The 144,179-nt window shown below is 44.5% G+C and overlaps 1 protein-coding gene and 1 pseudogene across 2 annotated transcripts; one reads left to right on the forward strand and one right to left on the reverse strand.

Moving 5' to 3' along the window:
* Positions 1–29,474: 29,474 nt before the first annotated feature.
* mlec (malectin) lies at positions 29,475–87,891 on the reverse strand. 2 transcript variants are annotated; one of them, XM_070886305.1, is made up of 6 exons: positions 87,441–87,891; positions 79,246–79,424; positions 48,955–49,134; positions 44,511–44,568; positions 36,629–36,661; positions 29,475–32,112 (listed from the first exon to the last, which is right to left on the reverse strand). In XM_070886305.1, exons 1-6 carry the CDS (start codon positions 87,640–87,642, stop codon positions 31,886–31,888), a joined length of 879 nt encoding a protein of 292 aa, XP_070742406.1. In that variant the 5' UTR covers positions 87,643–87,891; the 3' UTR covers positions 29,475–31,885. The 2 variants fall into 2 exon arrangements, with proteins under 2 accessions (XP_070742406.1, XP_070742407.1); XM_070886306.1 differs by lacking the exon at positions 36,629–36,661 and having other exon boundaries at positions 87,441–87,890.
* Positions 87,892–99,793: 11,902 nt separating this feature from the next.
* Positions 99,794–99,912, forward strand: LOC139269641 (5S ribosomal RNA; annotated as a pseudogene).
* The last annotated feature ends 44,267 nt before the right edge of the window (positions 99,913–144,179 follow it).

Consider the following 144,179-nt stretch of genomic DNA (forward strand, 5'->3'; position numbering starts at 1 on the left):
ACGCCATTATGGATTACACTTACATCCGCATTACCAAGGACTGGGATCAGCTCCTTGGTGTAGGTGCGCAACTTTTCCTGTACTGGAACCAGCTTGGGTCGTTTTTCGTTCCATAGCCTCTCAAAGGCATCCTGGCTCATCACTGACTGGCTCGCTCCCGTGTTCACTTCCATGAAGACTGGAACGCCATTTATCTCGACTTCCATCTTCACTGGAGGACAATCGTAGGTGCGGGTATACACTCCTTACACTTCTTCTTGGGCTGAGCTCCCTCTCTGGCCAAATCATCATACTTCCCACTGGATTCAAAGTCATCTACTGACTCCGCTGCTAGACGGTGAGTCGTATTTCTTTTACACATACGCTGGAGGTGGCCCTACATGTTACAGGCTTTGCATATGTACTCAGCAAACCGACACTGGTGAGCCCTATGGTTTCCTCCGCAACGCCAGCATGGTGCTCCTTGATTAGCACCCTTCAGCGGACTCTGAGTTCTGGAACCTTGAGATCTGTGCTCTCTCCCCTGGGCAGAGCCATGTTCTACAGTCTTGCCTGTGAAAGGCGCCATTCTGTGTACAGTACTTGCTGGGTTTGAGTCCACAGGATGAATGATTTGCTTGGTGCTGCAGGTCGAGGTCATGAACGCCTGACTGATGCTAATGGCCTTCTGCAGGTTGACTGTGGTGTCGGCAGATAATAGCTTGTGAAGGAGGCCCTCGTGGCCAATTTCCATAATGAAGGTGTCTCGCAATGCTTCGTTGAGGTGCGTGCCAAAATCACACGGTGCCACAAGTCTCCTGAGGTCAGCAGCATATTGTGCAATCTCCTGGCCCTCAGGCTTGCAGTGAGTGTAGAATCTGTGCCTGGCCATGCGGATGCTCTTTTGGTTTTAGTTGGTCACGAATTTGTCCAGTCAGCTCATCGTATGTCTTATCCTTGGCCTTCATGGGTGCCAGCAAGTCCCTGACGAGGCGGTAGACCTCGGGCCCACAACTGGTCAGCAGTATAGCCTTGCGCTTCTCCGCCAATGTGTCCATCTCCCCTGCCAGGTCGTTTGCCACGAAATATTGCTCGAGCCTTTCCATGAAGGATTCCCAATCATCACCCTCTGCGAAGTCTCTTAGTGTGCCAAAGGTAGCCATAATCGCGTGAAAGTCTGTATTCACGTCGCCAGTTGTTATGTCTGTATTGCACTTATGAATGACTCCACGAAGCAATGTGTTGTACTCAAACTGTGGTGACCTTGGTCCTTTATTCGTGACTCCAGAGTGAGGCACAAGCATGGTGAGCAGCCTTTATACTGGGGCCTGCACACCTATGCAGGTGACCCTCAGGTCTCCCACCACAGTGCCCTCTGGTGGACAGCCTCTGCCACAGGGGCAGGAAACCACAGCCTTCACCAGTTGCACCCTCTAGTGGTGCCAGCATAGTATATACACAGTGTAAACCTTAATGTTAATACATCAGGTAACAAGTCTCCATCTTATGCAACTATACAGTGACTACACAGAGAGTATATCTATAGTCTGCATATATAACAGTCAGAGTGCCGTTGTGTGAAAGATCAGTGTGCCGCTGTGTGAAAGGTCAGAGTGCCGTTGGGTGAAAGGTCAGAGTGCTACTGGGTGAAAAGTCAGAGTGCTGCTGGTGAAAGGTCAGAGTGCCGCAATGTGAAAGGTCAGACTGCCGCTGTGGATGGGGCAAAGGTTCCACAGGTATGAGGTACACCAGAACGCATCACCCTGTGAAATAAACAGCAAGGCCTGTCTTGAAGGCAAGTTGCCCGTGCCTTAGTCGGTAGCACTTTCACTTCTTTTGAAGGTCGTAGGTTTGAATCCCACTCCAGGGACTTGCAGACAAGATATAGGCTGACACTCTAGTGCAGTACTGTGGGAGTGCTGCACTGTCACAGATGTCATGTCTTTCAGATGGCACATTAACCTGAGACCCCTTCTGCCCTCCCAGGCAGATATATAAGATCCCATGGCACTACTTCAGAGATGAGCAGGGGAGTTCAACCCAGTGTCCTGGCCAATATTTAACTTCATCACTAAGAACAGATTATCTGTTCTATATCACATTGCTATTTGTGGGATCTTGCTGTGTGCAAATTTGCTGTTGCGTTTCCCACATTACAGCAGTGACTACACTTCAAAACTGCTTCATTGGCTGCAAAGTGCATTGGGATGTCCTGAGTTTGTGAAAGGTGCTATAAAAATGCAAGTTCCTTCTTTCTTTTGTTGGTTACCCGATTCATGAAGTTCAGAACACAAATTTAACCAGGTTTACCCCTACATTTTGAGTAGAAATCAAGGCCATTTCTGGGTAATCCATAGTGCAAAAATTACCTGGCTAGCTACCACATGGATAATAAACAGCAGTGGACTATTCCATCATGCAGGGCATCACAGCCAAGCCCAACCCAGTACTCACTTGATGACCACACATGTGCACTTTAAGTAGGGCGCACGAAACAGAGTTCTTGTCCCGAATCAAAAGAAACGGAGGTCAATTGTAGCAACAATAATATCTTGCATTTATATAGCGCATTTAACGTATTAAATGCCCGAAGGCGCTTCACAGGAGCGTTATCAAACAGGTGACCAAAAGCTTAGTCAAAAAGGTTTGTTTTAAGGTACGTTAAAGGAGGAGAGGTTTAGCGAGGGAATTCCAGAGCTTAGGGCCGAGACAGCAGAAGACACTGCGGCCAATTGAATAGCGAAGGAAATTGGAGATGCACGAGAGCCCAGTATTGGAGCAGCGCAGAGTTCTCAGTGGGTTGCAGGGGGCTGTCGGAGGTTACAGAGATAGGAAGCACTATTTACATTGCTGAGAGCAATTAACTCATTAAAGAATTTATGGTTTCTTCCATGTTTTTAATAAAACCTGTCTCATCAAAAAAAATCTATGTGATGTCTATGCGCCGTTTATTTTTTTTTAAAGGATAAGGGCAGCAAGTGCATTTATTTTTTAATTCTGGGCTCTCGTGCATCTCCAATTTCCAGCCATTTTTCTTTATTTGTTTTCTTTATTTGTGACTGGGATGTGGGCGTTGTGGGCAAGGCCAGCATTTATTGCCCATCCCTAATTGCCCTTGAGAAGGTGGTGGTGAGCCGCCTTCTTGAACCACTGCAGTCCTTGTGGTGAAGGTACTCCCACAGTGCTGTTAGAGAGGGAGTTCCAGTATTTTGACCCAGCGACAATGAAGGAACGATTATATAAATCCAAGTCTGGATGGTGTGTGACTTGAAGGGAAACTTGCAGGTATGGTGTTCCCATCTGCCTGCTGCCCTTATCCTTCTAGTTGGTAGAGGTCGTGAGTTTGAGAGGTGCTGCCGAAGAAGCCATGGTGAGTTGCTGCAGTGCCTCTTGTAGATGGTACACACTGTAGCCATGGTACGTCAGTGGTGGAGGGAGTGAATGTTTAAGGTGGTGGATGGGATGCCAATCAAGTGGGCTGCTTTGTCCTGGATGGTGTTGAGCTTCTTGAGTGTTGTTGGAGCTGCACTCATCCAGGCAAGTGGAGAGTATTCCATCACACTCCTGACTTGTGCCTTGTAGATGGTGGAAAGGTTTTGGGGAGTCCGGAGGTGAGTCACTCTCCGCAGAATACCCAGCCTCTGACCTGCTCTTATAGCCATAGTATTTATGTGGCTGGTCCAGTTAAGTTTCTGGTTAATGGTGACCCCTAGGATGTTGATGGTGGGGGATTCAACAATGATAATGAAGTTGAATGTCAAGGGGAGGTGGTTAGACTCTCGCTTGTTGGAGATGGTCATTGCCTGGCACGAATGTTACTTGTCACTTTTCAACCCAAGACTGAATGTCACTCAGGTCTTGCTGCATGCGGGAATAGACTGCTTTATAATCTAAGCAGTTGCGAATGGATCTGAATACTGTGCAATCATCAGCGAACATCCCCACTTCTGACCTTATGATGAAATGAAGGTCATTAATGAAGCAGCTGAAAATGGTTGGGCCTAGGACACTGCCCTGAGGAACTCCTGCAATGATGTCCTGGGGCATGAATGAGGACACTGCCCTGAGGAACTCCTGCAATGATGTCCTGGGGCATGAATGATTGACCTCCAACAACTTCAGCCATATTCCTTTGTGCTAGGTATGACTCCAGCCAGTGGAGAGTTTTCCCCCTGATTCCCCTTGACTTCAGTTTTACTAGGGCTCCTTGATGCCTTGATATCAAGTGCAGGTACTCTCACCTCACCTCTGGAATTCAGCTCTTTCGTCCATGTTTGGACCAAGGCTGTTATGAGGTCTGGAGCTGAGTGGTCCTGGCAGAACCCAAACTGAGCATCGGTGAGCAGGTTATTGGTGAGTAAGTGCCACTTGATAGCACTGTCGATGACACCTTCCATCACTTTGCTGATGACTGAGAGTAGACTGATGGGCGATAATTGGCTGGATTGGATTTGCCCTGCTTTTTGTGGACAGGACGTACCTGGGCAGTTTTCCACATTGTCGGATAAATGCCAGTATTATAACTGTATTGGAACAGCTTGGCTAGAGGCGCGGCTCGTTCTGGAGCACAAGTCTTTAGCACAACAGGTGGGATGTTGGCGGGGCCCATAGCCTTTGCTGTGTCCAGTGCACTCAGCTGCTTCTTGATATCACATGGAGTGAATCGAATTGGTTGAAGACTGGCTTCTGTCATGGTGGACATTTCAGGAGGAGGCTGATATGGATCATCCTCTGAGCACGTCTGGCTGAAGATGGTTGCAAACGTTTCTGCCTTGTCTTTTGCACTTGCGTGCTGGGCTCCGCCATCATTGAGGATGCGGATATTCATGGAGCCTCCTCCTCCCGTTAGTTGTTTAATTGTCCACCACCATTCACGACAAGGCTTCTCCTGGTTTTATTAAGCAAAGCACTGTCTTTGAGTTAAACTATTTCATAATTAACCTGAATTATATATATAGTAAGATGCGATGTCCAAATAAGGTCGGATTAATAGAATTCTTTGACTCTATGATAAGATACCCAATATTCTCAAAGCTTCCTACTGGAGAAACTATGATTTGAGCTCCAGGATAAGATTAAAAATTAAGATAATTTCAATTTGTAAGTTAGTGCCAATTAGCATAATCATGTATAATATCCATAATCAGCAGAATAATTAGACTTGGCAAGTTTTATCAAAGAAATTCTCCAGGCTACACTGTCAGAATATGCTCGTAACATCAAGGTAACCGCAACAAGCCGGTAGGTTTAACTTCGTACTTACATACTAATGAACAGCATGTTTAAATTATATATATAGTGAGTTTTGTTGACAAGTCTGTCATTTCCTCAAAACAATAACTGAATGATATTCCAGTACCTTCCAACTGTGTCCCACCAATCAGAGGCATGGGATCAGGAAGGCATATCACTTGGCAGCCATTTAAATGGTTTAATGGTGGTACCTATCGTCTTTGAACATGTGACGGATCTTTGAAAGCAGATTTGAAGCAAAACAGGGCAGTGTCCTTTAAACAGTTGAGTTAGTCATATAAAATAACAAAATACAGGTTCAATCCACAGTCTGTGCCGAGTTAGCTGGCTAATTGGAGCCAGGGTTGGAGCAGTGTTATTATAACTGGCCTCAAAGCTCCTGAGCTAGAAATGCAGAAAATAAAAATCAGTAACCGATAATTCAGATGAGTGAAGCACTGAGCCGGGTTTAGATAGAATGCTGACAATTACTGCTTCTAATCACACATGAAAATTACAAAAAGTTGCAAAAGCTACGGAGTATTGCTAATAGGGGACCTCAATAATCCTAATATCAACTGGGATAGTCACAATGTAAAGGGCAAAGACATGGAAGAAATCCTGAAATGTGTACAAGAGAACTTTCTTGATCAGTGTGTTTCCAGCTCAACAAAGAAAGAAGCAGTGCTGGATCTAGTTGTGGGGAATTAAATGAGGTAAGTGGAGCATGTTTCAGTGGGGGAGCATTTGGGCAACACTGATCATAATATCACCAGATTTAGAATAGTTATGGAAAGGGACAAGGAATAATTGAGCATAAAAATACTTAACTGAAGGAGGGCTCTCTTCAGTGACTTGAAAAGGGATCTGGCCCAGCTGGATTGGAATCAAAAATTGGTAGGCAAAACAGTAATTGAGCAATGGGAGGCCGTCAAAGAGGAGATGGTTCGGGTACAGACTGGACACATTCCCATGAGGGGGAAAGGAAGGGCATCCATAGCTAGAGCTCCTTGGATGAAGATCTCTCCTAAAGATATAGAGATTAAAATGAAACAGAAAAAGGAGACTTGTGATAAAAGTAAGGTTGATAATACAGTAGGGAACCACACTGAACACAGAAAGCATAGAACAGATCTAAAAAAGGGAATAAGAGGGGCAATGGGAGTATGAGAATAGATTAGCGGCGAACATAAAAGAGAACCCACAAACTTGTATAAATATAAAAATAGTAACAGGGTAGTTAAAGGAAGGGTCAGCCAATTAAGAACCAAAAAGGCAATCTTCTTGAGGAGGCAGAGGGCATGGATGAGATATTAAATGCATACTTTGCAACTGTCTTCACTAGAGTAGAGGATTCTGTCAATCTGGCAGTAAAGGAGGAGCTGGTAGCGATATTGGATAGGATAAAAATAGATAAAGAGGAGATCCTTAAAAAATTGGTTGCCCTCAAAGTAGAAAAGGCACCCAGTCCGGATGGGATGCATCCCAGATTACTGAGGGAAGTAAGGGTGGAAATTGTGGAGACTCTTCCACAATCTTCCAATCGTCCTTAGATATGAGAACGGTGCCAGAAGACTGGAAGATTGCAAATGTTATACTCCTGTTCAAAAAAGGGGGAGAGGGATAAACCCAGCAACTACAGGCCAGTCAGGCTAAGGTCGGTGGCGGAGAAAATTTGAGAGACAATGGGCCCAAGTTTCGAGCTGCGCCGTTTTCCTGGACGCCGGTTTTTCGCGCCACAAAGTGCGCCTAAAAAAAACTCACCTATTCTCCGGCACCCTGCAGGTCCTCTGGAGCTGGGCTCGGCGCGCGCAGCATGAGCTGTGGGGGGCGGAGCCAGGTCCCTGCGCTGAAAACAGTGCCGGGACCTCTGCACATGTGCGCTACAGTGGGCGCACATGTGCAGTAGCTCCAGTCGCCCCAAACTGTGGGAAGGGCCTGAAGCACGCAGCTCCTAGCCCTGGCCGAATGGCCTCACTGGGACTGCGTGCATAAGGCTCACCTCCCACCCGACCGGACCCAACCCGACTTGACTCCCGCTCCCCGGACCGGACCCGACCTCCGCTTCTTCACCGCCCCCCCCGGCAATCCGACCTCCGCTCCCCCCGCCCCGCCGGCGACCCGACCGCTCCCCCGCCCCCCGGCGATCCGACCTCCGCTCCTGCCGCCCCGACCTCCGCGACTCTCTCTCCCCCCCAACCTCCGCGACTCTTCCCCCCCCCGACCTCCGAGACCCCTCCCCACCACCCCAGACCTGAAACCTCCCCCCCCAGACCCGAGACCACCCCCACAGACCCGAGACCGCCCCCCACAGACCCGAGACCCTCACCACCACCGCAGACCCGACACCATCCCCCCAGACCCGAGGCCCCCACCACCCCAGACCCGACGCCCGACGCCACCTACCTATAAATTCAGCCCGAAGTCTCGGGCCCGGCCGTTCAGCCTCCTTCTCTCCCTCCCCTCTCCTCTCCTTCCTCCCTCCTTCCCCCTCTCCTTCCCCCTCTCCTCTCTCCTCTCTCCTTCCCCTTCTCCTTCCCTCCTCCCTTCCTCCGTTCTTCCCTTTTCCTCCCCCTCCCCCTCTCCTTCCCTCCCCCTCTCCCTTCTTCCCTCCCCCTCTCCTCCCCCCTCTCTCCCTCTCTCCTTCCCTCCCTTCTCCTCCCCTCCCTTCTCCTCCCCTCCTCCTCCTCCTCCCTCTCCCCCTCGTCCCCTCACTCTCCCCCTCCACTCCTCCCCCTCCCCCTCCCCTGACGCCACCTACCTGTAAATCCAGCCCGAAGTCTCGGGCCCGGCCGTTCAGCCTCCTTCTCTCCCTCCCCTCTCCTCTCCATCCCTCCTCCCTCCCTCTCTCCTCTCTCCTTCCCCCTCTCCTTCCCTCCTCTCTCCCTCCCTCCCTCCTCCCTCTCTCCTCTCTCCTTCCCCCTCTCCATCCCTCCTCTCTCCCTCCCTCCCCTCCTCTCTCCTTCCCCCTCTCCCTCCCTCCCTCCTCCTCCCCTCTCCTCTCCTCTCCTTCCCTCCCCCTCTCCTTCCCCTCTCCCGCCCTCTCTCCCCCCCTCCTCCCTCCTCCCCCTTCCCCCTCCCTTCTCCCCCCCCCTTCTCCCCTTCCCCCCCCTTCCCCCTCCCTTCTCCCCTTCCCCCCCCCTTCTCCCCTTCCCCCCTCCCTTCTCCCCTCTCCCCCTCTCCTTCTCCCCCTCTCCCCCCTCTCCTTCCCTCCCCCTCTCCCTCCCTCTCTCTCCCTCTCCTTCCCTCCCCCTTCCCTCTCCCTCTCTCCTTCCCCTCCCCCTTCCCTCTCCCTCTCTCTCCTTCCCTCTCCCTCCCCCTCTCCCCCCTCCTCCCTTTCTCCCCCCCTCCTCCCTTTTTCCCCCCCTCCCTTCTCCTCCCCCCCTCCCTTCTCCCTCCTCCTCCCCTTCGAGTCTCCTCCCATTTCATCTACCTCATCTCAGCCTTTCAGCATATCTTTCTATTCCCTTTTCTCTCATGTAGTCGTCTAGTTTTCTTTTGAAAGCATTTAAGGTGTTGCCTTAACCACTTCCTGTGATAGCAAGTTCCACATTCCAACTACTGAGTAAAGAAATTTCTCCTTATTTCCCATTTGATTTATTTGTAACTACTTTGTATTTATGACCCCTGGTTTTGGATTCTCCCAGAAGTGGGAACATTCTCGGCACATCTGGTCACCACATTACAGGAAAGATGTGATTGCACTAGAGAGGGTACAGAGGAGATTTACGAGCCTGAACTGGAGAATTTTAGCTATGAGGAAAAATTGGATAGGCTGGGTTTGTTTTCTTTAGAACAGAAGAGGCTGAGGGGAGACCTTACTGAGGTGTATAAAATTGAGGGGCCTAGATAGGGTGGATAGGAAGGACTTATTTCCCTTAGCAGAGAGGTCAACAACCAGGGGGCATAGATTTAAAGTTATTGGTAGGATTAGAGGGGATTTGAGGGGACATTTTTTCACCCAGAAGGTGGTGGGGGTCTGGAACTCGCTGCCTGAAAGGATGGTAGAGGAAGAAACCTTCACCACTTTAAAAAAGTGCTTGAATGTGCACTTGAAGTGCCGTAACTTACAGGGCTACGGACCAAGAGCTGGAAAGTGCGATTAAGCTGGATAGCTCTTTGTCGGCGCCACGGACACGATAAGCCGAAATGGCCTCCTTCGGTACTGTAAATTTCTATGGGGCTGAAATTCATCACCTCACTGCCCGCTGCCGCCGACTGCCGCCAATATTGCTCTTTTTGATCCGTCCAGTGCCACTTTTGAGGTGGGCTGGAGCGGGCGGGAGGGGAGAGCTGCCGGGAACTGCCCACTTGGCATCACTTGGGCGGCAACACCTCTGCCGCCAAGAATGAGACTTCCCACCCGCTGTCGCCCAGATTGGCGGCGTACATCGTCCATTTGCTGCCCGCCGACCTTCATGGGACCTCGGCGATGAATATCCCGCCGAAAGTACCGTCCAGTACCTCGCCGGCCATCGGCGGCACTTTGGGCCGCACTTGGGCGGACGGAGGCCTTGATGAAAATCGGCCCCTATGATCTACCCTGTCCAATCCGTTCATAATTTTAAAGACTTCTATCAGGCCACCTCTAAGTCTTCCCTTTTCGAGAGAAAAATGCCCCAACCTGTTCAATCTTTCCTGATAGCTCTAATCCCTCAGTTCTGGTGCCATCCTTGTAAATCATTTTTACACTTTCTCCAGTGCTTCTATGTCCTTTTTATCGTATGGAGACCGGAACTGTGGACAGTACCCTAAGTACAGCCTGCCCAGGATCCTGTAACAAGTTTAACATAATTTCACTACTTTTGAATTCTAAATCCCTAGCAATAAATCCCAGTGCTGTGTTCACATTTTTAATTGCTGTGCTGACCTGCCATGCTGCTTTTGATGATTTGCTCACCGGTATCCCTCGATCACTTTGCTTTTCTAGCCCATTCAGTTTTTTTTATTTTCTACATAATAGATGTTCATCGATGTTATCACCTCACATTTATCTATGTTAACATTGATTTGCCACTCAACTGCCCAGACTGCAAATTTTCTAAGGTTGCCTTGTATTATGTTGCATCCTTTCTCAGTGTTAGCTGTACCCCTCAGTTTGTTTACTTGTTCCCAAGTCCAAATCGTTCATGTAAATTATGAGTAACAGTGGTCCCAGCCTGATCATTGTGCAACACTGGTTTCCTCCAATCGGAATAATTACCCTTTATCCCCACTCTGCTTTCTATTTTATTAGCCAATTTGCTATCCATTCAGCCATTAAACCCAGAAGGTTGTGGGTTCAAGTGACACTCAATTCACTAAATATATTCAATTCACTAAATATATTCAAAAAGGAGTTAGATAAAGTCCTTACTACTAGGGGGATCAAGAGGTATGGCGAGAAAGCAGGAATGGGGTACTGAAGTTGCATGTTCAGCCATGAACTCATTGAATGGCGGTGCAGGCTAGAAGGGCCAAATGGCCTACTCCTGCACCTATTTTCTATGTTTCTATGTTTCCAGAGACTTGAGCACAAAAATCTAGACTGACACTTTAGTGCAGTACTGAGGGAGTGCTGCAATGTCGGAGGTGCCGTCTTTTGGATGAGACGTTAAACCGAGGTCCCGTCTGCTCTCTGAGGTGGACGTAAAAGATCCCATGGCACTATCTCGAAAAGAAGGGGAGTTCTCCCTGGTGTCCTGGCCAATACTTATCCCTCAATCAACATCACTAAAAACAGATTATCTGGTCATTATCACAGTGCTGTTTGTGGGATCTTGCTGTGTGCAATTTGGCTGCCGCATTTCCTAGATTACAACAGTGACTACACTTCAAAAGTACTTCATTGGCTGTAAAGCGCTTTAGGATGTCCTGAGGTCATGAAAGGCACTATATAAATGCAAGTTTTAAAAAATTGTCCCCTAACTTCACTTTGTCATGAGCCTACAGTGGTATATCGAAGGCCTTTTGAAAATCTAAATATATGACATCTACGGCATTACCCTTATCTACGCTTTCTATTACCTCCTCAAAGAATTATATCAGATTAGTTAAGCATGACTTATTGGAATCTATGCTGACTGTTTTTGTATTATATTTTCTCTCTCTGAATATACTTCCATCACATCTTTTAGTATAGATTCCAATATCTTTCCTATCACTGAAGTTAAGCTGACGATCTATAGTTCACAGGTTTTGTGCTATCTCCCTTTCTGTATATAGGATTAGCTATCTATTTAGATCAGAACCTCTGTCCCCATTTTTTTTCAGATGGTTGCTGTTGCTGATACTGATATTCCCATTTACACCTCCTCTAGACTCATCTTTTGTTTCTTTACTTGTTCCATTACCTTCTCCTTTTGTCTTGCACCATCATCCCATTTGTCATTTAACCTCTGCTGCCTTCTACCCTATCACAGACCTTTCTTTTTGTTCTTTCCTCCCCTCCCTCCTTTCCCAGCCTCTGTACTTGCTTAAAATCTGTTACATCTCTAACCTTTTCCAGTTCTGATGAAAGGTCATGGACCTGAAAGGTTAACCCTGGTTTTCTCTCTTCACAGATGCTGCCTCTCCTGCTGAGCAATCCCAGCATTTTCTGTTTATATTTCAGATTTCCAGAATCCACTGTATTTTGCTTTTGTATTAGTTGTCCATCAGTCTTCTAATAAATGAAAGTCAGCACGGATTTGTTAAAGGCAAATCACATTTGACTAACTTAATTGAGTTCTTTAATAAAGTAACGGAGAGGGTTGATGAGAGTAGTGTGGTTGATACTGTTTATATAGACTTATAAAAGGTGTTTGCTAAAGTAGCACATAATAGACCAGTTAGCAAAATTAAAGCCCATGTGATTAAAGGGACATTGGCAGTATGGATATAACATTGGCTAAGAGACAGAATGCAGAGAGTAGTAAAAACAGAAAATGCTGGAAATCTCAGGTCAGGCAGCATCTGTGGAGAGGAAGCAGAGTTAACGTTTCGGGTCGATGACCCTTTATCAGAACTGCTCTGGCGAAGGGTCATCGATCCGAAACGTTAACTCTACTTCCTCTCCACAGATGCTGCCTGACCTGAGATTTCCCGCATTTTCTGTTTTTATTCCAGATTCCAGCATTCGCAGTATTTTGCTTTTGATGCAGGAAGTAACGGTAAACGGTTGTTTCTCAGACTGGAGGGAAGCAGACAGTTGTGTTCCCCAGGGGTTGGTATTAAGACCACTGCTCTTTGATATATATTAATGACCTAGACTTGGGTAGAAGTTATACTGCAGCTATACAAAGCCCTGGTTAGACCACACCTGGAGTACTGTGAGCAGTTCTAGGCACCACACCTTAGGAAGAATATATTGGCCTTGGAGGAAATGCAGCCTAGGTTTACCAGAATGATACCCAGACTTCAAGGGTTAAGTTACAAGGAGAGAATACACAAATTGGGGTTGTATTCCCTAGAATTTAGATGGTTAAGGGGTGATTTGATTGTGGTTTTCAAAACATTATGGGGAACAGATAGGGCAGCTAGAGGGAAACTATTTCTGCTAATTGGGCATTCAAGGCCTAGTGGGCATAATCTAAAAATTAGAGCCAGACCTTTCAGGAGTGAAATTATGAAACACTTCTACACACAAAGGGTGGAAGACGTTTGGAACCTCTTCTGCAAATGGATCAATTGTTCATTTTAAATCGGAGATTGATAGCTTTTTGTTAACCAAAGGTATTAAGGGATTTTGGACCAAAGGCAGGTATATGGAGTTAGATTGCAGATCAGCCATTAGCTCATTGAATGGCGGAACAGGCTCGTGGGGCTGAATGGCCTACTCCTGTTCCTATACAGGGCATAATGTCAAAATTTGCAGATGACACAAAACTTGGAAATGTTGTAAACAGTGAGGAGGATAGTGATAGAATTCAGGAGATCATAGACAGACTGGTGAAATGGGCAGACTCATGGCGATGACATTTAACGCAGAGAAGTGTGAAGTGATTCATTTTGGTAGCAAGAATGAGGAGAAGCAATATGAACTAAACAATACACTTCTAAAGGGGGTGCAGGGACAGAGAGAGTTGGAGATGTATGTACACAAATCATTGAAGGTGGCAGGACAAGCATACGGGATCCTGGAATCCATGAATAAAGGCCGAGAGTACAAAAGCAAGGAAGTTATGCTGAACCTTTATAAAACACTGGTTAGGCACAGGTGGAGTATTGTGTTCAATTCTGGGCCCCACACTTTAGAAAGGATGTCAAGGCCTTAGAGAGGATGTAGGAGAGATTTACTAGAATGAGGAACTTCAGTTATATGGAAAGGCTGGAGAAGCTGGGGTTGTTCTCTTTAGAGCAGAGATGGTGAGAAGATTTGAGGGAGATGTTCAAAAATCATGAATGGTTTTGATCGAGTAAAATAAAACTGTTTCCAGTGGCAGAAGTGTTGATAACCAGAGAACACAGATTGACAACGATTTACAATGTTAACCACAAACGAGGTTACAGTCACTTGTGAAGGACTGGCATGTTATCAACAGAGGGCGAGATATTGCTTGTGAAATAATAACTCACTCGGTTTACATATAACCCAAGTTGAGATTATGCAAAGGTTAGTCGACATAAAAATGCACCCTTCCAGATATATGGACACAGTGCCCCTGTAGAAGATACACAGCAAAACCACATTGTGAAGAATGGCAGAGGAAGATTATGAATCCTGATGTTTCTCTGTAGAAGGGAGATTGAAAACAAACTTAATTATTCCAGTCTTGAAAGGGAAAGATAAAACACAGAAATGCACCGCAGCTATCAAAAGCAGTGAGACAATAGCCAGTAGAGGGAGCCACTGTATTTAGAACGGGCACCTCTCCAGTAATATCCAACGGTTATTATTCATTCATCATCTTGATTGTTCCCCTTCCTTTCCTGCTGGGATACAGGCACCAGCTGCCCTCCGATACCACATCCACGATTCTCCATGTGGGAGCCTAAATATGCGAGGGTTGACAAGTTATTTGCCCGAGAAAGGATTTCCGTGAGCTTTATTCCCCTGACATCTGCGCACTTTCCAACTACAGTAGGAACATTTCATCAGTTTTCCCCATTGTTACTTTGGCTGAGATTAGCTCATTTGACTGACGAGATGGAGAATCAAAGCGGGGACCTTCTTGGTTTGTAGGCTTTTCTCAATGGCCATTGCCTCGTCTGTTTCTCAATGGGTATTGCCGGGACTGTTTCTCAATGGCCATTGCCTTTACTAAATTGCCAATTGGGAGCCCAACAAGATTTCTTTTTTCAATTTTCCCTCTTTCTCCTTTATTTCTCCATGTAGGGATTCCAATCCTTCCGGAATGCTCGGGTGTATCACAGAATCGAGCATGAATTTCCCGGCTAGCTGCCTGGGAGAACATCACCTTTAAAATTTCTTGCCCAGCTCTGGGACGTCACTGGCTACCGCCGCATGGAAGACAGAGGTTTAACATCCCATTCGAAAGACGACACCTCCGACAGTGCAGCTCTCCCCCAGTACTGTGCTGTACTGAAGTGTCAGCCTAGATTTTGTGCTCAAGTCTCTGGAGCGGGGCTCGAACCCAAAACCTCGTGACTCAGAGGCGAGAGTGCTGCCCCTGAGCCAAGGCTGGCACCTAAAAATTAAATCTGCTGGAAATGCACTGCAGGTGAGTCAACATCGGAGAGAAGGAAAAGTTAACACTTCAGCGCAACTTTTCCTCTGAATCCTCTACCAGTTCTGCGAAAGGTCACCCCTAAACCACTACCCATTGCCCAAAGCTGATTGACCTGCTCCAAGTTCTCTTCTCTGGTTTGTCCTGATCCCAATACTCACTCTGCTTTGGCCACAACTGTCCCCAGAACTTTGGACTGCCATTTCGAACGACAGAATGCTCCATTGATGCAAGCTGGAAAAGGCTCAAGAGTTCTTAAATAAAAACAGAAAATGTTGGAAACACTTAGCAAGTCAGGCAACATCCGCGGAGAGAGAGAGAAACAGAGTTAACGTTTCAGGTTGATGACTCCCAGAGTTGACAGGCCAACCATGACTGCTGGGCATTTAAGAGAATCAGGTTTAAAGGTGGAGTGGCAGAATGTGTTGTCATCTCTGTGTGCTGTACAAAATGTGGTAAGGGGTGTGTGTGATAAATAATAAGAATTTTTGTCTATGATGTATTATATTATTGGCTTTCTTTTTTACGCTAGAGTTATAACCAGATTAATTCAAACAACAACTTATATTTATATAGTGCCTTTAACATAGTAAAATGCTTCACAACAGCATAATCAGAGAAAAATTGGCAAGAGAAGGAGCCATTAGGACAGGTAACAAAAGGATTGGTCAAAGAGGTAGGTTTTAAAGAGCACCTCAAAAGGAGGAAAGGAGGAGAGGCAAAGATTTAGGGAGGGAATGTCAGAGCTTAGACCCTAGACGGCTGAAGGCACGGCCACCTATGGTAGTGTGAAGGGAGTGGGGGATGCACAAGAAGACAGAGTTGTAGGAACGCAGAGATCTTGGAAGGATGTAGAGCTGGAAGGGGAGAGATCATGGAGGGATTTGAACACAAGGATGAAAATTTTTTTAATTGAGGCATTGCTGGACCGGAAGCCAATGTAGGTTGGCAAGCACAGAGGTGATGGGTGAATAGGACTTGCTGCGAGTTAGGATACGAACAGCAGAATTTTGGAGGAGCTGAAGTTTACGGAGGGTGGAAGACGGGTAGAGTCTGGAGGTCAGTCAGTCATAGGCAGTCCCTCGGAATCGAGGAAGACTTGCTTCCACTCCCTAAGTGAGTTCTTTGATAGCTGAACAGTCCGATATGAGAGCCACAGACCCTGTTACAGGTGGGACAGACATTCGTCGAGGGAAGGGATTGGTGGGGCAGTTTTGCCGCGCGCTCCTTCCGGTGCCTGCGCTTGGCCTCTTCACACTCTTTGCGTTGAGACTCGAAGAGCTCAACGCGCTCCCGGATGCACTTTCTCCACCTTGGGTAGTCTTCGGCCAAGGTCTCCCAGGTGTCAGTGGTGATGTCGCACTTTACCAGGGAGGCTTTGAGAGTGTCCTTTTAACGCTTCCGCTGTCCTCCTTTGGCTCGTTTACCACGAAGGAGCTCCGCATAAAGCATTTGCTTAGGGAGTCAGGTAACAAAAGCATGGATAAGGGTTTCAGCAGCAGATGGGCTGAGACAGGGGTGGAAACAGGCGATAAGACGATATTAAGGAATTGACTCAGTCTGGTTGATTCACATCCCGAGAAAGAGACAAAGTGGAAAAGTTTAAAGGACTACAACCCTCTGGCTTCATCAAGTGCACATCTGAGTATCCAGTTACAGAGCAACATTTGAGAGGGACCAGTGAGTAGCTCAGGTAAAGGTAATGCTATATCAAAATTTAGCAGGCCAGAGAAACGCACTCATAATAATCTGAAACTTACTTCTTGTAAGTAGTTTCCTTAATTCTACTCTGCAATGTGCATTTGAAGACTGTACTTAATAGTGATAAGGCTGTGATGTAACTGTATTCATCTGGCCTGCTTATCCAAAATGTACAATGATAATGGAAGCTTGGATGTCCTTATGCAAGAAACACAGAAAGTTAGCATGCAGGTACAGCAAGGAATAAGGAAGGCAAATGGCATGTTGGCCTTTATTGCAAGGGCTTTTGAGTATAAAAGTAAGGAAGTCTTGCTACAGTTGTACAGGGCCTTGGTGAGACCACACCTGGAGTACTGTGCACAGTTTTGGTCTCTTTATCTAAGGAAGGATATACTTGCCTTAGAAGCGATGCAACGGAGGTTCACAAGACTGATTTCTGGGATGAGAGGGCTGTCTTATGAGACTCTGTAGAATGGGCCTATACTCTCTGGAGTTAAGAAGAATGAGAGGTGATCACATTGAAATATACAAGATTTTGAAGGGGATTGACATGGTAGATGCTGAGAGGTTGTTTCCCCTGGCTGGAGTGTCTAGAACTAGGGGGCATAGTCTCAGGATAAGGGGTAGGCCATTTAAAACAGAGATGAGGAGGAATTTCTTCATTCAGAGGGTTGTGCATCTTTGGAATTATCTGCCCCATAGGGCTGTGGATGCTGAATCTCGGAATATATTCAAGGCTGAGATAGATAGATAGATTTTTGGAGACTGGGGGAAATGAAGGGAAATGGAGGGAAATGGAGATTAGACAGGGAAAATGGAGCTGAGGTCGATGATCAGCCATGATCTTATTGAATGGCGGAGCAGGCTCGAGGGGCCATAGGGCCTACTCCTGCTCTTAAGTTCTTAAGCTTGCAAGCACAGCAGTTTGCTCTCTTCTGTGGCTTAGGGTCTTAGTTGCTATGGTCCCAGGTCTCTTAGTGTCTGTGCATCAATTTTGATCTGTTCTTGTACTTTAGCCTCAGGAGAAAAATGGAACCCCTTCACCTCACTTGACAATAAACATGTCTCCTGCTCTGCTGACTATGGAAGCCAGTCACAGTAAATACCAAACAACAACTTGTATTTGTATAGCGCCTTTAAATGTAGTAAAATGTCTCAAGGTGCTTCACAAGAGCATTATCAAACAAAACTTGTCACCATGCCACATAAGGAGATATTAGGGCAGATGACCAAAAGTTTGGCCAAAGAGGTAGGTTTAAGGAGCATCTTAAAGGAGGAATGAGTGGTAGGGAGGTGTAGAGGTTCAGGGAGGGAATTCCAAAGCTTAGGGCCCAGACAGCTGAAGGTACAGCCACCAATAGTGGAGTGATGAAAAATCAGGGATGCGCAAGAGGCCAGAATTGGAGGAGCACAGAGATCTCAGAGGGTTGTAGGGCTGGAACATTCCTTTAAAGTGGCACTTCATTCATACAAAATTGCTGGACAAACCTTTCACCACTGGAGGCGGCAGTCGGGAGATCGAGGCCCATAAAAAGGGCGCTGAGCTCGAGAGGAGGAGCGGCGGTGGTCGGGAGATTGAGGCCCATAAAAAGGGCGCGGAGCTCACGTGGAGGAATGGCGGTGGCAGTCGGGAGATCAAGGCCCATAAAAAGGGCGCGGAGCTCGGGAGGAGGAGCGGCGGCGGTCAGATTGAGGCCCATAAAAAGGGCGTGGAGCTTGGGAGGAGGAGCGGCGGCGGCAGTCGGGAGATTGAGGCCGAAGGTAAAACAAGGAAGTAAAAAGAAATCGAAGTGCGACATCACAGCCAAGCGGGTAAGTGATTGGTGAGTAGTTTTTCTTTTTTCTTTATCTTTTTCTTTTATCAGTGAGAAACCTTTGGCATTATTGCCAAATTAAGTTAATTTAAGGGTTAAGTCATGGCAGGAGACCCCAGACCCTTGTCATGCTCCTCCTGTGCTATGTGGGAAATCAGGGACACTTCCAATGTCCCTGACTACTGTGTGTGCAGGAAGTGTATCCAGCTGCAGTTCCTGACAGACTGCATTGCGGCACTGGAGCTGCGCATGGATTCACTCTGGAGCATCCGCGATGCTGAGGATGTCGTGAATAGCACATTTAGTGAGTTGGTCACACCGCAGGTAAAGTTTACAAAGGCAGATAGGGAATGGGTGACCATCAGGCAGAGCAGTGGAAGGAAGGTAGTGCAGGGGCCCCCTGCAGTCATCTCCCTCCAAAACAGATATACCGTTTTGGATACTGTTGGGGAGATGGCCCATCAGGGGAAGGGAGCAACAGCCAAGTTCATAGCATCATGGATGGCTCTGCTGCACAGGAGGGCAAGAAAAAAAATATAGAGTGGGAGAGCTATAGTTGTAGGGGATTCTATTGTAAAGGGAATAGATAGGCGTTTCTGCGGCCACAATCGAGACTCCAGGCTGGTATGTTGCCTCCCTGGTGCAAGGGTCAAGGATGTCTCGGAGCGGCTGCAAGGCATTCTGGAGGGGGAGGGTGAACAGCCAGTTGTTGTGGTGCATATAGGTAGATACCAGTGATATAGGTAAAAAAACAGAATGAGGTCCTACAAGCTGAATATAGGGAGCTAGGAGTTAAAAAATTAAAAAGTAGGACATCAAAAAGGTAGTAATCTCAGGATTGCTACCAGTGCCACGTGCTAGTCAAAATAGAAATAGCAGGATAGTTAAGATGAATATGTGGCTTGAGGAATGATGCAAGAGGGAGGGATTCAAATTCCTGGGACATTGTAACCGGTTCTGGTGGAGGTGGGACCAGTACAAAGCGGACGGTCTGCACCTGGGCAGGACCGGAACCAATGTCCTAGGGGGGGTGTTTGCGAGTGCTGTTATGGAGGGTTTAAACTAATATGGCAGGGGGATGGGAACCTATGCATGGAGACAGAGGGAAGTAAAATGGGGGCAGAAGCAAAAGGTAGACAGGAGAGAAGGAAAAGTGGAGGGCAGAGAAGCCAAAGGCAAAAATTAAAAGGGCCATATTACAACATAATTGTAAAAGGACAAAGAGTATAAAAAAAAACAAGCCTGAAGGCTGTGTCTCAATGCGAGGACCATTCGTAATAAGGTGGATGAATTAACTGCGCAGATAGCTGTTAATGGATATGATGTAATTGGGATTACAGAGACATGGCTCCAGGGTGACCAAGGCTGGGGACTTAACATCCAGGGGTATTCAACATTCAGGAAGGATAGACAGAAAGGAAAAGGAGGTGGGGTAGCATTACTGGTTAAAGAGGAGATTAACGCAATAGTAAGGAAGGACATTAGCTTGGTTGATGTGGAATCTGTATGGGTAGAGCTGCGGAACACCAAAGGGCAGAAAACGCTTGTGGCAGTTGTATACAGACCACCAAACAGAAGTAGTGGGGTTGGAGATGGCATCAAACAGGAAATTAGGGATGTGTGCAATAAGGGTACAGCTGTTATCATGGCCGACTTTCATCTAGATTGGGCGAACCAAACTGGTAGCAATATGGTGGAGGAGGATTTCCTGGAGTGTATTAGGGATGGTTTTCTAGACCAATATGTCGAGGAACCAACTAGAGAGCTGGCCATCCTAGACTGGGTGATGTATAATGAGAGAGGATTAATTAGCAATCTTGTTGTGCGAGGTCCCTTGGGGAAGAGTGACCATAATATGATAGAATTCTTTATTAAGATGGAAAGTGACACAGTTAATTCAGAGACTAGGGACCTGAACTTAAAGAAAGGTAACTTCGATGGTATGAGACGTGAATTGGCTAGGATAGACTGGCAAATTATACTTAAAGGGTTAACGGTAGATAGACAATGGCAGACATTTAAAGATCACATGGATGAACTTCAACAATTGTACATCCCTGTCTGGCGTAAAAATAAAACGGGGAAGGTGGCTCAACCCGGGCCAACAAGGGAAATTAGGGATAGTGTTAAATCCAAGGAAGAGGCATAGAAGTTGGCCAGAAAAAGCAGCAAACCTGAGGACTGGGAGAAATTTAGAATTCAGCAGAGGAGGACAAAGGGTTTAATTAGGAGGGGGAAAATAAGAGTATGAAAGTAAGCTTGCAGGGAACATAAAAACTGACTACATATCTATAGAAGTTTTTGCAAAGAGAAAAAGATTAGTGAAGACAAATGTAGGTCCCTTGCAGTCAGAATCAGGTGAATTTATAATGGGGAACAAAGAAATGGCAGACCAATTGAACAAATACCTTGGTTCTGTCTTCACGAAAGAAGACACAAATAACCTTCCAGAAATACTAGGGGACCGACAGCCTAGCGAGAAGGAGGAACTGAAAGAAATCCTTATAAGTCAGGAAATTGTGTTAGAGAAATTGATGGGACTGAAGGCCAATAAATCCCCAGGGCTTGATAGTACTCTGGGATGCAGACTTAAGGAAGTGGCGCTAGAAATAGTGGATTCATTGGTGGTCATTTGCAACATTCTATTGATTTTGGTCAGTTCCTATGGATTGGAGGATAGCTAATGTAACCCCACTTTTTAAAAAAGAGAGCGAAAACAGGGAACTATAGACCGGTTTAGCCTGACATCGGTAGTGGGGAAAATGTTGGAATCAATTATTAAAGATGTAATAGCAGCGCATTTGGAAAGCAGTGACAGGATCGGTCCAAGTCAGCATGGATTTATGAAAGGGAAATCATGCTTGACAAATCTTCTAGAATTTTGAGGATGTAACTCGTAGAGTGAACAAGGGAGAACCAGTGGATGTGGTGTATTTTGGACTTTCAAAAGGCTTTCGACAAGGTCCCACACAAGAGATTAGTGTGCAAAATTAAAGCACATGGTATTGATGGTAATGTATTGATGTGGATAGAGAATTGGTTGGCAGACAGGAAGTAAAGAGTAGGAATAAACGGGTCCTTTTCAGAATGGCAGGCAGTGACTTGTGGGGTACCGCAAGGTTCAGTGCTGGGACCCCAACTATTTACAATATACATTAATGACTTCGACGAAGGAATTGAATGCAATATCCCCAAGTTGCAGATGACACTAAGCTGGCTGGCGGTGTGAGCTGTGAGGAGGATGCTCAGAGGCTGCAGGGGGACTTGGACAGGTTAGGTGAGTGGGCAAAGGCATGGCAGATGCAGTATAAATGTAGATAAATGTGAGGTTATCCACTTTGATGGCAAAAACAGGAAGGCAGATTATCTGAATGGTGACAGATTAGGAAAAGGGGAGGTGCAACGAGACCTGGGTGTCATGGTACATCAGTCATTGAAAGTTGGCATGCAGGTACAGTAGGCGGTGAAGGCAGCAAATGACACATTGGCCTTCATAGCAAGAGGATTGGAGTATAGGAGCAGGGAGGTCTTACTGCAGTTGTACAGGGCCATGGTGAGGCCACACCTTGAATATTGTGTACAGTTTTGGTCTCCTAACCTGAGGAAGGACATTCATGCTATTGAGGAAGTACAGCGACAGTTCACCAGACTGATTCCTGGAATGGCAGGACTGACATATGAAGAAAGACTGGATTGACTAGGCTTATATTCACTGAAATTTAGAAGAATGATGCAAGGAGGAGGATCTCATTGAAACATATAAAATTCTGACGGGATTGGACAGGTTAGATGCAGGAAGAATGTTCCCAATGTTGGGGAAGTCCAGAACCAGGGGTCACAGTCTAAGGATACAGGGTAAGCCATTTAGGACTGAGATGAGGAGAAACTTCTTCACTCAGAGAATTGTGAACCTGTGGAATTCACGACCACAAAAAGTTATTGAGGCCAGTTCGTTAGATATATTCAAAAGGGAGTTATATGTGGCCCTTACGGCTAAAGGGATCAACGGGTATGGAGAGAAAGCAGGAATGGGGTACTGAAGTTGCATGATCAGCCATGATCATATTGAATGGTGGTGCAGGCTCGAAGGGCCGAAGGGCCTACTCCTGCACCTATTTTCTATGTAATCCAGCGCAGACTAGATTTGCCGAAAGGCCTCTTTCTGTCTTGGACTATTCTATGAGAATGTGGTGATATTACAGCATCACTTGTGCGCGACATCAAGAGCTGAAAATAGGATCCGACTGTTCTGGCTCTTCCTCCTTCCCTGACAAAGCCACTACCCATTTCTAAAGGTCAGAAAATTCCACATCACTTGGCTCTAATTAGTGCACAAGTTCAGAAAACTGGCTTCACATTAAACTTACTGCCACGTAAATTAACCACACTCAATCAGCACTCACCTTCACTGCACTGCTTCTCCTTCAGGGCATGGATAGTTACTGCTGTGCCTGAATTAGAAACAGATCCATTTAATATCTGCCATCAGTTACGCTGCAACATTTGTCAAACATGCATCAGGCTAATAGAGTTGTGGAAAGTTTCCAAGATTTTAGCTTGTAACCATATTGAAATTCTTTTCTCCTGGTGTGAAATGTCCATGGGGTTCTCCCAATCTTCCCCTGTAACTCAGGCAAAAACACTGGAAAGTTTTCAGAAATAGTTGTTTTTAGCCGTTTCTCTGGTGGTTGCACCAAATTCTGCAGAAATTCCAGGCGATTATCTAAAAGTTTTGCTCTCTTTGTGATCATCATCATCTCAGACCCACCCAACAGCCTCTAACTCATTGCTGCACAGTACAAAGCGTCTATTTTAATAGAATTATTTAACATAATAAACTGCAGCTCATCCAAAAACTTTGCTGCCCGTATCCTATCCATCAAGTCTCGCTCACCCATCACCTTTGCCCTTGCTGACCTACATTAGGCTCCTGGTTCCTCAAGTTTCATCTGCCTGTTTAAATCCTTTCATGATCTTGTCCCTCCTATCTCTGGAACCTTCTCCAGTCGTACAATGCCCCCACACTCCTCCCCCCCCCCCATCCTCAAATCTCACTTTCTCTGACATGCCTCTTGTGCAGCTACTACTCCTTTCACCCCATCATTGGCAGCTATGCTTTCAGCCGCCTAAGCCCCATACCCTGGAATTACCTCCATATACCATTCCGCTTATATACACCTCCCTTTCTTCCTTTAAGAACCTTGTTAAAATCTACCTCTCCTATTCCTTCTTTGGCTCAGTGACCATTTTTTTTTCTGTTCACGCCTCTGAAGCACCTTAAAAGTGCTATATAGATGCAGGATCCTGTTATTACATATCCTTCCCTCCACTTTAACGTACAATAAATCCATTACTTTTTGACCAAAAAAAAAAATGCTTATGGAGAAGTCAGCACTGGGGAATGGAACTGTTGTGGATTCCAGGCAATCATTCCCAAGTCTGGTATAGCGCAGACTCGGTCAACACGAAAATACGCTGCACTTGTCCCAATCAATGTTTCTGAACCCCCAGCTCAGAAGAGTCATTCACTACAATAGGGTGACATTTCTTTTCTCTCCCTCCCCAGAGCCTCTCCCTCACCCACAAGGCACAAGTCAGGAATATGATGGAATACTTTCCACTTGACTGGATGGGTGCAGCTGCAACACTCAAAAATCTTGACACCATCCAGAACAAAGCAGCCTTCTTGGTTGGCAGCCCACCCTCATCACTAATGATGCGCTGAGGCTGCAGTATTTACTATTAACTGTAGCAACTCGCCAAGGCTTCAACAGAATATCCCAAACTCGCAACCTCTATCACCTAGAAGGATAAGGACAGCAGGCACATGGAAACAACGCCACCTCCAAGTTCCCCACCCTCCCAACTTGGACACGTATCGCCGTCCCTTCTTCGCGGAGTGAAAATCCTGGAACTCCCTACTTAACCGCACTGTGGGAACACCTACACCACATGGACTGCAGAGGTTCAATAAGGTGGCTCACCAACATCTTCTCAAGGACAACTAGGGATGGGCAATAAATGCCAGCCATGCTCATAGCGCCAGAATGAATAATTAAAAATCACCAGCCATTCTTACGGCCCGAATGCGTAGCTAACACACGGCAATACATAGGCAGTGTTGCACAATGGGCTCATGCCCCACACAGTCCTGTTGAATTATTAACACTGTCCAATGAATCCTTAACTGAAATCACAAAATAATTAGTTGAGGAGCACCATTTAATCCATCTTAGTTCATCCATCCAGAAAGACGCTAAAATCTCCCCATTGCACCATCCAATTGATTAAATGATTCCTGGGTTTCCAGCTCTCATTACTTCTTTTGGGAATTTATTCCATATATTGGTCAGTGTGTAAAACTTCCTATCCCAAATTTCACACTCACTAGCTTCAATCTGTGATCCTTTGTCCTATTCTCATAATCTAATTGAAAGTAATTTTCTGGATTTACCTTTTCCTTGTCACTACTCACTAGTTTATATACTTCTACCAGATCATTTTTTCAGATACCTCCCTTCAAGACTAAAAAGCCAAAGTTTCTCTAGTCTTTGTGACTATTGTCTCTTATTTGCTGCACATTAAATGGGAAGCAGGGACCGGCAACAGAAGTGAATGGGGAGAGTGGATGACAAGACGAAGCAGTCAGCCCAACAGTAGCTCAGGTGGGGTTTCAGGAATGTGATTCCATTGTTTCCAATTTGTTTTATTTGTTGTACTTTTGACAAAATTGGAACCACTACCAAGAGCACCAGCTTGCAGATCCTTTAAAGTATTCATTAGTGTAAGGAGGTAGCAAAAACACAAAATGGTAAAGTGCCATTGACACTGGCAGTTAAGGAAATACTAGCTTTATATTGTGTAGTTGTCTAAACCTGTGGATATTTCACTGTGGTTTCAGTGCTGAATACTCCCTAATTGTAGTAACAATGTGCACCATCCAGAAATGCATGTTCCCCTCGTCCTCACCTTTAACCCCACCAACATTCAACGGACCAGCCTGTTTTTCCCAGCGTGATCCCACTACCAGTTTCCCCTCCCCTTTCAGCATTCCGACAGGTCCACTCCTCAAATCACCCCTTCCTACGGCACCTTCCCGTGCAAGTGCAGGAGATGCAACAGCTGCCCCTTTATCTCCTCCCTTCCCACTGTCCAGGGCCCCAAAGACTCCTTCCAGATGAAACAGCAACTTACTTGTACTTCTTGCAATTCAGTGAACTGCATTCGCTGCTCAAGATGCAGTCTCCTCTATATTGAGACCACCAAACACAGATTGGATGACCGCTTTGCAGAACACTTCCATTCAGTCCATAAACATGACCCCGAGCTTCCGGTGACTGTCACTTTAATTCTCTGCTCCACTCTCACTCTGACCTCAGCCTCTTGCATTGTTCCAAAGCTGCTTAACGTAAGCTCGAGGAATGGCACCTCATCTTTTGATTAGGCACTGTACAGCTTTCTGGACTCAACATTGAGTTCAACAATTTCAGACCAGAATCTCTGCCACTATTGTTTCCCACATGGCAGCTGTTGATTCTGCCATTCCCATTTACACCTCTCAGACTCATCTTTTGTTTCTTTATTGGTCCATTACCATCTCCTTTTGCTTTGTACCTTTTGTCATTTAATCACTCCTGCGTTCCACCCTATCACAGACCTTCACTTTTATTCTTTCCTCCCCTCCCCCTTTCCCTGCTCCTGCACTTGCTTAAAATCGGTTTTATCTCTTAACTGTTTCCAGTTCTGCCGAAGGGTCATTGACCTGAAATGTTGATTGCTTCTCTATCCATAGATGCTGCTTGACCTGCTGAGTATTTCCAGCATTTTGTTTTTATTTGCAAAAAGTATACTGGATACAGTACTTGGAACAGGGCTCCTTTCTATTAGAATCATGGTGAAAAATACATTTTGCTTCAGGATAGGAATTAAATGCTACTCAGCAGATCTCTCCCAATGGTTCAGTGCGTAAATCCACCACATGGGGCATTACAAAGCCAACAGGAAATGTCAGATTTGATTCCTAGTCAGTGCTATAAATGGTGGCAGCGCGCATGGGGTACAGAGGGCCCGGCAGAGCCACAATGCTCGCTCCTGCTGGTTTATCCTGTGAACCCCTGCTATTAAGTACACGTGTGTGGACTTGGATGGGGACTTTAGCCGTGATGCCATTTCCCCTATGGTCAAAGTGCCTGCTGACACTCAACGTCAGAGCTTTTACATAAAGGTTGGACATGTGCAGCAGGCAGCAGGGAACTGGTAGCACCTGTGGAACTGTCCACTTGCATGGATCATCCACCACCTTTAGGAGAGAGCAGAGAGAAAGCACTACTCACCAAATGCAGGAGTAGAAAGCATTTCTTGTTCACAATTCATTTTGCAAAGCTTTTTTGGCACTCTGATGTATGATGACAGATAGATCTGCCAAATTCAGACACCTTTTTTGGCAACAGAACACCACTTAAGATTTGGGAGAACAGCTAGAGGCAATTCAATGTTGGATCACACTATTAGGGATAGGGGAGATTTCAAGGATCAGATTGCATTACGGATAGGTGAGATTTCAATCCAAGTCTAGGTCAGACTGGTTTTCAGTTACAAAATACATCTTTCGAGTTGCCAATGAACTCCATTATAAGTAGAACATACAAGCAACACATTACTGCAGATTAGCCATTATTCCATACAGCTAAATCTTCTCAAAATCTGGAAGCACCTTATCACGCAAAGGTTAGTAGAAATTTGGAACTTTCTTCCCCAAAATACAGTGAATGCTGGGACAATTTAGGCTTTCAAGACGGGGATTGATAGGTAAGGGTGTCAAGGGATATGTAGCAAAGGCAGATAAATGAAATTGAGGTACAGATCAGCCATGATCTAATTGAATGGCAGAACAGGCAGGAGGGGCTGATTGGCCTACTTCTGGTCCTATGTTCTGATTTTAGGATTAAACAGGATAACTACCCCAGAAAAAAAAAACGATTCCAAAATCAGCATTAAAGCCTCAAAATCTCAATGTCAGTATACTGCTGTACTTCAGTTCCAACACATAGCCGCATGATATAGGTGTAATGTATGCACCGGTGAGTATGTTCACAGGTTTGTAGAGCTGTTGAGTTGGGAGTGGCTTAGCCAGTCACATGATGTTCATAAGACTCAATAAAACCCCAGCCAGTTGGGTTTGGGGGATCCACGATGAGGCAGGTGGTTGTGAACCTGGCGGATGAACTGGTAATGTGCAGTGTGATTGTTAAACCTTTTGCTAATAAACCAACTAGTTCTTAATAGTAATGTGTTGCTATGAATTCTTAAGAAAAGAACCCATGAAGCAAATACATTACAGTAGGTATCAACATAGGCTGGACGTTCTGCACCTGTGGCTCGCACATACAGTGGCAGGAATTCTGTGCGAGAAGAGATGCTGAGCATTGCACTTTTTGAAGACTATTGTAAGCATTTATTACAGCAATTTATTTTCTTTGGTCCTTTCAAAATTATTTTGTTGATTAACCTCAAGGTCTTCTGGCTACAAACACGGTGTAATTGTTGACCCAGAAAAGCACAAATTTACTTGCAACTGATTTCACCATGATTACTTTGTACCCAAATTTATAGAAAAAGGTTTTGTCCAACTTACCCACACAAAGGAGATACCGGAAGATCAGTAGCTAATGCGAGACAGTATAGTTACACAAACTTTATCAAAGTACTTACATTTCTATAGAAGGCAGATCATAAAGGGGGGGTGGGGGAACTAAAACATGTTTCAATAAAGTTTTATTTCCAAACTGCAGAAAAAGTAATGGCAACAGAGCACAATTTGTTGCTATTTGGTGAATGTAGAGATTTCCAGACATTCGATAACAGTTGCTCTAAGCAGGCAGGCTCAATACAATGTGTTTTCTGTGCAATAATTGCATAAACCATTAGCAGACACCACACTATGCACAGGTTCATGGATCTCAGAGTTCTGAGATCGTTTTACAGAAATGGGGCTTACCAGTAGGCCTGGGAGACCACATTTCCACAGGTAGGGACAGGTGGAAGATGGGATGGCAGTAAATGCAACACTGAACTCACTTCATATATTGGGAAGAAAATAAATTTGCAAAAGAAAAATTTGAGGAAGAATTTCTCTTTGTTTCTTTTTGAGCAACTGAAAGTTACTGTTAGGAATAGGGTAATTATTCCAGGGATGCACACATTATTAAAACCTCAATATTTCTTCATTATCAATTCATGTTAACCAGTCATACCAATATTTTTCTTCAAAAAAAATTAGGTTTAATAACTAACCTATTGAAATGAAATATTTTAACTAACTTATATTAATCTCGGCTAACTGAAGCCACGTCTCCCAGTGAGGGGGGTACATGAAGGCGACGGTTCCCCCAATCCTACTGGTAAGCGTTGCTCCCTGGGATAGTCTGTTCCACCATTGTAGGTTATGTTAATAGGTAAGTTTGTCTGGTGAAGTTGGCAATATGATCACTGCTGCATTGGCACAAACACAATTCAATCAAAAAAATAAAACTAAAAAGGAAGGAAAGTTCCAGAAAGAAATTAAAGCACACTGTAGTTGGTGCACAGCACACAAATATTTCTGTCCAAAGGCAGAAAACCCTGCTTTGACAGGTTAAGTACTTTACATGTACTGTTATTCAGGGCCTATAATGCAGTCTTTCACGCATCGGAATACATGTGACATAAAAATATCTCTTATCTTCCCCCTTCTCGTTATATACTGCTGATTAAAACCACCAGAGAGTGCAAATTAATACAAACATACCCTCAACCCACATTCCTGAGAGCTCCAAATAAAAGCCAAGCTACAAATTAAAACAAAATTTATACACACACACACACAAACAAAAATCAAGATTACACCATAAGCACAGATCCTACCTACATCTTTTAGGGTTTAGGTTAGCCAAAAAAAAAAACATCTAATCTATTGAACCCCCAAAGTTAAACAGCAGTTTCCTCTTTGGGACAAGCAACTCTAAACTTCAAGCACTTTTTGTTCTCTACTCCCTCTCTCTCCCCCCTTCCCCCCTTCCCCCCTTCCCCCCTCCCGCACCCCCCCTCCCCCCACACACCTCCCTCCCTCCATGGAAAAGAAATAGTTAAAGCCTCCTTGTGAACACAGGTTCAAGCTATGCATGATGCTTGAAATTATTTAGGGTTTTTCCGCAGTATAAACCATCATTAAAACTGTCAATGTCCACAATTTACAGGGTTTCTCCTTTCATCCAATATCACGTGGGTTATTGAATGTTTTTCTCTTGGGTATTGTAATTATTTGCTTTCCACAATTCAAAAGTAGCTTTTTGGAATTGTTTTCAAAAGGTGAAGTGTCTTCTGTTTGTGGGAGCTTGAAAAAAGAAAATACGAGTATTTATATAAGCTGACTAGAAATGTTCCACATTCAATTATTTACTTTTTTTGGGGGGAGTGCTGTGACTGTTCTGTAGGTACCACAGGACCTAGTTTTAAAACTGAAATGTCAAATACTTGCGATATCCTTTCTTTGTTAGTCTAACTGAAGTGTAAGCTAAACTTCTGAAAGAGGTAAAATGCAAACAGTACAGTTTATCAGTAAACCCCAACATCACCCCCTCCAAGTTGTTCATGTTGGTTACAGGCTTCAAATTTCGGTTCAGGCAGTATTCTACGTAGGCATCTGTGCAATGATTTTTTGGGGGAATTCTGAAGTGACTACTTTGTGTAGGAGCAAAGCCTGATTGGCAGTAGTGCCCTGTCCTTACGATAAGCCTAGGCAGAAGGCCACAATTATAGTAAAATGGAAGCAGGCATAACTGGAGGGGGAAAAAAAAAATGGCACAATTTAAAAAAACTATTTTGAAGACGATCTCCCATTTTCAGGTCTGCTGCCAAGAAGGTGTGTAAAAACCCTTCTCCCAGAGCATGAACACTACCCACTGTAGCCAGCTGCCAAGAACCTCCCGGTACGATCCTTCCCTCAGATTCTCCATTTCAGGAAGACATTGCAGCTTCCACTCAGCACCACCCAGTTGGCACAGCTCGCACCGGGTGGAGGGACGGGTCAAACCCACTCCGTGACTGAGTGTGTTAATGCTCTGACACTCTCAGCCTCACTGCTAGTGCGCAATCACTTTTAGATGGACCTGGACAAAGACAGGATACAGACATCAGTTAACGCTAACTTTTTTTGGGGTGTGCTTATCGGTCAAGTAACTGATCCAAATATTTTACATGAGCTGACAGCAGAATAGATGTGCCCCTCACGCAAGCTTTAGGCAGCACTGCCAACAGAACAGATGTGTAATCACAACTGGTACATGGTCACTCACACAGGCCTTGTTAAAGATGTATTAATAAACAGTGTTTAGGGATTTCAAGTTTTGCTGCTTTTATCATACAATCAATTTCAAATATCTTTCACTGGGGAACCTGAGAATGGAAACATAGAAAATAGAAGGAAGAATTTTTTTTAAACTGCAAATGCTGGAAATCTGGAATAAAAACAGAAGATGCTACACGGTAGGTCTGTCAATACCTAAAAAGAGGGAAGATGGGTTACTGTTTCAGTTCTGACAAAGTATTCACATGTAAAACATTTTCTTTTCAGGTGCTGACAGAACTGCTATATATTGCTTCTATTTTTATTATTGAAATTTTAAGGGAATTTGTTGTTATAATCCATTAGAGTAGGCCAACGAAAGGAATACATTATTGTGGATTGATCTTTGAGCATTGTATCAAACCACTGGGTGAAACCTGAAGATGCCGTGAAACGAACATTACTTTTTCACAATCCCTCAAAACCTCAAACCCATATACCCATTCCATTAAGTACTAAGCAGCCACTTTCTATCCAGGTTTGAGATACCAGCTTAAATCAGATTGTTTTAATAGACTGACAGTTCATTATTCAAGAAAACAAATCCTTCATGCCAGTGCCCAAGTGTAGACATAGTATAGCAAAGGAGGGGATGGAACGACTCAAAAAATATATATATGAGTGAATCACCATTAATTTGCCTATAGTACCTTTTTCATTTAAAATTCTCCATTCAAGTTTTACCAGTGGACTTGTGGGTTTCCTTAAACACTGCTAATGGTAAATAGTTCATATACTAGGTGTACAGACTTCACATTCAGACAATTGGTACATTTTTCCCCCAGTCTAAATCAGCAAGTCCTTTAAACCATACCTTAACTGTAGCTAAAAGGCAACAGAAACACCTTTGTTCCAGCTACTGGCTTCAGGCATTCAACTATTTGGGGCTTTCAATTTTATGCTTCAGAATTATTGCAGGAGTTTTTCTTTAAATGGGAACAAATATCTATTAACAAAAAAAAACTTATTGCAATTCAAGCCTTCAAACGTCAGTACAAACCATTTCTCTTCCTTCCCCCCTCAATTCTGAAAACAGAGGGAACAGAAACAAACTGCTTCAAACAGACTGCCCCCATGCTGTGACATAGCTCCTCACCCACAAGCACCACTGTACATGCGAATTGCATCTCTCATAATCGACAGAGACAAAACAAGGTGGGAATGAAGACCCCAAAGGCAACTAAAATGGGAAACATTAGGCTGCTGTTGTCTGAGGCGTATGGATCTGGAGTTCGAGGTCCCGACTTCACCTTCTTTTTGCTTAATGTCTTCTTCTCGCTACCCTCTTCATAATCTTCCTCTTCTTCCTCTTCCTCCTTTTTTTCTAGGCCAGGGTGAGGCAGAAGTTTGGGAACATCTGTAATTGAGCAAAAGTTAATCATTGTTAAATTAAGAGATTTAACTGTAGCCTGTTAACATTCTAAACTGCAACAATGTAAAAACATTAGGGGACATGAGGGGAGACAAGCCAAACTCGATTTGCACATTTCTCAATTACTCTTCCATCTTTCCAGGACAATAATTTTATTGTCATTTTTATTGACTTGATCACGAGCCCAATAGCAGGCACTATTTAGATGAGTTCTCGCTCGCCTACCCATTTCTCCTCCTCCCACTAGCTCAACATTCAAAAGTAGCTCTTCCTAGTTGTCAACTCAACGTTTCAGAAGCAAAAGGAAATATACATAGCTAACAATCTAACTAAAATGAATACAATTAATTAACGTGTAGTTTGAAAAACCCTTTTGATTCTTTAGTACTGAGCAAACATATTAGCCAGACCTCGACTTCACAGCCCATGAAATGAACTGAGGAGGACAGTGAAGAGCTGGTGACCCGACCTACAGAGGCTTTACTTTAGGTTGAAAGGCTCTAAACACTCCCTGTGCTCTGGGTATCTCGTGATGTACTAAGCTATATATCCGTGCAAACAAAAAGGTGTTTCAAAAAACATAAAGCATTACAATCAATGCATCGAGATGATTTTTATGCTTGAACTCTTGCGTGTTACAGATTATGGATAAATGAGAAGTGATGGTTTTGAGAGGGTGTGACTTTCTGTACTGCATTTTCAAGTCAATACAAGGGTCACAAATGTACAACTTTGGTTGTGGCAATTGAAAATTGTCTCCATTTTGAGCTACTATTGATTGCATAAGTGTAAACAGCAGTTTCTTTTGGTATCCTGAATGAAATACTGACTTATGCAGTGTTTGATAACATGTAGATGGTGTGAAGCTATCCAGAAACAAAAGTATATGATGTTCTGTAAGACACGTGTTTAATTGAAAGTTGTAGGAAGCATCTATTTTTCAATTATAACAATATTGTTAAAGGAGAAAACCCATTTTCAAGCATCCACATATATCAATAAATTTACTCTCGCTAGGAAACAAATTTCCTAGGTTAATGACGCTCCTAGTTCAAATCTATAATTTCTTTTTAGTTCAATAGTTCATTCATGAATTCTGAGGTGTGGGCAGATAGAGAACACTCAGTAAAGTGAGGTTTGTATTAAGTACATCTCAACTCAAGGTCAAACAACATCAAGACTACAAGAGCCTAAAAGATCAAAGACAGCTAGAATGTGTCAATCCGTAGACAGTTATTTTCAAAGACTTTACTTTAAAGGACTGATTAACCAGTTACAGGGCTCAGAATCCTCCTTGGTCCAAACATGGAGACAGGAGCTGAATTCCAGGTGAGGCAAGAGTAACTACTCTTGACATCAAGGCAGCATTCGACAGAGTGGCACCAAGGACCAGTAGTAAAACTGAAGTCAGTGGGGATTGGGGGAAAGCTCTCCAGTGATTAGTCATACTTGGCACAAAAGGAGATTGTTGTAGTTTATTGGAAGCCAATCATTTCAGCCCCGGAACATTGCCGTAGGAGTTCCTCAAAGCAGAGTCCAAGAGGCAACTATCTTCAGCTGCTTCATCAATGACCTTCCCTCCATCATAAGGTCAGAAGTGTGGCTTTCCGCTGATGATTGCAGTGTTCAGTTCCACTTGCAACATCTCAGATAATGAAGCAGTCCATGCCTGTATGCAGCAAGACCTGGACACATCCAGCCTTGGGCTAATATTTTTGCCAACAAGTGCAAGACAATGACCATCTCCAACAAGAGTCTAACCACCTTCCCTTAACACTTAATGGCATTACCATCATCAAGTCCCTCACCATCAACATCCTGGGGCTCACCACTGACTAAAAACTCAATTGGACCTGCCACATAAATGCTCTTGCTACTAGAGCTGGTAGGAGCTGGGGATTCCATGATGGTGTCTCGCCTCCTGACTCCCCAGAGCCTCTCCACCATCTACAAGGCACAAGTCAGGAACATGATGTAGTCAGTTTGAATGGCACCTTATCCAATAACTTAAACATCCATCTCCCCCACCACCGGCACACTATGGCGGCAGTGTATACTATCTACAAGATGCTCTACAGCAAGTTGCTATGACTTCTTTGGCAGCACCTCCAAAACCCACGACTTACACTACCCAAAAGGACATAGGCAGCAGGTGCACAGGAACACCATCATCTCCAAGTCACACACCGCCCTGACTTGGATTTATATCAATGTTCCTTCATCTTCGTTGGGTCAAAATTTTGGAACTCTCTGGGTCAAAGTTCTGGTTCTTCTCATCTAACAGCATTGTGGGAGCTCCTTCACCATATGGATTACAGCGCTTCAAGTAGGCAACCCATCACCTTCTCAGGATAACTAGGGATGGGCAAAGCTATGGCAACATAGCCACATCCTGAGAATAAATTAAAAAAACTTGTGAGAGGTAATTGTCAATCATCAGGTCACACCACTCCAAAAATGGCAGAATAGTAATTAAAATACAGTTTCCTACATTACAACACTGATTATACTTCAAAAGTACTTCATTGCCTATGAAGGCCTTTGGAAGATGATGAGACAGTGAAAGCCGCTATATAAATGCAAGTTCTTTCTTTCTGGATTGTAGGCTCAAGGTTAGTTTCCCAGAACTCCTACGAATCCAGAGAGAGAGAGAGAGAGAGAGAGAAAGAAACGCCAGAGTTTTACAAGAACTTGGAACAGAACTGTGTATAGTTACTGTATATGGAGCAGTGCTAGAAAACTGACAAAATATCAGTTTATAATACTTCTGATACCGTTCCATAGCAATACAATAAGTGGCAGATGGGAAATGACTTCACAAAAGATAGTTGCAGTATGCCATAGAATCCAACTTAGAACTGAAGATTTTTCCCCAAGATGGAAGTCAGAATTGCAGAATTGATTTTAACAATGAAGACAACACAAACATTCTCTCAAATATACAGAGATCCAATAATCACAGAATTTATTTAAAAACAGATTTTTTACTGAAGGTGTAAACCCTTTGACTTTTCTATGTAAGATGGCAATGTTGAGTCAATTTTGCATACAATCTGTACATATAAAGTAGGTCCAACTCACGTAATAGGTTATCCCTTTCGGCATTATAAAAACACCCTTAAAAGGAGCTACTGACACATAGTAGGCTATTATAGGAAGTGTGGAAAAACTTGCACCAGCAATGCTACTTTCCCCCCTCTCCCATCTCCTACTACACAGGCAAAGAAAAAGTTATAATTTTATGTACCAACTCATTCAGTCATCATTAACTCTGTCCAGCTGGGCTGTGGAGAAACCCAGTTGGTAAAACAGCATTGTTTTCAGTGCATATGGGATGTGATGTTTTGTCTGCCAACATTTCTGTGAATAGTCTCCAAGATAGATATTGGTCCCCAATGAGATAGATTATCTAAAGAACCCAATTGCAGAGATTTGGAATGTAAATTAGATAATGTTCTTTAGATATCACGTCACAACTGGGGCCAGAGAGAAACCCGGCCAGTCAAGCCAAAGGAAAAGCAAAACCTGTCTTGAAGTAATTTCCCATCTGTTACTCACTGTAGAGGGTTGGAGAGTTTGAGCGTGACTTTTTCATCCGTGGGCAAATTTTTCCAACAACTTTTACACCAATGACAGCAACCACTTAAAAGCATATATACAGTAATGCAATATTGTTACCCCACTGTCTCAAATCATGAGACAACCAGACAAGATTCTATACAAGTTTAACTTAACTTCTCTGCTTTTGAATTCTATTCCTCTAGAAATGAACCCCAGAGCTTTTATGACTTTTTTAACCTGCTGTTAATGATTTGTCAATCTATACCCCTAGACCCTTTGGCACCTCTACTCCATTTAGTCTTTTATTTTGCAAAGAGTAGGTAGCCTCCTTATTCCACCTCACACTTACCTATATGGAAATTAATTTGTAATTTACATGCCCATTCTGGTAGTTTGTTGACGGTAACATTATCACTTTCCCGTATATTTTTCCAGATTTACAAAAAAAAAATCTGGTGTTTCTGATAAAGGCAACCTTTATTGCCCCCAGGCGGTATGAATTCTTCAGCAGACAGATATGCTTATCGGGTTAGCCTGTAGAAAGTGAGGTGCCTCAACATTTCTAAAAATAAAAACCCGATGCCAGAATTCTGATTTTCAAAAGTAAGCTCCAATTTCCCCACTTTTTACGTTAAGGTTTTTAATAACTTTCTTCAGCAACAAGACTAAAACCATAAATCCACCCCGATGCAATATTGGATGCATTAAAAAGTAGCAAATAAAAGCAAGTTAAACTTGTGTTAATCAATTCTTCTTCCTTCTGCTAGAATGCTTCCTTGCTTCACCCAATGATTGAAAGCCTGATCTTGCAAACCCATCTGCAGTAGGATAATTTTATTTCAAAAAGCGGATTCACATATAGCTCAAAATTCACCCACTCATTTCCTCTCCTAAAATATATCACTGCCATCTGAGAGCAACAAAGTCCCTTCTTACTCACCTGTTGCAGGTAAAATTCGGCGACTCACCTCACCTGTAACATAATTAATAAGATGAGGTACACGTGGTTACTGGTTACCCTTTAAAGCTTTGTCCAGCCCCATAGTGGTGGCTGGCTGCACTGAGCTGGCCTGCTCCAGAATGGGCCCCCTCCGATTTACTCCGTGGGGACCACGGAGCTTGTGTAACACAGGGCCCGAAACCGTGGCGCCAAAGGAGGGGCACGCTGCCCTCATCACCATGACAACCGGCCAAGTGCGGCTCCACTACAGCTTCTGCTTACAGCACATGGAACTTTCCCGAGCCAACACAACCAACCCCTCGCCTTTCCCTCATCATGTGGCTGCTGCCCCAACTCTTGTGTAACTTTCCAATTGGGATCGGCTCCGAGGTTGCAAGACTCTCAAATGACGGCCCATTGTGTGTTGGGCCCCTCCCCTGCTCCAGCTGTCCAGTTCTCTGCACAGCATTTAAATTTGAAGTGTGCGTGAGCTCAGGGATGTGCGCGCAGGCACGCACCTTAGAGGGAACAAGCGCCCACCACCATATCAGGCAGTGAATTCCAAATACTAACAACTCGTTGTGTAAAAAAGTTTTTCATATCGCCTCTGATTCTTTTGCCAATCATCTTAAATCTGTGCCCTCTTGTTATCGACCCGTCAGCCATTGTAAACAGTTTTTCTTATCTCAACCCTTCATGATTTTAAACACCTGTATCCAATCTCCTATTAGCCTTCTTTGCTCCAAGGCAAACAACCCCAGCTTCTCCTCATCCATGGGACCATTCTAGCAAATCTTTTCTGCATCCTCTCCCAAGCCTTCATGTCCTTCCTTGGAATGCACTGCCTGATACGGTGGTGGGCACGGTTCCCCCTAAGGTGCGTGCCCGCACACATCCCTGAGCTCGCACGCACTTCAGATCCAGCTGAAGCTGAACTAGTGCTTCATATGGGTTTAGCATAACTTCCTGGTTTTTGTTCTCTATTCCTCCATTTATAAAGCCCAGGATCCCATATGCTTTATTACCTGCTTTGTTAACCTATCCTGCCACCTTCAAAGATTTGGTGCACCAATACCCCCAGGTCATGCTCTTCTTGCACCCCCTTTAAAATTGAACCATTTAGCTTATATTGTCTCTCCTCATTCTTCCCACCAAAATTCATCACTTCACACTTTTCTGCATTGAATTTCATTTGCCATGTATCCGCCCATGTCCACTTGAAGTCTATTACTATCTTTCTCACTCTTTACTACACTTCCAAATTTCTTGCCATTTGCAAATTTCAAAATTGTGCCCTGTACCCACAAGTCCAAGTTTGCATATCAAAAACAGCAGTAGCCTTGTACTGAACCTTGGGGAATGCCACTGTATACCTCCCTCCTGTCCGAAACACAGCCATTCGCCACAACTCAGTTTTCTATCCCATAGCCAATTTTGTATCCATGCTGCTGCTGCCCCTTTTATCTCATGAACTTCAATTTTGTTAACAAGTCCAATATGTAGAAATAAATAGCAGCACAAGTTGTATTCTCCACTGTACAGCTTTCTGTGCTAGCACAACCTCATTACAGTACGTTCCTAGAGCTTACAATTGATTTTATGTAACGGCTTATAAACTTGTCTCAGGTACAAACCTATGCTGTAGGGTCCATAATTCTGCAAGATGCGGCTCACTGTGAAATCTGGTACATTGGGAGCACCCACAATTTCATACATATTTCAAGAAAAATCTCGTTGTGCCACAGCCGCTCAGCTTACAGCAGAGTGTGATTTGTGCAATCATCTTTATAGCATACAGGATTCAATGTTTTTTTTAAAATAAAGTTTCATTTAGAAAGTTAAAACAATGAATTTGAAACCAGTCACAAGAGGATAGTTTAGGGCAGTTTACAAAAGATGCAGAACACAGAACGTTCCAAACGCTACATCATTGGATTTGGTTATAGGAGAATGTATGTGTAGTAGAGAATACGTTCAATGGAGCATGCATTAGGCTAGAAGCAACTGCTGGCTTGCGTTATTGTAGCCTGGTAAAATTTTTCTAAGTCTTTCTGTGCTCCCAGAACCAGGGAATCACTTGGATACTGTTTTTTTTTTAAAGCCCATTTATACTCACACAGCGAGTTTCTGTTTTGGACAAGCACAATAGAGATCCCTAGACTGGAGCTGCTTGGTGGATCAACTAACAAGACGCATTTCACACTGGGACAAGAGGGATTTGTTGTTTTCCTCACAATAGGATACTTATCGCCGCAGCTCTGCTGAAAACGGATATAATCTGCCAATTATTGGTAAGCAGGTTGGGGTGGCTGTGACTGCTGGAACCCCATCCTCTAACCATGTCTGAATGTGGGAAGCCACACCACTCCATCTTTCCCTGTCCACTTTTTCAACATGTTAAAAAATTTAAACTCAAATATATTTCGCAGTAGTCTTGGGCAACACAACTTGGCATATTCAGTGAAATGTTTTTTTTTAAATACATTGCTATTTTGGGAGCAGAAAGAAACCCAAGTAAAATTCTCAGAGCAGAAGTGAAGGGAAACCAAATCAATGATTTACTCAAATATGAATGTCGAGTTTAAAGAACATCCATTACATATGTGCTCATCAAAGGTCAGCCTTGCATGGAGTTCAATGACATTTTACTATAATTAGGGTAATTATTACCAGGCAACTTATTGCAAAAGGAAATAATTGTAACCCATTAGAAGTAAAAGTTAAAAAAAAACAGGGCCATTTAGTGCCTTCATTTCCTCTGAGCCAGCCTGTAAATAAATAGTCACTATTTTAAGGAATACCAGATTCATTATATTGACCAGTTTAATTCTATAAATAAGTTTGAACCAAGCACTTCAAGATTTAACAATCTATTTGTTTCCCTTTCTTCCCCACCATTCTGCAATATCCGAGTGAAAATGGGTCACTTGAACGCAGGACACGTTACAAACAGTACAGCGAGGACAGTGAAATTCACAGGCCAGATGTTAAAGGCATTGCTGGTGTAGAACTAAGTCAGAGTGCAGCTCCCATTCCTGGTCTGTGCCAAATTACTGGGTCTCAAACAGGCCAGCAGTTAGGGCACGACAACTGGCTTTTCTTTCATCCTTTCTAGGACTGCGAGAGAGAGAGAGAGAGAGAGAGAAGCCCCTTCAGATATGGGGTAGTATTCATCAGCAGGCCGGGGCCATTAGAGGGAGCAGAGTGTGGCAGCCCGGCCCGGAAATCGGCGCGGTCCCGACCTGCAACACCATCAGCAGGCCAGGGCTATTAGAGGGAGCAGTGTGTGGCGGCCCGGCCCCAACCTGCAACACCATCAGCAGGCCAGGGCTATTAGAGGGAGCAGTGTGTGGCGGCATACCACTGCAGGGAGGGCGACGGTCGACTGCAGTGCGGGCAGGTACAGCAGGAGTGGAGAAGTCGGGCGAAGGAGCGGCAAGAGTTCGTAGAGGGATATGATCAGGGCCCAGGAGAGGCGAGGGCCCAGGGGCAGCACGGGCCAGCCCACACTGCGATGTGTGTGCGCACTTGGTCCGTGGAGCAGAGCTGGTCTCCAGTCATCTTGGTTAATCCTTGCCACTGGACCAAGACCTAGCTCTGTCAAGCCCGTGTGGTGGCTGGGGTACAACAGCCACCACACGTTAAAAAAATCCACGCACAGGCATCTTCCACCTTTCAAGATTTAGTTCGGGATCCTGAATATTAGGTCCTTCATTGAAACACCCATGAATTCATCCCTTTTCGGCGTGGAAGCAGGTCATCCTCGTTTCGAGGGACTGCCTATGATGATGATGAGTATTCAAATCTTGGATGATTGGGTATTAATAATTATGCTGTTCAGTTGGAGGTCTACCAGAGATACCTTGCAGAAATAGTATCATAGGGTTTGCTTGATGGATCAGTGACTTTATCCAGTGAGTACGTGAACCAGAAAGATGCATGGTTTGATCTGAATGTATTGGATTAGTAACTGGCCTCAGCACCCTGCTAAGGAAGAGGAAGGAAAAGAGGAAGTGGGGGGGGGCGTGGGAAGCCAGTGCTCTTAATCCAATAAGCCCCGATAGGAATAAGTTCTGGTGACTCACAACTCGTGTGTGGATAGTGAGCGAGGGCAGGATAGGGCTTCCGACAGTTGAATAACCCGCTGGCCGTCTAAACTCACACATTAATAATGACAACTTGGGTGGTGTGCTGCAAAGTAGTCAAACATATCCCAGCAAGGAGTCAATGCCATCAGAGGAGGAAAGTAAAGTGGCAACATTCCAAATTTGAACTCTAGTTTGATTTTGTGAACAGCTAGCAATTTTATGATACAGCTCAAAAGATACCCTTCAATTGCACCTGCACACCAATGTTAATTTGCATTATGGCCCTGGTCAGATACAAAGTATTCCAGGTGACTTTCTCCTCCGCCCCTTCATTTTACTAAATGTTTGCATAATGGCTTTATGGAGTTAGAAAATGCTATAGGAAGGTTAAAATTGAGATACCCATCTTTACCAGTATTAAATTAAAGCACTTATTACACCATCCTTGGTTAATGCATAATTTTGGATCCAAAAATGAACCTGATAGTCTGAATCATCACTGGCTCCGGAAGCCATTAGTTATCCTCTCATTTGTATCAGGCATCTTGCCACAACACATGCATTCTTCTGGTTCCAAGTGACATATTTTACCAAAAGTCTGAAACTACTCAATTAGTCAGTGAGAACTGTGCCGAATGCAGAATAGCTAGACAGAGATACTCTGCCCAGGCTGTAACTGTTTCTGAAAGTGTGAGTAATTATAATCTAACTCAATGGCAAAGGATTCAATTAAAATTTGTATAGTACACAGTTTAAACCCCTTCAGCAAACTTCTGTAATGGTTATATTACAGAACTGTTTGAAGTAGAAGCAGTTCTGTAATATCCTGAGGGTATTATTTGCCCCATTTACACTGCAGGACAGATTTATAGCACTGAAGCAGCAGACACGTTACAAACTGTGCACATGCAGTTTTTTTTAATGTAACAATTTATGACTTAATTTCTCCCTGTCAGACTAGGGAGGGACTACCAGTGATTATCTCCTGGCAGGTACAAATGACAGTGGCTGGTTCCACCAGTGTCGTGCCTTTATATCGTCACTCCACCATTGCTAGATTCAGAGACACTGGTAAAAATGATCTCTTTCAAGGAGTACAAGTGCCTCTGGAGGTAGCAGTGCCTTGCAGCTCTGCTGCTGCAGCCGAAGGTAGTGCTGACCCTGGCAATTCCGCTCAAGGTAAAAGCATCAATGTGCTGGATAATTTTTCTATTAGGGTTCGGTATGACAAGCAAGGTCCACACAAACACCGTTAAATCTCAGAAATACGAACACGCTATTTTAATTTCCATTTCAGTATCATAACTAATGGGAGAGACTGTAACAATTTCCTCTTCAGTTGAAGTAAATTCTTAGAACACAAGCATGTGATAACCAAAGAGATTATCTGCAAGATAAGAGTACATGCTTTGACAGAACAATAGAGTGAATATAATATATGGCTTATAGCCAACAAAGTACTTTTTGAAGTGTTGTAATGTGGGAAACATGGCAGCCAATTTCCACACAGTAAGGTCCCACAACCAGATCATTAGTTTTAGATGTTCATTGAAGGATAAATGTTGGCCAAGACAATGGAAGAATTGCCCTGCTCTTCACCGAATAGTGCCATATGATCTTTTATGTCCACCTGAGAGGCACCTCCGACAATGCAACACTTGTCCAGTACTGCACAAGTACCAGTCTAGATTATGTGTCAAGTCAAGCGTGGGGCTTGAACACACAGGGGTCAAAATATGCCCGTTCGCGCCTCTGGGGGGGCGGCACTAACGGCTCCCGTGAAATTGCATGAGAGTTAGCGGAGGTGCTAGCAAGGGAGCGCGTGCCCTGCCAGTAGTGCACCGGGCCACCATCGATGACGTCATCGCCGTGTGCGGCAATTCCTTAGCGCCACGCGCCGACCCCTTTCCGCCCCATGGCGGACTTTGCCCTGCAGCCTGCGAGGTTGCTGCGAGCATTGTCAGCAGCCTCGCGGGTCGTGAACCGGGCTGACATCCGCTCGCAGGGCGAAAGTTAAAGGGGAGGTGGGGAGCGCCCGCGCCTCTGTCTTGGTGGTTTGGCCAACTCACCGGTCGGCCCGATTTCTGCCTCCCTTGCATGGTACGGGCCGCCATCATGCAGCCCCGCACTCCGTTTTGGGTGTCCGGCTGTGGCTTCGGCACGACGCCGCCCTGGTGGTCCAGTGGGGGCCACCAGAGACACGGCAGAGTGCGCAGCGGCCCTCCCCTTTAGCCGAAGGGAAGGGGCGTTGAAACCCATCAGTGCTACGCAGCTCGCCCAGTAGCGCCCTGGAACCCAGCCCTACAGGAAGTGGAGTGCACGAAATTGCGCTCCACTTCCTGTGATGGGTGGTAACCACAATTTTATGTTTGGAGCGGAACATCCACGCCGGGCACGGGAAGTCCCGCCCAGAGTCGGTTACCGCCCCCAATTGGGCGCTGGGGAATTTCTCCCCCACGATCTTTTATCAGAAGCACGAGTGTTACCAACTGAGCAAAGGCTGACACTTTGTACATAGTCTACAATCCTGTAGCACTGGAGGTGCTCTTGGCCTACTTCCTAATTGCACTGGAGGCAGGAAGTTTGCCTTTAGCAATGATGGTCAGGATCACGCTGTAGGTATCCTGCAGTGAAGGTATTTAGTGCTCCTGCTTGGTGCCCAGCAACAGTCAATAGCAAAGAATGCATATCTATAGGCACTGGGTAAGGATCTAGCTTGACTATGATTCCCCACCCACCCCCACTGATCAAATAGGATGCTGATATGCATTAACAAGGCACACACAGAGATTGCCCACTTGGGCAAGGTAGCAGAGGACTGCTGGCTTTTGTAGAACTGCACTATAGCAAAAGTTAGCACCTTCAGCATAGGAGGGGAGAAAATTGGCAGGAAATGCAATTTAATAAGAAACAGACAATTGCCAAGTAGTGGAATGATACAAATTCCCACCATTCTTATACCCTGACCCACAGGACACCTAGGGGCTTAGAGAAAGACAGATAAAAATTATGTGGTCAGGAATTAAAGCAAAATGCTGGGAGAAAATAGAGGGAACTTTACCTTTCACATAATCCATGTTGCAGCTGGGAAGCTTGGTGGAAAAATGTTAATTCCCCAGCATGACACTCCTTACATTTTTATATAAAAGAATTCTGTGAAGATTTGCCTGCACTTACAAACACTTGAGTCTCACCATCAGATCCCCTTAAAAAAATTATAAAGATCCGTTATCAACTTTAATATCCTTTTCCCCCCCTGTTGATTTTGTATATTTTTTGTTTAAGCGGCTAGTGCTGATAGCAGGATTTACTGAGCCTGAGGGAATTGATGCAACATCAGTGATACAGTCTTGCTTCAGCCATTTGCCTGCAGGTTTGTTAATGCAACCAAGATCCAAATTAAGCAGAGGAAAGCTCCCTTAAAATAGCTGCAATATGAATTATTCTTGTATATGTTGCTTCATTAAAAGCTCATACGCGCCATCCACACATCCCTTATGCAATTTTGTACTTTGCTTTCATTCCACGGAATCCAATGCAACAGGCTTGGTTTATGCATCTACAGTGCAATCCAGGTAAACACATGTAAGCCATGCAGCAAAAAGTGATCAATTCACATATTAAACATCCTGATTCAATTGCAATATTACACTAAATTAGCAATGCATTTCTCAGGGTATTTAATTGCATTCTAAATAAATTTAGGGACATGTCAGATGTATTAGTAAAATCATCAACAGCAACCAGACTAGTCAAACAGTTAGTTGTGGGACTACTTTCAATATTTTACTTACCTTCCACTGTTCCCTTTACGATGCATATAGCACAGACTTTAGGATTGTCATAGTAACCCTAAAATGTAGAACCATCAAAAAAAGTTTTTATTAGTATTTCAGTGCTTTCACCACACTCTGGCGACTTTAATATACAGTATATGCACAATTATAATACACCCAGTTTTCCTATTTAATTCAATACTAAACTATAATGACTACAATCAAAGCACAATCGATGCACAACATTCATTTGATAGGGAGAGTTTTTTTTTTAAATCTCCCTAGGAAGGGGCACAAGGTTCGATTTTGCAAGTTCCTTCATGTGAAAATGACAGCTCAAACTTCTGTTTACAATTGGATTTTTCTAGGATCTGCGACACCACTGGAGGCTTTTCGCCCTTGTTTTCAGAACTCCACATGCTGAGCCGTGTTGCAGCATGGCCTGGGAACACAAAGCAAAATCCATGCTCTGCTGACTTTAGCGCTGAGCTGAGTGCAGAATTAGAATCTCAAACTAATACATTATCCTCCCCAGAACATAACAGACTTATTTTGAGCCATACAGACAAAGAAGGTCTTATTATATCACTATTCTGTGTAAACATTGGTGATATCCAGAGGTGCTAGAATGGCTTTAGTCCTCTGGGTTATGGAGGGGATATCACTCAGGGTTCCCATTGCAGTATTTGCTGCAGGAAGACGTTGGGATTAGTGCAGAATTGGATTTGGTGATGATGCTCCCCAAAATCAAATAGTCCGTTAACACTCACCATCATGGTTCACGGATGAAGAATGGCAATGTGAGTTGAGGTACCAGGAGGCGCCCAGTGTGGGTAAACTGTACCTCAGCCAGGAGTTTAACCCCATCAGGACAAGAGACGAGGGGAGAAAACTGGCTAAAATGGAGGACAAAAATTTCAACAGCAGAGCTGTAGTCAGGGGAATCGATGCCCAGCACTCTCTCCCGCATAGTTTTTCCACAGGAAGTGATGGCACACAGCAACCAAGGACATGGGCAACAGTGAGAACAAAAAATTAATTTAGTTAGAAACAGCAGTTAAAACCTAGAAACGAACTCTTTGGGGTGAAGATCACAAATACAATTTATTCACTACGGTACTATTTTAAATCTGTGAACATTCAGACCATGCATTACAAAGGCTGCATTAAACAGAATGGATCCACTCATACGATAACAGCTCCTTGTTTTATGAAATTAGCCATTTATTTAGTGTAGTATAAAGAGCTGTGGAAATAAAAAGATGCTTTTTAAGCCCGAATTATAATTAAACTTTAAGCACTGCCTGGCTGCTTAACTCGCTTAGAGTGATGTGCTTTTTATATTAAAAAATCTATTTTAGTGAAAACATTGAGGAATGGGACAGGATGAGGAACATCACTGTAACTGATTACTGTAAAATACAAGTACACAGGTTAGCAGATGATAAATGTACTAAATACAACATTTTGTTAAACAAGTTATATAGTTCATCCTTATAAGTGCAATAAAATACTTCTTCCATTCTTACAACACAGCAGTGACTATACTTGTAACATGCGGTCTTCATTATGGGCTGGTTTATCTCTAGATCGGTAAGGCCATCAGCATCATAGGCAGTCCCTCGGAATTGAGGAAGAGTTGCTTCCACTCCTGAAGTGAGTTCTTTGATGGCTGAACAGTCCAATACGAGAGCCACAGACTGTGTCACAGGTGGGACAGATAGTCATTGAGAGAAGGGGTGGGTGGAACTGGTTTGCTGCACGCTCTTTCCGCTGTCTGCGCTTGATTTCTGCATGCTCTCAGCGTTGAGACTCGAGGTGCTCAGTTCCCTCTCGGATGCACTTCCTCCACTTAGGGCAGTCTTGAGCCAGGGACTCCCAGATATCAGTGGGGAAGTTGCACTTTATCATGGAGGCACCATTAGTGTGATGACTCACAAATGTGTAATGGCTCTGGTGATCACTTGTGTATCTGTTAATCTGCGAGTATTTCTGGCAGCAGGAAAACACAAGTAGCGATATCCAATGTGTAGCTTGGGGATCTATGGATCTTTATAGGGGTTATGGTGATCAGCACCATTTTAATAATGGCACATTATCTCCCATTATTTAAATATTCTGTGTATTCAATGAGTGTGAAAAGATAAATAAGTTACAAACTCTGCAGGAGTAAACAGTTCAATATCACAAGACCATGAAATGTTGCTACACAGTCAATTATTTACAAGTTTAACCAATTTATCTTTGGAAAATCATTTGCTTTAAAGGCCAGTTAAGGTAGTCCCTTATAAAAGGTTAGAAACTAAAATTTGCAAAGCAAACATGATGGTCAAACTTGTTCCACAACCTCCCACGGTTGTTCTGATCGAGTGACTTTATTTTGTATTCGTTACGGAGATGTAGGCACCACTGGCGAGGCCTGCATTTATTGCCCATACCTAATGGCCCTCGAGAAGGTGGTAGTGAGCCACCACCTTGACAACGGCGTGGCTTGCTAGGCCATTTCAAAAGGCAGTTAAGAGTCAACTACATTGCTGTGGGTCTGGAGTCACATATAGGCCAGACCGGGTAAGGACGGCAGATTTCCTTCCCTTAAAGGACATCAGTGAACCAGATGGGTTTTTACGACAATCCGGTAGTTACATGGTCACCATTACTGATACATGCTTCTTATTCCAAATTTGTTGTAAATTCCCCAGCTGCTGTGGTGGGATTTGATCTCTTGTCTCATTAGTCCAGGTCTTTGGATTAAGAGTAAGAGTCCGGGATTAGGCTGGAAAGCTCTAGATTGGGCGCGCGGACACAATAGGTCGAAATGGCCTCCTTCCATGCTGTAAATTTCTATGATTCTGTGACTGATAAATTGGTGTCACTGATGCAATGTACTCCCTAACAATGGAGTAACTCTAGAACTGCAGATCAATTCTAAATTGTACTGATGCGTAGACATAACCACTATGCTGCTGCAAACTGGATTCGTCGGCAATGGTCAAGGACAGAATTGTCCTCAGCTTTGATGCTCTACGCAGTTCAATAGGCTTCCGACACTTTGGTCTGATCTCACATATGAAGAATGGCTACTTGGGAAAAGAGCTGCTGGCCCCCATGGAACTGTGCCCCAGCATACATCAGCAGACATGGGGAAGATAGCGGGAGAGGGGAGAGGAGTCTGGTCACCTTCATCTCAGTTGGTAGCAATCGTGCCTCAATTCAGTGAGTTGCGATTTCAAGTCCAAAATCTAGGCTGGCACATCAGCGCAGTACTGAGGGAGTGCTACACTGTTGGCGGAACCGTTTTTTTTTAAAGATTGACACAAGTGCAATGTTGACATAAGCATTCTTGGTAAGTGGATAGGACCAAGGGCTGGAAAGCGGGATTAGGCTGGAAAGCTCTTGATCGGGCGCGCGGACACAATGGGTCGAAATGGCCTCCTTCCATGCTGTAAATTTCTATGATTCTGTGACTGCATCAGTGACACCAATTTATCAATGTACTCCCTAACAATGGAGTAACTCAAGAACTGCAGATCAATTCTGAATTGTACTGATGCGTAGATATGTATCCAAAGTGCTGGCTAGTCACACAAGAAACTTACTGGGCTGATAAAGCTGTGGGTCACCTAATAAGTACAGCAATAACATTGATACATAACAGCATAATGTTGGAATCAGGTTACTTTGTCACGTCACGGAAAGTTGCGCATGTCAAAATAGAAACATAGAAAATAGGTGCAGGAGTAGGCCATTCAGCCCTTCTAGCCTGCACCGCCATTCAATGAGTTCATGGCTGAACATGCAACTTCAGTACCCCATTCCTGCTATAGAAACATAGAAAATGAGGGACATTAGTGCTGGGAAATAGAAAGCTTTACTTTTCACAAATTCAGTGTCAGCATCAAGCACTCTCAGCTCAGGTACAGTAGTTACATGCCGAGTAAAGCTTCCCCTACCCAGCCAAATAATGTGCCTCAGCCCAAACCTCACAATAGCACCTCTACAGCAGGGGAGTCCAAGTGCAACCTTTGGGTCAAATGCAGCCCCCAGCTCTGACAAGATGCTGTGAAGTCCAGGCAAGGCAGGCCTATGTGTGCTTATTTCTTATTCACTGGTTTTTCCAGTTTGAATTTGTGGGCCTTTAGGTTTGGAAAGGGCTATTCTTAATGTTGTCCTCATTGGTGTACTGTCCTAAAACAAAAGACAGAGATCTACGAGTATCCACCACTTGAGGTAAAATAGAAATCAATCAATACATTGGTTTATAACTGGCCCGAGGCTCTATAGTACACACCCAAGCAGCCCACAAAAGAAAAAAATCTTCTCTAACAGCAGAAAGCTTCAAAATAGTGTTGAATTAAATGCTATTTTTTTTTAAATTAAGATTGGAGATTCAAGTCACCAGAAATCATTTGGTTTAGAGCTGCAAAAATGTTCACAATTAAGCAACGTTAAAAGGTTTCCTTACTTTGACAAATTCTACTTGTAGTTTCCCATTAAATGTGGACACTTCTCCTTGAACGCTGAGTTTTCCTTTTCGAACACTGAAAGACACTAGTTCATCGTGTGCTGTGCTGTGTCCCACTTTTTCAAATATGTCCAGATCTTTCACTACTACGTGCTGCCCGTTTAGTCTTACATCAAAGACCTAAAGGGAAGAAAGCAAATCACAAAACAATACAGGTTTATCTTGAAGGCCCAGTTACCATATTGATGCAGGTACAGCCGTGCCAGGATAGAAACATTACCTCACAAATAGGTCACACCCCAACTTAAAACAATTTTCTTTGCTTTTAAAGAAGAATGCAGCTTCTATGCGAGTTAATATGGTAGATAAGATTACAACTTTCCGATAAACTCTTTTCATCACTCATTAATGGCAATACAACACTCTTATTCAAAGACAGCTTTAAACCACAAACTACACACCCATGAAAGCTCCCACAATAGTAGGATTGTACATTTCTGAAGCATTGCTGAATTTAAGCCCATAGTTCTTTGTAGAGAAATAGATGAAAGGGTGTACAGGGAGGATACATCAGTGATGCATGATTCTAGGCCAGTTTCGGAGATTTTCTTTCTACTGTCACAGGAACTGCTGATGATTAAGACTTGGCTCGTCAAGAATTGCTCAAATTGAACAGTTAAGGGAATTTAAATGAAAGTACAAATTGTTACTAATAGCACGGTCAGCAACCCCGAGCTATACTTATGGCTCCGTAGTCAGGTCAGGCAGAGCTCTGAATGCGTACTCGCACACACGTGCATAGCTCTGTGGATCAATGTTGCCTGTAATTCTTTGGGGGCTGCGTGGTCCACTCAAGTCCACAAGCTTTTTTAAAGTTACGCTTTTTTAAAGTTAAAAGCCGGCTCACTAGCTGTGTGTGGCCCCTGGAGCACTGCGTCGTCGAGCAGATTCAAGGGAACATTGCTGTGAATGCGTACTTACATGCACGTGCAGAGCTGTGAATGCGTACTTACATGCACGTGCAGAGCTGTGTGTGCCAGTATCCAAATGTTGGTTACATTTTTAACATAAGAAAAGGTGAAGAGACAGTGGCTCTTATACGAAGTTAAAAATGAGGTTGAGAACTTCCTTAAGCTTGCTTTGCACTAGATGCAATTACAGCACAGTGGAGGGCCACTCCATTGAGGAGATCGGACACTGCTTTTTCAAAAATGAGATGTGCCATGAGTTTGGCGTCTCCCAAGTTATACTAGTGCTACGTATTACTGATGGAACCTGTAGTGTTAACTGCGCCATAACACGGACGACCACCAGAACATACAACACTGGGCTACTTGAAACACTGCAGTTAAATGGGAGTTTCTTTAGATTATACACACACACGTACATTCAAGTTATCTATAAAAATATATTTATTCACATAAGTGTTTCATGTCCGGAAATTGGATGCATCCTCAACAATTTAATTTTTTTCAAAAAATATTTTAATTGTAAATTTGATCGCATCAAAGCCAAATCTCCTCATTAATGTTCTCTCTGCTTAGACTTTTAATCTGGTCTCCAATTGATCACCATCGCTAAATGGCTTTACCACTAGTCAAAGGTTTAATCACCTTCCAGTGTTTTGACTATTATTTATCCCAGCTGCCAGCATCTGATTGGTATCAACATATTTCTTACTAGATCCTTGATATCAACATAGTTCTATTACTAGAACCTTAACGGTCACCTCTATCTCACACTTAAAATACCAGACCTCAGAGGCCTTGATTCTCTGTGTGAAGTTTGTGTCAGGGCACCAGTAAGAATAGAATTGTCGCTGAACTAGTGAAGAGGAAAAATTAGCAAAGTTCTTGTTCCAAGATCCTTGCAGGAAAGTGTGTATGTGAATATAGGGAGAGGTCAGGATTAGGCCTGGCCATGGTAGAAATCCATTGTAAAATGCCCGCTGAAACTTATTGCCATGGTTCACACATGCAGAATAGTCACTTGGATGAAATCCCAGAGAACTGCTGGTACCCAACATGAGCCAGCTCCACTTTTTAAAAAAAGGAGGGGGAGAGAAAAAAACAGGTAATTATAGACCGGTTAGCCTGACATCAGTAGTGGGGAAAATGTTGGAATCAATTATTAAAGATGAAATAACAGCGCATTTGGAAAGCAGGGACAGGATCGGTCCAAGTCAACATGGATTTATGAAAGGGAAATCATGCTTGACAAATCTTCTAGAATTTTTTGTGGATGTAACTAGTAGAGTGGACAAGGGAGAACCAGTGGATGTGGTGTATTTGGACTTTCAAAAGGCTTTTGACAAGGTCCCACACAAAGATTGGTGTGCAAAATTAAAGCACGTGGTATTGGGGGTAATGTACTGAAGTGGATAGAGAATTGGTTGGCAGACAGGAAGCAGAGAGTCGGGATAAACGGGTCCTTTTCAGAATGGCAGGCAATGACTAGTGTGGTGCCACAGGGCTCAGTGCTGGGACCCCAGCTATTTGCAATATACATTAATGATTTAGATGAAGGAATTGAGTGTAATATCTCCAAGTTTGCAGAGGACACTAAACTGAGTGTTGGTGTGAGCTGTGAGGAAGATGCTAAGAGGCTGCAGGGTGACTTGGACAGGTTAGGTGAGTGGACAAATGCATGGCAGATAAAGTATAATGTGGATAAATTGAGGTTATCCACTTTGGTGGCAAAAACACAAAGGCAGAATATTATCTGAATGGTGGCAGATTAGGAAAAGGGGAGGTGCAACGAGACCTGGTTGATATGGTACATCAGTCATTGAAAGTTGGCATGCAGGTACAGCAGGCGGTGCATGCGACAAATGGCATGTTGGCCTTCATAGCTAGGGGTTTTGAGTCTAGGAGCAGGGAGGTCTTACTGCAGTTGTACAGGGCCTTGGTGAGGCCTCACCTAGAATAGTGTGTTCAGTTTTGGTCTCCTAATCTGAGGAAGGACGTTCTTGCTATTGAGGGAGTGCAGCGAAGGTTGACCAGACTGATTCCTGGGATGGCTGGACTGACATATGAGGAGAGACTGGATCGACTGGGCCTTTATTCACTGGAGTTTAGAAGGATGAGAGGGGATCTCATAGAAACATACAATTCTGACGGGACTGGACAGGTTAGATATAGGAAGAATGTTCCTGATGTTGGGGAAGTCCAGAAGCAGGGGACACAGTTAAGGATAAGGGGTAAGGCATTTAGGACCGAGATGAGGAGAAACTTCTTCACTCAGAGTTGTTAACCTGTGGAATTCCCTACTGCAGAGAGTTGTTGATGCCAGTGCGTTGGATATATTCAAGAGGGAGTTAGATATGGCCCTTACAGCTAAAGGGGTGTGGAGAGAGAGCAGGAAAGGGGTACTGAGGTGAATGATCAGCCATGATCATATTGAATGGTGGTGCAGGCTTGAAGGGCCGAATGGCCTACTCCTGCACCTATTTTCTATGTTTCTATGAAAGAAAAATTAAGGGGATGGGGAAATGTATTTTCCCCCGATGGATCAGCAGGTAAATGCACCTTGCGGTGGAACTGAATATTTCAGATTCATTCCCTGGTTTGTGTTAAGTTAGCTGATCTTACCCTGCACATCGGTGAGGGTATTATAAATGGCCGCAATGCTCAGGACAGTGAAAAAATTACCCAGGGTTCCCACTTATGATCGCTGGTGTGGTCCCACTGGAAGATGCGTGTGTTGATATTGGTTGAGAATAGGATCAGCTGAGAGGCCTCCCACTGTTGAAACAACTGCCAATACTCAATGGCAAGGCTCATATGAGCACTGAATAAGGTACTGGAGGACAAAACTGCACCCACCATGGAGGAGTAACTTCAGGAAAGGAGGGCAGAGAGAAGAGCTAAAAATCTTAAATCTCATTATTTTACTCTTCTTTGTACAAGAATCCATTTTTATTAAAAAAAAGTTTGTGCAACAGTAGTTGCATACCAAAAAGAAATCCTGATTTTCTTTCACAATGTCCCTCTGTAAATATTCAGCACAAAGGAAAAAATAGGTTGTTATTCTATTGAGAGGGGGAAGAAGAGGGGGAGTGTGTGTGTGTGTGCACGCAACGTGTGTTTTCAGGTGACCAATGAAAACTTGTCTGATATGGAAGCTTTAAAAGCCACCCCCCAAATTGGGGTCAAGTTTCGGGCCGCGCCTAGAACGGCACAGCCCCAATATGGACGCCTGTTTTTCGCGCCTAAAAGCACGACAAAAATCTACCTCGTAATTCTCGGGCTCCTTGCTGGTCTCTGGGAGCTCGGAGTGGCGTGCAGACAGCAGCAGGGGACGGAGCCAGAGGTGCGCCGATTCTGCAAGTGGAGGGGGGCGGGGCTAAGTCAAATGAGAGAACATCGTGCCAGCAGCCAGCGTGCGTGCACATGCAGTAGCCCAGAAACATTGGCACTCGGCCATTTTTAAAGGAATTTAAAGAAAAGTGCCGATTTGTCTCGTGGACCTCTGGAAAGGCTTGGGATTGAATTTTGGTGATTTTTTGGTGTCTGAAGGAGTGCTTTTAGCAGCACTGTTGAAATCAGTGAGTGCTGCTTTTCACTGCTAAACTTCCAGAACAGATGCTGCATAGGTGCATGCAAATTAAGGACTGTATTTTGAAAAATAAGATTGTCAATTCAATCCAGCAATGGAAAACGTCCACCAAGACCAAAGAATTTCTTGCATGAGGAAGTGGAGATATTAGTCAATGTCATTGAGCAGAGATGGCAGGAGCTAGATATCAGCAACAGATGTCGCATAAAAGTACCACCTAAAGAAATGAAGAAACGTTGGAACCAAGTTGCAGAAGATAACTCGCAGTGGTGCATACTATGAGATCTGGAAACCAGTGTAAAAAGAAATGGCACGACCTTGGTCAAGTAGTTAGTGTAAGTAATATTTTCATTTTTTCATGTAATCATAATTGGAACGTGACTATCTGTATGTCCCACCCTGCAGAAAGAAGGACTCTGTAAAAAGTTATATTTTACTCTTTGCAGAAGAAATTGGCCCACAACAAAAGGGAAGCAACTCGAACATGAGGAGGGACGCCCAATCTGCATCCATTGACACCCTTGGAACAGAGGGTAGCTGCTATGATGAGTCGTACATTGAGAAAAGCAATCAGTACAGCACAAGCTGGGCCTGCACGCGAAGAGGAGGGCAAGTCCTGAAAATGCATCTTGGCCCTTCAAATCAACCTGCTGCCTGGCCTGCTATGTGTGAGAGTACTCATGCCACCCATCCTGCCCCCTCCCTTGCTGTTAAACATTTGACTGTTCTGATGTATTTTGCAGAACATGATGATGCTGCTGCTGCTGCCGCCAACCCTGAGGATCCTGAGGATACAGAACAAGAACCAGTACAACCAGATGCGGACGATCCAGACTGGATGGCGGCGATGACTGAAATGTCTAGAGGGGATAGCTTCCAAATTAATGTTCATGAGCCCCCATTAAGGGGCATTAGTGTTTCAACCCCTTGCATAGTTTCTGGTTCCACCTTCCATGGTTTTGATTCCAACGTTGCAGGTCCCAGTGGTGCTTGTGATATAATGGAGCAGTTTACACCCATTCACCCACCATCCCAGCTCACGGCTCGCACTCGAGTGCTGTCGTCTGCAACACCGAGCGTCCCACCGTCCCTGCCCACGCCTCCCAGTGTAGTGGTGCCGCGAAGTAGACCCAGGCAGAGGAGGAGATTGGAGACCCGCTCTCCTGAGATGCAGCGTGCAACAGATGCGGCTCAGGTTGTGGCATTGGGTGTGGAGACCAATGAGCTTACCCGATCACTCATCGGTAGCGTCAGTGCAGTGGGTGAAGAGGTGACGGTCCTGACGGGAGAAATAGCAGTAATGACACAGGAACTTAGGGAGGGAATATCCGAGGGTGTGCAATCGACGGCACAGGCAGTCAGGGAGAGCATGCAAGTGACGGCACAGGCCCTCGTGGAGGTAGCTGCTGCAATAAGGGCACACAGCCCCACCAATCAAATGACACCCCCATGAAGAAGAAGTGAACATTTACTGAGATGTGGATGAGAGATGTTGCAGCCTTTCTTTGCTGCTTTTGTTCTTGTTCTTGATATAGCTGTAGTAGCATTTTTCAAATTGAAATTGTTTTATAACTTTACAACTTATAAGTGATCTTAAGGTTAAGTGATCTTATAGTGTAAATGCTCTCACATTTTGTATCTTATTTAATTTTGCACCTAAAAAGTGATCCTGAAGTCTAAGTGATCTTGAGTGTAAGATTTTTCACATTGAAATTGTTCTGTAACTTTACAAGTTTATAAGTGATCTTAAAGTTTAAGTGATCAAGAGTCAAATTAAAAAGTTAATTTTGATAACAAATATTTTATTAGTGACGTTAACTTTTCAATAAAATATTTTTTCATTAAAACTGATTCATCTTCCGTTAACACAACACAACGTAGGAACAACTCCAAAGAATAAACATGTCCATGCGCAACAGCGGTCGCAGAGCCCTCAGGCATCAGTAATTGAAGTGTTCACGGATGAGCTGCTGGCGCAGGGCTTGAGCAAACGTTAAAGGAGCACGATGAACGGCCCTCCTCCGACCTCGTGCTCCGGCATCAAGCACTTGCATGCTTTCCTGATCGTCGTCATCATCCTCATCCTGCTCTTCCAAAATACTATCATCAGGCACTGGACTCTCACGTGGATCTTCTGGTTCCACTACCAGCTCCTGCTGCCTCATGATGGCTAAGTTATGGAGCATGCAGAACACAACAGTGAAGTGACCGACAATCTGAGGAGAGTATTGCAAGTGGCCTCCGGAATGGTCCAGGCATTGGAAACGCTGTTTCAATGTGCCAATGGTCCTCTCAATGATGCTGCGCGTCGCAATGTACGCCATGTTGTATTGACCGTCAGCTTCTGTCCGTGTCATGCGTAGGGGCGTCATGAGCTAGGTGGTTAGGCCGTACCCTTTGTCTCCCAGTAGCCAGCTCTGCCCTTCTGGCTGCTGCTCAAACATGTCAGATATAATGCTGTCACGTAGGATGAACACATCACTGGTGCTGCCAGGGTATCTCGCATCGACTGACATGATGCGCTGTTTGTCGTCACACACAAGCTGCACATTGATGGAGTGGAAACCTTTTCTATTCCTGTACTGTTCGGAATCCTCCACAGGTACTCGCAAGGCTATGTGGGTACAATAAATGCAGCCCTGTACCTTTGGGAAGCCAGCAATCCTGAAGAAGCCCACAGCCCTCTCATGGATCGCTTGTGCGGTCATTGGGAAATTGAAGAAGTCATTCCTCCGCGCCGTAACCTGGTAAACGCAGGCAGGTATTGCACGTCGAGATGGCGCACACATCTCCAGTTGTAGCCTGAAACGATTCCGAGGCATAGAAGGCAAGTGCAGCCGCTATCTTCACTTCAACAGACAAGGCAGTTGGGCGTTCTGCTTCTGGGCTGCAAATCTGTTCTCAGCATATCACAGATCTCAACGACAACTTCTCTGCGGAAACGCAGCCTTTTGACACAATCAGTCTCGCTCATGTCCAGGTACGAGCACCTGGCTCGCTATTGCCGACGTGGGCAAGGTCTCCTGCCCATCAGCCTACGGGCTATGACGTTCCTGGTGCGGTGAGCTCTAATCAATTCTCTCCTATGCAGTGAATTGCTGGCGAACCATTGCATAATCCTTGGTGTTGACAATGCAGCATTCATTCTGCAATTACAAATTTAAGTTTCAAACTGGCTATCTGGCTGCCTCTCCCTGTCCCTGGCCGATTGGCCTCAGTCTCCTTCGCAGCTCGAAGGCTGCTTTGTGTGTCTTTGGCCGCTGTCAGCCACTGCCGCCGGCCCTATCCCGTGGCTGAATGGCCTCAGCTTCCCTCACAGCTCGAAGGCTGCTTTCTGTGTCTTCGGCTGCCGTCAGCCACTGCCGATGCCCCTATCCCGTGGACGAATGGCCTCAGCTTCCCTCACAGCTCGAAGGCTGCTTGCTGTGTCTTCGGCTGCCGTCAGCCACTGCCCCTATCCTGTGGCCGAATGGCCTCAGCTTCCCTCGCAGCTCGAAGGCTGCTTGTTGCATCGTCGGCTGCCGTGGAGCCACTGACGCCGTCCGTCTCCTACATGGAAGGAAGGCCTGCCTGAAGCACCGCAGCTCAAAGGCTGCTTGCTGCCGCTGTTGTTGGGCTGCCGTCGAGTCACTGGCATGCCCATCTCCTACATGGAAGCACTGCCTGACTGAAGCACTGCAGCTCGAAGACTGCTGCTGCTTCACACAGGTAGGAATATTCAATATTTTGTCTTTGCTTTGTTTATAATTTTTTATTCAGGATGGCTCTTTATTTGTATAAGTAAGACTGTTGAATGCTTGTAAAATTTAATTACTTCCATCCCCGCCCCCCCTCCCCTACGCCTGATTTGTAGCCTATGCCTGATTTCTAAAGTGTAGGCAAGGTTTTTCTGAGCGTACAAAAATCTAGACTTACTCCATTCTAAGTTAGTTTGGAGTGAGTTTTCACTGCCTAAACTTTCAAAACAGCATAAATATCCGGACACGCCCCCTTTTGAAAAAAAAAATCTGTTCCAAAATGAAACTGTTCTAACTGACTAGAACTGAGAGCAAACTAAATGCTGAGAATTGCAATTTCTAAGATACTCCATTCTAAACCAGTTGCTCCAAAAAAATTGGAGCAACTCAGGCCGAAACTTGACCCCCATAGAAGGGAACCACTAAGGACAATCGATGATCAGAGGGCTGAGCAGTAACACTGCAGGCTTTTTTTCCCAGGTAATTGCTGTTCTGGGAGCAAACTGATTAACAATGTTGAAAAAACAGAAGCACCTGAAAGAAGAGAACAGATCTGGTAGCGAGTCTTTGCTCAAGTATGGAAACCCTGTTTTCAATAAGATTTCAGCATTGATCCTCTATATGGTGTGCCCCCACTCTGAGAAAATCACATTATACACAAATGATAAATGCGTTCTATAACATTCGTGTGTAAAGATCTGATTAGTCAAAAAGGATTTGTAATTTGTTCATGCAGGTACAATTGGAAACGATAAAATTCCTAAGTGAATGAGATATGCAATGCCACAAACACTGGACATACTTTCAATAAATCTTTTTTCTATGGACATAGATTAATCCACAGTGCCTTGGTGACAATACACGTTATCACTCCACAATCTGTTACACATGAAGTACTCCTAACGAGTTGAATTCTGATTCGAATACAATAATCAATCCTACTATTGCACAGAGTAGAAATCTGTAACTGATGTGGTTTCACTCTGGAGAATGACCTACAGCAGTCTTAGAGATTGGCTACTGAGGAATTTGAAGCAAGCATACTAACTTGGGGAATCTCGGGACACATTTATACATTTGCATGGACATGTCTTTGCTGATTTCCTCTTTTGCACCCTTACCCATTTTCTCCTCTCCTGAAAGCATTAACCCATTGCTGTACAGTTCCATGGCTGTCAGGCATGCTTTGGTAACTCACCCAGGTGGTCATTGTTCATATGCAAGTCACAAGAGTATAGATAGGCCATTCACCTGTTGAAGGCATTACATCTCAGCGTCATCTGTCCACACAACTTAATTTCTAGCAGGGGTCCTTAGATGGTGACCAGGAGTAGCAACGCTCCTCAATTTGACAAAGCTTTGAACTGCCTCTACATAATGCATAGATTTTCTTAAATAGCTATCTTGGGACCTGAAACTAGTAATTTGTCTATTTGCAGCAAACTAAAGACTTGCATTTATACCACCTTTATACCATTAATGCACCTTTCTCAACCACCAGACATCCCAAAGCACTTTACAGCCAATGAAGTACCTTTGAAGGGTAGTCACTGTTGTAATGTAGGAAATGCGACAGCCAATTTGCGCACAGCAAGCTCCCATAAACAGCAATCTGATAATGACAAGATAATCTATTTCTGTTATGTTGATTGAGGGATAAATATTGGCCAGGATACTGGGGATAACTCCACTACTCATCTTCAAAATAGAGCCATGGTATCTTTTCCGTCCATCTGGGCGAGCAGACGGGGCTTCAATTTAACATCTCATCTGAAAGACAGCACCTCCGATGGTGCAGAATTCCCTCAGTACTGCACTGGAGTGTCAACCTAGATTTTTGTGCTCAAGTCTCTGGAATGGGACTTGAACCCACAACCTTGTGATTAGGAAAAATCAGAAAACTAAAGGCATATTGCAGTTTATAAATATTACAAACAATACATTCTGTTCTCCAAAACACATAGATCTCTCAATATTTTTGAAACACAATGGTAACTATGCGGGAAAAAAGGATTTCACAACACGGTTTACGAAATTATAAGTTTGGTAATACCGCCATTAGAACGAACTACCCAAGAAATCTGCTGGATTCAGGCTCTCCAGAGCACTTAGTAGGTTGTATGGAAGTGTCCAGCTATATAAAGTGGCTGATGGAACTCTTGACATTCCAATCTGGAATTGAGAGTTCACTCATGATTGTAGGAGCAGTATTTGGAGCTCTAAAGTGAATGCTTTTTTCTGGTAATTATAATGGATGTTAGTAAAAGTACCCTCCACATTTACAGCAATAAATGGATCTTTAGAAAAATTGGACTTTTGAGATTGATCTTTTTCATGAAACATTACTTAAACAAAAAAAAAAGACTTGTTTAACACTCAGAAATCATCATGGGATCAATGAAACATCCAGTCCATTCTATTTAAAGTGTCAGCTTGGTTCAGTTGGTAGAACTCTTGCCACTGACTCAGAGTGGGTTCAAGACACCCTCCAGGACTAACACTTCAATGCAGTACTGAGGAAGTGCTGTATTGTTGGAGATGCTGTCTTTCAGATGAACTATTAAAACAAGACTCTGCCTGCCGACACAGGTATATGTAAAAGATCCCATTGCACTATTATGTAGTGCAGGAATTGCTCGTGTCTCAACCAACATTCATCCTTCAACCACCATCAACAGATTAACTGGTTATTCATCTCGTGTGCTGTTTGTGGGCCCTTGCTGTGCACTAACTAACTGCCTCATGTGCTTTGATAGCATCAGAACTATACATCAAAAATAATTAACTGGCTCTGAAATGCTTTGGGACTTCCTGAGGATGTGATAGCCAATATAAAAAATGTTTGAGGATAGCTTCTATAGCTCACAATATTAATTAAGCATGTCCTTGTCCATTATGTGTGTCTCCCATTTATAGTATCAATGTGGCATGTTCTTGCAAGAGAACAGACGCTCACTTCAGCATCTAGTGGCTTAAAAAAAAAAAATCCTCCTCCTTCAGCACACATTTCCAACAGCACAGGCGGCGTCATATGGACCATCACAGCCACAAACCTGCACCAAATTGGAGCAGAGGACATTGGTGTGGCAACAGGTACCCATATGTTTTTGGGGGGAAAAAGAGGAAGAAGCCGATTCCCCATCACATATCAAATACAAGTTCCACCGCAGTTGGTCTAGGAATTAACACGTGGCACCCCATCCACCACTTTAAACATTCACTCCCTCTGCCACCGACGCACCGTGGCTGCAGTGTGTATCATCTATAAGATGCACTGCAGCAACTTGCTAAGATTTCTTCAACAGCACGTTCCACACCCGTGACCTCTACCACCTAGAAGGACAAGGACAGCAGGCACATGGGAGCACCATCACCTCCCAAGTTCCCCTCTTAAGTCATACACCATCCTGACTTGGAAATATATCGCCGTTCGTTCATCGTTGCTAGGTCAAAATCCTGGAACTACCTCCCTAACTGCACTGTGGGAGTTCCTTCACCACATGGACTGCAGTAGTCCAAGACGGCGGCTCACCACCATCTTTTCAAGAGCAATCAGGGATGGGCAATAAATGCTGGCCTTACCAGTGATGCCCACATCCAGTGAATTAATTTTTAAAAATTAAGAAAAGTGGGGGTGGGGAGCTGCACTTTTGTTAACTCCTTCCTTTAGACTTTGACGAACAGTCTGGCTTGACTGAAAGAAAGAATTTGCATTTATACAGGTTTATTCTATTGTGATGTAGGATTCAACTGTTCTTATAAGCAATTATTTTCCAGAGAGTATTAAATGGAGCTGTCGACACAGAATATAATGGGAATTACTACAATTCTACATTTTCAGCTGTAATCCATTGCTTAGTGTCTGTTTTCCATTAAATTCCAGATCCTTCTTCAGACTCAAAACAAAATCAGCAAAAGTGCCACATTGATTTTTCTGCACTAAGGGTTCCGCCATGTTTTAGGACTTACAATCGACCAATATTTACCAAGCTAGACACCTTTGCATTACAAACTGATGAAATTGACTGCTGCATAAAACATAAATAGGAACCTTCAAAATCAAATTACCACCAATATTTTCCGATAAGTTACCAGATTTATTTTTTCCTAGGATGGTGAATTGGTGAAAACTGATTTCCCATTGTTTGTTTACCAAAGGAATCAGGTCCAGAGATGTGTACACATTACATCTGTAATGTCAAGGGCGTACATGAAAATCCTTCAAAATGGCCAAAGCGATATTATTAATGAAATGGATACACGCTGTACAATGATTGCACTGCACCTTTCATAGCACATACTTCAAAATCGAACTTTAGCATCAATTTTTTCCAAATTTCAAATAAAAACAGACAATGCTGGAAACACCAAGCAGATCAGGCAGTATATGTGGTGAGAAAAATGTAGGGTTAACGTTTCAGGTCAACGACCTTAGGCAGAGTTCTGACACCTGAAACATTCACTTTATGTTTCTCCCTCCACAGATGCAGTATGACCATTTCCAACATTTTCCGGTTTTATTTCAACTTTCCAACATTTGCATTATTTTGCTTTTTATTTCATATTTCAGTCAGACTTTAAAAATATTTGTGCTCCATGACACTGTGCAGATGATGTGCTATTTTAGCAGTCAATATTTTGCAGCACACAGTCCATTCACAAATCCTATAAATGTACTGCTAAAATAGCCCAACTTGATTTTGTGATCATGGCAACTTATATTGCATTATGTTTGGAATTGCCATTGAAGCCCACACAAGTGTCTATGAACTATGTAAATAATGGTCGGTTGTGTTTGCTTTGTCTCCTGCTTGATTTTCTGGGGTTTAGTGATATTGAAAATAAATACAATACCTGTTTGAGGTTTCTAATTCCACCCCCCCAGATTCTCTGCTGGTTGTTGCTGCTAAAAAAATTTAAATTGAAAAAAAGAGCCTGGGGTTTAAAATCAGCAATACAAACTGACTTTAAAGGCCCTTAAACATAAAGCATTAACATTGTAGAGGGTAATTCAATGTCCAATAATGTCAACATTTACAATGCTGACCCAGTCACCGCTGCCATATAAATTCAATACTGAAACAAACAATTCTGAAATTAATGTCGGAAAACCAAGGCAGCACAGTGATGGCAGTACGATGGAACACCAATGCGCCAGAAATGGAATTCATGCCAGGAATCTTTCATAAGTTTTTAAAATGTGAACTCAGTTGATAAATGCACATCCATTGTGGAACTATGCCATAGGCCAGGGCAGATCCAAGTTCCAATGTTCATCTCGGCTGTTGTGGGGAAAGGGCACGACAACGGGCCTCGGTGGCACTGGGCCAGCGAAGAGGCGAGAAGGAAATCAGCCAGGATTCCAGCTCCCAATTGCTATCCCATGACCGCTCCTGGAAGGTATGTGTCTGCAGACCTTGTACAAGAATCGGGCTCGGCTGCAATTCCTCTCCCATGGTCAAACAGCCTGCTAACACATACTGTTTAGGTCATCGGCCTGAAACGTTAACTCGGTTTCTCTCTCCACAGATGCTGCCTGGCCGGCTAATTATTTCCAGCATTTCCTGTTTATATTTCAGATTTCCAGCATCCACAGTTTTTTGCTTTTAAAAATAGAAAGTCTCACTTTCACCAAATAGATCAATCCTAAAAATCCATTAAAAATAATTCCAGAATTTGGGATCCTAAAGTCAATAACAGCACCTGTGAATGCAGCATTCCAATTGGTTGAACTCTGTGTGGCCTGAGCATAAGAATTATGAGTAGGAGTAGGCCATTCGGCCCCTCGAGCCTGCTCCGCCTTTCAATGAGATCATTGCTGATCTTCCAGCTCAACTCCATTTTTCTGCACTATCGCTGCATCCCTTGATTGCCTTAATATCCAAAAATCTATCGATCTCTGTCTTGAATATACTCAATGACTGAGCCTCTACAGCCCTCTGGGGTAGAGAATTCCAAAGATTCACCACCCTCTGAGTGAAGACATTTCTCCTCATCTCAGTCTTAAATGGCCGATCCTTTATTCTGAGACTGTGACCTCTGGTTCTAGACTCCTCAGCCACAGGAAACATCCTCCCTGCATCTACCCTGTCAAGCCCTATAAGAATTTTGTATGGTTCTAGGAGATCACCTCTCATTCTTCTAAACTCGAGAATATAGGCCTAGTCTACTCAATCTTTCCTCATAGGACAATCCTCCCATCCCAGGAATCAATCTGGTGAACCTTCGTTGCACTCCTTCAATGGCAAATATATCCTTCCTTAGGTAAGGAGACCAAAACTGTACACAAACCTTCAAAAAGATCTGAATTCCCTACAGTAGACAGACAGACAGCTTATCCATTATTACTGAACTACAACTGCGGCCTTAATTATAAATACCAAATTGAGTATTTACTCAATATTTAACCTTTGGGATTGCTCTAGAATATCAGCTGCGTGAGAGCTATGAAACACCGCGAACGATTTTGTTGCTTAGAGACAAAGATATACAATTAATTACCACATTGAGGGCTACAGTGCCCTATCTATGTACATGCTCTATTCAGTTTCCAACAGGGCACCTTTTAGTTCATTCCAATTAATTGTTTTACCAACAAACAAAACTGGAAAGAAGGAATAAAATAAACACTCAGAACACAGGCTAGTAAAGGTTTGCCTGTTCATCTCAATGGAAGTCGCTCGAGGGACTGTAAAATTGGAAAATGGCCTGACTAGTTAAGAATAAGTCCCCAAAATACTTTGTGATAGAAACATAGATTTCTTTTTCTTGTGATGTAGATAGTTGGAGTACATCTAAAAAAATGTTTTTAAATGGCTACAGCTCTGAGCTGACTTTGTGGAAGGATCCCTTTGTCATGTGACAAAGTTGGTACATGGTGAGTTAGTCGAAGGGCAGCATCTCGAACAATTTAGCAATCCCTCAAGCAACTTTATAGGTGTCAGCCCTAGATTACACTTTTGTTGACGTGCAGCTTGGAGACTCACTTTAATCTAATGCAATCTGTTATTTGTACCCCTTCTGGCGCAATAGTCAGACAAAAAGAGTAAGAGACAAATCGATACTACCAGGGAGTTAAAAATAAGAACGAGCATTTTGTAGCCTCCAACCCGTGCTCCCTACAAGTGCAGTTTCTTGTCAGACGTGGCTCAGCGGGTAGCACTCTCACCTCCAAGTTAAAAAGGTTGTTAGTTCAAGTCCCACTTCAGAGACTGGAGCACAAAAATCTAGGCTGAAACTTCAGTGCAGTACTGAGGGAATGCTGCACTGTTGGAGGTGTCACCTTTCAGACAAGACGGCTCCGTCTGCTTTCCAAGGTGGACATAAAAGATTCCATGGCACTATTTCGAAGAAGAGCAGGGGAGTTATGCCCAGTGTCCTGACCAATATTTATCCCTCAATCACCATCACAAAAACAGATGATCACATTGCTGTTTGTGGGAGCTTGCTGTGTGCAAATTGGTTGCCTTGTTTCCTACATTACAACAGCGACTGCACTTCAAAAGATCTTCATTGGCTGTAAACGCTTTGCAACGTCCTGAAGGCACTATATAAATACAAGTCTTTCTTGCTGGGTGAGCAAGATAATTTCTCTGGTGTCAACAACCAGTCAAACTGAAGGTACAAACACTCTTTCCTGAATCAATGCTTGGTTGGTTGTGAAATTTGTTGTGTGTAAATCTTCAAAAGAAAAGAGCAAACTTATGTTTATGTAGCACCACAACCTTCTGCCTTAGACACGAGATTAGTATTAATTGAACCTTAAGATGTGAATTAGTATTAACTGAGCTTTAGATGCATAGAAACATAGAAAATAGGTGCAGGAGTAGGCCATTCGGCCCTTCGGCCCTTCTAGCCTGCACCGCCATTCAATGAGTTCATGGCTGAATATGCAACTTCAGTACCCCATTCCTGCTTTCTCGCCATACCCCTTGATCCCCCTAGTAGTAAGGACTACATCTAACTCCTTTTTGAATATATTTAGTGAATTGGCCTCAACAACTTTGTGGTAGAGAATTCCACAGGTTCACCACTCTCTGGGTGAAGAAGTTTCTCCTCATCTCGGTCCTAAATGGCTTACCCCTTATCCTTAGACTGTGTCCCCTGGTTCTGGACTTCCCCAACATTGGAAACATTCTTCCTGCATCTAACCTGTCTAACCCCGTCAGAATTTTAAACGTTTCTATGAGGTCCCCTCTCATTCTTCTGAACTCCAGTGAATACAAGCCCAGTTGATCCAGTCTTTCTTGATAGGTCAGTCCCGCCATCCCGGGAATCAGTCTGGTGAACCTTCGCTGCACTCCCTCAATAGCAAGAATGTCCTTCCTCAGGTTAGGAGACCAAAACGGTACACAATACTCAAGGTGTGGCCTCACCAAGGCCCTGTACAACTGTAGCAACACCTCCCTGCCCCTGTACTCAAATCCCCTCGCTATGAAGGCTAACATGCCATTTGCTTTCTTAACCGCCTGCTGTACCTGCATGCCAACCTTCAAATGACTGATGTACCATGACACCCAGGTCTCGTTGCACCTCCCCTTTTCCTAATCTGTCACCATTCAGATAATAGTCTGTCTCTCTGTTTTTACCACCAAAGTGGATAACCTTACATTTATCCACATTATACTTCATCTGCCATGCATTTGCCCACTCACCTAACCTATCCAAGTCGCTCTGCAGCCTCATAGCATCCTCCTTGCAGCTCACACTGCCGCCCAACTTAGTGTCATCCGCAAATTTGGAGATACTACATTTAATCCCCTCGTCTAAATCATTAATGTACAGTGTAAACAGCTGGGGCCCCAGCACAGAACCTTGCGGTATCCCACTAGTCACTGCCTGCCATTCTGAAAAGTACCCATTTACTCCTACTCTTTGCTTCCTGTCTGACAACCAGTTCTCAATCCATGTCAGCACACTAGCCTCAATCCCATGTGCTTTAACTTTGCACATTAATCTCTTGTGTGGGACCTTGTCGAAAGTCTTCTGAAAGTCCAAATATACCATATCAACTGGTTCTCCCTTGTCCACTCTACTGGAAACATCCTCATAAAATTCCAGAAGATTTGTCAAGCATGATTTCCCTTTCACAAATCCATGCTGACTTGGACCTATCATGTCACCTCTTTCCAAATGCACTGTTATGACATCCTTAATAATTGATTCCATCATTTTACCCACTGCCGATGTCAGGCTGACCGGTCTATAATTCCCTGTTTTCTCTCTCCCTCCTTTTTTAAAAAGTGGGGTTACATTGGCTACCCTCCACTCCATAGGAACTGATCCAGAGTCAATGGAATGTTGGAAAATGACTGTCAATGCATCCGCTATTTCCAAGGCCACCTCCTGAAGTACTCTGGGATGCAGTCCATCAGGCCCTGGGGATTTATCGGCCTTCAATCCCATCAATTTCCCCAACACAATTTCCCGACTAAATAAGGATTTCCCTCAGTTCTTCCTCCTTACTAGACCCTCTGACCCCTTTTATAGGTTGTTTGTGTCCTCCTTAGTGAATACCGAACCAAAGTACTTGTTCAATTGGTCTGCTATTTCTTTGTTCCCTGTTATGACTTCCCTTGATTCTGACTGCAGGGGACCTACGTTTGTCTTTACTAACCTTTTTCTCTTTACATATCTATAGAAACTTTTGCAATCCGTCTTAATGTTCCCTGCAAGAATCTTCTCTTACTCCATTTTCCCTGCCCTAATCAAATCCTTTGTCCTCCTCTGCTGAGTTTTAAATTTCTCCCAGTCCCCGGGTTCGCTGCTATTTCTGGCCAATTTGTATGCCACTTCCTTGGCTTTAATACTATCCCCGATTTCCCTTGATGCAAGATTCGTATTAACTGAGCCAAGCTTTTAAAACCAAGACACCCTCCCCCTCCCCCGCCACGAACCCTTTCTTCCATCTTCAGAATTCTCATTCCATCTGGACCCCTCCCTCTGGCCTCTTGCCCCATCAAGATCTTTTCATTGGGAACTGCTGGTATGACATTGACCCTCCCAATTTCTGTGCTCCCCTCATTCACTCGAACCTTCCCCCCACCGTTGAAATTGCAGCATTCCGTTCTCTCAGATCCAACCCTAATATTGTCATTAAACCTGCTGACAAGGGTCGCACTGCGGTTTGGCGAACGGACCTCTACCTTGCGGAGCCTGAACGCCAACTCCGATACCTCGTCCTACCTCCGCCTGGACCGTGACCCCCACCACTGAACATCAAGCCATCGTGTCCCAGACTATCACTGACCACATATTATCTGGAGATCTTCCCTCCAGGACCTGAAACCTCAGTTTCTCCCCCCTCCCCCCCCAGACCACTTCTACCTCCTTCCCAAGTTCCACAAACAGGAGTGCCCTGGTCGACCCACTGCTTCAGCCTGTTTTTTGCCCCATGGAACAGATTTCTTCCTAATGCAATTTTTTTTCTTCCCTTACATCCGTGACTCTTCCGATGCCTACCGCCACTAACCATTTCCAGTTTCCCGGCCCTAACCGTCTCCTTTTCACCATGTACATCCAATCCCTCGGCACCTCCATCTGGACAGCCTGAGGGCTCTCCGCTTCTTCCTTGAACAAAGGCCCAAACAGTCCCCATCCACCACCACCCTCCTCCTCCCCCCCCACCACCTGGTTGAATTTATTGTCAGTGAACAACTTCTCCTTTGACTCCACTCACTTTCTCCAAATTAAAAAAAAAGTGTTGCTATGCGAACCACATTGGATCCTCGATATGCCTGCCTTTTTGTGCGATACGTCGAACATTCTTTGTTCCAGTACTACTCAGGTCCCCGCCCTCACTTATTTTTCTGGTACATTGATGACTGGATTAGCACAGTTTCCCCTCTCGCCGCAAACTAGAAAATTTCATCAACTTTTGCTTCCAATTTCCACCCTTACCTCGCCTTAACATGGTTCATCTCCAAATCTTCCCTTCCTTGACTCGTGTCTCCATTTCTGGGGACAGTCTATTGACCAATATCAACTATAAGCCCACTAACTCAAACAGTTACCTTGACTACACTTCTTCCTCTCCCTCTTCCTGTAAAGATTCGATCCCATTCTCCCAGTTTCTCCGTCGCATCTGTTCTGACTAGGCCATCTTCCATACTACTGCTTCTGATAAGTCTTCCTTTTTCCTCAACCGAGGATTCCCTCCACCTCGTGGGTTGAAGGGGTCCTTGATCGTGTCCGTTCCATTTCCACCACTGCCGCTCTCGCCCTTTCCCATCCCTCAGAACCACAACAGGGTTCCTTCCCCTTGTCCCCAATCAGGCTCCATATTCAACAGATCACCCTCTGCCATTTCCAGCCTGATCCCACCATCAAACACATCTTCTCCTCCCCTTCCAGCATTCCAAAGGGACCATTCCCTCTGCAACTTCCTGGTCCACTCCTCAAATCACCCCCAGCACCCTCTCCCCTTCCCAAGGCAGCTTCCCGCACAAGCTCAGGAGATTCAACATCTGCCCTTTTACCTCCTCCCTTCCCACTGTCCAGGGTCCCAGCCACTCCTTCCAGGTGAAACAGCAATTTATTTGTACTTCTTTCAATTTAGTATACTGTATTCGCTGCTCACTATGCGGTCTCCTCTATATTGTAGAGACCAATAGCAGATTGGATGACTGCTTTGTGTAAACCTCTGTTCAGGCTGCAAGCATGATCACAAGCTTCTGGTCCCGTCATTTTAATTCGCCCCACTCCTACTCTAACCCCAGCCTCCTACACTGTTTCAATGAAGCTTAATGTATGATCGAGGACAGCACCACATCTTTCAATTAGGCACTTTACAGAACTTCCGGACACAACATCGAGTTCAACAATTTCAGATCATAGCTTCTGCCCCCATTTTTTCAGACAGCGGTTGTTGATGATTCTGCATACCCATCTAGACTCATCTTTTGTTTCTTCACTTGTTCCATTACCACCTTCTTTCACCATCATATTTTTTTGTCATTTAATCTCTCCTGCCTTCCACCTTATCACAGATCTTCCCTTTTGTTCTTTCCTCCGCTCCCTGGTTTCCCTGCCCCTGCACTTGCTTAAAACCGGTTACATCTCCAACTTTTTCCAGTTCTGATGAAAAGGTCATCGATCTGAAACGTTAACGTTTTCTCTCTCCACAGATGCTGCCTGACTTGCTGAGTGTACCCAGCAGTGTGTGTTTTTAATCTGTTAGAATATTTTTTCAATAAATCAGGCAGCTTCACTTTTCAGAGAAAGTGGCAGTATAATTTTTTTTTAAACTTGGTTGACATCTGGAAGTATTTAAATTTGAGAGCAGAACAGTCTGTTGACCACTTGCTAAAGGAAACATCTGTTACTCAATAGGGAATTAATATAAGCCACAAAGAGTGCACACTCAAGAGCAGCAACCTTCATGCACAAAAACACAATACAACCATACTTGACTTATTTTTTTAAAAAGTTATTTATTTAGACATGAGCCCATTCAAAAAGGGCAGTTGACAGAACATCCCAGTAAGGCACAAACCAGCCAAAAACAAAGTTTAATATGCTTCGTACAGAACATCACAAATTAAACAAATGACTATTCTCATTTAACCTTGTTATTTTTCCTTTCCTCCCCATGCTGTACTTCACTCCCTGGCCAAGAGTGCCAGCAAGGCAATGTATTCCCAGGCTTTTACTAATGTCCTTCCAAAATCAGTGGTTAAAAGGCTCAGTATGGATGCCTGGAGTATCTTGCCTTGTCCTCCTGTGTGGAATCCAATAGACGCGCTCACTTCTTTGCCAGCAGCAATGAGATCAGGAAGCCTCCGCGGGGGGGGCGGGGGGGGGGGGGGGGGGCGGGCGGTGGTTGGAAGAGGAGCGAGGGGATGTGATGCTCAATGCTCTACTCTGTGTCACAAAGCATCTGAGCACCAAAACAAAGCATCAAGAAGCCACTTTTGCATTCTTCCACATTTTTAAATCATTGTTTATTACTGTTAACAGCTTTTAAAAATTAGTAGTACACCTTCCAGGTCCAGGTCAAGAGTCCAGGATCAAGTGGGAAAGCAGGTCACTGGAAGATAAAGTACAAATGGCAGGCTGGGACCAAGGGACAGACAGCAGAAAACAGGTAGCGAATGATAGGAGGCTCAGGGAGCAAGTGGCAGGCTATGCCTGGATTGGTGTAGTTAAACGTGAGCGAAACGGACTGTCGGCCAACTGTTAAAATAAGATAGATTTACCTCTATTTTCTGTTTCTGTGAACGATGACAGCAAGATAACAATTTGCAAAATATCCCAAGGCTCTTTATAAAAGTGAGTCAAGCAGGGAGCGGGAGTGCAGTTCCAGTAGATGACTAAAGGAGTGTCTAAAAAGTGTGGGAGAAGCTGCAACTGCAGCTGAACGTGAACTTAGAAAACCAGGACACCTCTCTATATTGAGCCAATCAGAAAGCTCAGTTACAAGTCCACAGTCAAATAGACAAAAATAAATATTACGCCCCAGATTTACTCACGCTCCTCTCTTAGAATTGCAGATTGTGCTCAAGCATGATTCCATAGATCCCAGCAGCCCCTTTCTAGCTCACACAAGTGGCATTCTTCAAATGTAAAGCTGGACAGTAAATGCTGCTGGGCAGGGCATCACATGGCCTGATCCTGAAAGTGCACATATGTGGACATGAAGTCAGGATCAGGCTCAGTGGGTAGCACACTTGCCAGAGTCAGAAGGTTGTGGGTTCAAATCCCACTCCAGGGACTTGAGCACATAAATCTAGGCTGACACTCCAGTATAGTGCTGAGGGAGTGCTGCATGTCGGAGGTGCCAACTTTCAGACGAGATGTTAAACAGAGGTCCTGTCTGCTCTCAGGTGGATGTAAAAGATCTCATGGCACTATTTCGAAGGTCTCCTGGTCAATATTTTTCCCTCAATCAACTTAATAAACACAGATTATCTGGTCATCATCATATTGCTGTTTGTGGGAGCTTGCTGTATTTCCCACATGACAACAGGGACTACACTCCAAAAGTACTTCATTGGCTGTAAAGCGCTTTGAGACGTCTGGTGGTCGTGAAAGGTGCTATATAAATGCAAGTCAGACTTTCTTGAAATAAGCTGGCAGCACTTGACATATTTACACAGTAGGGTACTCAGTTAAATCTTTACTCCACCAATTCATGCAACCAGTTGGAATTTCTCAAAACTTGCAGTCCTGATGATGGCTGCATTCACAATCATTTTGCCTTTGAAACTGACCTCGTCAGGATTTAGCGCATGCGCAGCCCAATGCAGAAATCCTGAAGCTGCAGTCTGTCATTCACTGCTTCTTCACAGGCTGCGCTGTGCAACCCCATCCCATCCTTCCACACAGCCGACAATTAGTGAAATCACTGATCTGATGAAAACTTCCCCTTTTTTGAACCAATATCACAGTTAGAAACCCCATGAAAGGTTAGATCCATTCAAATGAGTTGTAACTCGTTTTTTTAAATGGCGATCAGAATAATAACTACAGATATACAACCACTCTGGCTCTGAAAAACTAATTTTATATTGGTGGAGTGTCAAATTTCTCCATTAAAGTAAAAAAAAAATTAGATTTTAAAATTAATAAAGTTGGTTCATGATATTTCACTTTAACCCAGTTTGTAAAAAAAAAAATCTTTGTTTCACTCTTAAAATGTGATTATTAGGGCTTTCTATTTCCTGGTTCTCGGTCTGTGAGAATTCTGCCTTGTGATTGGCTGCTTAGACAACTTGCTGACATTGCAGCAGCTCGCACTATGGGATTCCTATTAAACTATGTGGGTTTCAGCTGCACGTTTGAAAAGCATAATTTCTCGCCACAGAGATCGCAAGATCTTTGTGGAAAGCTTTCTTCAGGGCCAGCGGCGAATGCCTTTGCTTCGATGCTGACTGCAAATTACGGGCCAATGTGATCAAAAACAGAAGTCCATCCAACACTAATTGTATGGTAGAAGTGAAAGTGCTTCAAACAAGTCTGGCCAGTTTTTCTTCAAACTACCTAACTCTGAGTACCCTGTACTTTAAAACAATTTTCTATGTAGAGCAGTACTACAGTAAATACAAAAGCAAGTATAGATGTGGCTTCCATTTGGGAAGCAAGACCTTGGTTTGTTATGGTGTTGTCTATGTGTAAACTGAACAAGTATTTGGCACTTAGCAGGGAATAGTATGCATCACTAAAATAATTTGATTTAAGTGTGTAGACATTACTGCTATTCTGGAAAATATATTATGTATGAGTTTTCAGATAACAGTACAGTGTGTCAACTAAATGGCAATTTTTCACTCAGTGGATCTGCATTATAAATTAATGCTTCTGGGGGAAAAAAGCACATTGATTGCTCATTTATGGAGAACAACATGGTATTGGCGATAAGTCATTGTTAAATAACATAACTGTGGATAATACACCAGCGAAATTAGTACTGGATAACAGCTATTTACCCTCAACATTTATGACAACTTCACTAATTAATGCCCATCACTAGCAAGACTTAAATGCTTTGAATTGTGTGCAATGTTACTTTTTAATCATACCATGAACATAATAACACACCTATTAACAGAGCTAGGTACGGTGCTAGATGCACACAGTATAATACAATAAATCAGATTTCAACCAATAACCAGTCAAAGCTGAATCTTGTCCTTTTTCTGTAGCACTGGCATTCAGCTACCTTTGAGGGTTCAAACAAACTTTAAATGTAATTCAATATTTCAAACTCAACAGTAGCTGTTACTGGAGTCCAGGATCCTGGCTCAGAACAGAGGCCAAGAACCTGGTAGGGCAGCTTAGTCACCAACATCACTGGCTGGGGCACCTCCAGATCAGCATCCAGTTTGGACCAACCCGCTGCATGTAATTCTAAGCCATTCAGGAAAGTAATTGGAGGTGCAAGTGGATACCCAACTCCCAAGAAAAGAAAGTTCTCCTCCTTTAATTCTAACTTCAGATTGTGTCGAGTGAGAGAAGATTGAAATGTATAATCTGTGATTCACCATACACATGTTCACAAATATACAATGACCCCACCATGGTATTTTTATACTGCATTTAAACTGGTTACTGAAGATCATCAAGTGAGTTAGATCCAAATGTTTCAGGTTGCATGATGCTCAGCCTATTGAAGCTGCTTGTATCTTAGAAATGCACAACGGTACCGTCAATGATTGAATGCTCTCATGCTCAGGAAAAAAAATGCATCTTAATCTGGTAAAATGGCATTTCTTATAGGTGTGGAAATTTTAAAAATTGACAAATATTCTAATCACAAAGATAATGCTCCATTCAAGTTCCCTGCCAGTGAGCAGCACCAGACAGAACAGGAAGATTGGCTAGAGATGGGTTTTCTCCAAAAGAAGGAAGAATGTGATCTGGTTTTATTTGCATCCTTTTGAAAAATTAATAGATTTGTCCAAACACAAAAAAGGTCCAAATTTACAGCATTTGATCAAGGCTTGCTCCTAATAGAAGAGCATGTCTCGAAACTGAGTATGTTGGCAATTGGACTGCATTATGGCCAGTTTAGAGCAATACGGTAGGCCACTCACAACTGCTTATGTTAGCCATTTGACAGTTTAAGCTCCATCGTAAAAGACTTGCATTTATATAGCGCCTTTCACGACCACCTGATGTCCCAAAGCACTTTACAGGCAATTAAGTACTTTGTGGTACAGTCACTGTTGTAATGTAGGAATCACGGTAGCCAATTTGCTCACAGCAAGCTCCCACAAACAGCAATGTAATAATGACCAGATAAATGGTTTTTATGATGTTGATTTGAGGGCTAAATATTGGCCAGGATACCGGGGATAACTCCCCTGCTCTTCTTCGACATAGTGCCATGGGATCTTTTACGTCCACCTGAGCGCGCGCAGACGGGACCTCAGTTTAACAGCTCATTCGAAAGATAGCACCTCTGAAAGTGCAGCACTCCCTCAGCATTGCACTGCAGTATCAGCCTAGATTTGTGTGCTCAAGTCTCTGGAGTGGGATTTGAACCTACAACCTTCTGACTCATGCGAGTGTGCCACCCACTGAGCCACAGCTGGCACTGATAATGACCAGATAATCTGTTTTAATGATGTTGGTTGAAGGATAAACGTTGGTGGGGACACAGTTGCTATTGAACTTTTTTTTCCCCTCCCAAAAGCACCTCCAACAGGGTAAATTTTAAAAAATCTATTTAAAGTGCGGTTGTTGTAGAGAGTAGAAATATATATATATATATATAACTAGGCATTAGGCACCTGCTGGATATTTAAAACTCACATAAGCTTAAAATGGACACACACATAAAATGGCTGCCCAGGCATGATGGGAAATCAGGTAGTCAAGCTGTGAACTGTTGAACGTTCAATGACCAAGCAATAACCCTGTGAGGCCCACTATAGGAATGCCTGGGATGCGGGAAGACAGAGATAAGAAGGAAACCATCTCCTGTGAACAAGGTCATAAACCAATTAATTCCCCAGGAAGAAAGATAAGAGGGAAACCATCTCCTGTAAACAAGGTTATAAACCAATTATTTCTCCCAGATGAAAGAACTAGGGAGAGAACCTATAAAGTCATCGATCAGCCCAAGCTGACAATAACCGAACATATGGTTCCCGGGATACTAGGGGAATTCTATTGGGTTAAAAGAACCTATATGTAATCTATAATCGTTGTGATTGGCTTGTGTCCAGCCGTGATGGGCTGTGTAGCTGTAGTAAACTGTTTTGTAACTGTTGTGAAACATATAAAGGTGTATGTAACCCTTTGTTCGGTGGAGAGAAACCTGGATACGGTCCTGAGTTTTCCTCCCCGCTGAGCGTAATAAAGGCCGCCAGGCATTGGAACCGACTCTGAGTGTTGAGTGATTCTTCTGAGAAAACACTAACGCTAACAGCGGTCAACAGAATTTCAGTAAAATGTGATGCTGGGCTTGTGAAATTTGTACACAAGATCTATGCAAACAATTAACAATGCAGTCATAGATTAACCCCTTGCAAACTGGGGCTGTACCTGCAGAGAGCTTTTTCATTGACAACACAGGGATGAAGTACTGGTGGGTACAGGTCCGTCACTAGTGAATGGAAAAATGTGATCTAATTAAAGCTGCTTTTGTATTGGATATCATAGGCATTCCCAATGCGCAGGTCTCACATAGCTGGCAGCAACCCCACTGTAAACTTGCCAGAAGAGCCAAGGCCAGCCACTGGAATACTTGGTTTAAAAAAAAAAGACAACACTACATTGGTTCACTACAGGCAACCCTCTTATAAAAGAAAAGTTTCTGCACTGCATTCCCAGACATCGCTCTCAAAAGGTTATGGATGGCTTACATTAGATCAACCAAAAATTAATCACCAACCCCAGACTTTGCGTTTAGTTAACTGAATTTAAAAACTTGTTGCTTGCTCTGAACTAATTTGTTCACCACAATCTTCTCAGTCATCTAGAGCAGTAACTCAAACTGTACGTGTGTGTGTAATGAAATGTTGTTCTGTGCTTTTGCCAGAAATGGCACAAAATGCAAATTTAATGTAATGTTTGAAATGTTACATAAGCCACAACCTTTCAATATCTATGCACAGGTAACCCAAGGTTACTCTGAAAAAAAACTTGAAATGGCTTTTTAGGGAGTATTGTTTTAAAAATTTGTACATTACAATCATTGCTGAACACTTTTGTATACAAAACTGACTGCTCTCACCTAGCATTCATTAAAAAGACACCACAATAATGGTTTTTTTTGCAAATTGAGTGATACAATCCAAAGGGCATGATCCTTTCTGCTGAGGAGCATTTGATGTGCAAAATATGAGCAGCAGGCCCAAAGTCAAGAATTTTTGGATTTGAGCCCATTTTTGCCAGTTGTTGCTCCTCAACTGTCATACTGATCCAGCCAAAAAAAGATAGCCAATCTGATTTAATTTTATATATTTTGAATACAACATTAACTCCCATTGCTACGGAGCATGAATCGGTACTCGTATTACAGGAGTGGAGCCGACAGAGGATGTGCAGGACGCTCCGCTTCAGCTGTACTGTCTGGTGCAAATGCCCCTGTATTCAGAACCGACGGAATTGCAGACCCAAGAAGATGTGGGTGCACGAATTTCGTGTTGGACTAAGATGCAGAGTAAATGCTGAGTTAGTTCCCTATATTTCCACTAATAGGGCATTGTATAGTGGAGCGCAACAAGACAGACGCCCAGGAATAAAAGTAAAAGGATAAAGCTGCACACAATAAGCCGAGGCAATTAAAGTGCCTGAAACACCCTTTGTTGGCCAGTAAAAATTTTCGGATGAAAGGACATCAACCTGAAACGTGAACTCTGTTTTTCTCTCTCCGCAAATGCTGCCTGACCTGCTGAATATTTCCAGAATTTTCTGATTTTATTATACAAGCTTCCTTGTGGCTACCATAACTTTCAAATGGTTGCTTCAATCACCACTCTGCAATTTCTACTACAAGTTTCAATTATGCCGAATTGATGATAAATGTATTTCTACTTTACTCTCTCCATAGGGTGAACTAGTCGGCTTCAACATTGTCCCTTAACCCTCTGGGAACTCAGTTCAAAACTGGCGCAGACTGATGCAATGCAAGTCCCCTTTTTCTGCTAGCTGTAAAGATCTTGCATGAATGAGTTTTGCATTGCTTCCTATTGGGTGCAGGCCCACAACACAAATTACTTGTACACTGAACAGCCATATTATTAAATTATTTTATATACCAGCGCCTTCAATCCAGGCCATAAAAGGTTTGAATGAAGGTGCAATATATTAATCTCATTTTACAATACAACTCCCCATCATGAATGTCTTACCGGTATTTGAAATCCACAATTGCTGCCAGCGATGCCAAGAATTGATTTCACAACAGCTTTGGAATTCTTTATCAAATATGTGTGACTTCCTACAAGCTCTTCCTTCCCTTCTAAATTGGATAGGATTCAAAAAATCCAATATGTCATCCCTTGGCACTTCCATTTGTCTTCAGTAACTCAACCTCTCAATTGTGCATTTGCGAGGAGAGAACACACACACACACACAATCATCATAGGCAGTCCCTCAGAATCGAGGAAGACTTGCTTCCAATCTAAAAATGAGTCCTTAGGTGGCTGAACAGTCCAATACGAGAACCACAGTCCCAGTCGCAGGTGGAACAGATAGTCGTTGAGGGAAGGGGTGGGTGGGACAGGTTTGCCGCACGCTCTTTCCGCCGCCTGCGCTTGATTTCTGCATGCTCTCGGTGATGAGACTCGAGGTGCTCAGCACCCTCCCGGATACACTTTCTCCACTTAGGGCGGTCTTTGGCCAGGGACTCCCAGGCGTCAGTGGGGATGTTGCACTTTATCAGGGAGGCTTTGAGGGTGTCCTTGTAATGTTTCCTCTGCCCACCTTTGGCTCGTTTGCCGTGAAGGAGTTTTGAGTAGAGCGCTTGCTTTGGGAGTCTCGTGTCTGGCATGCGAACAGTATGGTCTGCCCAGCGGAGCTGATCAAGTATGGTCAGTGCTTCAATGCTGGGGATGTTGGCCTGGTCGAAGACGCTAACGTTGGTGCGTCTGTCCTCCCAAGGGATTTGCAGGATCTTGCAGAGACAGTTAGTGGTATTTCTCCAGCAACTTAAGATGTCTACTCTACATGGTCCATGTCTCTGAGCCATACAGGAGCCACACCCTCAGTGATCACAGAAATTTGATGAAAGACGACCAATGCTCTGGGCGGGGGCAGGGAGATGGGCGAGGGTAAAGGGTTTAAGAAATGTAGCAACCATATGGCAAAGTGTTTATTGCATAAAATGGCTGTCAGGACAATACCTCTGTCCAACAGATAAGGTCTCTATAACCGAGATAATAAAGTAAAGTAATGGTTGTATATTTTAAAAGGGAAAGCTGACATTAACTTCCCATATTAAATAAAATCTACATTATCACTTCAATTGCCAAAGGAATTAGAGAAAACAAAACACAGCCCCACCCCAAGTACCATCAGAAGGGAACATATAAACAAGATAAGGAAAAAAAAAAGTTATTTTTATTTGTAGCATTCACTTTAAAAAAAAACTGAGGCACAACCTCCTATTTAGGAACAGGAGTAGGCCATTTAGCCCAGAGCCTATTCCGCCCTTCAGTTAGATCACGGCTGAAGCGTACCTTAACTTCTTCTACCAGTCTTGGTTCCGTAAACCTTACCTAACAAAAAGCTATCAATCTCAGTTTTAACATTTTCAAATGACCGAGCTGTAGCTGTCTTTTGAGGGAAGAGCGTTGCAAATTTTCACTATCCTTTCTGTGAAGAAGTGCTTCCTGACATCACTCCTGAATGGCCAGGCTCTAATTTTAAAGTTACGTCCCTTTGCTCTGGACTCCCCCACCAGAGGAAATAGTGTTGCTCTATTGACCCCGTCAACTCCTCTAATCATATTAAACACCTCAATTACATCATCCTTTAAATCTTCTAGGAGAGAATATGGAGTAACTGTTATGGCTTATCCAGGTAATTGGAGCACCCACAGTAGGACTGACTCATACAAACCAGGAAGGTCCCAAGCTTTGTGTGCTAGCCTGTGGGGAGTTAGCTGATCTCAAGCCAGGATGGCAGTAAGACACTACAATTAGCCCAGGTGTGATGTGGTTAAGACAGACAGGAAAAAAAGTCAGCTACGGTTCTTATCACTGTCCAGTGACTCCGGTAAACATGTAGACAGTGGGTGAGGATTGGGCTTAGCTGTGAAACCACCCAATGGTTGAACAATTTGCAGATACCTGTGGTCTTGGCTCCTACATTAAGAACTGTCACTTAGGATAGGTACCAAAAAGGTGGCCCTGGAACCACACACCACCATGGGTCAGCTCCTTCTGGAGAGAAAGGGTGGGGGTGGGGAGTTAAAACAGTAATTGCTAAAGTGTGCAGATGCTGTTCACTTTATACTGAAATACATTCATCTTAAAAATAATTTTACACTTTATGTAAATTGAACACCAAAACCTCTCCCATCCAGAAGAAATTAAATAAAACTACCTTCTGTTGAGACTGGGCAAAATATACTTCAGCAAACTTCAGAACCAATACATAGTCGCCTTCCTCTTTAATTGGAACATCATATCCAAATGTTTCTTCGTTGTAACGCTCAGTTTGATATAGAACTTGATCTTCAGGCATTGATCGAAAAATAGGCAACCTCATCCCATAGTCTGATGCTTGAGAAAGAGAGAGAAGAAATGGCAGAGTTACATTGAGTTCAGGAAAATATTGACAAGGCTTTAGCTTACTACCCCTGCTATTTGAGGCATCGATTTCCTCTTCCTTCAGATGTGAACTTGAGCTTTATGGCACTTAATTAACTGCCAAAATATTGAGAAGCAAATCTACAAGTGTTCAGTTCAGCCCAATTACGCGGTCAATAGTAGGCATGGTAAAAGAATTAACTTGCATTTATATAGTGCCTTTCATGACCATAGGGTGGCCAATGAAGTACTTTTCTGAAGTGCAGTCACTGTTGTAATGTGGGAAATGCAGCAAATTTGTGAGCAAGTCCCACAAACAGCAATGCGGTAATGACCAGATATTGGGCCAAAAATTGTGGCCTCGCCAGGTGCATATGATCTGCGCACACCCCCGGCAGGTCTCACAAAAGCTGGTTCTTGGCGCACGATGTGCATGCGCCGAGAACAGGCATTTCCAATCTGTCAAAATTTCTTTAGACAGATCCAATGCATCCCTGCAGGAAGGACATCCGTGGGGCAGAGATTGGGCCATTTTCCCAACTCTTACCCAGCGAAAATCCTTCAAATTCTGGAGCCTGGTAAAAGCAGGCGTATAGCCTACTTTTACCAACGTAAAGGGTTTTAAAACATATAAAATAGTAATTAAATTTAATCTTTCTATTAAAAACCCTGCCCATAAAAGGTAAGTTTATTAACCTTATCAAACCACATTAACACATTTAATGACATTCAATTTTAATTATTAAATATATGAGGTGTTTTTTTGATTTATTGTGCTGTGTTTCTTGTTTTTGATGGTTATTCTCATTGATAGCAATGGGAACTCGTACAAATGGAGTTCCCATCATCAATGAGAACACTAGATAGCCCATGTGATTTCAGCATACGCGTCCGTATGTGGAAGACATGTCCCTGTGTGCTGAGCAGCGAATGGAGGCCTCCAACCGGAATCCTACGTTCCTCCGGGACCACCAGGTATTTCAGAAGATTTTTTCCGGGTTGGAGGAGTTTGTCCGAAGGAAGCCTCCGACTGCAATTTTCGGCCCAATCTGTTTTAGTGATGTTGGCTAAGAGAAAAATATTGGCCAGAACACCAGGGCAAACTTCTCTGCTCTTCTTCGAAATGGTGCCATGGGATCTTTTATGTCCACCCGAGAGGACAGATGGGGCCTCGGTTGTTTCATCTGAAAGACGGCACCTCCGACAGCTCCCTCAGTTCTGCACAGAATGGTCAGCATCGATTATGTGCTCAAGTTTCTGGAATGGGACATAAACCCACAATCTTCTGACTCAGGAGAGAGTGTGCTACCACCGAGCCATGACCGACACTACACACACTCCTTTTAGCAAAAAAAGCAGCACCAAGTTTTGCTTTTGGACAGTTGTTCTAAGTGACCGTAACTTTATATTTTAAGAAACAGGAAGGAAGCTGAAACCCTGAAAAATGTATACAAAAAGGACTATACTATTCTGCAGTTACAACATTGAGAAGGAGGCAGGCCAAATCAAATATCCTCCCGCATTTACAGTTTAGATGCAACTGGGTTTGTAAATGTGACAACATTAAAGTTAGTGCTTTGCGAAACACTACAATAGCACTGTGTGTTTTCTCAATGTTAGAGCTGTAATAAACATACAGGGTTTTATCAAAACCAAATATTTACCATTGAAGAACGAGGGAGAGCAAGCTCCATTGACAACATTTTTATATGGCATGCATTTTGTACATGGTGCTGGTTTATGGTTCCACAGGGCTGCCACCAGACCTGTATTGATACCATTGATGGAGCTAAGTCAACATTAATTGTATTTGGCCTGGTGTTATTTTCAGACATTTTCCTTGTGTCCTTGCTGCAGTGCAACATGAGCTGTGACACAATGTGCTGCAACATTGCATTATTTTTCTTTAAGGCTCCAGGAGGTCAATTTCAGGTGCTTGTTATCCGTGATGAGTCAGTTACTGAAGGGACAAATTTCCTGTGCCTAGATGGATTGGATCACCTGAGCGGAGCAGATAAAGGCAAATCAAGTGGAGAGGAATGCGTGCCCAAGAGGGAGCCCAACTGACTTTTCATCTGTTCAAGTTAATGGATTTAAATTGGATAGGCTCCCTTATCGGTATGCGATTCTCCCCCGCTGATTTTCCACTATTTGCTGCATCCAGATGATCCAATGGGCCCAGGCACAAAACAGGAGAATCTGCCCTCGCTGTCTGTGCTCGCACATGAATAGCAGCCACTTGGCTCAGGTACCCAGAGGACAGCCAGCACACGTGGAACCATACCCCAATGTGAGTCAGCACCTTCAGGAATAGAAGAGAAGAGAAGAAAAATAACTAACCCTGTTTAAATTCACAATAAAAGTTCAAACACCGAATGAACATTCACTGGCTGTATAAACGTGCACTGTACATGTTGCATAAACAGAATACACACTGGGGACAATGTGGTTTACAGAAAATAAACCACTCGTGTTGCAGCCGCCATACCTCAGTCATGCCTGTGCAACCGGCGCCACTCCACTTTCGGTAAACCACCGGTCCCCGATGTGTATCCTCTACAGAATTTATATGGAGCCGAGTCTGAATCAAAGCCAAGAGACAAAACATTCAGAGGCAATGTTATTGAAATACTTCCTCACACAAATGAATATTTGAACATCCAAATATTCATTGCAGCCCTAGAGCTTCTACTGCAGCAATTATATTTTAATATGCTTTCCACACACCTAATGTACACAACAGGAGGTAAACGACTAGGTACACCTTTCAAAGATAACCCATTAACTAATTAGTACACCCATCAGAATTGCCCAATTCATCCTTCATCGATTTCTTAGTGTGCAAAGGGAGCTTGATTTTCACCACTATAAATTGCCAACTTGTGGCAACTCCCTAATGGTTCTGTAGGCAAATGCAACACACAATTGGTACTAACCCATATAAAAAGATAGGAGGGTACAAGGTTTGTTCCCTGATTTCTGCTGAAATTGGCCTTGGCTTGTCCACTGGGATCCTTTCTCCTGAGCACTATTCAGTGGCTCCACTTAAAGTTCATATAAGAGGTGGCTGAAGGTAGGTTTGGTCTCCCCCTCCCCCCCAAGTGGAACAGGTGCTTTTCATTTGCATATAAACAGTAAACTTCTGCCTTTATATTTTGATGTACTTGGAACAAAAAGAGCTTTGTTTAATTATATATATAGCCCTAATATGCAAGTGCTGAAATCACTCTCATGTTTGAGCGAATTCTACTTTGTTCTAATGTCTGGCAATGGACCATAATAATTTCAGAACCGCGCAGCTTGTGCCGTTTTGAAAAGTTGACACAGCAATGGAAGAATCTTTTGCTAGGACAAAATGGGGTGGGAGGTGGAGGTTAGAAAATTCAATCCATTCAGATCAAATATCTTTCAAACTTGTGGATCAGGTTTTGACAGTCGCACGACTGGGGTTGTTCCCGTTTCAGGCATACAGAGGTTGTTCTGCGTAACACCCACAAGCATTTTTTTTGTTCTAATATTGAATATATAGATTTAAGGATATGTACAGAAGCATAAAACAGTTCTTGGGTTATGTTATCCTCTAAGTAAAGGAGAAGGGGCTGGGGGGGGGGGGGGGGGGCATGTTTCGAGAGTTTAGAACAGGAAATAGCAATCAATCGTCTCCAGCATTTGAATGTTCTGACAATTATAACAAGGAAAACCTGTCAGAATACCAAAATGAATGTCAAAGATTAATTTAAGCATGGTTGACTCAACATCAACACTCTCCTCCTCACCCACACAAAAAAGTAGTTGTTGCTACGAATCACTGTTGTTTTGTGCTTCAGTGCATGATTTCTTAAGTGCAAGTGCCTAATTTTCACACTTTTAAAAAAAAAAGGATAGAACACAAGTCTGCAAAACACGCAAAATGGTGTGTAATCGATGTAGTTCGAACGTTTCCAGTGTGACTGTGCGGACAATTCAAAAATCAGTGAGTCATGCCATACTCAACTAGTAACTTAGAAGCATGTGATAGGATTATGGGTTATAAACTGATAAACACATTGCCATTGCAAGATTTCAGTAAAGCGTAATAGTGAACCATTAAATTTTCACATAGCTGCGTGTAGGCATCTTGTCATGCCTGTACCGGCTCTTTAGTCCCACAGTCCAACTTTCTCCCCATAACCCTGCAAGTTAGTTCTCTTCAAATAAATCTGCAATTGTCTTTTGAAAGGTCCTATGGAATCTGATTCCCCCACATTTTCAGATAGTGCGATCCAGATCCCAACAACCCTCTGAAAAAAGTCTAATTTCCCCCCTCGTTTTTTTTTGTCAATTATTTTAAATCTTTCACCTTTGGTTACCACCGACCCATTTGCCAGAGGACATAATGGTTGGTGTGAGAGATCTTGAACTGTGAAAAAACTCCCTGCAATCTGTCAGGAGATTGGTTAGATACCCCTGATTTTCAGTTGGTCACTGGCGTTAGCAATTGTGGTGGGAACAACTGGAGAGGATGAATTAAAATTATGCAAGAAGCATAGTATAACATTAAAAGTGTTTTTGCTAAAGTATTATTCCCACTCAGTGTATTGATACCAACATGCTTAAAAAAATGCCAAGTGAAAATATGGAATCAGTTCAGGTTCCATTTTACTTGTTATTTCTAGAACTTTAACCAATTGTATTACATTAAACATTCATTTTTGCGAAGTTAAGACAATATGAAAATTAAAACTCATGTCATGTGTTCAGTTCTTGTCAGACACTACACTAATGCTGTGTCGTTCCATCTGTAAAAGGCAGAGCTGAATACTACAAGGCAATAATGTATCCTGGGATTCAGATGATGCAGTTAGCTGCATAACTTGCACCTGAACTTTAAATTTGTCATGTCCAAGAGATAGGGGTTCACTTAACTGCAGCACAGTTCCACAGGCTACAGGTGACATGTGGTACCTCGCCCAAGTGGCCAGTATTGCCCGACAGTGAGTGTCACAGGTTCTTTGCCCAAAGGAGGCATCACAGTATAGTCTGATTCTGTCTTCGCCCAACACATACACATATTTCCAGCAAGTGCCTGCAATCCGGGAACCCTGGCAAATTATTCCGTTCGCTAATCCAAGTGTTCTGTGGCCAATCACTGCACCAGCTGAAATCAGCAAACTCACAAACCAAGGATTGAACCTATTATTGTATAGTAATGAGGGAGATTTAATCATTTTTCCCTTCCCAGGACTTTTCCAAAGTTCTGTTCATAGTCACTGCACAGGCTTGACATGTAGTTGAGTTCCTGACTTGATCTAAATATAACGCAGGTGGCAAATACCAGCTTCCTGTACCTGTTGGACCAAATGTAAATACTATGAGGGAGACTGGGTAGCAGAGTGAACTGTAACCCTATCCTGGCACCTCTAGGAGGTTCAAATCTAGTGCCGATAATGGGATAAAAGCCTCCTCCATCCTAAGGATTCAATGTGAAATGAGGTTGGGTTAGTCTTGGCCAAGCTCGTAGTGGGCATGAGCCTTCAGCACAAAAGTGCCTGAATTAGCAATTTCTTTCAAAGATGGTCGATGTGGAAAATGGGAAATGTTGCACTAGTGCACTAATTGGGAATCTTGAGACTGGGATTAAGCACGACAGTTGGGTTGTTACTCTTCAGCTAGATGCGCCGTATCTGACCTAAGCACTTGATGCGGATACTCGCTACCTGAAATGGAAAATTGTTCCATTATCCAGCACCAACGTCCCTCACAAAAAATACACAAATTTTGCAACAAGACAACAACAAAATACAACAGATCATTAAAATATAGCAGTAATGCCTCGAATGGCTCAAGCACACTAAAATAACTAGGTTAGATTTTATCAAGGACATTTCCACCAGGAGCTTGGCTAAAGTACCAGTTCAGTTCCCATGCAGTGCTATTCCACATTGCTATCTTAATAGTTCTTTGTTGGAGGCAAATATTTTGAGCCATTCCAAATTAACAGTGTGAGAAGAACATGGTTTGTTTTCTTTTCAAAGAAGGATATCCCAAACATAACGAAAATGGAACATGCTCCATAATCTCAATGAAAAGCTGTCATCACCACGTCAACTTCAAGCTAAGCAGACATATGTTTGGCCAGAAGCACTTATTAACAGCCACCATAAAGTGGGTCAGAAAGTAGAGGGGGAAAAAAAAAGGTCAGTTAATGTCAAATACACTTACTTTATTTGGATACACCTTGGATCAAACACTTGCATCACAAATTTAAAAGTTTCATTTTCTGCCGATTTTACTCATTAAAACTCACATTTGAGACTGCAAACATCAATGTGCAAACAGATGGAATTGTAAAATTAATTACCCATCTTTTCTTTTTGGCCACCTGTGTGACATGAGGAGACGCCCATTACTCCAGAGTGCATTATAACCGTGACAGAAACTTCTTCATAGAAAAACTTAAATGTAATGTCCAAATAATGAGGCCTTTAATACAGTTCCTCTTCACAGTACAATCTCACCTCTATGCAATTTCCTCACGTTAATCTTTCCAAAGATGTAACAGTAGATGTCTTATTTGATACACATTTTATCTGCTTCAAGTGCTCAGAAAAGAGAAATGAAAGCCATCTCCTCTCCCTGATCTGACAACACAATTTATTTACTCAATGTCATAAGTTGCCACTGAGCCAAAAACAAAACAACATATTTCCCCCCCACAAGATGCTAACTCATACTGGATATGGATCCACAGGTGCGACTGTCTCACTCAAGCCTTTTCATTGTCCTAGGCAACAAATGTTGGCAAGCTACTCAACCAGAGCAGAGACTAATCAGGTTATCACCATAATACCCACAGACACAAACACATTCCAGCCATTGGTCACTGTAATGACCAGTATTAGGAGCCCAGGCTCATCGCTCCCTCCCACCCCACCACAGGCCCGAAGGACAATTGTAGCAACACCTTAGTTGAGATCAGTTAACAGTACAAATGTTCTGGTGGTGACCACTTCATGAATTTAAGACCCAGTCAAGCTCAAATGAGTAGGAAGCTATGAAGATTTGTAATTATATGTACAAGTCAGACAAAGACACATGTATTAATGCACTGCGAATCAATGAGTCGTGGGTTCACATCATTCATCCTCACTACAAGTTCCTGATCGCAGCTGTGTGGAGGAGGCGCGATTCCTCATGAGCAAGAACAAAAATGGATTCCAAGGCAAGTTCATCCGCTCCTCTCGTGCAATACTAATCAGCAGGTGGTAAAATGCCACAGGTGTGGGAGCAAGTCATCTGCCTTCATTCTATTCAGAATGCCACACAACAGAGCATCTATCTTGTAGAAATTTTCCACAATAGATTGAAGATAAATAAGTTAGTTAGTGAGCTGTGATGGTTAGCTATCCATATAAATCATTAGCAGTTATCTGCAATAAAGCTTATTGCACATTTAAACCACATCTGTACTCTGTTATAGCATCAAGTAATCCCAGATCAGGTCAGATGCAACACAGAGGTTCTTCTATAGTTGCTGATAAGGTGCATACAATCAATATTTAAAAAGCACGGTTATGTGGCATCCAGGATTTTTGTAAGAGACAAAAATCACATACTTTTTGGTTACTTGATCACACTTGGAAGGAAAGGGGGCGGGGGGAAAGAGAGGACATCCATGTGGCCTGATTAACAATCCATTTAGACGACCAACATGTTGCCTGCCACATGTGCTCCAGCAGTCAGTAAGAAAAAAAGTTGCTGGCAAATGTAAGTTGCCTCTTCCCCACCCCCACGCCTCAGTACTGTCATCCCTCACTTTGACAAGCACACTTGGGGAAAGTTTTATTTCTGGCTTTTTTTTTGCAAATTCACAACTTCACTCCAAGACACAGCCAGCATTTTGAGCACTGATTATTAAGTGAGATCAACAATTAAATGTAATAAAACAGTGGGCTCCCCCACATTTGGCATGTACTTCCCCAGCCCCTCCTCCCATCCCCCATGGCTTACCCCTGCCTATTTTGCCTTCCAGCGGGTCCCTCTTGAAGTGGATGCCGTGGACGTCGGTGTGAGCCTCGCCGCCGGCGTTGATGGCCCATATCACCTTGTCGGCCTGGCCGCTCGCACCGCAGCAGCAGCGTGCCGTCACCAAGGCCGCCGTTAGCAACCAGAGGCAGTGCGCGCTGCGAGTGCAGGGCTTCCCTCTCCTCATCTCACACTCGCTGGCTCCGGGGCTGAATAAACCGAACTATTGTGGCACGGCCTCCACCATCCACAAAAAAAAACCCCAAAACAAACAAGTAAAATCCACTTTCCTTTTAAAACACTTTTTACATTTATCCACCCCCCACCACCACCCCTGATAAAGCTGCAAGGCCCCGGGAAAAAAATTATCTTTTTTTAATACAGGTTGGAGAGCGCTGAGGGAAAAGGCGGGGCTCAACCTAACCTGATGAAAACGAACAGCACTCGGCGTCTTACTGATTGACAAGGCGTTTGACCAATAGGACGTAGAGTGTGGTGGGAGGTTGCCTGTTTTAACCAGGGAGGCGCGGCCAATCAGCGCGTCGGGGGCGGGCCTTCAACTAGTCAAGTTAGGTTGCGTGGGAGCGCAAGCCTGGTCAGTTGGCAAGTGCCAACCGAATGCGGAAGTAGGTTCACTGGGTCAATGGATGCAAAGGGGGGGGGGAGGATTTTCTCCACGCTTTACAGAACTATTTTCGCTAAAGATGGCTTGTTTAGAAAATACATCTGATATGTATCATATGCGTTTTATTTTTCTCTTGAATAGTCAATTGAAATTGCAGTCACTGCTTGATTTTGTAAAATATGGTTTACAATTCCCCCCCCCCATCTGCGTAAAATGAGTCGATCGCGACTAACCAACCAGAGAGATCCAACGCACACTAGCCGCGGTGCAGTGTGGGAGCGCGAGCCAATGATTGGAAGCCAGGCAGGCGCGGGAGGGCGGCAATTGGGCAGTACGAGCACCAGACAAGTTGTGCCGAAATCGTGTTCTCAGCACAACTGCCACAGATTGCAACACTCTTTAAGCAAGTAGGCCCGTGTTTACTTTCAATAGTAATGAATATCAAATGATTAGGTTACCATTCTAAACTCAAAATAAATTGATCAGCTGCGGATGTTGCCAGTTGTAGTTCCTGATGGACTTTCTGGCTTGTTCTACTCAATCCAATGTTGGTCCTGTGGAGAATACAGTCACACATTTTAGGTATTCTTAATGTCTGTCCTCAGTCTGCACCAAGAATCATTACTCTTGATCATTTTAATCTCCATTTTAATTTACCTTCCCCAACACAGCTGATGCATTTGTTTCCTTCCTCTCACATTTTAAATTGATTTCCCCCACCTACACACTCATCTGTGGCTTCAAGCCCCTCAAAGTGTCTAACCAACAACACTGCTGAATTCCCTCCTCTATCACGTGCCTTTCAATTGTGTCAATGCCTTCTCCCATTTCTACATTCTCAAACGCCAACCAATTGTGGCTCACTACGCTGAATAGTTATAGAGGGGTGTGGGAGAAAGGGCTTTCAATTCACGGGGCACTGGCACCAGGACTGGGGAAAGAGGAAGCTGTTCTGTTGGGACGGTCTCCGAATCGAATAACTTGGGCTCTAGATAGGGCTTTAAACTAAAGAGGCATCAGGTGAGGGGAAATTTAGAAATCTAAAGAGAAAAGTCAAGGTAATGGAGCAGTGTAGCGATTTGGGTAAAGATAGTGAGTGATGTGAAGGGACACAGAGTTTAAAGGTAATCGTGCATCTGAATAAGATGAAAGCAAGGAACAATGGTAAAAGGTTAAAACTAATCATCATCATTATAGGCGGCCCCTCGTATCGAGGATGACTTGCTTCCACACCAAAAAAGGATGAGTTCACAGGTCTTTCAATGAAATCTAAAGGCTCTACCTGAATGCACAAAGCATTTGTAACAAGCTAGACGAATTAGTGGCACTAATAGTATAAATGGGAATGATGAGACTGAAAGCTGATAAATCCCATGGACCTGATGGCCTAGAATCATAGAAATTTACAGCATGGAAAAAGGCCGTTCAGCCTATCGTGTTTGTGCTGGCTGACAAAGAGCTCTCCAACCTAATCCCACTTTCCAGCTCTTGATCCGTAGCCTTGTAGGTTACAGCACTTCAAGTGCATGTCTAAGCACTTTTTAAATGTGGTGAGGTTTTCTGCCTCTACCACCCTTTCAAATTAGTCAGACACGACCTTCTCTTAACAAATCCATGCTGACTGTCCTTAATTAATCCGTGTCTTTCTAAATTAAGATTTATCCTGCCCCTCAGAATGTTTTCCAATAATTTTCCCACCACTGAGGTTAGGCTGACTGGCCTGTAATTACTCAGTCTATCCCTTACTCCCCTTTTTAAACAACGGTAAAATGTTAGCAGTCGGAACTTAAACGAAGGAATTGAATGTAATATCTCCAAGTTTGCAGATGACACTAAGCTGAGTGGCAGTGTGAGCTGTGAGAAGGATGCTAAGATGCTGCAGGGTGACTTGGACAGGTTAGGTGAGTGGGCAAATACATGGCAGATGCGATATAATGTAGATAAATGTGAGGTTATCCACTTTGGTGGTAAAAACAGGAAGGCAGATTATTATCTGAATGGTAACAGATTCGTAAAAGGGGAGGTGCAACGAGACCTGGGTGTCATGGTACATCAGTCATTGAAAGTTGGCATTCAGGTACAGCAGGTGGCGAAGAAGGCAAATGGCATGTTGGCCTTCATAGCGAGAGGATTTGAGTATAGGAGCAGGGAGGTCTTAGTACAGTTGTACAGGGCCTTGGTGAGGCCATACCTTGAATATTGTGTACAGTTTTGGTCTCCTAATCTGACGAAGGACATTCTTGCTATTGAGGGAGTGCAGCGAAGGTTTACCAGACTGATTCCCAGGATGACAGGACTGACATATGAAGAAAGACTGGATCGACTAGGCTTATATTCAATGGAATTTAGAAGAATGAGAGGGGATCTCATAGAAACATAAAATTCTGATTGGATTGGACAGGTTAGATGCAGGAAGAATGTTCCCGATGTTGGGGAAGTCCAGAACCAGGGATCACAGTCTAAGGATAAGGGGTAAGCCATTTAGGACTGGGATGAGGAGAAACTTCTTCACTCAGAGTTATGAGCATGTGGAATTCTCTACCACAGAAAGCTGTTGAGGCCAGTTTGTTAGATATATTCAAAAGGGAGTTAGATGTGGCCCTTATGGCCAAAGGGATCAAGGGGTATGGAAAGAAAGCAGGAATGGGGTACTGAAGTGCATGATTAGCCATGATCATATTGAATGGTGGTGCAGGCTCGAAGGGCCGAATGGCCTACTCCTGCACCTAGTTTCTATGTCTTCCAGCACCACACCTATAGCTAGAGAGGATTGGAAAATAATGGCAAGAGCCTTTGCTATTTCCTCTCTTGCTTCTCTTAACAGCCTGGGATATATCTCATCCGAGCCTGGGGATTTATCCACTATCCCTAGCCTACATCTAATGTTTTGGAAGAGGTGGCTATAGAGATAGTGGATGCATTGGTTGCCATCTTCCAAAATTCCATAGATTCTGGAAAGGTTTCCGCGGATTGGAAGATGACAAATGTAACCCTGCTATTTCAGAAAGGAGGGAGAGAGAAAACTGGAACTACAGACCAGTTAGCCTGACATCAGTAGTCGGGAAAATGTTAGAATCTATTATTAAGGACGGGGTAACGGGGCACTTCGAAAATAATAATAGGATTGGGCAAAGTCAACACGGATTTATGAAAGGGAAATCATAAATCTGACATCTGTTAGAGTTTTTTGAGGTTGTAACTAGCAGAATAGATAAGGAGGAACCAGTGGATGTGGTGTATTTGGATTTTCAGAAGACATTCGATAAAGTGCCATACAAGAGATTATTAAACAAAATTAGGAATCATGGGATTGGGGGTAATATTCTAGCGTGGATTGAGGATTGGTTAACGGTCAGAAAACAGAGAGTAGAAATAAACAGGTCATTTTTGGGTTGGCAGGCTGTAACGAGTGGGGTACTGCAAGGATCAGTGCTTGGGCCCCAGTTATTCACAATCTAGATCAATGATTTGGATGAGGGGACCAAATGTAATATAACCAAGTTTGCTGATGATACAAAGCTAGGTGGGAATGTAAGTTGTGAGGAAGATGCAAAGAGACTTCAAGGGGATATAGATAGGCAAGAACATGGCAAATGGAATATAATGTGGCGAAATGTGAAGTTATCCACTTTGGTAGGAAAATAGAAAAGCAGAGTAATTTTTAAACGCTGAGATTGGGAAATGGTGGTTTTCAGAGGGACCTGGATGTCCTTGTACACAAATCACTGAAAGTTAACATGCAGGTACAGCAAGCAATTAAAGCAAATAGTATGTTGGCCTTTATTACAAGAGGATTTCAGTATAAGAGTAAAGATATCTTACTGCAATTATATAGGGCCCTGGTGGGACCACACCTGGAGTATTGTGTACAGTTTTGGTATCCTTACCTAAGGAGGAATATACTTGCCATTGAAGGAGTGCAATGAAGGTTCACCAGACTGATTCCTGGGATGGGGAGATTGTCTTATGAGGAGAGATTGAGTAGACTAGGTCTATATTCTCTAGAGTTTAGAAGAATGAGAGGTGATCTCATTGAAACATACAACATTCTTACAGGGTAGTTGCAGGGAGGATGTTTCCCCTGGCTGGGGAGTCTAGAACCAGGGGTCACAGTCTCAGAATAAGAGGTCGGCCATTTAGGACTGAGATGAGGAGAAATGTCTTATCTCTGTAATTCTCTACCCCAGAGGACTGTGGAGGCTCAGTCGTTGTGTATATTCAAGACAGTGATCGATAGATTTTTGAATATTAAGGGGGATAGTGCAGGAAATTGGAGTTGAGGTAGACGATCAGCCATGATCTCATTGAATGGCAGGGCAGGCTCGAGGAGCCGAATGGCCTACTCCTGCTCCTATTTCTTATGTTCTTACGATCTAATAGCCATTACAGAGACATGGTTGCAAATAGTCCAGGATAATTGACTTATCGAAAAGACAGGGAGACCGGAACAGGAGGTGGGGGTGGGGTGAGTCCTGATAATTATGGATGACATAAGGACAGTAAACAACAACTTGTATTTATATAGTGCCTTTGACATAGTGAAACATCCTAAGGCATTTCACAGGAGTATTATGAGATTAAAAATTTGACACCGAACCACACAAGGAGAAATTAGGGCAGGTGACCAAAAGCTTGGTCAAAGAGGTAGGCTTTAAGGAGCGTCTTAAAGGAGGAAAGCGAGGCGGAGAGCTTTAGGCAGGGAGTTCCAGAGCTTGGGGTCTAGGCAACAGAGGCACGGCCACCAATGGTTGAACGGTTATCATCAAGAGGGTTAGAATTAATTTTGCACAGACATCTCGGGGCGGGGGGCGGAGGGGCGCGGCGTTGTGGGACTGGAGGAGATTACAGAGATAGGGAGGGGCAAGGCCATGAGGGATTTGAAAACAAAGATGAGAATTTTGAAATCGAGGCGTTCCTTAACCGGGAGCCAATGTAGGTCAGTGATCACAGGGGTGATGGTTGAATGGGACTTGGTGCAAGTTAGGACACGGGCAGCCGAGTTTTGGATCACCTAGTTTAGGTAGGGTAGAATGTGGGAGGCCAGCCAGGGGTGTGTTGGAATAGTCAAGTTTAGAGGTAACAAAAGCATGGATGAGAGCTTCAGCAACAGATGAGCTGAGGCAAGGGTGGAGACGAGCGATGTTACAGACATGGAAATAGGCGGTCTTAGTTAAGCTGCGGATATGTGGTCGAAAGCTCGTTTCAGGGTCAAATATGACACCAAGGTTGCGAACAAAGTGGTTCAGCCTCAGGCAGAAATTGGGGAGAGGGATGGAGTCAGTGGCTAGGGAACAGAATTTGTGGTGGGGACCGAAAACAATGGCTTCGGTCTTCCCAATATTCAATTGGAGAAACTGTCTGCTCATCCAGAACTGGATATCGGACAAGCAGTCTGACAATTTAGAGACCACGGAGGGGTCGAGAGAAGTGGTAGTGATGTAGAGCTTGGTGTCATCAGCATACATGTGGAAACTGACGCTGTGTCTTCGGATGATGTCGCCAAGGTGCAACATGTAGATGAGAAATAGGAGGGGGCCAAGTATAGATCCTTGGGCGATACCAGAGGTAACGATGTGGGGGCGGGAAGAGAAGCCGTTGCAGGTATGATTAGATAGACAAGAATGGAACCGGGCGAGTGCAGTTCCAAGCAGATGGACGACGGTGGAGAGGCGTTGGAGAAGGATAGAGTGGTGAACCGTGTCTTTGACGAGAGCTGTTTCGGCACGGAAAACGGATTGGAGGGATTCACACATGGAATTGCGGTAAAGATGGGCACAGATTTTGGCAGTGACAACACGTTCAAGGACTTTGGAGAGGAAAGGGAGGTTGGAAATGGGGTGGTAGTTTGCAAGGATGGAGGGGTCAAGGGTTGTTTATTTGAGGAGAGGGGTGATGACGGCAGATTTGAGGGAGAGGGGGACAGTACCTGAGGAGAGAGAACCATTAACAATGTCAGCTAACATGGGAGCCAGAAAAGGAAGTTGGGTGGTCAGCAGTTTGGTGGGAATAGGGTCAAGCGAGCAGGAAGTGGGTCTCGTGGACAAGCTGAGCTCAGAAAAGTCATGAGGGGAGATCGGAGAGAAACTGGAGAAAGATGTGAGGTCAGGGCTAGGGCAGGGGGTTCCTTGGAGGAAGTTTGACCCAGTGGGCTAGGAAAAGGAAGGGATTAGGCAGAGGCGACCAAACAGATGGTCTCAATCTTAGAAAAAAAGAGGTCCATGAGCTCCTCACACTTATTGTCGGAGGTGAAGGTGGAGACTGGGGAGACGGGTTTAAAAAGACGGTTAGCAGTGGAGCATAGAAGTAGTGAGAAAAGATCAAAAGATCAGGAAGTAGAATCAGTATGGATGGAGATAAAAAAATAACAGGGGACTGACAACAGTGCTGGGTGTAGTTTATAGGCCCCCTAACAGTAGCTATACCATTACACACAGTATTCATCAAAAAATAATAGGAGCTTGTAACAAAGGTAATACAATAATCGTGGGGAACTTTAATCTGCATATAGATTGGGCAAATCAAATTGGCATCACTTTTACTGTGGGAATCCCTCACTTTTACTGTGGGAATCGATCACTTTCTAACGTGGGAATCCCTCATTGTTATTGTTAGAATCCATCAGTTTTACTCTAGGTGTTCATCTCTTGTATTTTCGGAATCCATTAGTTCTACTGTGGGATTTCATCACTTTTACTATGGAATCCATCACTTTTTAAGGTGATAATTTATACTTTTGAATTTCATGAGCATTTGCAATCATTTTAATGAACAGTCCCATCAATATTTTATCACATAATCGTAAATGTTAAGCCAGAGGGATGTAAAGTGCCTCGTACAAAGATGAGGTGTTGTTCCTCGAGCTTATGTGGAATTTAACATTGAGCTTAACAACTTTACATCTTAATCACCGCTCTCCTTTTCACTTGGACATTGTTTAACCATTTACACCTCCTCTGGAGCCATCATTTGTTTCCATGCTCCTCTTGCATTGCACCATTATCCCTTTTGTCATTTAGTCACTCCTGCCCTCCACCCTATTACAATCTTTTCCTTTGTGTTCTTCCCTTGCCTCCTGTTCCCTGGCTCTATACTTACTTTAAAGCTGTTCATTGCCAACATCTTCCTGTTCTGATGAAAGGCCTTCAACCTGAACGTTAACTCAATGTTTCTCTCCACAGATGCTGCCTGACATGCTGTGTGTTTCCAGCAGTTTTTGTTTTTATTTCCGATTTCCAGCATCTGCAGTATTTTGCTTTTGTTTTAGAATCTAAAGACTAAGATTGGCATCCCTAACTGCTATTAATTGATTTTTCTAATCTCCTCATCTGTTTTCAATCTTGGTGGTGGTCTGCATTATGTTGCCTGGGATCCTCGCTTAGAATTCTGAATAGAAAAATAAAAATCTATATACTTCACACATTATCAGATGCAGGACATTATACCTGAGGATTCGCAGGACTATACTAAATATTGCTGACTTTCAATACAGTGGACCTTCACATTGGCGATTTCACAGTTGGGCAACCATTTTCTCAGTCTGAGGCTGAACCAGACTGTTCACAACCTTGGTGTCGTATTTGGCCGTGAAATGAGCTTTCGACCATATACCCACAGCATAATTAAGACTGCCTATTTCCACCTCTGTAACATCGCCCGTCTCTGCCCTTGCCTCAGCTCATCCACTGCTGAAGCCCTCATCCATGCCTTTGTTACCTGTAGACTTGACTTACAACGCACACCTGGCTGGCCTCCCATATTCTACCCGACATAAACTAGAGGTGATCCAAAACTCGGCTGCCCATGTCCTAACTCGCACCAAGTCCCGCTCACCCATTTCAAAATTCTCATCCTTATTTTTAAATCCCTCCATGGCCTCGCCCCTCCCTATCTCTGTAATCTCCTTCCACCTCACAACCCCCCCGAGATGTCTACACTCCTCTAATTCTGCCCTCCTAAGCATCCCTGATTATAATCGCTCAACCATTGGTGGCCGTGCCTTCTGTTGCCTGGGCCCCAAGCTCTGGAACTCCCTGCCTAAAACCTCTCTTTCCTCCTTCAAGATGCTCCTTAAAACCTACCTGTTTTTGGTCACCTGCGCTAATTTCTACTTATGCAACTTGATGTCTCATTTTTTGTCTCATAATACTCCTCTGAACGCCTTGGGACATTTCACTACGTTAAAGGCGCTATATAAATACAACTTGTTGTTATGATCTTCCAGGTGCACTGCTTTCTTGTCAATTACCTTATGGTAAAATCTTGTGTTTTGAGCCTTGCAACCGTTTCAGGTTATTCATTAATTTTCTTTTGTCCCTTGTCGTTGTGAACATTTTGTGTAAATGTTAACTTTTTGGCAATGATTACTTGTTCCTTTGATCAGCTCTCTGTTGTCAGTGTCATTTAAAGAATCCATCTTTTTAGGTTTCTGTTCTGGGTTAGTTCCATCTCACAGAAACACATTTAAGGCTAGTGATTCATCACAGTCATAATTTTTTTAAATAATTGGGTTAATGCCTGCGTTAAAACAGCACAGAAAGGAATTTGGTGCAAGCACTTTGGAACAGGAATTATCTATTCAGCCCCTCGAGCCTACTCTGCCATTCAATTAGATCATGGCTGATCTGTACCTCAACTCCATTTACCCACCTTAGCTCTGTATGAAACAGTGCCAAGAGTAATTCCTACCCTATAAAATGGAGAAACAGCATTATCTGTGGAAAAGCCAGTAGATTCAATGTTCCGAAATCAGATGAAAGTACCTGTCTGTATGCTGACTAATATTTATCCTTCAATCACCATGACTAAAACACATTATCTGGTCATTAATCACATTGCTGTTTATGGAACCTTGATCTACGCAATTTGGCTGCCATGTTTCCTACATTACAACAGTGACTACACTTAACAAATACTTCACTGGCTGTAAATCCTGAGGTCATGAAAGGCGCTACATAAACGCAAGTTCTTTCTTTTATTTAAGAGGCAATTGGATGAGATTATTAGGGAGGTATTTTTTTTTGATGGATGAGCTGATTGGCTTTCTTCAACTGTCTATCTTATGAAGTACAGGAACATAAGAACCAACAATTACACTCAGGAAGCCCTTAATTGTTTACGGGGACCATCAGAATTTAGGTCCATGCTTTGTAATTCAAGAAACCAGCAAAACCAGACTCTACCAGAATGACTATTAGCTGCTCTGCCAACTACAATCAACTACACCACAGTTCATTACAGTATTTTATTTAAAATAATTTTCAAGTATTTATTCAACAAAAAGGTTAATTTTCTTGCCACACTGCATAATTTGCGCTGCTGCTCAGGCAGTTCAGCTTCAATACAACACCAAATGTGCAGTGTGACTGCAGCCAAACCTGTGGGAGTTTGGGGTTTGGTGTCACGTCTGAGACCTCCTCTAGGAGCTATAGCTACAACTAGTCTGAAGCAAGAAGGTCATTACATAGAAGACATAGAAATTACAGCACAGAAACAGGCCATTCAGAAGGATGAGGGGTGATCTTATAGAAACATTTAAAATAATGAAAGGGATAGACAAGATAGAGGCAGAGAGGTTGTTTCCACTGGTCGGGGAGACTAGAACTAGGGGGCACAGCCTCAAAATACGGGGGAGCTCATTTAAAACCGAGTTGAGAAGGAATTTCTTCTCCCAGAGGGTTGTGAATCTGTGGAATTCTCTGCCCAGGGAAGCAGTTGAGGCTAGCTCATTGAATGTATTCAAATCACAGATAGATAGATTTTTAACCAATAAGGGAATTAAGGGTTATGGGGAGTGGGCGGGTAAGTGGAACTGAGTCCACGGCCAGATCAGCCATGATCTTGTTGAGTGGCGGAGCAGGCTCGAGGGGCTAGATGGCCTACTCCTGTTCCTAATTCTTATGTTCTTATTGGTGTTTATGCTCCACACAAGCCTCCTCCCACCACTCTTCATTTAACCCCATCACCATATCATTCTATTACTTTCTCCTTCATGTACTTATCTAGCTTTCCCTTAAAAGCATTTAAGCATTCTGCCTCAACTACTCCTTGTGGTCATGAGTTCCACATTCTAACCACTCTTTGGGTAAAGAAGTTTCTCCGGAATTCCTTCTTGGATTTATTAGTGCCGATCTTATATTTATGATCCCTAGTGTTGGATTTCACCACACGGAAACATCTTCTCTACAACTACCCTATAAACCCCTTCATAATTTTAAAGACCTCTATTAGGTCACTCATTAGCCTTCTCTTTTCCATAGAAAAAAGCCCCAGCCTGTTCAGTCTTTCCTGATAGGTGTAACCTCTCATCGGACTGCCCCGTTGGCTCAATATTAACGCTTGGGAAATTTTGTGGGCATTCGGACACCGATTAGCAGAGCTCTGACACTTTTAGTCACCGTGCTCTACCTGTCCCCCGACTACAGAATGGTGTGGAGCCAATGATATACGGATAACGTCACTCTCACATGGTACCCTCAGCTTAACAGCAGCGAAATCAGTGAATCAGTAATCCGTACTGAAGTCATTGGTGATAAGTCCTTACTATACAATATAAATGCAAACGAGACCCATACTTCGGAGAAGGTCACTCTGTGACCTGTTACCTTTATTACCAGGACCTCAAGTGATGAATGTGGGTGGAGCTTCCCCTTTTATACCTGAAAGTCCAGGTTAGGAGTGTCTCCCACAAGTTCGCCCCTTGTGGTCAATGTTCTCAAGGTGTACAACTTAGGTCAGCTTATACATGGGTTACAATGATAGTTGAATACATGACATCACCTCCCCCCAAAGTCTTACTGGGATCACAGGTTAAGTCTCCCTGGTGGGTTACGCTCCCTTGTAGAGCGCCTGAGTTGGGGTTCTGGTTGTAGGGCGTGGCTTGAGTGTCTGTTGTTTGCGGTGCCTCAGGCCTATCCCGACTGCCGACAGTGACTGGGGTCTCCTCCACTTGGTTCCGGTGTTCGGTCACCTGTGGTGGAGTAAACTCTAAGAACATAAGAACATAAGAATTAGGAACAGGAGTAGGCCATCTAGCCCCTCGAGCCTGCTCCGCCATTCAATAAGATCATGGCTGATCTGGTCGTGGACTCAGCTCCACTTACCCGCCCTCTCCCCGTAACCCTTAATTCCCTTATTGCTTAAAAATCTATCTATCTTTGACTTGAAAACATTCAATGAGCCAGCCTCAACTGCTTCCTTGGGCAGAGAATTCCACAGATTCACAACCCTCTGGGAGAAGAAATTCTTTCTCAACTCGGTTTTAAATTGGCTCCTCCGTATTTTGAGGCTATGCCCCCTAGTTCTAGTCTCCCCCACCAATGGAAACAACCTCTCTGCCTCTATCTTGTCTATCCCTTTCATTATTTTAAATGTTTCTATAAGATCACCCCTCATCCTTCTGAACTCCCAGGAGTAAAGACCCAGTCTACTCAATCTATCATCATAAGTTAACCCCCTCATTTCTCGAATCAGCCGAGTCAATCGTCTCTGTACCCCTTCCAAAGCTAGTATATCCTTCCTTAAGTAAGGTGACCAAAACTGCACGCAGTACTCCAAGTGTGGCCTTACCAATACCTTATACACTTGCAGCAACACCTCCCTGCTTTTGTACTCCATCCCTTTCGCAATGAAGGCCAACATTCCATTTGCCTTCCTGATTACCTGCTGCACCTGCAAACTAACCTTTTTGGGATTCAAAGAGTTTCATGCACAAGGAGCCTACGGGCACACTAGTCTGAAAATGCCCGATCTCGTCTGATCTTGGAAGCTAAGCAGAGTCAGGCCTGGTTAGTACTTGGATGGGAGACTGCCTGGGAATACCAGGTGCAGTAGGCTTTTAAAAAAGGGGCCTTGAAAATGTCTGCTGTGTCACCCAGGCGGGTGGCACGGTTTAATGTTTGTTTTTTTTCAGGTAAACTCAAAAGAGTTTCATGCACAAGGACCCCCAGGTCCCTCTGCACCACAGCATGTTGTAATTTCTCCCCATTCAAATAATATTTCCTTTTACTGTTTTTTTTCCCAAGGTGGATGACCTCACACTTTCCGACATTGTATTCCATCTGCCAAACCTTAGCCCATTCGCTTAACCTATCCAAATCTCCTTGCAGCCTCTCTGAGTCCTCTACACAACCCGCTTTCCCACTAATCTTAGTGTCATCTGCAAATTTTGTTGCACTACACTCTGTCCCCTCCTCTAGGTCATCTATGTATATTGTAAACAATTGTGGTCCCAGCACTGATCCCTGTGGCACACCACTAACCACTGATTTCCAACCGGAAAAGGACCCATTTATCCCGACTCTCTGCTTTCTGTTCGCCAGCCAATTCTCTATCCATGCTAATACATTTCCTCTGACTCCGCGTACCTTTATCTTCTGCAGTAACCTTTTGTGTGGCACCTTATCGAATGCCTTTTGGAAATCTAAATACACCACATCCATCGGTACACCTCTATCTACCATGCTCGTTATATCCTCAAAGAATTCCAGTAAGTTAGTTAAACATGATTTCCCTTTCATGAATCCATGCTGCATCTGCTTGATTGCACTATTCCTATCCATATGTCCCGCTATTTCTTCCTTAATGATAGTTTCAAGCATTTTCCCCACTACAGATGTTAAACTAACTGGCCTATAGTTACCTGCCTTTTGCCTGCCCCCTTTTTTAAACAGAGGCGTTACATTAGCTGCTCTCCAATCCGCTGGTACCTCCCCAGAGTCCAGAGAATTTTGGTAGATTATAACGAATGCATCTGCTATAACTTCCGCCATCTCTTTTAATACCCTGGGATGCATTTCATCAGGACCAGGGGACTTGTCTACCTTCAATCCCATTAGTCTGTCCAGCACCACCTCCCTAGTGATAGTGATCATCTCAAGGTCCTCCCTTCCCACATTCCTATGACCAGCAATTTTTGGCATGATTTTTGTGTCTTCCACTGTGAAGACGGAAGCAAAATAATTGTTTAAGGTCTCAGCCATTTCCACATTTCCCATTATTAAATCCCCCTTTTCATCTTCTAAGGGACCAACATTTACTTTAGTCACTCTTTTCCGTTTTATATATCTGTAAAAGCTTTTACTATCTGTTTTTATGTTTTGCGCAAGTTTACCTTCGTAATCTATCTTCCCTTTCTTTATTGCTTTTTTAGTCATTCTTTGCTGTTGCTTAAAATCTTCCCAATCCTCTAGTTTCCCTCTAACCTTGGCCACCTTATACGCATTGGTCTTTGATTTGATACTTTCCTTTATTTCCTTGGTTATCCACGGCTGGTTATCTCTTCTCTTGCCGCCCTTCTTTTTCACTGGAATATATTTTTGTTGTGCATTATGAAAGAGCTCCTTAAAAGTCCTCCACTGTTCCTCAATTGTGCCACCGTTTAGTCCTTGTTTCCAGTCTACTTTAGCCAACTCTGCCCTCATCCCACTGTAGGCCTCTTTGTTTAAGTATAGTACTCTCGTTTCTGACACAACTTCCTCATCCTCAATCTGTATTACAAATTCAACCATATTGTGATCACTCATTCCAAGAGGATCTTTTACGAGGAAATCGTTTATTTTTCATGTCTCATTACACAGGACCGGATCCAAAATGGCTTGCTCCCTTGTAGGCTCTGTTACATACTGTTCTAAGAAACAATCCCGTATGCATTCTATGAATTCCTCCTCCAGGCTACCCCCTGCGATTTGATTTGACCAATCGATATGTAGGTTAAAATCCCCCATAACTACTGCCGTTCCTTTTTCACATGCCTCCATTATTCCCTTGATTATTGCTCACCCCACCATGAAGTTATTATTTGGGGGCCTATAAACTACGCCGACCAGTGACTTTTTCCCCTTACTATCTCTAATCTCCACCCACGATTCAACATTTTGTTCATTGGAGCCAATATCATCCCTCACAACTGCCCTGATATCATCCCTTATTAACAGAGCTACCCCACCTCCATTCCCTTCCTGCCTATCTTTCCGAATCGTCAAATACCCCTGTACGTTTAATTCCCAATCCTGGCCACCTTGCAACCATGTCTCTGTAATGGCCACCAAATCATACCCATTTGTAATGATTTGTGCCGTAAACTCATTTACTTTATTTCTAATGCTGCGTGCATTTAGGTAGAGTGTTTTCATCCTAGTTTTTAAACCATGATTTTTAGTTTTTACCCCTCCTGCAGCCCTTTTATATTAAGGGGCCCTTTTTGTTTCTTGCCTTTGGTTTCTCTGCCCTCCACTTTTACTCATCTCTTTTCTGTCTTTTGTTTTTGTCTCCTTTTTGTTTCCCTCTGTCTCCCTGTATTGGTTCCCATCCCCCTGCCATATTAGTTTAACTCCTCACCAACAGCACTAGCAAACACTCCCCCTAGGACATTGGTTCCGTTCCTGCCCAAGTGCTGACCGTCCGGTTTGTACTGGTCCCACCTCCCCCAGAACCTGTTCCAATGCCCCACGAATTTGAATCCCTCCCTGCTGCACCACTGCTCAAGCCACGTACTCATCTGTGCTATCCTGCGATTCCTACTCTGACTAGCACGTGGCACTGGTAGCAATCCCGAGATTACTACTTTTGAGGTCCTACTTTTTAATTTAACTCCTAGCTCCTTAAATTCATCTCGTAGGACCTTATCCCTTTTTTTTTTACCTATGTCGTTGGTACCAATGTGCACCACGACAACTGGCTGTTCTCCCTCCCTTTTCAGAATGTCCTGCACTCGCTCGGAGACATCCTTGACCCTTGCACCAGGGAGGCAACATACCATCCTGGACTTTCGATTGCGGCCGCAGAAACGCCTATCTATTCCCCTTATGATTGAATCCCCAATCACTATCGCTCTCCCACTCTTTTTTATGCCCTCCTGTACAACAGAGCCAGCCACGGTGCCATGAACTTGGCTGCTGTTGCTCTCCCCTAATGAGTCATCTCCCTCAACAGTACTCAAAACAGTGTATCTGTTTTGCAGGGGGATGACCAGATGGGACCCCTGCACTACCTTCTTTGTACTACTCTTCCTGCTGGTCTTCCATTCCCTAGCTGGCTGTGGATCCTTCTCATGCGGTAAGACCAACTCACTACACGTGCCACTTATGTCATTCTCAGCATCGTGGATGCTCCAGAGTGAATCCACCCTCAGCTCCAATTCCGCAACGTGGTTCATCAGGAGATGGAGGCGGATACACTTCTTACACATGTAGTCTACGTCGTGTTCTTCCTCTGCTTCTTCTATAGGGTTGCTGAACCTCCTTTTAGTTTGATACACGTGTTTGCGGCAGATTTGTCCATTGGTAAGTTTAACTACTAAAACCCTATTCCCCTCTTTGGCAATCACAGTGCCTGCAAGCCATTTGGGCCCTGCAGTGTAATTAAGGACAAAAACAGAGTCATTGACAACGATACATCGTGCCCGCGCATTCCTGTCAAGGTAGTCACATTGTGACTGACGCCTGCTCTCAACAATTTCTTTCATAGTAGGGATAACCTGGTTTTGAGCATCCTTTTCATTAGCAGCTCTGCGGGTGGAACCCCTGTGAGCGAGAGTGGTCGGGATCTATTGGCCAACAGGAGGCGTGATAAGCGGCTTTTTAGGGAACCCCCTTGGATTCTGAGCATCCCCTGTTTGATTATTTGCACTGCTCGTTCCGCCTGGCCGTTTGAGGCCGGCTTGAACAGTGCCGTTCTGACATGGTTGATTCTGTTGCCTGCCATGAAGTCCTGGAATTCAGTGCTTGTGAAGCACGGGCCATTGTCGCTGACCAAGACATCCGGTAGACCATGGGCGGCGAACATTGCCCGTAGACTTTCTACCATGGCAGAGGATGTGCTTGAATTTAAAATGGCACACTCAATCCATTTGGAGTAGGCGTCTACTACAACCAAAAACATTTTTTCCATGAAAGGACCTGTGTAGTCCACATGGATGCGTGACCATAGCTTGGCGGGCGAGGACCAGGGGCTAAGGGGGGCTTCCCTGGGTACGTTGCCCAGCTGAGCACACGTGTTGCACCTGCGAACACAAAGTTCCAGGTCTGCATCTATCCCTGGCCACCAAACGTGTGAGCTGACAGTTGCCTTCATCATGACATTGCCCGGGTGCTCATTGTGAAGTTCTCTGATAAACACTTCTCTGCCCATCTGGGGCATGACTACTCGGTTTCCCCACAGTAGGCAATCGGCCTGAATCGAGAGTTCATCCTTGCGCCTATGAAACGGTTTAAATTCCTCAGGGCATGCCCCGTACGTGGCTGCCCAGTCCAATTCAGGACACATTTCTTAACTAAAGACAGTAGCGGGTCTTTATTTGTCCAGACTTTAATCTGATGGGCTATCACAGGTGAGCCATCGCTTTTGAAACCTTCAACAGCCATGACCATCTCAGCATCATGCTCAGTTGCCCCCTCAGTGGTGGTTAAAGTGGGAGCCTGCTGAGTGCATCGACACAGTTTTCAGTGCCCGGTCTGTGCCGAATTGTGTAGTCATAGGCGGCTAACGTGAGTGCCTACCTCTGTATGCGGGTCGATGCATTCGCATTTATGGCCTTCTTGCCGGCCAAAAGGGACGTTAGAGGTTTATGATCTGTCTTCAGCTCAAATTTCCTGCCAAACAGGTACCGGTGCATTTTTTTTTACTGCATTCACACACGCTAGTGCTTCCTTTTCTACCATCCTGTAGCCCCTTTCTGCCTGGGACAGACTTCTGGAGGCATAAGCTACCGGCTGTAACTGACCATTGGCATTCACATGCTGCAACACACACCCGACCGCATAGGACGACGCATCGCACGTTAAAACAAGTTTCTTATACGGGTCATACAACTTTAACAGTTTGTTAGAGCACACAATTTGTTATGCTCCATCAAAAGCCCTTTCCTGGCTGTCCCCCCACACCCAATCATGACCTTTGCGTAGGAGCACGTGTAGCGGCTCTAACAGCGTGCTCAATTTTGGAAGAAAGTTACCAAAATAGTTCAGGAGCCCCAGGAACGAACGCAACTCCGTCATGTTACGGGGTCTGGGTGCTCTCTGAACCGCTTCCGTTTTGGACGCAGTAGGTCTGATCCCGTCTGCTGCTACCCTCCTCCCCAGGAATTCTACCTCTGGAGCTAAGAAGACGCACTTCGCCTTTTTCAGTCACAGCCCTACCCGGTCCAGTCTGCGTAGTACCTCCTCCAGGTTGTGGAGGTGTTCTTCAGTATCTCGACCCGTGATGAGGATGTCGTCTTGAAAAACCACCGTCCTTGGAATCAACTTGAGGAGGCTTTCCATATTTCGCTGAAAGATAGAGGCGGCCGAACGAATCCCGAATGGACATCTGTTATACTCAAACAACCCCTTGTGTGTCGTGATGGTGGTCAGCTTCTTCGACTCACTTGCCAGCTCCTGGGTCATGTAAGCTGAGGTCAGGTCCAATTTTGAAAAAAGTTTGCCACCGGATAGCGTTGCAAAGAGGTCCTCCGCTCTCGCTAGCGGGTATTGGTCTTGGAGTGACACCCGATTGATGGTGGCCTTATAATCGTCACATATCCTGACCGACCCATCCGCCTTGAGCACCGGCACGATCGGGCTCGCCCAGTCACTGAATTCGACTGGCGAGATGATGCCTTCCCTCAGCAGGCGGTCCAATTCGCATTCTATCTTTTTCCGCATCACATACGGCACCGCTCTGGCCTTGTGGTATACTGGCCTGGTGTCCGGGTTTATGTGAATCACTACCTTGGCCCCCATGAAAGTGCCGATGCCGGGTTGAAATAATGAGTCAAATTTGCTCCATGATACTTGCTCCACAGAAGAAATTGCATTGGCATCGCCCCATTTCCAGTTCATGACAGCAAGCCAACTCCTTCCCAGTAGTGCGGGACCGTCCCCCGGGACAATCCAGAGTGGCAACCTATTCTCCGAGTCTTTGTGGGTCACGACTACCGTGGTGCTGCCTAGCACCGGAATGATCTCCTTTATGTATGTAGCTGTGCGTCAATCGGCAATAATTTTGGCCTCCTGGCTTTGGACACCCACAACCTTTCGAACTGTTTGATACTCATCAGGGACTGGCTGGCCCCCGTGTCGAGCTCCATTAATACTGGAATGCCATTGAGGAGCACTTTCATCATTATCCTGGTATATGAACTGTATATGTGCTCCACATGAACTCGCTGAACTTCAGCTTCTAGCGATTTCCCCCAGTATTCATTTGGCCTTGTAGTGCTTACAATGGGCCGTCCTCTTCGTACATCAACCTGGCTGCAGGCTTCCTGCACATACGCGCCAAGTGACCGCTGACGTTGCAGTTTCTGCAGGTATATTGCTGATACCTGCAAGCTCTGGCTGGGTGTTTGCCTCCACACCTCGAGCATGAGCTGGAGGCCCCGTTGTTGGAAACAAAAGGTCCATTACCAATCGATCGTCTATGACTGTCTTTGTAACTGCCCTATTAACAGGTGTTGATGGCCCCATTACTGGCCGCATTGTCCATTGCGATGGCATGAATCGCCGTTCAGCTAGCCATTGTCTCTCTTGAATTCCCCCTTTGGGTTTGACTACATGCTGGGGCATGTCCGATTGCCCTTGCCTGCCTAGAGAACTATGTGCCGCGTTAACAATGTTGACTCCCTGGTCGTTTGCCGCATTTGAGCCAAGATTTTTGTCATACATCATTCTGGTCTCTTCCTCCCCTGAGATGAATGTCTGGGCTATCAGAGCCACCACTTCCAAGGTGAAGTTTTTGGTCTCAATCAGTTCCTGAAAACCCCAGTGTGCCCGATGCCCTCAATAAAAAAGTCTTGCAGCATCTCCGCTCTGCATGCATCTGGGAACTTACATATGCTCGCTAGTCGCCGGAGGTCTGCCACGAAGTCTGGAACGCTTTGCCCTTCTCGCCGCCGGTGCGTGTAAAACCGGTGTCTCGCCATGTGCATGCTGCTCGCTGGTTTAAGGTGTTCCCCGATCAACTTACTGAGCTCTTCGAACGTCTTGTCCGCCGGCTTCTCTGGCGCTAGAAGGTCCTTCATCAGGGAGTACGTTCTGGATCCACAAACCATCAGGAGGTGAGTCCTGCGTTTGTCGGCCGAATCCTGTACCAACCATTCCTTAGTGACAATACTTTGCTGTAGTCTCTCAATAAAGTCGTCCCAATCATCACCAACACAGTACCTCTCTTCAGTGCTGCTAGTGGCCATGCTCGTGTGGTTTAAATCCCAGTTTCTCGTCGCCAATGATAAGTCCTTACTATACAGTATAAATGCACACGAGGCCCATACTTGAGAGAAGGTCATTCTGTGACCTGTTACTTTTATTACCAAAACCTCAAGTGATGAAGGTGGGTGGAGCTTCCCCTTTTATACCTGAAAGTCCAGGTTAGGAGTGTCTCCCACAAGTTCGCCCCTTGTGGTTAATGTTCTCAAGGTGTACAACTTAGGTCAGCTTATACATGGGTTACAGAGATAGTTGAATACATGACAATTGGGGAGGGAGCTGTTGTGCAAATAGAGAGATCCTACTGCAGTGAGACTCTTCCCCAAGGAGCCATCTGTGTTTTACCTGGCTGTTCCAGATTCCTGCCGTGGCCAACTAAATTCCCTGCCATTCCTTCTGGGAACTCTGCTGCATTTTATGGTGTATTTATAAGATGGCTTCATGCCACATCTTGTCACGTTTTAGCACAAGGGTTTTAAGAGCCGACGTAAGTGAGAATTTTTCAAGAAAGCATCTTGCTCATATAAGGCTAAATAGCATCTGCCCTGAGTCAATTATATTGTTATAAATTATTAAAAAAAGAAGACTTGCATTTATATAGTGCCTTTCACACCACTGGACGTCACAAAGCACTTTACAGCCAATTAAGTACTTTTGGAGTGTAATCACTGTTGTAATGTGGGAAACACAGCAGCCAATTTGTGCACAGCAAGCTCCCACAACCCAGATCAACTTGCTTCACTGATGTTGATTGAGGGATAAATATTGGCCAGGACACCAGGGAGAATTCCCCTGCTCTTCTTTTACATCCACCTGCGAGGGTAGATGGGGCTTCAGTTTAACATCTCATCCGAAAGACGACAACTCCCTCAGTACTGCACTGGAGTGTCAGCTTAGATTTTTGTGCTTAAGTCACTGGAGTGGGACTTGAACCCACAACCTTCTGACTCAGGCAGTAAGTGTGCTATCCACTGAGCTACAGCTAACAGCTCTTGTCCTCCTGACCAAACAGGTAAAACCTGTTGACGTTCCCCACTTCTGAATGGTACTGCAGGCCCTGGTGATTATTGTGGCTGCTTTTCTTGCAATTCTTTAACTATTTTACAGAGAGGGTGGTGAATATAAGCAGGAGCTGATTTTGTCAGAAATTCAAGAGAGAATTGGATAGGCACTGAAGAAAAATGTAATAGAGGGGGAAATAGAAATATATGATCGAATACTGAGACTGAGTAAATAGTCTGAGACGGTCTTTTACAGTTCTATACATCCATATGTTCCTAATACTAAAAGCCTCGTAAACCGAAATTCTGTTTCTCATTATTAAAAAAAATGAAACTTTTGTTTCCATGCCATAAAAAATACTGCATGATTGCTTGCAGAGATTGTAAAAGCCCTTCCACTCATTTTAGTACCAAAATGAATTAATTCTTGTATAAACTTGTCTTAGAAAGAAAGAAATGAATAAATGTAGGGAAATGCATCAACCAATTTGCGCACAGCAAGGTCCCACAAACCGTTTTGACTTCACAGCGTGCTTCTTTTAGTTCTAGCAAGTTCCCCGCCCTTGCTTGGCTTCCGCTCGGGCGGGAAATGCTCTGGAGGAGGTCGGAAGCCGGGGGGAGGTAGGGATCTTGCAGCTGGGTTAGTGGGAGTGTGGGGGAGGAGGAGGGTCCGAATCGTGGAGGGAGTGGCCGCCGATCATTTGAGGGAGGGATGGCCGATTCCTGGGTTGGTTCGATACCCAGGTTTGGGGGGGTTGGTCACCGATTGCTGGGGGTGATTCAATACCTGCAGTGGTCGTCAATACCAGGGTGTTGGGGTGGGTCGCTGATTCCTTGGGTCGAGAGGGGAGGGGGAAGTGGTGGGGTCTGATTGCACAGAGGATTTGGATTCCGGGGGTGTCCAATCCCGGGGGGGAAGTCCAAGCAGGGGTGTCTCTGGATCGGGGGTCTGCTGGCAGGCAGGGAATAAAGTAAGTGTGGTTGGCCGGGGGGAAGCACTGCTGCTGCACCTCTTGGCCCACAAGCAGTGCTATGAAGGCACTTAGCTTTCCACAAAGCAGTCTCGCCTCCATTTAGCTGCCAGGTTTAATTCTTGGTCCTTGATGAGTTAGCTGATTTGAGCTGGAATAGTGGTGGCATTACTACAATTGGCTTCAGCGTTTCTGGGCTAGGGTGGGGAAGGAAAAATCTGGCAGTACTCCAGTTTCTGATCGACATCCAGCGACATCTGTGTTGGACCCCCATCATCATCATCATAGGCAGTCCCTTGGAATTGAGGAAGACTTGCTTCCACTCCTAAAGTGAGTTCTTTGGTGGCTGAACAGTCCAACATGAGAGCCACAGATCCTGTCACAGGTGGGACAGATATCCGTCGGGGGAAGGTGGTGCTGGGACTGATTTACCACACGCTCCTTCCGCTGCCTGCGCCTGACCTCTTCACGCTGGCAGCGTTGAGATTCGAAGAGCCCAACACCATCCCGGATGCATTTTCTCCACCTAGGGCGGTCCTCCCAGGCGTCAGTGGTGATGTCGCACTTCACCAGGGAGGCTTTGAGGGTGTCCTTGTAACGTTGCCACTGTTCACCTCTGGCTCGTTTGCCATGAAGGAGCTCCTCATAGAGCAATTGCTTAGGGAGTCTTGCGTCTGGCATGCGGACTAAGTGGCCTGCCCAGCGAAGCTGATCGAATGTGGCTAGTGCTTCAATGCTGGGGATGTTAACCTGGGAGAGGGCACTGATGTTGGTGTGTCTGTCCTCCCAGGGGATTTGCAGGATCTTGTGGAAACATCGTTCGTGATATATCTCCAGCGACTTGATGTGTCTTCTGTACGTCGTCCATACCTCCGATCCATACAGGAGGGCGGGTATTACTACAGCCCTGTAGACCATGAGCTTGATGGTAGGCTTGAGGGCCTGGTCTTCGAACACTCTTTTCCTCAGGTGGCTGCACTGGCGCACTGGAGGCGATGTTGAATCTCTGCATCAATGTCTGCCTTTGTTGACAAGAGGCTCCCGAGCTATGGGAAGTGGTCCATGCCGCACAGCACTGCTCCCCAGTCATCAAGGTTCACGGCGCGGTCCTCGACAACGTGTGTTAGACAGTATGCAGATGTCAGGTGAGAATTTATTTAAGATGCACAACTCGTATCCAAGCAAATGCCCAGGGTGACAAGCTAACAACGGGATGTGGAAATGCAGGAACAGTTTATTCATTGCTCATCTTCCTTGGTGTTTCTTGGTCACGTTTCTCCAATGCTTCTTCATAAACACACAAAATATAACTATAAATCTATCTATCTATACCCCACCACTGGTGGGAGGGTATAATTACAGCGTGGCAACTTTATATAGGTCGTTTCTGTTATTAATGTGGTAATAGGAATTTATAATGGAAATAAAATTAAGGACAGAATGTTTAACTTTAAAATGGGGCCTGATCTATGACTATGGGGCCTGATCCAGTTACCTCCTGCCCTCTATCTCCTTTTGGGTGAAGGTGGTGGATGGTATGGTATTGTGACATAAAAATAAGCCATTAATGGCTGCAGGCTGCTTTCGGACTAGAGATTGCAGGGGAAATGTGATCATCAGCAGCTCCTGTCTCATTCCCTCTCTTATTTCCCCACCCATTTGTTCCCATTGTTTCCTCTACCCGCAGTGTAAACTCCTGTTTAGAAATGCTCATTTGACGTGTCATAAACCTATTTATTTAAGATGCACAACTCGCACCCAAAGCAAATGCCTTGGTTGAAGAACCCATTTTCAAATGGATTAGTAATGACGGACCCCACATCTAAATTATAATACTATCTAATACAGGTACTCACAATATGAAAGTGCTGTATGTAAAGAGTGTTTTATTAAAGCAACGTTCCTTCGCTTGTCATATTTCCCTTTACCATTTCCCAGCAAAATAAAACTAGATTAAACAAAAACTATTCAATAATAAAACTACAACACGCAGTTTCCATAAAAGCCAATCCTCAATTTATATTTATTTGCTATTTTTATCATTTGTTTTATGTATGTCCCCAAATTTTCACATTTTTAAAAACTTGTATATTGTGTTTGATAGCCAGCTACCGATGAAGCTGTAACGATATAGGTTATTGCATTTTAGCTCATTTTGGGGGATTTTTATATATCAGTGCACCGAAAGATATATAAATAATGAGAAAGAAATTCTATTATCGTGAGATTAGGTCATCATAGAATTGCGCAGCTTGCCCGTTTTTATTGTAGGTTATTTGAGGTAGGATGTGGAGCACATAATGCTTTAAAATTAATATGCATTGATATCACTAAATACTTGTAAAATCATAATCATGCTTGCTTATTTAACACAGCAGATATGACTTCTAGTGCTCCAAACATCCCTAATACCCTGTATTGGGGGTGTCAGTGTAAGTTGCTGTTTTGTATAGGGCAGCCTATTTGAGGAATGGATTGTGTCATGGTATAGGAATTCCGGCACTCTGCAGGAGCAGTGAAATCTAAATCAATGCTCAGTTTATACATTAATTTAAATGAGTAATTCCTAGCTGCAGTTCAGAACAACAGATGAGTTACGGGTCATTATGAACTTAGGGCTCAATTTTCCCCAATGCCGTTTTTTGACGTATTTCAAAGAGTTATGCCCATTTTTTTTGACCCTGACTACTCCAAAAAAAAACGTGAAAGTTTTCCCGTTCTAATTTTTGAAATTGGTGCCACGCAGCCTGTCGTTTAGCTTCAGGGGGTTGGAGCCTAATGTCTGCGTTGAAAAATGGATGCCCCCCACCGCACATGCATGAAAAAAACTGCTGTTTTTTACATGACTGTTATGGGCGCGCATGCCCAGTATATCTCCCGGTCTGCATTTTTAAAGAGCCAGTTGTGTGTGAGAACTTTGATTCTCAGTGGAAAAATTCGGAAGTGCAATATGCAACGTGGCTCAAGGGCCAAGAATTTCTCACAAGAGGAAGTGGAGGCACTGGTTACTGTAATTGAGGCCAGATGAACATAAGTATTAGGAACAGGAGTAAGCCATCTAGCCCCTCGAGCCTGCTCCGCCATTCAACAAGATCATGGCCGATCTGGCCGTGGACTTAGCTCCACTTACCGCCCGATCCCCATAACCCTTAATTCCCTTATTGGTTAAAAATCTATCTATCTGTGACTTGAATACATTCAATGAGCTAGCCTCAACTGCTTCCTTGGGCAGAGAATTCCACAGATTCACAACTCTCTGGGAGAAGAAATTCCTTCTCAACTCTGTTTTAAATTGGCTTTCCCGTATTTTGAGGCTGTGCCCCCTAGTTCTAGTCTCCCCGACCAGTGGAAACAACCTCTCTGCCTCCATCTTGTCTATCCCTTTCATTATTTTAAATGTTTCTATAAGATCACCCCTCATCCTTCTGAACTCCAACGAGTAAAGACCCAGTCTACTCAATCTATCATCATAAGGTCACCCCCTCATCTCCGGAATCAGCCTAGTGAATCGTCTCTGTACCCCCTCCAAAGCTAGTATATCCTTCCTTAAGTAAGGTGACCAAAACTGCACGCAGTACTCCAGGTGCGGCCTCACCAATACCTTATACAGTTTCAGAAGGACCTCCCTGCTTTTGTACTCCATCCCTCTCGCAATGAAGGCCAACATTCCATTCGCCTTCCTGATTACCTGCTGCACCTGCAAACTAACCTTTTGGGATTCATGCACAAGGAGGCACTCTACGCAGGGGTCCTCCCACTATTCATCGGGGACTTGGCCTGGAGGGTGGTGCACGGAGCAGTGCCGTGCAACAAATTTTTAAGCCGGTTCACGGACTCCCAGGCCGCCTGCAATTTCTGCGGTCTGGAGGAGTCCGTGTTCCATGTTTTTATTGAGTGCACAAGGTTGCAGCCCCTGTTCCATTATTTGAAGGGGCTGCTCCTGAAATTCTGGCTGCACTTCAGTCCCACTCTCCTGATCTTTGGGCACCCTGTGCGGAGGGGAGCGGGTAGGTCCGAGAGCCTCCTTGTAGGACTGCTCCTGGGCACGGCCAAGGGTGCCATCAGCCGGTCCAGGCAGCGGGCGGTCGAGGGGGTCGTTCAACCTGACTGCCTGCCTCTCTTCCGCTCTTACATCCGGTCCAGGGTGTCCTTGGAGATGGAGCACGCGGTGTCCACCGGTACGCTCGCGGCCTTCCGCGAGAGGTGGGCACCGGAGGGACTGGAGTGCATCATCACGCCCGGCAACCAAATTTTAATTTGATTTTACGTTTTAAAGTTTAATTTGTTTTCATTGCCGGTGCTTTTAGTGTCCCCCCCCTTTTATAGGGGGCACTGGAAAAATTTGATTTTAGCACCCCAAAAAAACCAAAAAAAAAATAAATTAAAAAAAAAAGGGGCCTTGAAAATGTCTGCTGTGTCACCCAGGTCGGGTGGCATGGTCTTAATGTTTATGTTTTTGCAGGTAAACTCAAAAGAGTTTCATGCACAAGGAGGCACTCTACGCAGGGGTCTTCCCACTATTCATCGGGGACTTGGCCTGGAGGGTGGTGCACGGAGCAGTGCCGTCCAACAAATTTTTAAGCCGGTTCACGGACTCCCAGGCCGCCTGCAATTTCTGCGGTCTGGAGGAGTCCGTGTTCCATATTTTTAGTGAGTGCACAAGGTTGCAGCCCCTGTTCCATTATTTGAAGGGGCTGCTCCTGAAATTCTGGCTGCACTTCAGTCCCACTCTCCTGATCTTTGGGCACCCTGTGCGGAGGGGAGCGGGTAGGTCCGAAGGCCTCCTCGTAGGACTGCTCCTGGGCACGGCCAAGGGTGCCATCAGCCGGTCCAGGCAGCGGGCGGTCGAGGGGGTCGTTCAACCTGACTGCCTGCCTCTCTTCCGCTCTTACATCCGGTCCAGGGTGTCCTTGGAGATGGAGCACGCGGTGTCCACCGGTACGCTCGCGGCCTTCCGCGAGAGGTGGGCACCGGAGGGACTGGAGTGCATCATCACGCCCGGCAACCAAATTTTAATTTGATTTTACGTTTTAAAGTTTAATTTGTTTTAATTGCCGGTGCTTTTAGTGTCCCCCTTCCCTTTTATAGGGGGCACTGGGGAAAAATGTGATTTTAGTGCCCCAAAAAAAACACAAAAAAAACACAAAAAAAAACAAAAAAAGGAAAAAAAGGGGCCTTGTAAATGTCTGGTGTGTCATCCAGGTCGGGTGGCACGGTTTAATGTTTTGTTTTACAGATAAACTCTAAAAGAGTTTCATGCACAAGGACCCCCAGGTCCCTCTGCATCGCAGCATGTTGTAATTTCTCCCCATTCAAATAATATTCCCTTTTACCGTTTTTTTACCAAGGTGGATGACCTCACACTTTCCGACATTGTATTCCATCTGCCAAACCTTAGCCCATTCGCTTAACCTATCTAAATCTCTTTGCAGCCTCTCTGTGTCCTCTACACAACCCGCTTTCCCACTAATCTTAGTGTCATCTGCAAATTTTGTTACACTACACTCTGTCCCCTCTTCCAGGTCATCTATGTATATTGTAAACAGTTGTGGTCCCAGCGCCGATCCCTGTGGCACACCACTAACCACCGATTTCCAACCTGAAAAGAACCCACTTATCCCGACTCTCTGCTTTCTGTTAGCCAGCCAATTCTCTATCCACGCTAATATATTTCCACTGACTCCGCGTACCTTTATCTTCTGCAGTAACCTTTTGTGTGGTACCTTATCGAATGCCTTTTGAAAATCTAAATACACCACATCCATCAGTACACCTCTATCCACCATGCTCGTTATATCCTCAAAGAATTCCAGTAAATTAGTTAAACATGATTTCCCCTTCATGAATCTATGCTGCGTCTGCTTGATTGCACTATTCCTATCTAGATGTCCCGCTATTTCTTCCTTAATGATAGTTTCAAGCATTTTCCCCACGACAGATGTTAAACTAACTGGCCTATAGTTACCTGCCTTTTGTCTGCACCCTTTTTTAAACAGAGGCATTACATTAGCTGCTTTCCAAACTGCTGGTACCACTCCAGAGTCCAGAGAATTTTGGTAGATTATAACGAATGCATCTGCTATAACTTCCGCCATCTCTTTTAATACCCTGGGATGCATTTCATCAGGACCAGGGGACTTGTCTACCTTGAGTCCCATTAGCCTGTCCAGCACTACTCCCCTAGTATTAGTGATTGTCTCAAGGTCCTCCCTTCCCACATTCCTGTGACCAGCAATTTTTGGCATGGTTTTTGTGTCTTCCACTGTGAAGACCGGAGCAAAATAATTGTTTAAGGTCTCAGCCATTTCCACATTTCCCATTATTAAATCCCCCTTCTCATCTTCTAAGGGACCAACATTTACTTTAGTCACTCTTTTCCGTTTTATATATCTGTAAAAGCTTTTACTATCTGTTTTTATGTTTTGCGCAAGTTTACCTTCGTAATCTATCTTTCCTTTCTTTATTGCTTTCTTAGTCATTCTTTGCTGTCGTTTAAAATTTTCCCAATCTTCTATTTTCCCACTAACCTTGGCCACCTTATACGCATTGGTTTTTAATTTGATACTCTCCTTTATTTCCTTGGTTATCCACGGCTGGTTATCCCTTCTCTTACCGCCCTTCTTTTTCACTGGAATATATTTTTGTTGAGCACTATGAAAGAGCTCCTTAAAAGTCCTCCACTGTTCCTCAATTGTGCCACCGTTTAGTCTGTTTTTCCAGTCTACTTTAGCCAACTCTGCCCTCATCCCACTGTAGTCCCCTTTGTTTAAGCATAGTACGCTCGTTTGAGACACTACTTCCTCACCCTCAATCTGTATTACAAATTCAACCATACTGTGATCACTCATTCCGAGAGGATCTTTTACTAGGAGATCGTTTATTATTCCTGTCTCATTACACAGGACCAGATCTAAGACAGCTTGCTCCCTTGTAGTTGGCATGAGCTGGACACCAGCAGAGGTCAAATAAAAGTTTCATCAAAACAAATGAAGAACCAAGCTGGAACCAATTTGCACAAGATTACTGTGCAATGGTCTCAAGGTCCGGAGGCCAGTGCAAAAGGAAGTGGCAGGACCTTAGCCAAGTAGTTAGTGTAAGTAATATTGGGACATTTCATGGTTTCACACAGTCCGAGGCTGCGGGTCCCAGTGGGATGCAGTGAGCCACACCCAGGGTGAGGAGGGAAAGGAGAGCTCGACAGCGCTCTCCTGAGGTGCAGGATGTAACGGATGTGGTTCAGATGATGGCAATGAGTGGGGAGAGCATTGATTTTTCGCGATCACTCCTGGACACCATTAGTGGGGTGGGTGATGAGGTATCGGGACTGTCGGGAGAAGTCACGAGAAATGGGAACATTGTCCGGGCACATTAGGGAGGGAATGTCGCAGGTAGCTGATACACTGTCAGTGAACATGAGGGAAGGAATGTTGCAGGTAGTTGAGATGCTGACGGGGCACATGAGGGAGGGAATGTCGGAGGTAGCTGCTGCAATAAGGGAACACGCCCAGACCCCGCGGCCATTGATGGAATCAACTGCCACTCCCACTCCATTCCCCAGACCAACCTCTGAAGAGGCCCAAGCCGGGCCTTCCACATTACCACCTGCCCACGCCCCCCATCAAGAAGTGCGTATTACCCAAGATGCTCGAAAGAATAAGCTTGGTATCAACCCTAGAAACACTGCGCCACCGCCTGCGGGCATGGGTGGAGTCACCAAGACCAAGTGCAGCGGGCGGTCTTCGAATAAGGTGGAGGAGAGATGGGTGCAGCCTTTCTTTGCTGCTGCTCTTATTATTATTGCTGTTACTGTTGTAACTGTTCTCAAATTAAAACATTTTTGTAAGTTATGTAAATTTACATGTTTAATAGTTTGTAAGTGATCTTAATGTTTTTAAGTGATCTTAACTGAAAATTTTAAAGTTTGATCCAAAATTATTTTTATTTAAGTTAAGTACAAACTAGTGTTAAACTTTTGATTCAAATATATTTTAAATTATAACTGAATCATTTACATTATTTGTACCATTATTAACACAACGTTTTGAACGAAAGAAGAATAATTTCCATTATTTGTTCCAATAACACAACACAACACAACATTAACGAACAGGTCCAAATAGTAAACATGGTCCATTTGGAATAGTTGCCGCTGAGCCTTCAGGCAACAAAGCGTTTACGGATGAGCTGCTGGCGCAAGACTCGAGCAATTGTTAAAGGGGCACGACGGCCCGCCCTCCTCCGCCGTCGTGCTCCGGGTTCAGGTAACTGCATGGCTCCCTCGTCCTGGTCCTCCTTGTCATTAGCATCTTCCTCCTCATCATCAGCCACTCTCACCTCAGGTGAGTCTTCTATTACCAGTTGCTGCTGCCTCATGATGGCTAAGTTGTGCAGCATGCAGCAGACAACAGTGAACTGATCGACAATCTCAAGGGAATGGTCCAGGCTGTAAAAACGTAGTTACTATTATTATCAATGAGAATACTGCAAAGTGATCAGTGTTCCAAGCCCACGTGACTCCAGCATTTCCGTACATATGGAGAAGTCATCTCCCCGTACGCTACACACGGAATGAAGGCTTCCGACCGCAATTGAAGGTGCTTCCGGGACCACCAGGTATTTTCGCAAAATAATTTCGGGTCCGAGGCGTTCGTCCGAAGGAAGCCTTTGAGCGGAATTTTACCCCCACTAAATTTCAGTTATTGAGGAAAACCACTGCAGGTAAGAAAAAGTTCAGAAAGCATTTTAAGAGAATTGTGGGAACATAGTAACCAGAGTGTGTGATCCGAGTGATATATTTACATCAGCATTTTCCATTGTAATTGTGCACATAAAGATTTGTAATAGAAAAAGTTGACACAAAAAGTATGATAAAATGTGACAACGGGAAGTCAAGTGGCACAGACAGGAAGACATAAGATACATATATCAGTTCACTTCAGAACTCTAAAACAAAAAATTGTCCTTAACGTAGCGCCAACTGGTTCTTTCTAGGAGAGACAACAGTTATGGGTTGTAAGTGAAATGGAAATGTCCTACTGTTTTAGTATAGGGTTGAGGCATTTATTTGGAAACAGAATATGAAGCATATCTTTACTGTATTTCTCTGCCTGGTGAGAGTTTGATGCTGATTCTGCAGAAAAAAGTGGAAAATATTGTATGTCGGGCGGTGTCTATGGAGAAGACAGAGTTAACGTTTCAGGTTCTGACGAAGGGTCACAGACCTGGGGCGTTGGCTCTGTTTCTCTTCGCGGATGCTGCTTGGCCTGCTGAAATTTCCAGCACTTTCTATTTTTATGCTCACTATACTGCAGAGCTTTCAGCAGAATTTCAGTCGATTGTCAGCTTAAAGACTTTCAGCCGAATTTATGTCTGTTTTATGTTTTACTTATAAAGTTGTGTTGAAGTAAATCAGTACAATGTTCGTCAAACTAGTTTCTTCTGTGATGTATTCTATGCTTACTTTTGTTGTTAGTAATATTTAAAAACACGCACATTTTCGTTATAGTTTTGTATCATAGCTTTTCTCATTTATAGTTATTTAAAGAGGAGACTTTGAGGAAGTTCAAGCAGTTTACTTTGTTTATCCCTCAATTAACATAATAAAAATAGATTATCTGGTCATCGCATTGCTGTTTGTGGGAGTTTGCTGAACACAAACTGGCTGCCACGTTTCCCACACTACAACAGTGACTACACTCCAAAAGTACTTCATTGGCTATAAAACGCTTTGAGACGTCCGGTGATCATGAAAGGTGTTACATAAATACAAGTCTTTCTTCCTTTCTTTCTATGTGTATACCCCTTTGAAGGAGTTTCAAATCCTGTCTCATGTAACCAACATGTTCAAGAGTTTTAATCACTGTAACCTCAATGAGTGATGAATGGCACATTAACAAATATCTCACATTCTCAATTATCTCACATTCTCAATTTCCCTCCTGATAAAAACACTTCATGTTCTCCTTCCTGTATCTGCATGTATTTTTCAGTGAAATGCAAGGATGCAGAGAGCTATGGGACCATTGACAAAGCTACACTTAGTTTCAATGTAAGGTAAACAGGCAGCCTGGAATGCGTTGAAAGCCAGTAACAGGTTGAAGAGTTGCAGTAATATTGTAAACTGAGAGCAAAACACTGAGAGTAGTTTGTTAATATCATTATCAGTTTTCTGACATGTTCCTGCCTTCGCACTATTGTCGAAAGTGTGGCATTCTGTACCTAAAGTACCCAGAGATATAGCAACTTCTCTTTCTCCACTTTTAAGTTTACATTAGGATTCACGAGATTGATACTGATGAGGAAGGCCATCTGCTCCTTTACAGGAAATTACAGGATTGAAGTGATATTCTACCACATAATTAAGTTAAGCTCAATGATAGCACTCTCGCCTCTGAGTGAGAAGGTTGTGGGATCAAGTTCCACTCCTGAGCCTGGAACACATAATCCAGGTTGACACTCCGTTGTAGTATTGAGGGGATGCCACCTTCCGAAGGAGACGTTAAACCGGGGCCCCGTCTACCCTCTCAAGTGGACGAAAACAATCTGATAGCACTATTTCGAAGAAGAGCAAAGGCGTTCTCTTCGATGTCCTGGCCAATATTTAACCCACATCACTAAAACAGATTATCTGGTCATTATCACATGGCTGTTGCAAGTGTCAGCTGTGGCTCGGTGGGTAGCACACTCGCCTCTTAGTCAGAGGGTTGTCGGAGGGACTTGAGCACGTAAATCTAGGCTGACACTCCAGTGCAGTACTGAGGGAATGCACTGTCGGAGGTGCCGTCTTTCAGACCAGACGTTAAACCGAGGACCCTCTCAGGTGGACGTAAAAGATCCCATGGCACTATTTCGAAGAAGAACGGGGGAGATATCCCCGGTGTCCTGGCTAATATTTATCTCTCAATTAACATAACAAAAACAGATTATCTGGTCATGATCACATTGCTGTTTGTGGGAGCTTGCTGTACGCAAGTTGGCTGCCACATTGCCTACATTACAACAGTGACTAAAAATACTTCATTGGCTGTAAAGCGCTTTGAGACGTCCGGTGGTCATTAAAGGCGCTATATAAATTCAAGTCGTTTCTTTCTGTTTGTGGGACTTTGCTGTGCATAAATTGGCTGCCATGTTTCCTACATTGCAAAGGTGACACTTCATTGGCTGTAAAGCACTTTCGGGCATCCTGAGGTTGTGAAAGGCACTATATAAATAAAGAGCCTATAAATATAGGCCTCACCCTAGCCTAGAACCAGTGCACAACAGGCTTCAGCACATACGCCCCAACACTGGAAGCTACAGATGAGACCAAAGAGGAATTCTACTCCAGCCTCGATCAATCCCTGTCCCAAGTCCCAACGGGTGACAAGCTGATCCTCCTTGGCGACTTCAACGCCAGATTTGGAAAGGACACAGACCTCTGGGGAGGTGAGAACGGCAGAGAGGAGGTAGAGCAAACCAACTCCAACAGTACTTCTCCTGACGAAATGCTTAGAACATGGCCTCGTCATAACCAATACATTGTTCCGTCAGAAAGACAAATAGAAGACTTCATGGCAACTAACATCGCTCCAAGCACTAGCATCTGCTAGACTACGTCATCGTCCGAGCGAGGGACCATAAGGGCGTGCGCATCACCTGTATCAGGACAGGAGGTGACGACTGCTGGACGGACCTAATCCACTCTGTCATCTCCATTAATGTAGCCCCAAAACAGCGATAGCAGCAGAAACAATGCCGCAGGAAAATCAACACTGGAGGACTCAAAGATCCTGCTAAGAAAGCCCTATTCAGCCAGCGCCTCACTGTCAACCTGACGACTCCCGGTGACCCAGAGATGCAGAATGCCCACAGCACCTGATCTGCCTTCAAGGCCTCCATAATTAGCACCTACGTAGTGACGCTCGGTCACTCGACCAGGAAACACCAAGGCCTAGATTTTACACTTTTGTGCAGATCGTCCAAAAATGGGCATGGGCGGTAAAAATGGGTTTTCAGATCACCGGCTTGTCGCCTATTCTCAAAGCCCCTAGTCTCCATTTTTGAAATTGGGCGTTACCATGAGCGATATAAAATGGGCGGTAGCATTAAATCTCTGACCTTCTGCCGTAAAGTGTCGCGGTCCTTAGCAACGGCATGGCAATGCTTGATTCCCGCGATTCAGGAGGTCAAGGATCATCATGATATGCGCAGAAGAGGAGATAGAAAAGAGGGACTGAAGGCGTGTGTGGGTGTGGTGTGGTTGCTTTGGGAGGAGGGAAGGAGAGTTCAGAGCTTTAGAGCAAATAGGGAAACAAAAATTAGCTGCAACCAGCCAGATATTTGCCCGAATTTGGCCTATAATGGAGGGAGAGGAGGAGGCATCACAGCATGCTGTGGAGAGCAGTGAGCTGGGAGAGAAGCACATTGGAAGGCGCAAAAGAGCGAGGAGGTTCTCGGACGAGGCAAATGCCACTCTCCTGCAGGAGGTCGAGTCACGTTGGGGTGATTTGACCTAAGGAGGGCGTGGGAAGCCCACCCCAAAGGCCTACCAGAAAATATTGGTCTCGTTGAGGTGCATGAGGGCAACCAATGCCTCAAACAATGGAACGACCTTGTGGAATCCGCAAGAGTAAGTATTACATTTATTTACATGTACTTATGTATTTATATAATTTGATTTGTAATAGTCATGAGTGACTATCAGCAGATGTGAGGTCTTTCACTTTTACCGGGAATGTTGTAGTCAAAGCCTGTGGTCATGGTGCACGTCTTTAGGTAAAGAATGATAATTATCATAATAATCATGATTACATCTGTCGGTTATGTGTTGTATCAGTCTCTGTGACAGTACCTAGCAATGATATCACGCAATAATCTCATGCCATGTCGTCCTGTCACCTTTTACAGAAGAAGCTCTCGACGATGAGGTCCGTGCAGAGGTAAACGGGTGGGGGGCCACCAGTCCCCAGCGATATCACTGAGACGGAAGAACGGGTGCTCGCACTCGTGGGGAAGCACCCCAGGACGGCCACTCAAGGAGCTGCAGACTCTGAAGTAATATGACGTGAGTAAAGTTTACACCATTGCATAATGTAAAGCCAATAGATGCCACACCCACTCATATCCAAACAATCATATATGATAGATGATTTCTAAAATTGTCCTAGAAATAATGCTGGGCTAATGAAAATCATTGCAATGCAGAATGTGTTGACGGTCATGAAATGTAATGTGTGATGATCTTGATAGCGGGGGTGCTTTTGTCATGCATATGCTGTGTGTAGCGTTGGACTCACCTTGTGACCCTAGCACCCCCTTCTCTAATAACTTCATTTGTGTTTTGCAGCTCAGCCAGCAGCGCGGCCCCAGGCAAGACCACAGAGGCCAGAAAATGGGGGCGCGGGGCTGGAATCGGCTGACGATTCTACTACATCTGGTGCTGAAGAGCTCCGATTCACACCCGTCAATCCACTGGATATGTTCTCTACGGATGAGAGCGTGGACTTTGAGGAACCTGCATCACCACGCTCCAGAAGCCATTCCACCCAAAGGCCATTTAGTGCTCCTCCGGTCATTCTTGCCTCCACTCTGGAGCTACCGGCTCCAAGCACCTCACCACAGGGCACCCCATTTGTTCCCAGGACGGCGCTGACCCCGCGGAGGTTTCATGGACACAGCAGGTCTGGTCCACGAGCACGACATGAGAGCGGAGAGATGGTAGACTTGTCCAGGAGGACTGTAGACATTGGTGCCCAGGTCCTCGATGCATTGGGGGGCATATCCCGACACCTGGCCACCATGACTGAGTACGTTCCGCGGATGGCGGAGGCCCTGGAGGCTGCTGACACAGGCCTCCCAGTGGTCCCGGAGCGCGGCACTCCACCCCTAGGTTCCGCACCATCACTGCGAACGACAGATGAGAGGCAGGACCAAGATCCTGCTTCTGGATCAGAGAATGTTCCCCCCTCGGCACCCCCGCTCCCGTACCTGTGCAACCACCACCTCCGCCTTCATCTCCCCAATGAGGCACCACCTGAGGAGCTCTTTGGCCAGGCGGCTTAGAGCGAGGAGGGGAAGGGGCAGAGGTGGGGAGAAGAAGGGGAGGAGGAAGGAAAGTGAGGTGCATGTCCGCAGGTGATGTTATATCTCCATCTGGGTGTATGCAATTTGTTGTAATGTATGGGGGAGGGGACCCTCCTGCTTTGCATTTGTATTCTGTGTTGCTGGACATGTTGACCATTTGATTGATGTCAATGGTGGAAAAAATGGGGTGTGGGCGGGGACGGGGTGTTTTTGCCCATGATAATTTTGATTTCAGACCAATGTTGGTAGAAATTTTGTTTTTTATTGAACATAACATAGAAACATAGAATCATAGAAAATAGGTGCAGGTGTAGGCCATTCGGCCCTTCGAGCCTGCACTGCCATTCGATAAGATCATGGCTGATCATTCCTTCAGTACCCCTTTCCTGCTTTCTCTCCATACCCCTTGATCCCCTTAACCGTAAGGGCCATATCTAACTCCCTCTTGAATATATCCAATGAACTGGCATCAACAACTCTCTGCGGCAGGGAATTCCACAGGTTAACAACTCTCTGAGTGAAGAAATTTCTCCTCATCTCAGTCTTAAGACTCTGTCCCCTGGTTCCAACATCGGGAACATTCTTCACGCATCTAGCCTGTCTAGTCCAGTCAGAATCTTATATGTTTCCATGAGATCCCCTCTCATCCTTCTAAACTCCAGTGAATAAAGGCCCAGTTGATCCAGCCTCTTCTCATATGTCATTCCAGCCATCCCTGGAATCAGTCTGGTGAACCTTCGCTGCACTCCATCAATAGCCAGAACGTCCTTCCTCAGATTAGGAGACCAAAACTGAACACAATGTTCCAGGTGGGACCTCACCAAGGCCCTGTACAACTGCAGCAAGACTTCCCTGCTCCTATACTCAAATCCCCTTGCTATGAAGGCCAACATACCATTTGCCTTCTTCATCGCCTGCTGTACCTGCATGCCAACTTTCAATGACTGATGAACCATGACACCCAGGTCTCGCTGCACCTCCCCTTTTCCGAATTTTCCGCCATTCAGATAATATTCTGCCTTCGTGTTTTTGCCCCCAAAGTGGATAACCTCATATTTATCCACATTATACTGCATCTGCCACGTATTTGCCCACTCGCCTAACCTGTCCAAGTCACCCTGCAGCCTCTTAGTGTCCTCCTCACAGATCACACCGCCACCAAGTTTAGTGTCATCTGCAAACTTGGAGATATTACACTCAATTCCTTCATCTAAATCATCAATATATAATGTAAAGAGCTAGGGTCCCAGCACTGATTCCTGCGGCACTCCACTAGTCACTGCCTGCCATTCTGAAAAGGACCCATTAATCCAGACTCTCTGCTTCCTGTCTGCCAACCAGTTCTCTATCCACGTCAGTACATTACCCCCAATACCATGTGCTTTGATTTTGCACACCAATCTCTTGTGTGGGACCTTGTCAAAAGCCTTTTGAAAGTCCAAATACACCACATCCGCTGGTTCTCCCTTGTCCACCCTACTAGTTACATCCTCAAAAAATTCCAGAAGATTTGTCAAGCATGATTTCCCTTTCATAAATCCATGCTGACATGGACCAATCCTATCACTGCTCTCCAAATGCGCTACTATTTCATCCTTAATGATCAATTCCAACATTTTCCCCACCACCGATATCAGGCTAACTGGTCTATAATTACCCGTTTTCTTTCCCTCCTTTTTTAAAAAGTGGTGTTACATTAGCAACCCTCCTGTCCAGAGGAACTGATCCAGAGTCGATAGACTGTTGGAAAATGATCACCAATGCATCCACTATTTCTAGAGCCACTTCCTTAAGTACTCTGGGATGTAGACTATCAGGCCCTGGGGATTTATCGGCCTTCAACCCCGTTAATTTCCCAAACACAATTTCCCGCCTAATAAGGATATCCTTCAGTTCCTCCTTCTCACTAGTCCTTCGGACCCCTAGTACATCGGGAACGTTATTTGTGTCTTCCTTTGTGAAGACAGAACCAAAGTACTTGTTCAATTGGTCTGCCATTTCTTTGTCCCCATTATAAATTCACCTGAATCCGACTGTAAGGGACCAACGCTTGTCTTCACTAATCTTTTTCTCTTCACATACCTATAGAAGCTTTTGCAGTCATTTTTTATGTTTCCGGCAAGCTTCCTCTCGTACTCTATTTTCCCCCTCTTAATTAAACCCTTTGTCCTCCTCTGCTGTATTCTAAATTTCTCCCAGTCCTCCGGTTTGCTACTTTTTCTGGCTAATTTATATGCCTCTTCCTTAGATTTAACACTATCCTTAATTTCCCTTGTTAGCCACGGTTGAGCCACCTTCCCCGTTTTATTTTTACTCCAGACAGGGATGTACAATTGTTGAAGTTCGTACATATGATCTTTAAAGGTTTGCCATTGCCGATCCACCATCAACCCTTTAAGTATCATTTGCCAGTCTAATCTAGCCAATTCGCGCCTCATACCATCAAAGTTACCTTTCCTTAAGTTCAGGACCCTAGTTTCTGAATTAACTTTGTCACTCTCCATCTTAATAAAAAATTCTACCATATTATGGTCACTCTTCCCCAAGGGGCCTCGCACAACAAGATTGCTAATTAGTCCCTTCTCATTACACATCACCCAGTCTAGGATGGCCAGTTCTCTGGTTGGTTCCTCGACATATTGGTCGAGAAATGCATCCCTAATACACTCCAGGAAATCCTCTTCCACTGCATTGCTACCAGTTAGGTTAGCTCAATCAATATGTAGATTAAAGTCACCCATGATTACTGCTGTACCTTTATTGCACACATCCCTATTTGTTGTTTGATGCTGTCCCCAACCTTACTACTACTATGTGGTGGCCTGTACACAACTCCCACTAGTGTTTTCTGCCCTTTGGTATTCCGCAGCTCCACCCATACCGATTCCACATCATCCAAGCTAATGTCCTTCCTTACAATTGCATTAATTTCCTCTTTAACCAGCAACATCACCCCGCCTTCTTTTCCTTTCTGTCTATCCTTCCTAAATGCTGAATATCCCTGGATGTTGAGTTCCCAGCCTTGGTCACCCTGGAGCCATGTCTCCGTGATGCCAATTATATCATACCCGTTAACTGCTATCTGCGCAGTTAATTCGTCCAGCTTATTCCGAATACTCCTCGCATTGAGGCACAGAGCCTTTGGGCTTGCCTTTTTAACACACTTTGACCCTTTAGAATTCTGCTGTAAAGTGGCTCTTTTTGTGTTTTGCCTTGGGTTTCTCTGCCCTCCACTTTTACTATTCTACTTTCTATCTTTTGCTTCTGTCTCTATTTTATTCCCCTCTGTCTCCCTGCAGAGGTTCCCATCCCCTTGCCATATTAGTTTGTACTGGTCCCACCTCCCCCAGAACCGTTTCCAATGTCCCAGGAATTTGAATCCCTGCCCTCTGCACCACTGCTCAAGCCACGTATTCATCTGAGCTATCCAGTGACTGATGAACCATGACACCCAGGTCTCGTTGCACCTCCGCTTTTCCTAATCTGCCGCCATCCAGATAATATTCTGCCTTCGTGTTTTTGCCCCCAAAATGGATAACCTCACATTTATCCACGTTATACTGCATCTGTCATGCATTTGCCCACTCACCTAACTTGTCCAAGTCACCCTGCAGCCTCTTAGCATCCTCCTCATAGCTCACACCGCCACCTAGTTTAGTGTCATCCGCAAACTTGGAGATATTACACTCAATTCCTTCATCTAAATTGTTGATGTATATTGTAAAGAGCTGAGGTCCCAGCACTGAGCCCTGCGGCACTCCACTAGTCACTGCCTGCATTTCTGAAAAGGACCCGTTTATCCCGACTCTCTGCTTCCTGTCTGCTAACCAGTTCTCTATCCACGTCAGTACATTACCCCCAATACCATGTGCTTTGATTTTTCACACCAATCTCTTGTGCGGGACCTTGTTAAAAGCCTTTTCAAAGTCCAAATACACCACATCCACTGGTTCTCCCTTGTCCACTCTGCTAGTTACATCCTCAAAAAATTCCAGAAGATTTCTCAAGCATGATTTCCCTTTCATAAATCCATGCTGACTTGGTCCAAATGCGCTGCTATTTTATCCTTAATGATTGATTCCAACATTTTGCCCACGACTGATGCCAGGCTAACCGGTCTATAGTTACCCGTTTTCTCTCTCCCTCCTTTTTTAAAAAGTGTTGTTACATTAGCTACCCCCCAGTCCATAGGAACTGATACAGAGGCAATAGACTGTTGGAAAATGATCACCAATGCATCCACTATTTCTAGGGCCACTTCTTTAAATACTCTGTGATGCAGACTATCAGGCCCCAGGGATTTATCGGCCTTCAATTTCCCTACACAATTTCCCGCCTGATAAAGATATCCTTCAGTTCCTCCTTCTCACCAGACCTACTGTTCCCTAGTACATTCGGAAGGTTATTTGTATCTTCCTTCGTGAAGACAGAACCGAAATATTTGTTCAATTGGTCTGCCATATCTTTGTTCCCCATTATAAATTCACCTGAATCCGACAGCTAGGGACCCACGTTTGTCTTTACTAATCTTTTTCTCTTCACATATTTATAGAAGCTTTTTCAGTCAGTTTTTATTTTTCCTGCAAGCTTCCTTTCGTACTCTATTTTCTCCCTGTTAATTAAACCCTTAGTCTTCCTCTGTTGAATTCTAAATTTCTCCCAGTCCTCAGGTTTGTTGCTTTTTCTAGCCAAATTATATGCCTCTTCCTTGGCTTTAACACTATCCTTAATTTCCCTTGTTAGCCATGGTTGAGCCACCTTCCCAGTTTTGTTTTTACTCCAGACAGGGATGTACAATTGCTGAAGTTCATCCATGTGATCTTTAAATGTTTGCCATTGCTTATCCACCGCCAACCCTTTAAGTATCCTCTGCCAGTTTATTCTAGCCAATTCACGCCTCATACCGTCGAAGTTACCTTTCCTTAAGTTCAGGACCCTAGTTTCTGAATTAACTGTGTCACTCTCCATCTTAATAAAGAATTCTACCATATTATGGTCACTCTTCCCCAAGGAGCCTCGCACAACAAGATTGCTAATTAGTCCCTTCTCATTACACATCATCCAGTCTAGGATGGCCAGCTTTCTAGTTGGTTCCTCGACATACAGGAAATCCTCCTCCACCGCATTGCTACCAGTTTGGTTAGCCCAATCAATATGTAGATTAAAGTCAGCCATGATAACTGCTGTACCTTTATTGCACACATTCCTTATTTCTTGTTTGAAGCTGTCCCCAACCTCACTACTACTGTTTGGTGGTCTGTACTAACGTTTTCTGCCCTTTGCAATTCCGCAGCTCCACCCATACCGATTCCACATCATCCAGGCTAATGTCCCTCCTTACTATTGCATTAATTTCCTCTTTAACCAACAACGCCACCCCACCTCGTTTTCCTTTCTGTTTATCCTTCCTAAATGCCGAATACCCTTGGATGTTGAGTTCCCAGCCTTGGTCACCCTGGAGCCATGTCTCCGTGATGCCAATTATATCATACCCGTTAACTGCTACCTGCGCAGTTAATTCGTCCACCTTTTTCCGAATACTCCTCGCATTGAGGCACAGAGCCTTCAGGCTTGTTTTTTTTAACACACTTTGCCCCTTTAGAATTTTGCAGTAATCTGGTCCTTTTTGTTTTTTGCCTTAGGTTTCTCTGCCCTCCACTTTTACTATTCTCCTTTCTATCTTTTGCTTCTGACTCCATTTTATTTCCCTCTGTCTCCCTGCATAGGTTCCCATCCCCCTGCCACATTAGTTTAACTCCTCCCCAACAGCACTAGCAAATACTCCCCTTAGGACATTGGTTCCAGACCTGCCCAGGTGCAGACCGTCCGGTTTGTACTGGTCCCACTTCCCCCAGAACCGGTTCCAATGTCCCAGGAATTTGAATCCCTCTCTTCTGCATCACTGCTCAAGCCACATATTCATCTGAGCTATCCTGCGATTCCTAGTCTGACTAGCACGTGGCACTGGTAGCAATCCTGAGATTACTACTTTTGAGGTCCTACTTTTTAATTTAACTCCTAGCTCCCTAAAATCGTCTCGTAGGACCTCATCCCGTTTTTTACCTATATCGTTGGTTCCTATATGCACCATGACAACTGGCTGTTCACCCTCCCTTTTCAGAATGTCCTGCACCCGCTCCGAGACATCCTTGACCCTTGCACCAGGAAGGCAACATACCATCCTGGAGTCTCAGTTGCGGCCACAGAAACGCCTATCTATTCCCCTTACACTATTGCTCCCCCACTCTTTTTCCTGCCCTCCTGTGCAGCAGAGCCTGCCACGGTGCCATGAACCTGGCTGCTGCTGCTTTCCCCTGATGAGTCATCCCCCTCAACAGTACCCAAAGCGGTGTTTTGCAGGGAGATGACCGCATGGGACCCCTGCACTACCTTCCTTGCACTGCTCTTCCTGCTGGACTTCCATTCTCTATCTGGCTGTGTACCCTTTACCTGCGGTAAGACCAACTAACTAAACGTGCTATTCACGTCATTCTCAGCATCGTGGATGCTCCAGAGTGATCCACCCGCAGCTCCAGTTCCGTGGTCGGTCAGGAGCTGGAGGCGGATACACTTCCCGCACACGTAGTCGTCAGGGACACCAGAGTCGTCCCTGATTTCCCACATGGTACAGGATGAGCATAACATGTGTCCGAGCTCTCCTGCCATGACTTAACCCCTAGATTAACTTAAATTGGTAACAACAATGCTAAAGGTTCCTTACTGAAATAGAAATGAAAAAGAAAAGAAAAACTACTTACCAATCACCAACCAATCACTTACCCCCTTGGCTATGACGTCACCTTTCGATTTCTTTTTACTTTTTTGCCTTCTGTCCCCACTGCAGCTGCACCGGTACGCCTCTCGCTGACCTCGGACTCGCGCTGCTCCGAGCTCCCACCTCCTCGACTGACTGCTCGAACTGCCCGACTCCCGCTGGCCTTTATAGGCCTCTCACCGACCCCGGACTCGCGCTGCTCCGAGCTCCCGTCTCCTCGACCGACTGCTCGAACTGCCCGACTCCCACTGGCCTTTATAGGCCTCTCACCGACCCCAGACTTGCGCTGCTCCGAGCTCCCGCCTCCTCGACTAACCTTGTTGCGCATTGTCTCAGATAGCTGGACCGTTACACACTGGTAATTCCTTAACATGAAAGGGTTAAATTAAACTTAACTTCAATCAACATAAACTTTAATTGGCATCAAGGTGATGGCCACCATTGATATCAGCTGCGCACACATAGCAGTTCGTCAGCATTGTCACTCATAGCAACGTTCTTTCAGGGAAATCGTTCAGATATCAGCTCCTAACGTAAGAGTCTTGCAGCTATGTAGCCACCATGGGCCCTTTCCTGCGGGCTGGAAGGAGGGGGCGCATAGGCCTGGTTACATAGCCAGCCTGATTGTCTGACCCTGAGTCAGCATCCAGTCCCTCGTCCTCCTCTTCCTCTCTCGAGGTGGAGCATCAGACCCTTCTGGCAATTCTTGGCCCCTCCTGATAGCCAGGTTGTACAGCATGGAGCACACGACCGCAAATTTAGCTCCTTGCTCAGGGTTGTATTGTAGCTCCCCTCCTGAGTGGTCCAGGCATTAAAAAGTAGGACCTCTAAAGTAGTAATCTCAGGATTGCTACCTGTGCCACGTGCTAGTCAGAGTAGGAATCGGAGGATAGCTCAGATGAATACGTGGCTTGAGGAGTGATGCAGAAGGGAGCGATTCAACTTCCTGGGACATTGGAACCGGTTCTGGGGAGGTGAGATCAGTACAAACCGGATGGTCTGCATCTGGGCAGGACCGGAACCAATGTCCTAAGGGGAGTGTTTGCTAGTGCTGTTGGGGAGGGGTTAAACTAATATAGCAAGGGGATGGGAACCTATGCAGGGAGAGAGAGGGAAGTAGAATGGGGGCAGAAACAAAAGATAGAAAGAAGAAAAGTAAAAGTGGAGGACAGAGAAACCCAAGGCAAAAATCAAAAAGGGCCACATGACAGCAAAATTCTAAAGGGGCAAAGGGTGTTAAAAAGACAAGCCTGAAGGCTCTGTGCCTCAATACGAGGAGTATTCAGAATAAGGTGGATGAATTAACTGCGAGAATTGCAGTTAATGGATATGATATAATTGGCATCACGGAGACATGGCTCCAGGGTGACCAAGGCTGGGAACTCAACATCCAGGGATATTCAACAATTAGGAAGGATAGACAGATAGGAAAAGGAGGTGGGGTGGCGCTGCTGGTTAAAGAGGAAATTAATGCAATAGTAAGGAAGGACATTAGCTTGGATGATGTGGAGTCTGCATGGATGGAGCTACGGAACACAAAAGGGCAGAAAACGCTAGTGGGAGTTGGAAAACAGACCACCAAACGGTAATAGTGAGGTTGGGGACAGCATCAAACAAGAAATTAGGGATGCGTGCACTAAAGGTACAGCAGTTATCATGGGCGACTTTAATCTACATATTGATTGGGCTAACCAAACTGGTAGCAATGCGATGGAGGAAGATTTCCTGGAGTGTATTAGGGATGGTTTTCGAGACCAATATGTCGAGGAACATGGTTGCAGGGTGGCCAAGACTGGGAATGAAACATACAGGGGTATCAGACGATTCGGAAAGATAGACAAGAAGGGAAAGGAGGTGGGGTAGCTCTGTTAATAAAGGATGATATCAGGGCAGTTGTGAGAGACGATATTGGCTCCAATGAACAAAATGTTGAATCATTGTGGGTGGAGATTAGAGATAGTAAGGGGAAAAAGTCACTGGTCGGCGTAGTTTATAGGCCCCCAACTAATAACTTCACGGTGGGGCGGGCAATAATCAAGGGAATAATAGAGGCATGTGAAAAAGGAATGGCAGTAGTCATGGGGGATTTTAACCTACATATCGATTGGTCAACTCAAATCGCACGGGGTAGCCTGGAGGAGAAATTGATAGAATGCATACGGGATTGTTTCTTAGAACAGTATGTAACAGAACCTACAAGGCAGCAAGCTATCTTCGATCTGGTCCTGTGTAATGAGACAGGAAAAATAAACGATCTCCTCGTAAAAGATCCTCTCGGAATGAGTGATCACAGTATGGTTGAATTTGTAATACAGATTGAGAGTGAGGAAGTTGTGTCAGAAACGAGCGTACTATGCTTAAACAAAGGGGACTACAGTGGGATGAGGGCAGAGTTGGCTAAAGTAGACTGGAAACACAGACTAAACGGTGGCACAATTGAGGAACAGTGGAGGACTTTTAAGGAGTTCTTTCATCGTGCGCAACAAAAATATATTCCAGTGAAAAAGAAGGGTGGTAAGAGAAGGGATAACCAGCCGTGGATAACCAAGGAAATAAAGGAGAGTATCAAATCAAAGACCAATGCGTATAAGGTGGCCAAGATTAGAGGGAAACTAGAGAATTGGGAAGATTTTAAACAACAGCAAAGAATGACTAAAAAAGCAATAAAGAAAGGAAAGATAGATTACGAAAGTAAACTTGCGCAAAACATAAAAACAGATAGTAAAAGCTTTTACAGATATATAAAACGGGAAAGAGTGACTAAAGTAAATGTTGGTCCCTTAGAAGATGAGAAGAGGGATTTAATAATGGGAAATGTGGAAATGACTGAGACCTTAAACAATTATTTTGCCTCGGTCTTCACAGTGGAAGACACAAAAACCATGCCAAAAATTGCTGGTCACAGGAATGTGTGAAGATGGACCTTGAGAGAATCACTATCACTAGGGGGGTAGTGCTGGACAGGCTAATGGGACTCAAGGTAGACTAGTCCCCTGGTCCTGATGAAATGCATCCCAGGGTATTAAAAGAGATGGCGGAAGTTATAGCAGATGCATTCGTTATAATCTACCAAAATTCTCTGGACTCTGGGGAGGTGCCATCGGATTGGAAAGCAGCTAATGTAACACCTCTGTTTAAAAAAGGGGGCAGACAAAAGGCAGGTAACTATAGGTTGGTTAGTTTAACATCTGTAGTGGGGAAAATGCTTGAAACTATCATTAAGGAAGAAATAGCGGGACATCGAGATAGGAATAGTGCAATCAAGCAGACGCAGCATGGATTCATGAAGGGGAAATCATGTTTAACTAATTTACTGGAATTCTTTGAGGATATAACGAGCATGGTGGATAGAGGTGTACCGATGGATGTGGTGTATTTAGATTTCCAAAAGGCATTCGATAAGTTTCCACACAAAAGGTTACTGCAGAAGATAGAGGTACGCGGAGTCAGAGGAAATGTATTAGCATGGATAGAGAATTGGCTGGCGAACAGAAAGCAGAGAGTCGGGATAAATGAGTCCTTTTCGGGTTGGAAATCAGTGGTTAGTAGTGTGCCACAGGGATCAGTGCTGGGACCACAACTGTTTACAATATACATAGATGACCTGGAAGAGGGGACAGAGTGTAGTGCAACAAAATTTGCAGATGACACTAAGATTAGTGGGAAAGCGGGTTGTGTAGAGGACTCAGAGAGGCTGCAAGGAGATTTGGATAGGTTAAGCGAATGGGCTAGGGTTTGGCAGATGGAATACAATGTCGGAAAGTGTGAGATCATCCACCTTGGGGAATAAAAACAGTAAAAGGGAATATTATTTGAATGGGGAGAAATTACAACATGCTGAGGTGCAGAGGGACCTGGGGGTCCTTGTGCATGAATCCCAAAAAGTTAGTTTGCAGATGCAGCAGGTAATCAAGAAGTCACATGGAATGTTGGCCTTCATTGCGAGAGGGATGGAGTACAAAAGCAGGGAGGTCCTGCTGCAACTGTATAGGGTAATGGTAAGGCCGCACCTGGAGTACTGCGTGCAGTTTTGGTCACCTTACTTAAGGAAGGATGTACTGGCTTTGGAGGTGGTACTGAGACGATTCACTAGGCTGATTCCGGAGATGAGGGAGTTACCTTATGATGATAGATTGAGTAGACTGGGTCTTTACTCGTTGGAGTTCAGAAGGATGAGCGGTGATCTTATAGAAACATTTAAAATCATGAAAGGGATAGACAGGATAGAGGCTGAGAGGTTGTTTCCACTGGTAGGGGAGACTAGAACTAGGGGGCACAGCCTCAAAATACGGGGGAGCCAATTTAAAACCGAGTTGAGAAGGATTTTCTTCTCCCAGAGGGTTGTGAATCTGTGGAATTCTCTGCCCAAGGAAGCAGTTGAGGCTAGCTCATTGAATGTATTCAAGTCACAGATAGATTTTTAACCAATAAGGGAATTAAGGGTTACGGGGAGAGGGCGGGTAAGTGGAGCTGAGTCCACGGCCAGATTAGCCATGATCTGCCATGATCTTATTGAATGGCAGAGCAGGCTCGAGGTGCTAGATGGCCTACCCCTGTACCTAATTCTTATGTAACCAACTAGAGGGCTGGCCATCCTAGACTGGGTGATGTGTAATGAGAAAGGACTAATTAACAATCTTGTTGTGCGTGGCCCCTTGGGGAAGAGTGACCATAATGTGGTAGAATTTTTTATTAAGATGGAGAGTGACACAGTTAATTCAGAGACTAGGGTCCTGAATTTAAGGAAAGATAACTTCGATGGTATGAAACATAGAAAATAGGTGCAGGAGTAGGCCATTCGGCCCTTGGAGCCTGCACCGCCATTCAATGAGTTCATGGCTGAACATGCAACTTCAGTACCCCATTCCTGCTTTCTCACCATACCCCTTGATCCCCCTAGTAGTAAGGACTACATCTAACTCCTTTTTGAATATATTTAGTGAATTGGCCTCAACAACTTTCTGTGGTAGAGAATTCCACAGGTTCACTACTCTCTGGGTGAAGAGGTTTCTCCTCATCTCGGTCCTAAATGGCTTACCCCTTATCCTTAGACTGTGCCCCCTGGTTCTGGACTTCCCCAACGTTCTTCCTGCATCTAACCTGTGTAAACCCGTCAGAATTTTAAACGTTTCTATGAGATCCCGTCTCATTCTTCTGAACTCCAGTGAATACAAGCCCAGTTGATCCAGTCTTTCTTGATATGGCAGTCCCGCCATCCCGGGAATCAGTCTGGTGAACCTTCGCTGCACTCCCTCAATAGCAAGAATGTCCTTCCTCAAGTTAGGAGAGCAAAACTGTACACAATACTCCAGGTGTGGCCTCACCAAGGCCCTGTACAACTGTAGAAACACCTCCCTGCCCCTGTATTCAAATCCCCTCGCTATGAAGGCCAACATGCCATTTGCCTTCTTAACCGCCTGCTGTACCTGCATGCCAACCTTCAATGACTGATGTACCATGACACCCAGATCTCGTTGCAGCTTCCCTTTTCCTAATCTGTCACCATTCAGATAATAGTCTGTCTCTCTGTTTTTACCATTAAAGTGGACAACCTCACATTTATCCACATTATACTTCATCTGCCAAGCATTTGCCCACTCACCTAACCTATCCAAGTCGCTCTGCAGCCTCATAGCATCCTCCTCGCAGCTCACACTGCCACCCAACTTAGTGTCATCCGCAAATTTGGAGATACTACATTTAATCCCCTCATCTAAATCATTAATGTACAGTGAAAACAGCTGGGGCCCCAGCACAGAACCTTGCGGTACCCCACTAGTCACTGCCTGCCATTCTGAAAAGTACCCATTTACTCCTACTCTTTGCTTCCTGTCTGACAACCAGTTCTAAATCCATGTCAGCACACTACCCCCAATCCCATGTGCTTTAACTTTGCACATTAATCTCTTGTGTGGGACCTTGTCGAAAGCCTTCTGAAAGTCCAAATACACCACATCAACTGGTTCTCCCTTGTCCACTCTACTGGAAACATCCTCAAAAAATTCCAGAAGATTTGGCAAGCATGATTTCCCTTTCACAAATCCATGCTGACTTGGACCTATCATGTCACCTCTTTCCAAATGTGCTGCTATGACATCCTTAATAATTGATTCCATCATTTTACCCACTACTGATGTCAGGCTGACCGGTCTATAATTCCCTGTATTCTCTCTCCTTTTTTAAAAAGTGTGGTTACATTGGCTACCCACCACTCCATAGGAACTGATCCAGAGTCTATGGAATGTTGGAAAGTGACTGTCAATGCATCCGTTATTTCCAAGGCCACCTCCTTCAGTACTCTGGGATGCAGACCATCAGGCCTTGGGGATTTATCAGCCTTCAATTCCATCAATTTCCTCAACACAATTTCCCGATTAATAAGGAATTCCCTCAGTTCCTCCTTCTTACTAGACCGTCTGACCCCTTTTATATCTGGAAGGTTGTTTGTGTCCTCCTTAATGAATACCGAACTAAAGTACTTGTTCAATTAGTCTGCTATTTCTTTGTTCCCAGTTATGACTTCCCCTGATTCTGACTGCAGTTTGTCTTTACTAACCTTTTTCTCTTTACATATCTATAGAAGCTTTTGCAGTCCATTTTAATGTTCCCTGCAAGCTTCCTCTCGTACTCTATTTTCCCTGCCCTAATCAAACGCTTTGTCCTCCTCTGCTGAGTTCTAAATTTCTCCCAGTCCCCTGGTTCGCTGCTATTTCTGGCCAATTTGTCTGCCATTTCCTTGGCTTTAATATTATCCCTGATTTCCCTTGATAGCCACGTTTGAGGCACCTTCCCTTTTTTATTTTTACGCCAGACAGGGATGTACAATTGTTGCAGTTCATCCATGCGGTCTCTAAATGTCTGCCATTGCCCATCCACTGTCAACCTCTTAAGTATCATTCGCCAATCTATCCTAGCCAATTCACGCCTCATACCTTCAAAGTTACCCTTCTTTAAGTTCTGGACCATGGTCTCTGAATTAACTGCTTCCTTCTCCATCCTAATGTAGAATTCCACCATATTATGGTCACTCTTCCCCAAGGAGCCTCGCACAACGAGATTGTTAAGTAATCCTCTCTCATTACACAACACCAAGTCTAAGATGGCCTTCCCCCTAGTTGGTTCCTTGACATATTGGTCTAGAAAACCATCCCTTATGCACTCCAGGAAAACCTCCTCCACCGTATTGTTTCCAGTTTGGTTAGCCCAATCTATATGCATATTAAAGTCACCCATGATAACTGCTGCACCTTTATTGCATGCACCCCTAATTTCATGTTTGTTGCCCTCCCCAACATCACTAGTACTGTTTGGAGGTCTGTACACAACTCGCACTAGCGTTTTCTGCCCTTTGGTATTCTGTAGCTCCACCCATGACGTGAATTGGCTAGAATAGACTGCCGAGTGATACTTAAAGGGTTGATGGTAGATAGGCAATGGCAAACATTTAAAGATCACATGGATGAACTTCAACAATTTTACATCCCTATCTGGAGTAAAAACAAAATGGGGAAGGTGGCTCAACCGTGGCTAATAAGGGAAATTAAGGACAGTGTTAAATCCAAGGAAGAGGCATATAAATTGGCCAAAAAAACCCAGCAAACCTGAGGACTGGGAGAATTTTGTAATACAGCAGAGGAGGACAATGGGTTTAATTAGGAGGGGGCAAATAGAGTATGAGAGGAAGCTTGCTGGGAACATAAAAACTGACTGAAAAAGCTTCTATAGATATGTGAAGAGAAAAAGATTAGTGAAAACAAATGTAGGTCCCTTGCAGTCAGATTCAGGTGAATTTATAATGGAGAACAAAGAAATGGCGGAGTAGTTAAACAAATACTTTGGTTCTGTCTTCACGAAGGAAGACACAAATAACCTTCCGGAAATACTAGGGGACCAAGGGTCTAGTGAGAAGAGGAACTGAAGGAAATCCTTATTCGGCAGGAAATTGTGTTAGGGAAATTGATGAGATTGAAGGCCGATAAATCCCCAGGGCCTGATGGTCTGCATCCCAGAGTACTTAAGGAAGTAGCCCTAGAAATAGTGGATGCATTGGTGATCATTTTCCAACAGTCTTATCGGTTCCTTTGGACTGGAGGGTAGCTAATGTAACACCACTTTTTAAGAAAGGAGGGAGAGAGGAAACAGGTAATTATCGACCAGTTAGCCTGACATCAGTAGTGGGTAAAATGTTGTAATCAATTATTAAACATGAAATAGCAGCACATTTGGAAAGCAGTGCCGGGATCGGTCCAAGTCAGCATGGATTTATGAAAGGGAAATCCTGCTTGACAAATCTTCTAGAATTTTTTGAGGATGTAACTAGTAGAGTGGACAAGGGAGAACCAGTGGATGTGGTGGTATTTGGACTTTCAAAAGGCTTTTGACAAATTAAAGCACATGGTATTGGGGGTCATGTACTGACATGGATAGAGAATTGATTAACAGACAGGAAGCAGAGTCGGGATCAACATTTCCTTTCAGAATGGCAGGCAGTGACTAGTGGGGTGCAGCAGGGCTCAGTGCTGAGACCCCAGCTATTTACAATATACATTAATGATTTGGATGAGGAAATTGAGTGTAATATCTCCAAGTTTGCAGATAACACTAAGCTGGGTGGCGGTGTGAGCTGTAAGGAGGACGCTAAAAGACTGCAGGGTGACTTGGACAGGTCAGGTGAGTGGGCAAACGCGTGGCAGATGCAGTATAATGTGGATAAATGTGAGGTTATCCACTTTGGTGGCAAAAACACGAAGGCAGAATATTATCTGAATGGTGGCAGATTAGGTAAAGGGGAGGTGCAACGAGACCTGGGTGCCATGGTACATCAGTCATTGAAAGTTGGCATGCAGGTACAGCAGGCGGTGAAGAAGGCAAATGGTATGTTGGCCTTCATAGCTAGGGGATTTGAGTATAAGAGCAGGGAGGTCTTACTGCATTTGTACAGGTTCTTAGTGAGGCCTCACCTGGAATATTGTGTTCAGTTTTGGTCTCCTAATCTGAGGAAGGACGTTCCTGCTATTGAGGGAGTGCAGCGAAGGTTCACCAGACTGATTCCCGGGAGAGCATAGAAACATAGAAAATAGGTGCAGGAGTAGGCCATTCGGCCCTTCTAGCCTGCACCGCCATTCAATGAGTTCATGGCTGAACATGCAACTTTAGTACCCCATTCCTGCTTTCTCGCCATACCCCTTGATCCCCCTAGTAGTAAGGACTTCATCTAACTCCTTTTTGAATATATTTAGTGAATTGGCCTCAACAACTTTCTGTGGTAGAGAATTCCACAGGTTCACCACTCTCTGGGTGAAGAAGTTTCTCCTCATCTCGGTCCTAAATGGCTTACCCCTTATCCTTAGACTGTGTCCCCTGGTTCTGGACTTCCCCAACATTGGGAACATTCTTCCTGCATCTAACCTGTCTAAACCCGTCAGAATTTTAAACGTTTCTATGAGGTCCCTTCTCATTCTTCTGAACACCAGTGAATACAAGCCCAGTTGATCCAATCTTTCTTGATAGGTCAGTCCCGCCATCCTGGGAATCAGTCTGGTGAACCTTCGCTGCACTCCCTCAATAGCAAGAATGTCCTTCCTCAGGTTAGAAGACCAAAACTGTATACAATACTCCAGGTGTGGCCTCACCAAGGCCCTGTACAACTGTAGCAACACCTCCCTGCCCCTGTACTCAAATCCCCTCGCTATGAAGGCCAACATGCCATTTGCTTTCTTAACCGCCTGCTGTACCTGCATGCCAACCTTCAATGACTGATGTACCATGACACCCAGGTCTCGTTGCACCTCCCCTTTTCCTAATCTGTCACCATTCAGATAATAGTCTGTCTCTCTGTTTTTACCAAAGTGGATAACCTCACATTTATCCACATTATACTTCATCTGCCATGCATTTGCCCACTCACCTAACCTATCCAAGTCACTCTGCAGCCTCATAGCATCCTCCTCGCAGCACACACTGCCACCCAACTTAGTGTCATCCGCAAATTTGGAGATACTACATTTAATCCCCTCATCTAAATCATTAATGTACAATGTAAATCGCTGGGGCCCCAGCACAGAACCTTGCGGTACCCCACTAGTCACTGCCTGCCATTCTGAAAAGTACCCATTTACTCCTACTCTTTGCTTCCTGTCTGACAACCAGTTCTAAATCCATGTCAGCACACTACCCCCAATCCCATGTGCTTTAACTTTGCACATTAATCTCTTGTGTGGGACCTTGTCGAAAGCCTTCTGAAAGTCCAAATATACCACATCAACTGGTTCTCCCTTGTCCACTCTACTGGAAATATCCTCAAAAAATTCCAGAAGATTTGGCAAGCATGATTTCCCTTTCACAAATCCATGCTGACTTGGACCTATCATGTCACCTCTTTCCAAATGCACTGCTATGACATCCTTAATAATTGTTTCCATCATTTTACCCACTACTGATGTCAGGCTGACCGGTCTATAATTCCCTGTTTTCTCTCTCCCTCCTTTTTTAAAAACTGGGGTTACATTGGCTACCCTCCACTTGATAGGAACTGATCCAGAGTCAATGGAATGTTGGAAAATGACTGTCAGTGCATCCGCTATTTCCAAGGCCACCTCCTTAAGTACTCTGGGATGCAGTCCATCAGGCCCTGAGGATTTATCGGCCTTCAATCCCATCAATTTCCCCAACACAATTTCCCGACTAATAAGGATTTCCCTCAGTTCCTCCTCCTTACTACACCCTCTGACCCCTTTTATATCCGGAAGGTTGTTTGTGGCCTCCTTAGTGAATACCGAACCAAAGTACTTGTTCAATTGGTCCGCCATTTCTTTGTTCCCCGTTATGACTTCCCCTGATTCTGACTGCAGGGGACCTACGTTTGTCTTTACTAACCTTTTTCTCTTTACATATCTATAGAAACTTTTGCAATCCGTCTTAATGTTCCCTGCAAGCTTCTTCTTGTACTCCATTTTCCCTGCCCATATCAAACCCTTTGTCCTTCTCTGCTGAGTTCTAAATTTCTCCCAGTTCCCGGGTTCGCTGCTATTTCTTGCCAATTTGTATGCCACTTCCTTGGCTTTAATACTATCCCTGATTTCCCTTGATAGCCATTGTTGAGCCACCTTCCCTTTTTTATTTTTACGCCAGACAGCAATGTACAATTGTTGTAGTTCATCCATGCGGTCTCTAAATGTCTGCCATTGCCCATCCACAGTCAACCCCGCAGGACTGACATATGAGGAGAAACTGAATCGACTGGGCCTGTGTTCACTGGAGTTTAGCAGGTTGAGAGGGGATCTCATAGGAACATATAAAATTCTTATTGGACTGGACAGGTTAGATGCAGGAAGAATGTTCTCGATGTTGGGGAAGTCCAGAACCAGTGGACATAGTCTAAGGATAAGGGGTAAGCCATTTAGGACTGAGATGAGGAGAAACTTCTTCACTAAGAGAGTTGTTAACTTGTGGAATTCCCTACCGCAGAGAGTTGTTGATGCCAGTTCATTGGATATATTCAAGAGGGAGTTAGATATGGTCCTTACGGCTGAAGGGATCAAGGGGTATGGAGAGAAAGCAGGAAAGGGGTACTGAAGTGAATGATCATCCATGATCTTATTGAATGGTGGTGCAGGCTCCAAGGGCTGAATGACCTGCTCCTGCACCTATTTTCTATGTTTCTAAGCGCTGCTTAAGCACAGTTATTGTTTTCTGGACCACATTGCGTGTGTCTCTGTGGCTCTGGTTGTATCTCTTCTCAGCCTCGGTGTGCGTGTCACGCAGGAGGGGCATCAGCCAGGTGGCTAGGCCATATCGGTTGTCACGAAGCATCCAGCATTATCCTGCGCTCTCACGCAGACTGTGAGCCTCATCGAAGCTGTCCCGACATTTGGCATTCACTGCCATTATGATCTGGTTGTGGTCGACAACTAGTTGGACTTTCAGTTGAAATCCTTTTCTGTTACGAAAAAGCTCTGGGTCCTAAGAAGGTGGCCACATGGCGATGTGTGTGCACTGTATTATTCCCTGCACCCTGGGGAACTTAGCAATGTGGTTGAATGCTCCAGCCCTGTCAGTCTGAGCCTCCGTGGTCATGGGGAAGCTGATAATGTCCATCCTTCGCGCATAGAGGGCCACCGTGACCTGTCTAATACAGCGATGGGTGGCATGGTGAGACAGAGGGCAAATCTCGACCGCGGAGGCCCGAAAGGAACCGAACGCGTAGAAAGACTGTTCCACGGTGACCTTGAGCTTGACCGACACTGATGTCCTGATGGCAGGCTGCATATGTGGCCTGATGAGCTCACACATTTCATTGATCACCACCTTGTGGAAGCGCAGTCTCCGAAGGCAGGTGTGCTCGGACACATCAAGGTAAGACCTCTTTTCCCTGTAAGTGCGGGGTGTGTATGGTCTGGACCACCTCCTCATTCTTGCACATCTTAAATTGAGCACATAATGATGTGCATCACACATTGAGCCATTTGCACTCTGCAACATCTGCGTATTAATCAATGCAGGCTGAGAAATGGCTGACCCCATTGGAATAGAATTCTAATAGTGATTGATCAGAAGCAATAACTTCCTCACTAAAATACACCTACACTAAACCCCCAATAGACCAGAGGCTGAGAAGAACTCCAGAGTCAATCCAAACTCCCCCGAAATAGAAGCAGCCTTTTGAATGAAGCCCACCTGCGATTTTAAAAATGGCGCCCACACCGCTGTGAGTCGTTCAGAACAGTTCCACTTTTTCTGAGTGATGTTTTGGGCGAGTGATATTGTGGGCAAGATCTGTGCGAGGAGGTGAAAGTGACGCTGGGTGATCTCCTGGGTGTTAATTTTGGCAAATGTGATCTTTACGACAAAAAAAAGTGGGCGGGCGTTATTATTGAATCTCGGCGTTAATTACGAGCGGAAACTAACGCTGAGCGATAAGTGTCCGAAAAATGGGCGTTAGTTTCCATTTTGTGGCTAAATGGGCGATATATGGGCGTTATACGTCATTTCAGCGTTAAAATTGGCATTAAGTGGGCGTTATGCATGCAAAAAAAGTGGAAAATCTAACCCCAAGACTGGTTCGGTGAGAACAACCAGGAGATCTAGTAGCGAATAAGCCACAAGCACAAGGCATTCTTGAACTGGAAACATAACCCAAGAGCAAGCAAGCAGCTCTACAGACGGCTGACGGCTAAGGTCCAAAAAAAACCCCGCGACCTAAAGAACAGCTGGTAAGTGGAGAAAGCGCAGGAGATCCAGCAGCTAGCCGACAACCACGACGTGCGAGGATTCTTTAGCGCAGTCAAGACCACCTACGGCCCAAATACCCAAGGCCGTACCTCACTGCTGGCCAGGAACGGAGAGGTACTCAAGGACAGAGAGGCAGTCAGTGTCCGCTGGAAGGAGCATTTTTAAGATCTCCTTAACCAAGACTCTGTCTTCGACGTGAGTGTCCTCGACTCCATACCGCAGCATGCTACCCACCACCACCTCAGCAAAACCCCAGCCCGGCATGAGGTAGAAAGGGCCATCTGACAACTGAAGAACAACAAGGCCTTAGGAGCAGATGAAATCCCCGTCGGAGGCACTAAAATATTGGCGCGAATACATGACCTAATTTCTCTTATCTGGAAGGAGGAGAACATGCCAGGAAATCTCAGAGACGCCGTAATCATGACCATCTTCAAGAAAGATGACAAGTCCAACTGCGGTAACTACAGAGGAGTTTCCCTGCTGTTGGCTACAGGGAAAGTCATTGTAAGAATCCTCCTCAATCGCCTTCTCCTGGTGGCTGAAGAGCTCCTCCCAGAGTCGCAATGCGGATTCTGCCCACTAAGGGGCAGAATGGACATCATCTTCACTGTGTGGTAAATACAACAGAAATGCAGGGAACAGCACCAACCCTTGTACATGGCCTTCTTTGACCTCACAAAGGCCTTCGACACTGTCAACCGTGAGGGATTATGGAGCGCCCTCCTCAGATTTGGCTACCCTCAAAAGTTTGTCACCATCCTCCGCCTGCTTCATGATGACATGCAAGCCGTGATCCTGACCAATGGATCCACCACAGACCCAATTCACGGACAGATCGGGGTCAAGCAAGGCTGTGTCATCGCACCAATGCTCTTCTCGA

Source organism: Pristiophorus japonicus, chromosome 8 (genome assembly GCF_044704955.1).
Source record: "Pristiophorus japonicus isolate sPriJap1 chromosome 8, sPriJap1.hap1, whole genome shotgun sequence".
Classification (NCBI taxonomy): Eukaryota; Metazoa; Chordata; class Chondrichthyes; family Pristiophoridae; genus Pristiophorus; species Pristiophorus japonicus.

Excerpts from the sequence above, each read along its gene's own strand:
- mlec (XM_070886305.1), bottom strand. The coding sequence starts at position 87,642 with ATGAGGAGAGGGAAGCCCTGCACTCGCAGCGCGCACTGCCTCTGGTTG. Across the intron at positions 79,425-87,440 it reads GGAAGGCAAAATAGGCAGGG|CATCAGACTATGGGATGAGG; the intron begins GTAAGCCATGGG and ends CTCTTTCTCAAG. Across the intron at positions 36,662-44,510 it reads CGTAAAGGGAACAGTGGAAG|GTGAGGTGAGTCGCCGAATT; the intron begins GTAAGTAAAATA and ends ATTATGTTACAG.